This window comes from Pelodiscus sinensis, chromosome 17 (genome assembly GCF_052426305.1).
Source record: "Pelodiscus sinensis isolate ZL-2025 chromosome 17, ASM5242630v1, whole genome shotgun sequence".
Lineage (NCBI taxonomy): Eukaryota > Metazoa > Chordata > Testudines > Trionychidae > Pelodiscus > Pelodiscus sinensis.
In genome coordinates this window covers 2,571,066-2,708,976 of record NC_143068.1, presented here as the reverse complement: position 1 = coordinate 2,708,976, position 137,911 = coordinate 2,571,066, and the positions used below count along the sequence as shown (strand labels likewise).

The 137,911-nt window shown below is 60.5% G+C and overlaps 4 protein-coding genes across 8 annotated transcripts in view; 3 read left to right on the top strand and 1 right to left on the bottom strand.

Annotated features, from left to right (window-relative positions):
- Window positions 1-37,044, top strand: part of SAMHD1 (SAM and HD domain containing deoxynucleoside triphosphate triphosphohydrolase 1) — a 46,780-nt gene extending 9,736 nt beyond the window's left edge. Inside the window, exons 4-16 of one of the 4 annotated variants that reach the window (XM_075901479.2) lie at window positions 1,358-1,518; window positions 3,464-3,579; window positions 6,969-7,039; window positions 9,212-9,367; window positions 15,416-15,516; window positions 15,642-15,750; window positions 19,309-19,400; window positions 22,995-23,110; window positions 27,888-28,027; window positions 29,220-29,315; window positions 32,154-32,258; window positions 32,582-32,719; window positions 35,366-37,044. In XM_075901479.2, coding sequence (XP_075757594.1) covers window positions 1,358-1,518; window positions 3,464-3,579; window positions 6,969-7,039; window positions 9,212-9,367; window positions 15,416-15,516; window positions 15,642-15,750; window positions 19,309-19,400; window positions 22,995-23,110; window positions 27,888-28,027; window positions 29,220-29,315; window positions 32,154-32,258; window positions 32,582-32,719; window positions 35,366-35,494 — 1,530 coding nt within the window. In that variant the 3' untranslated portion in view covers window positions 35,495-37,044. The other 3 variants (XM_089769635.1, XM_075901481.2, XM_075901480.2) reach the window with 3 other exon arrangements.
- A 3,310-nt stretch (window positions 37,045-40,354) lies between these two features.
- On the bottom strand, window positions 40,355-55,348 carry TLDC2 (TBC/LysM-associated domain containing 2). Its single transcript, XM_075901482.2, has 6 exons — window positions 54,563-55,348; window positions 51,769-51,918; window positions 49,674-49,826; window positions 48,920-49,015; window positions 47,498-47,571; window positions 40,355-42,640 (listed from the first exon to the last, which is right to left on the bottom strand). Exons 1-6 carry the CDS (start codon window positions 54,593-54,595, stop codon window positions 42,505-42,507), a joined length of 642 nt encoding a protein of 213 aa, XP_075757597.1. The 5' UTR covers window positions 54,596-55,348; the 3' UTR covers window positions 40,355-42,504.
- A 21,675-nt stretch (window positions 55,349-77,023) lies between these two features.
- On the top strand, window positions 77,024-118,879 carry MTCL2 (microtubule crosslinking factor 2). 2 transcript variants are annotated; one of them, XM_075901484.2, is made up of 15 exons: window positions 77,024-77,812; window positions 92,620-92,844; window positions 94,747-94,905; window positions 96,681-96,743; window positions 102,040-103,221; window positions 104,293-104,433; window positions 106,008-106,133; window positions 106,510-106,740; window positions 107,495-107,602; window positions 108,451-108,618; window positions 109,259-109,489; window positions 110,365-110,436; window positions 112,832-112,902; window positions 113,484-114,888; window positions 115,473-118,879. In XM_075901484.2, the coding sequence occupies exons 1-15, from the start codon at window positions 77,189-77,191 to the stop codon at window positions 115,620-115,622; spliced, it is 4,956 nt and encodes a 1,651-aa protein (XP_075757599.2). In that variant the 5' UTR covers window positions 77,024-77,188; the 3' UTR covers window positions 115,623-118,879. The 2 variants fall into 2 exon arrangements, with proteins under 2 accessions (XP_075757599.2, XP_075757598.2); XM_075901483.2 differs by having other exon boundaries at window positions 104,290-104,433.
- LOC149523439 (uncharacterized) lies at window positions 116,629-126,410 on the top strand. The gene is made up of 3 exons (XM_089769809.1): window positions 116,629-116,649; window positions 120,821-123,155; window positions 126,316-126,410. The coding sequence occupies exons 1-3, from the start codon at window positions 116,629-116,631 to the stop codon at window positions 126,408-126,410; spliced, it is 2,451 nt and encodes an 816-aa protein (XP_089625935.1).
- Window positions 126,411-137,911: the final 11,501 nt, after the last annotated feature.

Sequence of the window (137,911 nt, the reverse complement as noted above, 5' to 3'; positions counted from 1 at the left end):
GCAGACCAGGGAGACGTGGAGCAGCTTTTCTCAGCAGACACCTCAGCTTGAGAATAAAGGACTGAGGGAAGTGAGGTGTGGGAGAATAAAACTGAGCTCTGGAGAAATGTTTGGCTAGAGTTTCCCCTACAATATGTACCAGTCCGACTTACATACAAATTCAACTTAAGAACAAATCTACAGTCCCTATCTTGTACGTAACCCGGGGACTGCCTGTATCTAAAAGTGTTACAAGGAGGAGGGAGGAAAAATTGTTCTCCTTGGCCTCTGATGATAGGAGAAAAAGCCATGAGCTTAAATTGCAGCAAGGGAGGTTTAGGTTGGACATTAGGAAAAACTTCCTAACGGTCAGGATGGTTAAGCGCTGGACTAAATTGCCCAGGGAGGTTGTGGAATATCCATCTCTGGAAATATTTAAGAGCAGTTTGGATAGACATCTTTCAGGGATGATCTAGATGGTGTTTGGTTGTGCTATCAGGATAGGGGACTGGACTTGATGATCTCTTGAAGTCCCTTCCAGTTCTAGTATTCTATGATTCTATAATATCATGTTGATCAACACTCAGGATCTTATTTCTGCTTTTAAAATGGGACTCGGTTTTTTTTCTCCCTTTGGTGACATTTGAGAAACTGTTTTAAGTACATTTACATAAAGACTCAAGGTACTATATTGTTGGAAAAACAATATTTGTGATGTGAAAACAGGCAAAGGAAGATAGCAATAGCAGTTCTTAATAGTGACGTGTTTCTGAACTTGCAATGGTGTTGTGAAGCTGAGTCCTTTCCAGTAGGTGAAGTAGGTTTTTGGACCTGTAGGTCCCCATTTAGTACTGTCATAGAAGGCACATCTACAGTGAATACTGAAAAGGTGGTTGTACACAGATACTGAAATTAGATAGTAGTAATTTTTGTTGCTTCAATCTCCTGTCCTTAAATCATAATTCTTTGCCTTGTTCTTTCATGCTGGAATGAATGCCCAGATTTAGAAAGTATCAATTTAAATTTATATCTTTTAATTCATAACTCAAATGTTTCTAAAATGTATAATCTTACTTAAAGGTCATCTACAAGAAACTTAAGTTGGAGCTGCATTTTTTTGCTGCTTTCTGTTGTAGAAAAAGATTTTAAGATAGCTGGCTTGAAATCTCTTACCCTCTGTTTTTAGTTCTAAGTCCTTTTAATGTCATAACTTCCCTGTTCTCCAGTTCTACACCATTTTCCAGGATAGACAAGAACTGAATTTTAATGTCCTTTTTTAAAAAAAAAAAAAAAAAAAAAAAAGGAAAGGAAAGACAATCTTTCCCTTTTGTAGCTCATATTGTTAAACCATACTTTCAATTACATTGACATTTTCTAGGTTTTTAATGATCCTATTCATGGGCATATTGAAATACATCCTCTCCTCGTTCGAATCATTGACACTCCTCAATTTCAGCGCCTGCGATATATTAAACAGCTGGGAGGCACTTACTATGTTTTCCCAGGAGCATCACACAACCGCTTTGAGCATTCTTTGGGGTAAGGAAATATTCTTGTGCATATAAATCTCCATTTTGCTTTCTCTGCCAAGAGCTATCTTCCTTTCCCCCCCAGTGTGGTGTGACTGTAGCGCTGGTCTGGCATATAGTGTGAAGTTGGAACTTAAAATGTGCATTTTAGACAACGAGGATACATTGTTTGAATAGTTACTTGATGTTTGTTCCCAGAGGTGTGCAACAAAAATTACTAAAGGCGTTGACAAACAATTGTCTGACAGCAAAAAAGGTGATGGTACTGCTCCGTTTAGAGATGACCGAATAAGATAGAGGTAATAATTAAGTGTAGAGAAGGTAGAAGATGCATTATTTAATGACCAACTTAAAGTTGATAAAAAGAAATATTCTTGTATAATGCATAATTAACCTATAAAACTTATTGCCACAATACATAACTAGGGTCAAGAGATTAAAATGGTTAAGTATTCTGTGGATAATGAACATCTACAGTTGCCTAAAGTAGGATTAAAAATAAGGGATAAAATTCATGTTCCATGGTGTAAGACAATCAATAACTCATTGTGTTTGGAAGGAACTTCCATAATCAGGATAATCCATAGGTGTCCAGTGATGTCTTTTTCTAATCCTAAATGGCATATGGTTACTGGCCACTGTCACGGTACTGAGTGGATGGACTCCTGGTGTAAACAATTTGGCTACGTCTACACTGGCCCCTTCTTCGGAAGGGGCATGCTAATTTTGAAAGTGGGGATAGGGAAATCCGCGGGGGGGTTAAATATCCCCCGCGGATTTAAATAAACATGTCCGCCGCTTTCTTTCCGGCTTGGGGAAAAGCCGGAAAAAAAGCATCTAGACTGGCCCGATCCTCCGGAATAAAGCCCTATTCTGGAGGATCTCTTATTCCTACTTCCCCAAGCTGGAAAAAAAGCGGCGGACATGTTTATTTAAATCCGTGGGGGATATTTAAATCCCCCGCGGATTTCCCTATTCCCACTTTCAAAATTAGCATGCCCCTTCCGAAGAAGGGGCCAGTGTAGACGTAGCCTTTCAGTGTGTGTCTGAGGGTGGGAGGAGTTGAAGGAAATAAGGGCAGAGAGAGAAGCAGGAGCAAGCTTGTGCAGGGCCTTGAAAATGAGCAAAAGGTGTTTGACTTTGTACTGGTGAAGGAAGCTATTTGAAGGGTTTGTGTTGGAGTTACAAGAGGAAAATGACCTTGGTAATAGGGCTGGAAAAGATTAACCAGTTAGTGGTAAGAATCACTCTAAACAGGTGATGCTTACTCTTTCCCCGTTAACTGGTAGCTGCTGTATAGGGATGTTAAAAATAGGTTAATTGAATAGTCAGTTAACCTCATGAATTCTTATCATTACTCGACTATTCTACAGTCCCTAGGGGTGGGAGCATCAGCCAGTGCACTCTGGCCCCACTCCCGAGGAGCCTCCTGCTACCCCGTGCTGCTGCCTCTGCATCAGAAGCAGCAGCGTGGGATGCCAGGCGGGAGCTGGTCCATGAGGGGAGCCAGTTTAAAAACCAGCTCCCCTCGTGGACCGGCTGCCTATCTCCCCATGCTGTTGCCTGTCCAGAGGGGGGGTCTGAGCTCCTGGACCTGGCATGAGCTGAAACTGAGCTGGCCTGCCTCCCCATCTGGCTCCTAATACAATTTAAATACAGAGCCGCAGCAGGGGTAGGTCCCCGATCCAGGAGTGAGCCAGGCTGCTGGTCAGCCTACTAAAAATGTACTGGCGAGGGGGAGTGGGATGCGTGTAGTCTATAGCATTAACCGATAAGCAAAAGCTTTTGCTTATTGGTTAATTGACTAGACTATTACATCCCTAGTGCTGGAGGGGAGCAAAGTTCTGCTCCAGCCCCACAGAGGGCCCGGCAAAGACAGTACCAAAGGGAGAATTGAATTTGCAAGTTTCTCTAGTCTGAAATTAACTTGATCTCCAATTTTCTACCTGGAACAGGGTAGGCTATCTAGCAGGATGTCTGGTCCGGGCATTACATGAAAGACAGCCAGAGTTGGAGATAAGCCAGCGAGATATTCTCTGTGTCCAGATTGCTGGACTTTGTCATGATTTGGGTAAGTAGCTCTTCAAAGCAATTGTTTGGTAGCTTAAGTGGTTCTGGGTGTGATGGAATAGAGCCATATATTACACGCTTTTGTGATAATCTTAGGACAAGGTATGTGGATGATTTAAAAACTCATAATTTGCTTAGGTATTGTCTTGATAAAAGGTGTGGCAACCCTATCTGTGAATGTGACTGGTTCAGTCACAGAGATTTCCCCCGAGACTGTCACTTGATGACGGGTGCTCTACCACTCTGTCCTGTTGAATCAGACCCTCTGGTTTCCTCTAGCAATGGCACAGAGTTGGGGTCTCAGCCTACAGCAGAGAACACCGACAGTGAGAGCAGCTCAGCTCTGGGAAGGCTCAATGGGACTTGACACCCAGGGGGACTAGGGCCACAAATAAATCTGTCTGACTCTTAAGTTTTTACAGAGCAAGCACATGACTTGTTTGCCCCCTTTATCAATAATGTACCTGGCATTGCTCAGGTCTTTAACTGAAGTTGTTTTTCTGTTTTTTGAGTTTTTTGGGTTTTTTTGTGGGGGGGAGGGAGTAAATGAAGTGTGCCTTTATTTCAATGATTGTATCTTTAAAAAATGAAGGCTAGAGTGAGGATTTTGTGGTAAGAAGGGTTGGGAAGTGTGTGTGGGGGGGTGGGTTTAAGGCGGGGGTGGTGGCCTAAGGGCAGGAGGAAGGAGGTGGAGGGCTTATGGGGAAGGAGGTGAGGGTGCAGAAGTCAAGGCAGTTGGGACGCGCAGGACGTGGGGCAGGGAGGTGGGGGGAAGAGGCTTACCGGGGCTGCCTGTGGTAGTAAGGGTGGTGCTGCTCTGGCGCAGCTCCTCTTAGGGGGCTGTCGTAGTGGTCCCTGGCCAGCAGCGCTCCTGAGGGGCTGGGGTTATGCTCTCTGGAGTGGGGGATCCAGGTCTACGCACTTATTGGGTGGGGATTAGAGCTCTGTGGGCTGGCCCTGGCCTCCAGCTGGCTTCTCCTCCCCCAGCCTGCAGCTTGTTGGGGGCCAGCTCCAGGCCTGCAGCCTGTCAAGGTGGGGAGAGGGAAGGGGCAGCCCCTGGCCTGCAGCTGCTCTGCGGGAGGGAGGCTTGCATGGGGGGTGGCCACCCTGTCTTGTAGTCTGTTTGGGAAGGGCTGGTGTTCTGCAGGCTGGCCCTGCCCTCCAGTGGCCCCTCCACAGCCTGCAGGCTGTCTGAGGAGGGACAAGTTCTCAGGGCTGCACCCTCCTCTATCAGGGTCTGCAGGGTCTCCCTGTGGGAGGAGGCAGGCTCCGGGTTTGGGGCAGAGGCCTCCTTACTTGGTCTGGAGTCAGGCAAATGGCGGAGCCCCAACCCTGCTGGCCACTCTTTTGTGCTGCAGCTGCCTCCAGTAGTCACATTCCCCACTCCCTCTTCTCTGTGCCCCTCTGCTCTCTGCCCCCTTCTTTTCCATGTTACTGAAAACAGTCCCATTCTCTGCACTTCCTGTTTTCCAGGCACAACCAAACCCAGACCTTGAATTAAGTTATGATAAGAGGAAGCTGCACCCCAAATTTGGTGGTCCTTGCTCTTACAGTTTAGGAGGAGTTCTTGAATAAATGGACAAACAGACACACAGACATGCTCTAAATTATCTATAGAAGAGAAGCACAGCTCTTGCCTCTTTAACCATTATTTGCACTGGTTTAATAATTGATTTTATTATGTATAAAAAGTAAGATTTAAGTGGTTACACGTGATAGCAGACTGATCAAAGAAAGCTACTAAGCAAAATAAAACAAAACATGCCAGCTAAGCCTAATACAAGAAGAGAAATTTTTACAAATCATAATTTCTCGCCCTAGTTCATACTTCAGGCAAAGTTCCTCTCTGGCCAGGGATGTCCTTTCTGATCTGGGTCCAGCAGTTCCTCTCCACCTCTGTCATTACAGTCCTTCTGTATCAGGTGTTTTCACACACCTTTTTGGGGTGGTGAGGCAGTCTGAAAAGTCAGCTGAAGACCCCCATTGTTGACTTGTCTTATATAGCATTTCTCGAGGGTGGGCAGCTTTTGTTCAATTCCATAACACCTCTATGGAAAAGTACAAAATTTGAGATGGATTGCAGCATCAGGTGATATGTTCTACTCCACTCAATTGTCTCTTGCTAATGGGCTATTAGCTCTGTGTAACTTCATTGTTGTTCCTGATGGGCTGAAAATAGGCTTTCCCCAGCATAAACACATTGATGATAAATCTACAGTCAAGACTCCTAATTTTGGATGTATAGACATGGTACATACATACAAATAGAAAATATGCATTCAGAGGATTGCAAGCTTTCCAATTATACTGTTAATGAAAAATTCTGCATAAAGCACATTCCCATTCCGAAGCCTATTTCCATAAAGAATATGAAATACACCATCACAATGAAGTGATAAGATTCACCTGTGTGATATGAAGACCTGTTCTAAATCTCACAGCTCTGTGCTAAAGGAAGGAATACTTGCCTTAATTTGCATTTAAGTGCAAGCTGGAGGGGAATACTAAGAAAACTCACACAGGTGGAAAAAACCCCATCAGGGAACATCCTTTCACATAGACGTTTTGTGGAAATATTTTTCAGGAGGGTGACTGGAACTATAAAAAACAAGAGCAAGCACCCCAAGGCCCTTTCCCTCTGTCTACCTCTTGGTGAATGAGACAAATTTACATGGAGCTCTGCAGTGACCTGCAGAAGAACTATGTGAGCTCCAAAGCTTGGATCTCTCACCAACAGAGTCCAATGAAAGGTTTATCTCCCCTATCTTGTCTGTCTTCGTATTCTGGGATCAACATGGCTATAACACTGCACCCCTTCTGATTCATCTAGTAACATTTTAAAGTGAAAGTGGTTAAGGAACAGACTGCCCCTTTCCAGCTGTTTAATGCCACTTTACATTTTGTGCTGCTCCATCCATTGCGTTGCTGACACAGAACATTTCCTGTGAGCTCAGTTGTACTTGAAAGACTGATAGATTTGCGGTTCTGATCCCTGTGGGGGCTTGGCTTCCTGAGCGCTGTGCCCTAGAACTGCGTTCTCCCAGAGCTGAAGTAGTTTAGTTTCAGTATTGCTCTTCGGGGGGATGTTACCCCTCCTCTGTGTCTTCTCTGGGGGAGACCAGGGAATTGGGCCCAGCAGGACAGGGTGGTGTGAGGCTCCAGAGATCTTGAACACGAGTGTCAGTGGCATGATCGGTACACCAGGGAACAGTCCCAAGGGATCTTCTGAGACTGCACCCGTCACACTAGATGATATTTAATTAGACTCTTGTACTCTAGTTCTGTGAAGAGCTGTACAATGAAGTGAGAGAACACAAATTCACACAGTTCCGACATGTTTTTGCTGACAAACATGTTTCAGCTTAACCCTGTACACTCTTTATCTTTAAGGTCATGGACCATTTTCACACATGTTTGATGGAAGATTTATTCCACTTGCTCGCCCAGGACTGAAATGGAAGGTAAATATTTTACACAGAGAACAATATACAAGAAAAATATTCCACTTTTTTGAAAGGAAAAGGTAATTCACCTTTCAGGATATGGGCAGCCAATATAGCCTGCTTTTGTGAGCAGTGTTCTAATGAGTGACAAGCATATTGACCATGGTTAAATTTCAGAAAAGCTTTCTCTCTTCCCATCATGGTAATATGCTTGTTCTTTTTATTCTGTCTCCTAATACTCAAGCGGGGCAAGAGCAGAAGGAATTTTCTCTTTTCTTTGCATGCACTCCTGACTGCTTTCTGCATGTGACCCTGGGCTAGAGGAGCAGTGGGGGTAGTTATTTGCACCAGCTGTCTGCCTGACCTGTGTGTAAGAGAGCTGAGACCCTGCTGCTCATGCACATGCACTCTGACTCTTGTGCAATGGGGGGATGAGGAAATTAAAAAAACAAAACAAAAAAACTTGGACAGGTCATAAAATGTTCAGAGGGGCTCAGGAAGGCTGTGACTGGGCACAGGGTTGCTGATTCAGCCCTTGTTATGCCATCTCCCTTGTAGGGGAATAAGCGAGAGCTGACTGGAGGGAACATGGCCCTAATTGGGAAAGCAGAGGCAGCTGCTGCCTACCTGGGCTTGAGCTGAATAAAAGCTTTAGGGGAAGGAAACTGAGGAGGGAGCAGAAAGGGAAAAGGCAGGGATGTAACTCTTCCCTCTCACCTGCCTGCAGACAGTGAAGGGTCAAGTGAAATGGTGGTAGGAAGAAGCCTGTAAATAAACTGCACCAGTGGTTATTAACCCCAGGTGTTACCTGCACAAATCAAATTTCTCTATCCCTTCAGCAGTTTAGGGATGCACGCCTTTACCCAATTCCTAGGGCTCCAGGTACAACCCTGTTAGTTTACACGCCCAATTCCTAGGGCTCAGGGCGTAACTTCCTGCAGGTTTGCAGGGTCTTTTGCCGTTGAAAGAGCCTCACACAGTAATATTCTTAGTCTCTATCTATTGACATTTCCCAAGCAAGCAGAACAGAGCACACAGTGTCATGCTCCTCAATCCTGATACAGAAAAAAACAACAAATGGTCTGGTAGCACTTTATAGATTAATGAAACATGTAGATGGTACCATGAGCTTTAGTGGGCACAGCCCACTTCTTCAGATGCAGACTTGCCCTGTTGGCCAGGCAAGGTCATTCTCTCTGGATCTTAGCTCCTGCATGTCATAGTCGTGCAGTGGAGTCCTGGCAGCTCTGGTCTTAGGCTGTATCTTGGGGGTGAGTTCTCCAGGTCTTCCCTCCTCCTTCTTGGTCTTCCTTTTCCTTTTCCTCCTTTTTTCTACTTGCTTGTCTTCTTGGACCTTAATTTATATAGTGAAACTTGAGTCCTGTTTAGCTATACCCTAAACAATTATTTTAGTATAATTTTACTAACCAATCATTGTTTAAGTTTGCTTTTTAAAGTGACCATTTTCAAGTTGACACAGTTTCTTAATGTATATGGGGTAGCGTTCCCCAGAACCCAGATTTTTATAGGCATAAATCAATAACTGTAGACAGTAATAATTTCTTTTCAATCTTATTTTGGATTTTATTTTAAAACAGAAATCTAATGTAAAAAGGTAAAAGGCTGTTAAAATGTAGGTTTTAATTTAAAAAAATACACAGGTTTTCTAGTATTGTTTGGATTTAAAAAAATGCAACAAATGTTCCCCTATATCCTTTGTAATCCTCATTGTGCCAGTACATGAGAAGTAGACAGAAAACTTGCATATCAGAGTAGCTGTGTTAGTCTGTTTCAGCAAAAACAGCAAGGAATCCCTGTGGCATCTTAAAAAGTAAATTTATTTGGGCATCAGCTTTGGTGGGCTAGAACCCACTTCCTCAGATGCATGAACTTGTTATGGAGTATAAATGAAGTTGGTCAGTATCAAAGTTAACTTCCTTAGTAAGCAACTTTCCCACCATTGAATCCACTGGATATTAAAATGCAAGCTTAATAGCCCAGTAATCAAAATTTGATATGCATGCATTATAAGAACCTTAACTTTTGCATTTCCTGAAGAGAGCCTGGTTCAGTGGCTAAAACAAGTACTTGAAGCTCGTTTGGTCCCAGCTCTGATACTTGATTTTGGCGAAGTCTGATAGCAGCTTACGTGTTTTGATAAAGTGACATACATATGTACGCTTTCTGCAGCATGAAACGGCTTCTGTTGAGATGTTTGAACACCTCATTACTTCCAATGGGCTAGAAAAAGTCATGGAAGATTATGGTCTTGTCCTGAAAGAAGATATGGATTTCATCAAGGAACAAATAGGGGGACCCCTGGATACAACCCCACGTCGGGGTTTGGTAAGTCAATTTGCCAGTTCTGTGGAAGTTATTTTAAATGCTCTTCATTTTAATTGAAATAAAAATATTTTGCTGCTAGTCTCAATTTAAGATTATCTGTGTTGTTTGTGGCATACTTTCAGGTACTTAAGTTTGGAGAAAAAACTTTAATAAAAACCCCACAAACAGTTCTGCAGCACCTTTGAGGCTAACAAAAAATGTAGATAGTGTCATGAGCTTTCGTGGGCACAACCCACTTCTTCAGGTGAATGGAGTAAAGGGCCCAGGGTACAAGGTGCTAAAGTATTACTTGGAGCACAATCCATTCAGGCATCTCAAGAGTGCATTGTTGTTAGTGGGTTGTTAGTTGGTGGATTGGTTGATAGTGCTAGGCACTTAAACCTTCAAAGTTCAATCCCTGCTCCAAGAAGCTCAAAACCTAAGGCCAGAATGACAAGAAGATCTTTACCAGGAAAGGAAATGAGGCCGTTGTATACAAATCAACTTTTTCATGGTCTACAACTTTGACTTTGGTCTACAGTGGGAACTTACATCTGGACAAGTTAGGGGTCTTGTTGATGAGCTTGTAATTGCATCTTGCACGGGGAGCCACAAGGAGGTAGTTGAATGAGAAGTTGACTGCCAAGGCTGGGAGTATGGAGCAGAAGACACTTGACGAGAGCAAGGGGCAGTATTCTGTACTAAGGATGTTCAGGACTAGCCAAACTATCCAATAAGCATCTGTTGACTAGTCGATTCCTCTCTTCCCCCTGCCCCCTCCTGATGCTTCTGTGAGAGAGAGGCAGCAAAGGGGGGGTAGGTGTGCTTCAAAGCGGCAGTGTCACACAGCTGAGCGGGGATCAGCTGTGCAGCAGCTGCCCCTTTGAAACGCTGCCTCCACATTTCAAAAGGGCAGCCATGGAGCCCAGAGCTCCACGTGGCATTTCCCCAGAACCAGGGTCAGCTGGGGAGTCCTCAGCTGATCGCAGGTTCCGCTGAAATGCCATGTGGAATCTGGAGTCAGCTGGGGAGTCCCCTGCTGACCCCGGGCTCCTTGGCTTTGAAATGCACAAGAGCCCCTGCTGAGGACTCTTGTACTTTTCAAAACAGGCACCTGCGTGCAGCTCGGAGTCGGTAGGACTTCCCGCTGGCCCTAGGCTGCATGCGGAGTTCCGCATTCCTCCTTTGAAAGGCACAAGAGCCCCAGCGGAGGCTTTTGTACCTCTGGGTATTTCTACACTACAGCGTTATTTCGAAATATCTCATTTTGAAATAGTTAATTAAAAATAAGTTATTTCAGAATAATGTGACTACATACAAAATGGATTTCGAAATAGCGCGCCCACACTGATTGGACGCTGAATCGCATTTAAGGGCAGCTGAAACTGGTTCCAGCAGGGCATCAGGTCAGTAGTTGCTTTGTGTGGCTGCTGCCTGAGGCTGAGGATTGTGCTTAAAGGGACCCTCCTGGACAGCTGGTTCTCAGCTTTCCCTGCTTGCTTGCCTACCTCGCCGAGGGACACCAAAGAGTGTTTCTTTCTGTCTGCTTTGGTTGCCCTGACTCGGGACACCTCAGCACTTGGCACCATGGAGCTAGAGCCATCCCTGGGCACTCTGATGCTCATTTTGGACATGTTGCTGCAAGCCTGGCTGTGCAATTGCTGGAGACTGCCTGGCAGCATCTGCTACAGCCCAGGCCCTCTTCCCGACCCCCCTGGGGCCTGCAGAGGAGCAGCAGCAGTGCCCGGACGCCAGTGTGCCCCGCCACATCTAGCATCAACACCAGGAGCGACTGGTGGGATCACATCGTCCCTGGAGCGCTGGGGAGACCAACAATGGACCCAGAACTGCAGGATGAAGGACACCTTCCTTGAGCTCTGTGAGTGGCTTGCCCCTGCTCTGTGGCAATGGAACACGCGCACGAGGCCCGCCATTCCCCTCCACAAGCGTGTGGCCATCGCCCTCTGGAAGCTCTCCACACCAGAGAGCTACCAGTCCATGGGGAACCAGTTTGACGTGGGGAGATCCGCTGTCAGAGCAGTGCTCATGCAGGTATGGCAATCTCCAGCCACTGTGCCAGGAGTGGGGGTGTGAGAGGAGGGGATGGGCTGCCCTAGGGAAAAGGGGGGGATGTGGTGAAAGTCCCCTCCCCGGGAGGGTTTGATCGGTCCCAGCTGCACTACGGCCTGCCCCTGCTGGCCAGGATTGCAGGGGGGGTTGCTCCTTGGAGTGGGGGCACGGGGCAGTGGCGGGGAAGGAGCACTCCCTGGCACCCCAGTGACTCTTGGTGGTTTTGTGTGTCCCTCTGCAGGTGGTCAAGGCCATCAGTAGAGTGCTGCTCTGCAGAGTCATCTGCCTCACTGGTTTGGAGGCGGTGATCGAGGGGTTTGGTGCCCTGGGCTTCCCCAACTGCGAGGGGGCAATCGACAGGACTCACGTCCCCATCCATGCCTCGGACCACAAGGCCTCCCTCTGCATCAACCGGAAGGGATACTTCTCAGTCATCCTGCAGGCTGTGTCAGACCACCGGGGCCAGTTCGTAGACATCAACGTGGGCTGGTCCAGCAAAGCACACGAGGAATGGGTGTACCGCAACTCCTCTGTGTGCCAGAGGCTGCATGCCGGGACTTTCTTCCCCGACCGCCACATCAGGGTCAGGAACATGGACATGCCCATGTGCCTGGTGGGGGATGTGGCCTACCCTCTGCAACCCTCGCTCATGAAGCCCTACACGGGACTCCTCAACTCCTACCAACAGGCCTTTAATGCCAAGCTCGGCAGGGTCTGCATCGTGGTGGAGGGGGCGTTACGGGAGCGGGTATGGATAGTGGGGTGGCTGCAAGGGCTGGAGCGGCAGCAGGCACCAATCTCTGCACCAGGGTCTGCAGGTGGTTGCAGATGGCACAGCCCTGGTCGAGCAGCTCCCGCAAGCTCTCCCGCCCAGTGCTCCTGGCAGCAGACCTGCCTTCGCAGGAGCCCCAGGTGCTGCTGCTGGTGGTACTCCTGGTTCCAGGTCTACCTGCTGAGGGCCCGGGTGCAGGAGGATATCCTGGGTGAGGTGGTGCGCCCTGCACTCTCAGGTGCTGCAGCTATGGAGAAACATGAGAAATGGTCAGTTCTCCCTAGGGACACAGTGGGTGAAGCCCAGCCCCCCTCTGCAAGGCAAAGATGGCAGGCCCCTGCACTATCATGTCCTGCTATCCCCAAAGTGTGAGCTGGCCCCTGTGCTGTATATAGTGGGGCGGGGGGAGGAGATGTGCCCTGCTTCTGTGTAGAGGGGCCTTGTGGAGGTAGGGCACTGCTCAGTGTCCCTCCCTGGGGTCAAGAGCATGTCATGTGCCTTCATATATACATGTGTGTGGGTAACAGGCCAGGGCCCCTGTGTGGCAGCCAGCTGGGGCCACATGCCCAGGGTGGCATGGCACATGCACAGATTGCTGTGCTCCATGGTCAGCAAGGACCACAGGTGGGGTCCCTGGTCCTCCCCCCTACCCTGCGTAAGGGGACAGTGATGGCACTCACATGTCGAGGTCTCCCCGGCCTCGGATCACACCTGCGACAGACTATGATTTCATAATCACCGGATTATGAAAATGAATAATTGTACACTCTCCTTCCCTGACTAATTTAATCATATCACTTCCTTCTTCAAATCCCTCCATTGGCTCCCAATCACGATCTCATCAAGTTTCCTTTTGGTCACCATCTTCAAGAGCGTACAGAATAGGGATGTTAAAATGTGGTTAATTGACTAGTCGATGGAATTTCCATTGACTACTCCTCTAGTCGATAGGCACTTCCTCACTCCCAGTGGGCTCTTGTATCTTTCAAAGGAGGAGTGCAGAACTCCGCGTACAGCCTGGGTCCAGTGGGAAGTCCCGCTGACTCCGGGCTGTATGCAGCTGCCTGCTTTGAAATGTACAAGAGTCCCCAGCAGGTGCTCTTGTGCATTTTAAAGCCACGGAGCCCGGGATCAGCTGGGGAGTCTCTGGCTTAGCTGTGCGGTGCTGCCCCTTTGAAATGCCAAGGCCTCTGTATTTCAAAGGTGCAGCTGTGGAGCCCGGAGTCCCCAGCTGACCTTGGGCTCCATGCTTTGGTGTTTTAAAGGGCCAGCGCCGCACAGCTGAACCATGAATCAGGTGTGCGGCGGCTGCCCCTTTGAAACACCGCCTTGGGGTTTCAAAGTGACGGCGCCACACCGTGATCCCCAGCTCAGCTGTGTGGCGCTGCCACTTTGAAGTACCCCTTTGCCCCCCCTTTGCTGCCTCTATTTCAGAGGCAGCGGGGGGAGGGAGAGGAGAAGAATCGACTAGTTGACAGACTAATCGACTAGTCCTTAACATCCTTACCTTTAAATACAATGCAGTGTATAGACACTGCAGCCTGCCCCACAGAGCTCATATTCTAAGTAGGGAAGACTGATAAATAGGCAACATAAAAGCAAAATATTTGTTGGTTGTGTTTACTTTTTCATGGAAGGTAGTATTTGGTTAAACTCATGAGAAGCATTAACGTGCACGGACCATACATCTTACAATACAGGCAGTCCCCGACTTACGTGGATCCGACTTACGTCGGATCCCTAGATACGAACGGGGTGAGGCAACTCCCGCACATGCGCAGCAGCATTCCCGGGGCTCGCTCACCTGGGTCCTAGGATCCTCCTCCTCCTCGGGCCGGCTCCGACTGGGGTCCCGCAGAGCTGCCGGGCAGAGGAAAAGTGCCTCCCCACGCCCGCTGCCCCCCCCACCCTCCTGCCAGCAACAGGCTGCCCCCTCCCCCGAGCAACAGGCTGCCGAACAGACAAAAGCAGCCTCTCTGCCCCTCCTCCCCTCTATACATGCCGGGCTCCCAGAGCGCAGCAGCGTCCCGGGGCTCGCTCACCTGGGTCCTAGAATCCACCTTCTCCTCCTCTTCGGCCGGCTCCAACTGGCCTCTGCCTGCAGCAGCTGGCCACAGGGACAGGGATCCCGCAGAGCTGCCAGGCAGAGGAAAAGTGCCTCCCCACGCCCGCTGCCCCCCCCCCGCGGCCTCGCATCCTGCACGCCTGCCCCCTCCCCCCCTGCCAGCAACAGGCTGCCCCCTCCCCTGAGCAACAGGCTGCCGAACAGCAGACAAAAGCAGCCTCTCCACCCCTCCTCCCCCTATACATGCTGGGCTCCCTGGGCAAACAAAGACTCCACCAAAACAAACGAAGTGCTGGCCTCATTGTGTTAGCAAAAAAAGGACCCTCCTCCTAGAACCCTGGGTGGTGTGTGGAAATAAAGCTATTAGCTCAAAGCATGGTGCAGAGCTGTTTGGTATTTGATGAGTTACTCCTTTAGTCCTGAGTTTGTCACAGGGACAGAAATAGATGTGAAATCTTCTGAGCAGGGGAACAGACAGCAAAACAAACATTAGAGGGGAGTTAACCTTTCCCTATGCTATCCAAAACTAAAAAAAATGTTTGGCTAGAGTTTCCCCTACAATATGTACCAGTTCCGACTTACATACAAATTCAACTTAAGAACAAACCTACCGTCCCTATCTTGTACGTAACCCGGGGACTGCCTGTAACTGACATTCTTTGATTTTTTCCAGTGCTTGGTAATGGCTGACTTTGGAGCGAACCAGGACTGAGGGGTGCAAATGTTTCAAAAGAGTCATGCCTGGCATTTTGAGCAGCACAGCAAGAATCTCTCTCCCCTCCTTATGGTTGGCAGCTTGTGTCTGAGCTTGGAGGTGCCAGCGAGAACACAAACTGCCATCACTATAAAGTTCTATTGAGTGGCTTAAAACTGCAGATTTTCTTTAATTCTGGTACAGCTTGCAACTTAAGCACTCTTGTACCCTGCTTTCCTTGGGCCATTTAATCATTTTATGAGAGTTTGCTGCTTGAACACCAGCCCTAGATACTAGTGTTGTAAGTTCAGTTTCTGGAAGTTAGTTGTTTTTGTCAGATTTTCTTCATTAAATCAGTAGTTTTGATGTATTTATCCATACTGTCATGGGCAAAATCAAAATTCTTCCTGAGGTCTATAAACACACTGTGAAATAAGCTATTCTAAATAAGCTGTTCTGGTTTTCCAGTGGCCATACCGTGGTCGACGAGAAGAGAAAAGCTTCCTTTATGAGATAGTGGCTAACAAAAGAAATGGCATTGATGTTGACAAATGGGATTACTTTGCCAGGTACAAATTTTCCTGATCTTAGTTTTATTATATACAAACAAAACAAGTGCCCAATACTTCTGCTTTTATTTTAAATAAGATTTCACTATTGAATGTTTAACTCATTCTCTCTGGAAAACTTCTAGGGATTGCCATCACTTAGGAATCCAGAATAATTTCGATTATAAGCGCTTCCTTAAATTTGCTCGTGTCTGTGAAGTGAAAAGCAAGAAGCATATCTGCACCCGTGACAAGGTAAACAGCCTTGGGGAAAACAGCGAGTGTAATGCAATGAAGTATTCCTCTCTTGTACCAACATAACCTGCAATAAAATGAACAGAGGTCAGTGCTGCTCAACGAATGGCATGCAGCCCTGATGTGGGTTGCATGGGGGAGCCTAGCAGGTTTGCTAGCATAGTGGTGGAGAAAGGAAAGCAGCAAAAATCCCTGGGTTGATGGCAGCCTAAGGAAGTTGGGCAAGGAATTGAAGGAGCAGCTCATTCCTTCCCCCTTCTCTTGTTAATTCCACCATTCCTTTAGAGGCATTTGGAGTAAAGTGAGCACACGGACCAGGAGCTGAGGGATGCACACAGTGATGCCACAGTCTGAATTTTTTGTCTACTTTCTCATTAACTAAAAATGGATGAACTACGATTTTAGGTAGGGTGTTTGTTTAGTGGGAATCCTATTCCACTTATTTATAAATGATCTAGAGAAAGGGGTAACAGTGAGGTGGCAAAATTTGCAGATGAGACCAGACTGCTCAAGATAGGTAATCCGAAGCTGACTGTGAAGAGCTTCAAAAAGATCTCACCAAACTAAGTGATTGGACAACAAAACTGCAAATAAAATTTAATGTTAATAAATGTAAAGTAATTTACATTGGAAAAAATAATTCCAAGTGTATAGACAAAATGATAGGGACTAATTTAGCTAAAACTACTCGAGAGAGAGAGAGAGATCTTGGAGTCATTGTGGATAGTTCTCTGAAAACATCCACCACTGTGCAGCAGCAGTCAAAAAAGCAAATAGCTGTAAAAAATCAGTATTTCTGATCTTATTGCTGATGGTAACCATCTGGCCGAAAAGTAAAATAATTTTGTAGGTTTAATGATGCAGCAACCAGATGTCCAGGACTATAACTCGTGAACTATACTTAATTCTGGGAGAAAAAAGATTGCATGAATAAAAATTACTTTCTGCTTTGTAAACATGAAACACATTGAAAATATTAGACTTAAAAGAAGGGCTTAGACATCAAAGGAACAGTCAGAGGTTACAATGGACTACCCCCAGTAGAGAGCTTTCACGCTTACTGCGTGTTCATACTGCCCATTGGTTATGGTGCTGATCACTTTGTAAAGCATCACAAATGGAATAAAGCATCAGGCATAAGTCTGTCTGTTTGATACAACTTCCAGCGGCAAAGCTCTTTTCTCTTGCATTGTTAGAATGTAGTATATGATTCCTCGAAAATTATTTTCAAAATCGATCCTCTTTGTTGCTCAGTCACCTTAGAATCATAGGACTGGAAGGGACCTCGAGAGGTCATCGAGTCCAGCCCCCCGCCCTCAAGGCAGGACCAAGCTCCGTCTACACCATCCCTGACAGATGTCTATCTAACCTGTTCTTAAATATCTCCAGAGAGGGAGATTCCACCACCTCCCTTGGCAATTTATTCCAATATTTGACCACCCTGACAGTTAGGAATTTTTTCCTAATGTCCGATCTAAACCTCCCTTACTGCACTTTAAGCCCATTACTCCTTGTCCTGTCCTCAGAAACCAAGAGGAACAAATTTTCTCCTTCCTCCTTGTGACACCCTTTTAGATATTTGAAAGCCGCTATCATGTCCCCCCTTAATCTTCTTTTTTCCAAACTACACAAGCCCAGTTCATGAAGCCTGGCTTCATAGGTCATGTTCTCTAGACCTTTAATCATTCTTGTCGCTCTTCTCTGTACCCTTTCCAATTTCTCCACATCTTTCTTGAAATGTGGCGCCCAGAACTGGACACAGTACTCTAGCTGAGGGCTAACTAGTGCAGAGTAGAGCGGCAGAATGACTTCACGAGTTTTGCTTACAACACACCTGTTAATACAGCCTAGAATCATATTTGCTTTTTTTTGCAACAGCATCACACTGACTCATATTCAACTTGTGGTCCACTATGACCACTAGATCCCATTCCGCCATGCTCCTTCCTAGACAGTCGCTTCCCATCTTGTATGTATGGAACTGATTGTTCCTTCCTAAGTGGAGCACTTTGCATTTCTCTTTCTTAAACCTCATCCTGTTTACCTCTGACCATTTCTCTAACTTGCTAAAGTCATTTTGAATTATGTCCCTATCCTCCAAAGAAGTTGCAACCCCACCCAGTTAGGTATCATCTGCAAACTTAATAAGCGTACTCTCTATCCCAATATCTACATCATTGATGAAGATATTGAACAGTACGGGTCCCAAAACAGACCCTTGAGGAACTCCACTTGTTATCCCTTTCCAGCAGGATTTAGAACCGTTAACAACAACTCTCTGACTACGGTTATCCAGCCACTTATGCACCCACCTTATCGTGGCCCTATCTAAGTTATATTTGCCTAGTTTATCAATAAGAATATCGTGCGAGACCGTATCAAATGCCTTACTAAAGTCTAGGTATATGACATCCACCGCTTCTCCCTTATCCACAAGGCTCGTTATCCTATCAAAGAAAGCTATCAGATTAGTTTGGCATGACTTGTTCTTCACAAACCCATGCTGGCTATCCCCTATCACTTTATTACCTTCCAAGTGTTTGCATATGATTTTCTTAATTACCTGCTCCATTATCTTCCCTGGGACAGACGTTAAACTGACCGGTCTGTAGTTTCCTGGGTTGTTCTTATTCCCCTTTTTATAGATGGGCACAATATTTGCCCTTTTCCAGTCTTCTGGAATCTCCCCTGTCTGCCATGATTTTTCAAAGATCATAGCTAAAGGCTCAGATACCTCCTCTATCAGCTCCTTGAGTATCCTGGGATGCATTTCATCAGGACCTGGTGACTTGCTGACATCTAACTTTCCTAAGTGATTTTTAACTTGTTCTTTGTGTATCCTATCTTCTAAACTTACCCTCTCTCTGCTTGTATTCACTACGTTAGGCACACCTCCAGACTTCTCGGTGAAGACCGAAACAAAGAAGTCATTGAGCATCTCCGCCATTTCCAAGTTTCCTGTTACTGCTTCGCCTTCCTCACTGAGCAGTGGTCCTACCCTGTCCTTGGGCTTCCTCTTGCTTTTAATGTATTTATAAAAGGTCTTCTTGTTTCCCTTTATGCCTGTAGCTAGTTTGAGCTCATTTTGTGCCTTTGCCTTTCTAATCTTGCCCCTGCATTCCCGTGTTGCTTGCCTATATTCATCCTTTGTTAGTTGTCCTAGTTTCCATTTTTTATATGACTCCTTTTTTATTTTGAGATCGTGCAAGATCTCCTTGTTAAGCCAAGCTGGTCTTTTGCCATATTTTCTATCTTTCCTACACAGCGGAATTGTTTGCTTTTGGGCCCTTAACAACGTCCCTTTGAAATACTTACGGTCTCTTTAATCACAGCTATGGAAGCCAGAATAGAAGAAGCACAGTAAAAATGGGACTGTACGCACATCATAACAAATCCAGATGTAGAAGCTGCTCCTGACTTCAGAATAGCGAATATCACCCATTTTGTTGTACGGTGGAAACTGAACTGTGACAGTTGCATTCTTTTGAATCCTGAGTGTAGTACACAGTAGACTTAAGTCAATATAGAAATAAAAAGTAACTTCATCTTTTGATACAGGAGGTTGGAAATCTATATGACATGTTCCATACACGGAACTGCTTGCACCGCAGAGCTTACCAGCACAAGGTTGGCAACATCATTGAAACCATGTAAGTGTCTGTTGTATATTTTGAATGTTCATGGCTAAGACTAGTATTTTATCATGGAATCTGTGACTTGCAGAGACCTCTGTGACTTCAGCCAGTGGCAACAGGGAGTTGTAGGGCCCCCATAGTGGCTGGGAACTATGAGTATCTCCCACTGCCTCAGGCGGCAGGACCCTCTGGAGTGCCAGCCATTGCAGGTGGTGGAGGTATTCTGCAGCTCTTGGGAGCCCTGGGCTGCAAGAGGGCCCTGGAGCGTCAACTCCCTAGGGGCGTTGGAGGCCCCTTGAGCTCTGAGTGGGGAGCCTAGCATCACACGGGCTCTTTTTCAGGGGAAAAGGCAATACACTGTTTATTGAGAATACAGTAGAGAAGCAGTTAGCATCTGCTTTATGACGACACACACACACACATACCCCTGCAGATGGTGCATAGTTACCAGTCCATGGTGGCTCAAGTCAGTCTTACTGGCAAGGCTGACTGAGTGAGGAGTTGGGGGTCTTCTGATTGCGACTCGAGGCTCCTCCGAGGTTTGGCTTGCAGTACTGAACCCAGAGTCCCGTGGCAAGGGCTTCCTTGCTTATCCATATCCATTCCCATTTGGGTCTATGGATACTGCAGTGTCATGCTGCCGTCATCCACCCTTAGGAGGTTCTAATCTGTGTTTTTGGGAGTTATCCTTTGGTGATTGTCAGGCCGCCCATCGTTGTCTCACTCTTGGGAGGCTCTCTGCCTGTCTCCAAGGTCGCCAATGCTGCCAGTTTTTAATTCAGCCTCAAAACACAATGCATGTTTCCTCGTTATCTTCAAAGTTTCCACTTCTTGATTACCTGGGCACCTGTGCTGGCTTTCACACACTCACACAGCCTTCACTCACACCACACAATTGTACAGAGTTTCAGATGTGATCAAGAATTACTAGAAGACAACTTAGTTTGATGCAGAGATGAGGTACAACTTAATTTGTAATGCTAACAGGGAGCAAGGCCTTACAGTAAACACCTAATCAAGAGAGAGAGAAATAGAAGCATACCGAACTTATAAGCAAGTCATTATACATGAAATCATTATGCATCATACTTCTAGTCTGATACCCAATACTAACCAATATGAAAATATACATTTTTTGCTACACTGCAGCTGCCCAGTCATTGTGGGCAGTGTGGGGACTCCACAGCTCCCCTTTTTGTCATGGATATTTTGGTAAATTCAGGGGCAGGTCTTAAGCTTCTGTGAGTTATTTTTGTTGCCGAGGATTGGTCTGTGACTTTTATTAAAAATATCCAGGACACAGTCTTAGCCTCATTCCTGGTAAGTTGCTGAGATGAATGAAAACCTGCAGTTAGGGTTTCTGTGGAACCAAGCATGTGTATTTGTCTCTGTAGAAGGCACAATGAAGTTTTCTAAATGCAGTTTTATAGGATCCTCTATACCCTAATTTCTGAGCATGCCATGGTCCACTCATCACACTAAAATATAGCCTGCCACCTTTTGGTTCTAAATAAACGGATTCTTTTTTTTAAAGAGACTAATGCATTTAAAAAAAAAAATCAATCTGAGCTCAATATCTTTCCAACTACTAGAAATACCTTCATTCCTCTGAACTTCAGTAGTCATAAACAGATTTAGCAGAACATTTTTGGGATATATAAATAAGAAGATAGAAAGTGGTGTACAATTCACTGATTTCCATTGGGTTACTCAAGACTTAACTTTAAATACACGTTTAAAGTTCTGCAGTGGTGGAGGTTGTGCTTTTGTTCATAAATAGAAATCACAAAAAAGGGTATAAGAGCTCTTTCTGACCATACTGAGAACTCAGATTGGCAGCAGATTGATCAATCCCAGTAATAGAGCAGATGTCTTTTGTGACCAGTTGCCTCGCTGAGGATGTCATCTGATGTCCTGAGATACCTGGGCACCCTTGCTGAGCTCTTAAGCCTCCTCCAGCACACACCCAACTACATAACAATATGGTCATGGAGGTCAGCTCTGGCAAGGCTCAGTTTAAGGGACTTGCCCCCCAGCTCTCAGGTGCCCACCTCACTAAGAGTGCAGACTCAAAGTTATATGAAATTCACCTCCTCCCTCAATCTGCGTAGCCTCTTCTCCCCCATCTCCCACTATGAACTGTACAAATGGGGTTCTGTTATATTAAATGTTATGAATAAGAGATAAGTTTAACTACAAAAGGTGCATTTCACTTGAGTATAAGGGATAGCAAATAGAACAAAGAAAATTACTAAGTGAATAAAACAAAGTATCCAAATGATGCTTGATTCACTAAAGAATTTGGTTATAAATAGTAGTTCCTTGCTCTAGCTATTTTGTTGCAAGCAGATTACAGAAAGTCTTGAAAGGCAGTTGTCTAGACCTGCAACTTGAGACCTCAGGTATTATGAGCTGGTCGCCATTCCAGCATGGGCCCACTCTTCTTCCCCCATGTCAGTTCTTGCTTCAAAGTGTTTTTCAGTGTCTCTTTGCAAGGGGAGGCAGAGGAGAATCCCGGTGTCCCCTGCCATATACAGCAGTCATGTGAGGCAGGAATCCGGCCTTCCAGTGGCAAAGCACTAGCATTCTAAGAGGAGTCCACTGTCAGGTGTCTTTGCAGGGCTGTGGCAGCCATTACTCGTGGGCTGTTCTGAGAGTCCATAGGAAGGCTAGGCTCTTTTACACGTCTGGGCTAACGGGCCATCAGCCCTGGCTGACTTTTAGTTGTTGTATCTGAAGGTCTAGTTGTGGGTGGTGCACAAAGTAGCACACATGTAATGCAGATACACAATCAATATTCCTAACTTCAGATACAGAGATGATACAGGCAAACAAATGGGATAATCACATTCAGTAAATCATAACCTTTCCAGCGATACCATACATATGCCATCTGCCATAAAATACATCTTAGTTATGTCACATTCATAGCATGAGCAAATTTTCATAAAGAATATAGAGTGCAATGTCACACTCTTCATACTGCCTTTTTCTCCATAGATGCTGGATGTCTTTGAATTTGCAATTTAGGAGGAGCTTAACTATTTTACAAAAATTGTCTTTTTAAATCATTTTTGCCACATATGTAGTTATGACATATTGATACACTAATACATAGAACTTATATGGCACCTTGTCTCTAAAAATGCTTTACAGACATTCATCCAGCTTAGTTATTAATTCATGGAGTATTTAGTTACCACCAAGTGTGTTCTGCTGTGCAGTACTTCTGCATTACAACAGTCTGAGCATTGGTCATTGACCTCCAGACTCCTATAGTCAACCAAATAGCAACGCCAAACATTCAGTCTGAAGCACTACATAGAAATAAATTTCTAGCTCATCCAAATTACAGGTTTTTAAGTGAAAGCACTTAACTAGTTAACTAGTCAAAAGGTTGGTTATTTACTGTCTGTCAGTGCACAAGCTTGAGCAACCATGCTTAGTTACAAGCCCAGTTTAGTCAATGGAAGATGTTGCAGTATCACTGACTTCTCCTGGCTTTGTGTCTGCAATGATTATTTGCTAATGGTACATTATTTGTAAACATTGTGGCTTTTTACTTTCTCTTTTTAAAACACTAAATCTATATCCCGTGTTTCAAAATAGGATTACAGATGCCTTCCTAAAAGCAGATCCCTATATTAAAATAGCAGGCGCTGGAGGAAAACACTACAAAATTTCTACAGCAATGGAGGATATGGAAGCTTACACCAAACTGACAGGTAAACTTTCATTGGTGACATGTTCATGACAGCTTACATGGTGTATCTATTTAAAGTAAGTGAGGCAGAATCTGAATTTTTAAAATTTGCACATAGTTTTGTCTTTAAATGTTCACACTTATGAGGCATGGAATGTGTCAGACAATTATTAACTACAGTTGACTTGTAGGTTTTAGGGCCTACATGTAGTCTGATATCCTGTACGTTGCAGGCCACAGAACCTTGCTCACCCCTTCCTGCAATAGTCCTATAACCTCTGAGTGAGTTAATGAAGTCCTCAGATCTTGATTTGAAGACTTCAAGTTACAGAAAATCCACCATTTACTTTAGATCAGACCAGCAAGTGGCCTGTGCCCTGTGTCACACAAAAAGGTGAAAAACCTCTTTCAGCCTGGACTGAAGAAAAATTCCTGACCTCAAATGTGGTGATCATTAAAGCCTAGTGCATGTGGGCAAGACCCACCTGTTAGACACCTGAAGGAGAATTCTTTGTAGCAACTCAAGCCACTTCATCTAGTATCCCATCTCTGGCCTCTGGAGATACTTGTTAGTGGTCACAGATGGGGTGTATGCCTTTGTAGGCAGCCTCATCACACCATCCCCTCATAAACTTAGCATTACTTCCCATGAATGTAAACAATCCCATGAATGCAAACAAGTTTATTTCTGTAAGCAGCTGGTTGAAAAAGAAGTTGGACTGAGTGGACTTGGAGGCTAACTGAGCACTGTACACTTTGTATTCTTTGGTAATTGAAATAAATAAATATTAAAAGATAGAACATCCAAGAATATTTATAAGAAGTTGAAATTGGTATTCTGTGTTAACAGCATGATTAAAACGGCAATTAATGGGATTAGTGGTGACTTTTTTAATCTTGCAGCTAATTATGATTATTATTTTTTAATAGTTTGACAGTCCTAATTTGTAGAGTGCAATTGTAACTCCCCTTAGCCTTCATTTTGTTAGACTATATAAGCTAAGCTCCTTAAAATCTGCTCTTATAAGGTAGACACTCCATTCCTAGTAGCCCTCTCTGCATTTGTCCCAGTTTGGATTCCTCTCTTTCTTAAGCATGGTTGCACACAGTACAAGTGACTCCCACACTTAGGACCTAATTGGTTCCTGGAGAACCATTGCAAGTCGTGCCGTTGTAAGCCAAACCCTTTTTCCCCATAGGTGCAATGATAAAAATGGAGATTCCATTCTGGCCCCCTTTGCTCCTGGGAGTTGTAGTCCACAGCATGCTGGGCCCAGAGCTGGTGGGGGCTGTGCCAGGTGGAGGCAGCGCGGCACAAGCTGCTCGCAGAGCCGGCTGGGGGCTGTGCCGGGTGGACACTACAATTGTGTAGCTTATTTCAAAATTGGGAGTGCCCACACAGCACTTACTTTGAAATAGGGCACTCTTCCTCAGACTTCCCTTACTCCTTGTACAACGAGGGTTACAGGAGTCGGAGTAAGAAGTCCTCCAGCTTGACAGTATTTTGACATTATTTCAAAATAAGTGCCTGCTGCGTAGACGTAGATAAGTTATTTCAAAATAACGTTGCTGTGTAGACGTATCCTAAGACTGAACAGGGGGAAGGATTGAGCCCAAGCTAGGAGGCTGCTTAGCTTGTGCAATGAATGTTTAGAAAAACTGTTCAGAGTGATAGAGATGCAGCTGTGTTAGTCTGGCCTTGCTGAAACAACAGACAGGACTATGCAGCACTTTCAAGACTAACAGGGTTTATTAAACCATCCTGTTAGTCTTTAACGTGCTGCATAGTCCTGTCTTTTGGTCAGAGTAAGACTGTGCCATCTAATAAGTTTCTTAGTGGCTTAGGGTCAGCTGGCATGCTCTGTTTATTTTGGTTTAGTAATTTATTTTGATCCGTCTGTTTTCATTTGCCATCACTTAAATATAACAAGTATAAAAAGACTTTTCATGAAGCCCAGTGTAAATAATTGCTACCTGGAGGAGGAGGAGCAGCCACTGTGCATGTGTCTGAATGATAAAGGGGACTGACCTTATGATCTTTCTCTGTGTAAAATGTTTTCATAGGGTAAGATGGATTTATTTGGGGGTTTGGTCCTGGGTGGCACAAATAGCTCTGAAACTGAGCTCTCCCAGAGCTGAGCTGGCTCAGTGTCTATGGTGCTCTGTGGGTGGAGGGGAAAGGAGATAACCCCAACTCTGTGCCTTGGCTGGGGCAGACCAGAGCTTCTGGCCCAGCCAGAGAGAGTGATGAGGAGCCCCAGAGGGCAGGAATGCGGGTTCAGTGGCTACATCGGCACATTGAGGGCTAACCCCAACGGGACTTCTGTGATCTAACCCAGCACAGAGCTTGGGCAGCATTCCTACTAATTTTGAGAGGTTCAGCTTTTCTGATCGTGACTGACACTACAGCAGTGTGTTATATCCGGACTCAGCCCTTTTATCGAGAAGCAGATAAAGCAGATTAGCGTTGGATTTGATGCCTGTAACCTGTTAATCCCAAAGTGCTTTTAGCAGACTGGCAGCATGTTCTGGCAAATCATCTCGACAGACAGTAGCTTCTTTAGACCCACTATTGAGGACTCGGTCTCCTCCACCAGGGCTCAAGCAGCTTCTGCAGCCTCTTTGAGAAGTGTCCCGCTAGTGGAATTCTGTGCATGCCCTTCTCAAACACTACTCCCTAGTAGAATCAGCAAGTTCTGATGCTTGCTTTGCCACAGTTGTGTTGTGTTCTTTGCAAGAATTGACTTCTAGCACCCACATCCTGTGATCTAGGTCATTGCTTCTGAACCAGATAGTGGAATGTACATGGATAAGCCCCCGAAGACACAAGTTACTTACCTTACAGCAGGGGTGTCCAAACTTTTTTCAAAGAGGGCCAGATTTGATGAAGTGAACATGCGTGAGGGCCGACCATTTTGCCTGACATTCTTTGAACCATTAAAATTAAATGCAAATTAAATATTTTATGCAAAGTTTATTGCAAACGGCAAACGACATAACACCAACTATACATGTTGGGCTCGTCTACACTGGCCCCTTTTCCAGAAGGGGCATGTAAATTTCACCTATCGTAGTAGGGAAATCCGCGGGGGATTTAAATATCCCCCGCGGCATTTAAATAAAAATGTCCGCTGCTTTTTTCCGGCTTTTAAAAAAGCCGGAAAAGAGCGTCTACACTGGCCCCGATCCTCCGGAAAAAGCGCCCTTTTCCGGAGGCTCTTATTCCTACTTTAAATATCCCCCGCGGATTTCCCTACTACGAAAGGTGAAATTTACATGCCCCTTCCGGAAAAGGGGCCAGTGTAGACGTAGCCGTTGTGTCCAAATATATTTATAACTGATTTAGACCAACTGACATTAACTGAGATTTTACAATGTATTCATCTCAATTGAAAAAAAAAACTTGCCTACACTAATGTGAAGGGTGAAACTGAGATCTGGACTGCAGCACATAGGCTAGGTCTGGTTCAAAGGCAGTCCCTGATCTCAGCAGCTGCGGAGTCCGTCCCTGATCTCAGCAGCTGCGGAGTCCGTCCCTGCACTCTCAGCCCCAAGGTAGAGGGCTTGCAGGGTCAGAGGCGGGCGGAGAGCGCAGGGCACGCTGGCCTGACGGCTGCCCGGGGGCAGGGCGAACCCGTAGCCAAGCGGGGGAGCGGGGCTGCGGACGTGCCCTACTTGGTGGACTTTAGGACCGCAGCGGCCGCCATGGAAGGCGGCGGCACGGCCGGAAGCGGCGCCAGTCAGAGGAGCGCCGGGGAGCCAGGAGAGGGGGAGGAAGCGGGGGCTGTCCCTGCACTCTCAGCCCCAAAGCGGAGTGCAGGGGCAGGGTTTGGGACCGCAGCGGCGGCGGCGACCCGAAGCGGCGCACTGAGCGCGCCGGTTAAAAAAAGCACCGGGGAGCCGGGAGAAGCGGGGGGCCGTATTAAATCCGACCGCGGGCCGCATTTGGCCCGCGGGCCGGACTTTGGACATGCCTGCCTTACAGCAACTGAGGTTTTTTTGATGTGTTGTCCATATATACCATGACTTGCCTCCCTCCTCCTGCTACTGTACTACAGTCTGGTAGCACTGGGATTTTGTATCCTCAGAGGAATGAGGGGATGGTTGGGGTCACTCCACCTTTAGGACAGTTACAGCCACACACAGACATTGCTGCCTGAAAGACTCCAAGCAGAAATCTGGGGGGTGCATGTTTCACCATCAGTGGAAACACATCAAAGAACCAGATCGAGATAAGCAATCACTCTTTCCCCTGCACATCTCTTGTAAAATGTACTGGTTACTGTTTGCACTAGTGCAGCTTGCTGTGTGGGGAGGGTGGGAAATGGCCTTTAGTTGCCAGCATCCATAATCCTAGGCATTGCATCTGCATACATGATAATACCACTTGGTCTAAGTTAGTTGGCTCCCTGTAACATGTAGCACTTTCCATGCTTTACTTGGGAAAATAGCGTTGTGTTCTGTAATGCTTGAGGACTGGCATGTGCGAAGATCTGCAGTGAAAGAGGGTGGGTAACTCTGAAGCTGTTCAACTTTGTCCTTAAGGTGGGAGGTCAGCAAACCTCTGCTTCCACATTGATATTATGGCACTGTGCAAAGCCTGTGGCAGCCCACACTATTCTGGAACTAACTTTGAAATTGTTGGGCTAGGGTGCTGGGTAGTTCGTTGAAAATGGTGTTTCCATTTCTTGGCACGTGGGCTAGATTTTCTGCAGAGATCTGTGCATAGGTGCACAGTTTATCTGTGCTGCAACAATTGGTACGTGGCTATGTAAAGGAAATGTATTTAACTTTGACAGATAACATCTTTCTGGAGATTCTGTACTCGAGTAATAAAGAGCTGGCTGAGGCACGAGAAATTTTGCGTAAAATAGAACTACGTGATCTTTACAAGTATTTAGGAGAGACTCGGACTGAACCAGGAAAAGAAATTACAGAGGTAAGCAGCATTCTTAATCCAATCTCTATTGATAGAGGACTCCAAACTCTGCTCTCTCTCTTAAATATGCAATTCTAATTAGTCTGCTAATTTGTCTGTCTGACTGTAACTCTTAAAATTGCTTGGACCAGTTGTGAATTGCCGGTCTTCTTCAAAGCTCAGCCATTAAGTGTATGAAGGACTACTACATGGAGGAATCCAAGGGGAAGGATACGTGCTTTTTGATTAAAAAAAAGATCCTCTGCTGTGCTGAGGACTTTTTGGGATACTTTTATTTCAGATAACATGTGCCCTGCAAAAACATAGGGAATGCCATGTCAAAAGACTTCACTTTGGCATGAAAACCAACACCATTTGAATACAAGGGAACAGTAACAGTGTTCACCAGGGTTCACCAGAATCTGGTGCAATTTTGGCTCCAAGTCTTCCTCAGAGTGGCTTTGGTTTTTTTTTAATGTGGTATGGCTGAGTTAGCATTCAGTACTGCTACAGTTTTCAGTTACTCCATGAGCACAAGCAGCAGGGGTCTGTGTGGTCTAATGTTCAATGCTGGTGACAAACTGTGGTGATGCTCTGATAGCAGCAAAAACAGGTGGATTTCCAGCAGTGACAAAATACTTGCATCCGTTGTCAACATTGCAAACAAACTCTGCAAGAACTGTCTGGTCTGTCTGTGTAGAACCAGTTGAGGAAGTTGCCTTATTTAATGGGAAACTGGCTAATGTGCTTAAAGGCACACCCTGGAGGTCAGTTTCCTTCTGTTTGAGGGCCAGTAGATTACCCTAGTCACCAGAGATTTTTGTTACTCTCTATGGGACCATCTAAAACCAGCAGCATGGTAGTGTGTGTCTGGCCAATGTCATGGTTATCATGGAACATGTTTGTCCCTCAAAGTTAGTCTTGCATGCAGGTTTTAGTCCCTCTGCTGAGACACTTTCTGTATAGCTTCACCTAGTCATGCGAACAGTCTTCAGTCGCAGTCATGCTCTGTTAACGCAGATGGAAATCTCCTTCACTTGAACTTTTCTTTTGAAAGGTGAATTATTTACATCAAAGCTGGTTTTTAAAGTAATCTACCCTTCTCTCAACCAGCCTGGATGCATGGCAGCCTTCTCCCTATAGACGTGGGTTCAGTTGCACAAGTCTGGAACTGGTTGTGCTTGGCTAGAACTGCAAGTTTTCTGTCTTTCAGGAGCAGTATGACAGGCTGCCAGCTGACATTGTTGCTTCCAGGCCAAGGAACGCGCCTCAGGATGTTGAGTTGTATGCTGCAGACTTTATAGTTGATGTAAGTGTGTCCTTCCTGAGCAAGCTTAGTGTAAAAGAAATGCTCCAAGTGTCCCATGTAAAAGTTTGCAGATAAAGCTGAGCACACTTTATATTCAAAATAAGAAACTGATTTGTCCTATTTGAACTGTAACTGTACAGTGCAGGGACATTGTAAGGTACAAGGTAACCCTCAGTGTGTTCCCATCCCTCTTTAATGCATACAGTTGCTATTTAGGGTCTAGCAGTTTCCCTGTATTATGGTTTGCAAACATTTTCATACTGTGGATTATATGTTAAGACTGCCTTGTGGACACCTCCCTTCCTAGGGCTTCCATGGACCATTTCCCTCTTCGGTTCGTCACCACGTAACATCCCTGTGGCAATGGAGGAGTAATGTTAGGAAAGCATTGAGGAGCTTTTTGTGGTTCCATTGCTGGCAGACTTCCCCACCACAGTGGTAGACCTTTTTTGGTGATTTTTTTTTTCTCTAGTGTCTTTCATCCAGAAGGCATTTCAGAAGTCATAATGGATTTAAGTTATACAGTGAGAAATTATGGGTATGACAAAGTTACCTCTTCCGGACCTGGCAGAAACCAGTACCTGCTGCTTTTCCCTATTGCCTGGTGTGTGTGGATCTGGATTGCCAGTGATGCCTGTCTTGTTTCTCAGGAATAGTTCATGCAAACACAAGGTGTCGCTCAGGGCAAGTTGGTTGCTCGTTGGACGGGAGGGACACTAAAACACAGAACAGAGGTTCTCAAACTGTGCTCCCTGAATAGTTCCCTCTTAGGTGTACATGTGAGTAGATGCGCATGAGAGAATGAACATTGGGCCACTCACCTATTTAGTGGCTTGCAGGCGTGGCTCCACTAATTAGGTGTCTGGACCCTGAACCCTCATATATAAGGTGAGGTGGTGGCCTTAGGAGGAGTAGAGAGTAGGTGGAATGGAGCAGTGTGCTGAAGTGGGGGAAATAAAGGGGAAGCAGTGTGACAAGGAGGAGGGAGGAAAAATTGTTCTCCTTGGCCTCTGAGGACAGGACAAGAAGCAATGGGCTTAAACTGCAGCAAGGGAGGTTTCGGTTGGACATTAGGAAAAACTTCCCAACTGTCAGGGTGGTGAAACACTGGAATAAATTGCCCAGGGAGGTTGTAGAATCTCCATCTCTGGAGATATTTAAGAGCAGGTTGGACAGACACCTGTCAGGGATGGTCTAGAGATGGTGCTTGATCCTGCCATGGGGGCAGGAGACTGGACCTGATGATCTCTCAAGGCCCCTTCCGGTTCTAGTGTTCTATGACAGAAAACAAAATGACAGGAGCTGCTGAGAGCACAGGAATGTGTCCAAAGACAAACTTCAAGAGGGAATAAAAAAACAGAAAAAACTGAAAAAAAAAATAAATATGTATTAAATGATTGTTAATCATTTAAATGATTATTTAATTAGTTTTTAATTGTAGTTGACTTTTTATAATGTTAAAATACACACACCACATACTTATAGAAATAAAATTAAGAGTTCTTGAAAACGGGCATGCTAACTTGAGTGCCATGAAATGCAAAAACCTTTGTAGGTCACTTTTAATGTCAAGAATCAGCCTCCTCTGACAGCAGTCTCATTATTGCTCATGTTCTCATGGTACATTAAGCCCCATGTTGGTGGTAGGCTTGGACTTGAGGGGAACAGTTTTTTCTCCTGGAATATTTAGACCTTGAAAATGGATAGCTATCTACAATTATCACAGACAATGCAACTGAAGTGTTACACCCTCCAGTAGAAAGAGACTGAAGCATTCCTTATTCCTTGAGTTATGCTGTGTTCAGCCACACCTTTGTGACTGGAATATGTCTTTTTATAAGCCATTATCCCTGCACACAGACAGCGTGACCTTGATCGAGACCTTTTCAGAGCTGCTCTACTTGGAAAAGTTCACTTGCTTAAAAAAAACCCATTAGGGTTTAACATTTGTTTCTCCATACTCTGTACTGTGCCTGCACACAAATGTAATGGCCAGCGCTCCAAACTAGCTCTGAGAGCTGAAATCAACCAGTGTCTTCCTGTTCTGTGCATCCCCACTAGTACTAAAGGTTCTGTAAACCAGTTGCTGCCCTCTGGCATACTGATGTAACCCCATTGTCCTCAAAGCATGCCTTCATTTACATCCGAGTCACTGGAAAAAGGAAATGCTTCTCTGAAAGCAAATCAATTTCAGTAAGGAAAGTCTATCTTCTCTTGCCTGCTCTATTCCCCTCCACCTGAAAACAGTCTGTGTTTTCTTAATTCAGATATTCTGGAAAGCAAATAGGAACATTATACATCTTGGATAGAGGGCAGCACTGGTGTGTTAACCTTTCTTTGGTTCAATTGCCAAAACTATCGTGGCTGCACTGTCAAGATATTAAGACAAAATTAAAAATGTATAAGGCTTCCCCTGCTTCTCTTGGCCTGTAACACTTCCTGTTTCCCCAGGAGAATCTCGCTTGTGGTTTTTTATGGGTTCCTGTTCAGAAGCCCCAAACAGATCTGAAAGGTAATCTGTAAATCACTTGCGATTTCCCTCAACTCTGTTTGCTGGGCGCCTCGTTGGCTAATTGCAGATCACATTAAGGTGATACTTCACAAAATTCTTGAAGCTCATCACATCAGGGAACCTAATTTCATAAAATAATTGAGACAGTCTGTATGCAAAAAGATGAACTCTTTCAGTTAATCTAGAGATTTTGAATAATCCCTGCTGTTTCTTAACTACTAATTATAGTGTGTGTCTTGTTAGATTCTTGGTGATCTCAAGTCTAGAAAACTACCCAAAATAGGTATTTGTTCATCTGTGTCCATTTCTGAATTGTCTCCATCAAGGTTATCAATATGGACTATGGAATGAAAGAACAGAACCCTATTGATAAAGTTCGCTTCTATTGCAAGTCTGACCCGAGCCAGGCAGTCAAGATTTCGAAAGAACAGGTAGCTATTGCTTTGCCAGGCAGGATACCAACATACCTGGCTGGCTTTTGAAGGCCTTTCATATAACAGGTTGGGGAAGCATTTCTTTGCAATTATGTGGAGAGGAGGGTGGGAGACTCCACAGTCTGGAGTCTTGGTATTTAACACAGTCTGCCTTAAAACCCATTCCTTGTTCTCATCAGACTATATTTTTTCCAGTTAAATGCACTTTGTGGGACTCCCAATGTTGTGTAATGTAAACTTAATTTTTTCTACTTACATTCATTGGTCAGTTGGCTCTGGGTTCCAAGAAACAGTTCAATTTCTTTTCCTCTATTCAAAAGGTTTCAAGGCTTCTGCCAGAAACATTTGCAGAGCAGCTTATCCGGGTTTATTGCAAAAAAAAGGATGAGAAGAGTTTAGATGCTGCAACAAAGTATTTTATTCAGTGGTGTATGGACATGGATTTTACCAAGCCACAGGTAATGTGCTACTTCATAATCCGCTTCCCAGCTCCAGGCCAGAAGGAACCGTTGTGATCATTTAGACTGGTCTCCTGTGCAACACAGGCCAGAGAACTTGCCCAAAATAATCCCTATGGCATGTGGATTTGGGACTGTTAAAATCTGCACATAGTTAGGGATTTTTACCTGTGAGGCATGGCACGTTCTAACCGAAGGATTGAACTTCGTCCACTGCAAACCCCTGTGTGAACGCCCTTATTTCTGCTGTAGGAGAGCTGTTGTCAGGTAACATACACTGATTGGGAACAGGATTTAGTTGAACTGAAGTGAGACGCTTTTATTCTGAAGTAAGAGCCCCCCCTCCCCCCCGTCTCCCCCCAGTGTAACTAACCGGTGCAAGTTTAGTTTGTAGAGCAGCCCTAGACCACCACCGTGGAGCTCGGTAATTCTCCAAGGAATCATTCAGGCCGATTCCTCTTGTCCCCGCCCATAATGCTTCCTGTTTCCCCGGGAAATGCGCTTTGTTTTTATGATTTTTTTTAATGGGTCCCTGTTCAGGAGCCCCAGTCTCCTGGGGAAACAAGCACTTTCAGCTCTGGTGAGGCCACATCTGGAGTGTTGTGTTCAGTTCTGGGCCCCCCACTACAGAAAGGATGTGGACGCATTGGAGAGGGTCCAGCGGAGGCAACCAAAATGATTAGGGGGCTGGAGCGCTTGACCTACGAGGAGAGGCTGAGGGACTTGGGTCTGTTTAGTCTGCTCTTCTGCAGAGTGAGGGGGGATTTGAGAGCAGCCTGCAACTCCCTGAAGGGGGTTCCAAAGAGGAGGGAGAGAGGCTGTTCTCAGCGGTGGTAGATGGGAGAACAAGCAGCAAAGATCTCGCGTAGCAGTGGGGGAGGTCTAGGTTGGACACTAAGAAAAACTATTTCGCTGGGGGGGGAAATCTCCATCCCTAAAGGTTAAGTCCCAGTTGGGGCTGGTCCTGCTTTGGGCAGGGGGCTGGACTCGATGACTCCTGAGGCCTCTGCCCGCCCTGGGATTCTGTGATTTGACTTGAGCAGGAAGAGGGTAGTGACTCCAAGCACACCTCGTTGTCCCCGCTGCTGTCAGACCTCAGAGCATAGATACTGCGGGGCATGATGGGCATGGAGCACACAGCTGGTCCTTTCTGCGCTTGTGGCTTTTGCAATGGGGGGCAGAGCCCCAGCCAGCTCAGTGGCTCTAGCTGTTGGAGATCTTGAGCCAGTGGATCAAAGACCATCCCTAAGGGACAGAACCTGATCCTGAGGGAAACAGGAACCTCAGGCTCCTGCCAGAGGTGGCAGCTGTAATGTCAGTAGAGCTATCTCAGCACTTCTGGGCCGCCTCTGAGCCAGCATCTCCTTCCCCTGTGCTGCCCCGTGCCTGCCCCTCCTCTGTCATTCATTAGCGAGTGCAGTTATTTATTCCATCACTGTAGCAGAGCAGCTAATACGATGGAAATGATGTAATGAGAATGCAAATTAGGTATTTGACATTTATTGAATATGCAAATCATGGCATTAGATAAGTTGCATTGAACGTCCAGTTTTCTGGGCAGTAATCCTGAGTAGGTGTGACTTGTCCATCAGCTTGGGTACAGACAGCATGACAAGGTGTTTTTCACCAGCAGTAAAAGGTTTTCTCTTAGCGGTTGGTTCTGAATGCTAATAATTCATCTTTGTGTAGGATTAAGCTGTTTCTTTCTGTATTGACTCTTTCAGGCCTAGATGTTCTCTCAGATGCCTTTAGCTGCATAAAATGTAATCTGGAAAGGCTCTGAGAGAAACATGCTCACATCACAGATCAGTTTCATGTCCCATGATACAAAATGTAGAGCGTTAAGTGACTGTTAACGCTTCAGTCCCTTCAGTGTGCCAAAGCGTTAATACCTTGTATTTACTGAGCATTTTTAAAATTAACGTGATAGACCCCAGTGTTTGTTTTCCAGGAGTGTTGAGCACCCACAGCTAATGTGGGTGGTCGTGCAGTACCTCCTGAAATGCAGCCACTGGCGTATGGTTTCCCCAGACACGATCTGCAACTATGGGCATGAGATTTACCTTAGGAGTCATCTTTTTGTGACTGTTCTGGGTTCTAAGAGCAAAACCCATTTCGTTTCTACAGTGTGCTTTGCACGTGAGATTGGTAAAAAGCTTTCACTGCTTCCGGCATCCCTGTGTAATATCGACTTCATCACACAGCCCATTTTGCAGCCAGCACAACCGTTCATTACACCATAGTGTGTCTCAAGGGGTGGGTGAAACATGGCCAGGTCTGTAAAACTGAATGTGGGTGGCCCAGGCCATGGGTTTGCCAGGGTGCTGTACACTTTCTGTTGTGGCCATTTGTTATGGACAGTGGGATGGTAACTGGGCTTACTTGATGTGATGATACACTAAGTGTTTTCTGGCTCACCAACTTCCTGGTGACCAAGCTTTGGGAACCAGCCATATTGTTCAGGTACGTTTTTTTAGCAGAGTCTCACCCTTTTATGGCTCAGTTTTCATCCTTTCTGTTCATAAGCCTAAAATTGAGCTGCTTGGTTTTGTTCTGTTTGTACAGTGAGCTGCTGTTTCCTACAATAAGACAAATTATGAAGTAAGAATGTGCCTGTAAAACTTAATCATTTGAATGACTTTCTAGGATGGTGATGTGGTCGCCCCAGAACTAACTCCAATGAAACCAAGCTGGAATGACCCTGAGGAAGATGAACTGCAAAGTCCAAATGACTGCAGGGAAGCTTCAAAATCCAGAACCAGACTCTTTCAATAACTCATTTGTTAAATGGTGTTTACTTGTAATATTTAAAGTCTTTCCAGGAACAGTTTTATACTGTTCCTTCTAGCCCTTTAAAAATACTTGAAAGGGAACAGCACACTTTTATAAACCTACCTGAAAAGCTTTACAGAGCAAATTTATAATACTGCATATTTTAAGATGCTGTATGTGTACAATAGTGATTTAAAAGCTTTACGTGTATTGATGTTCAAAGGGGAATTTTATATAGTGACCAGTGATGACTTGCAGCAGAACAGAAACAGCTGTTCTAGTGTTTGACTTGAAGGCTATAAGAGTATTGAGGCTGTGTAGCAAGAGCACTTTTCAAAATGAAGGCCTTTGAAAGATCCTAAATGTAGAAAATTAATGTTTCACCATTGTTGGAGTAGAGCTAGCATTTCACTTCAGCAGTTTTGACTTCCTTAAAATCAGAGAACTGTGAGCAGCGAGTGCCCACCTTCCTTTACTGAAGCAAATGTCATAGAGAAAATTGACTAGAGCGTCTCGGTTTTTTTTCCTGTCTCCTACTTCATATTCCTTACTTTTAAGGTAATTGTGATGTCCCATTTTCTAATAGAGCAAAGCATTTAGCTCAGATTTCTTAAGCCTTGCTGAAGTGAAAAAGTGCCTCAGTGAGATGTAGCTTTTTTGTTTTTTCTATTGTTTTTGTGGCTTTACAGTCACTTTTTCCTGTAATTTAAATGTTTTCTTTTGGTTCTTTTCATACAGCACAAATGGGATGGGGACTGATTTGACTTCCGACGGGTGGCTGTCCAATACACAGGCCAAACAAATTAGGCAGATTTTTCTCCAATGTTTCACTTAGCGGTTCTGTAAAACGTACAGAAATGGGATTTTTAAGTTGCCTGTGTCCTTTTTTTAAAGTAGTATCTGAAACAAGAAGAAAACAAATGAACTCTGACTTCAGGAGTCAGACATTGGTCATTAGTGGGTCTGAATCTCAAATCAGTGCAACGAGGTCTGGAGACACTAGCTGTGTTTATATAACATTAACTGTCCCTGCTAGCAATGGCATTTGATAGTGCCCAGATGGAGGCAAGGGATTCGATTGTGCCATAACTCTGCAGTTCTCTGTATGCACTAGCCAACGTGGCCACCAGAGGAGGGGTAAACCCTCCCTTCAGTGCACTACCAGTGGTTCAGATCTCCAAGTGTATGACAAGGTTGTTACCAGGAATCTTCACCGACTTGTGAAGCGCAGATGTAACCGCTCTGGGATAAGCCTTTTGTACTTGACTTCACCAGACTCAGTGAAGCAAGTGTGGTAAAATCCCGTGATTCGAGGCAATTGGAGATATTACATGCAGAATAATTATTAATTTCACAGATCACACTTCAAGGTATTTGCTTATTTGAAACTGTTGAGAGGTGTACTGTACCTCCGAGCTGGATTTTTTTTTAAATAGTTCAAACTGAGCCCTGAGTTGACAAAGAATGTATACATATATTTTTATAACTTTTAATGGTATTGCAACATGGATTGTTTGTATTAAATACAATTAATGCACAGTTAAAATGAAAAATGTCAAGTGCATTTCTTAAAGGCACACATTCATTGCTAAAGCAAGTCTATTTCTCAGCTAAGGGAGCCCAATGTTTAATTACTCTTTCCATCCGTTTCCTCTGCCCTTCATACTTGAGAAATGTTCCTGTGGGGAGAGATGCATTGGCTCTATTCCCAGGCAGTGAGACAACAGGTTATTTTTTAAAATAGTTTCTATCTTTGCACCTCGGTTGTCCTGTAGCTAAACCACATCAACCGCTTCTGCTCAAAACTTGTGCTGAGAGTCTCTCAGATTTGTCCATCCAGCCAGCACCTGGCTTCTTCATTCTGCTGTAGGTAATTTTCCACTCACCATAAAGGTTTGGAGAAAACTGGTTCTAGCTTCAGCCACCCCTCTCCCCCTCTTAGTGGCTTCATTGTATGGTCAGCATAGTTGTTGACTACTCTCCGTTGTCTGTGTGCACGTTATGTGCTGTTAGCCCACAGTGGAGTCCACATTTACAGACAGAAGATTCCGTAACACAGCAATTGTCATAGTAGCAACCATAATTCATTATTTACAGTGCTGTTACCCGGATCATCAATGGCCAAATTTGTAAATATAAATCCGAATTAAGTCTGCCTTGCAGCCTGCTTCCCAATGCTGTTAACACCTGGATCAAATGCCTACTGCTAGAGCCATCTATCCTCCATCCTCAGGGCCTGTCAGAAAAAGGGGAGCTTGCCAGACCTGAGAAGGGGCTCATGAGGATTAATGAATGACTGTATTGGTAATGGTGAGTGCTAGGCCTGTGCCGCATGAGAGTGCACCCAACTAGGGCTAATGTTTGTCTGATATCCTGCTCAATTCAGTCATGGCTGTTCCCTGTAGACCCTATACTGTGTCTCCTGTCACGGGTACCAGCCTAGCTGTTTCCCTGGTAACTTGGACTTTTTAGATTCTTCTTGCTTTGTGTTTTCTTAGGATGGTCTGGTCTGGAAGACGTATCTGGAAGCAGCAGTGAGAGGTATTGAAGTTGTAGCTAGCACTAATGCCCTCACTGGGCAGTGCACAATCCCGGCCAGCCCCATTTCTCCTTCCCTACCCTCTGGCTATGTACTCAGGCTTGCTGGTATAGAAAGACAGGGGCCTGAACCTCAAGTGTCACGCTGTTGAACCAAGTTGAGGGTATATGCCATTACTGTATTACAAAAGTGCATGGCTGCCATCTCTTCACTCTGTCTTCTGTCTCAATGAGATTAAGCAAGGTGAAGCCAAAAACAAAAGATGACCCATTTCTAATCTGCATGGGGATGGGAAGGGAAGAGTGGGATGAGCTCATCCTGCCTCTTGGAGGAAGTGCATTGAACACATAAGACTGGCTGCACGGGCTCACACCAAAGGTCCATCTAGCCCAGTAGCCTGTCTGCCAACAGTGGCCAGCACCAGGTGCCCCAGAGGGGGTGGACTGAAGACAATGATCAAGTGATTTATCTTGTGCCATCTGTCTTCAGCCTCTGACAAACAGAGGCCAGGGACACTGTTTCTACCCCCTGGATAATAGCCTTTTATGGACCTGACCTCCATGAATTTATCTAGCTTCTCTCTAAACTCGTAGGCTGTGTCTACACTGGCCCCCTTTTCCATAAAAGGGATGCTAATGAGACACTTCGGAATTGCAAATGCTGCAGGGGATTTAAATATCCCCCGCGGCATTTGCATGAACATGGCTGCCGCTTTTTTCCGGCTTGGGGTTTTGCCGGAGAAAAGCGCCAGTCTAGACGGGATCTTGGGGAAAATAAGCCCTTTTCCAAAAGATCCCTTATTCTTACTTTGCAATTCCAAAGTGTCTCATTAGCATCCCTTTTACAGAAAAGGGTGCCAGTGTAGAGACAGCTTATAATCCTAGCCTTCACTGCCTCCTCTGGTAGGGAGTTCCACAGGTTGACTATGCCCTGTGTGAAGAACTTTCTTTTATTAGTTTTAAACCTGCTACCTATTAATTTCATTTGGTGTCCTCTGGTTTCTCTATTAAATAACTTTTCTTTATCCGCCCTCTCCACACCACTCATGATTTTATAGACCTCTATCATATCACCCCTCAGTCTCCTCTTTTCTAAACTAAAAAGTCCTGGTCACTTTAGCCTCTCCTCATATGGGACCCGTTCCAAATCCCTAATCATTTTAGTTGCCCTTTTCTGAACCCTTTCCAAGGCCAAAATATCTTTTTTGAGGTGAGGAGACCACATCTGTACACAGTATTCAAGATGTGGGCGTACCATAGTTTTATACAGGGGCAGTAAGATATTCTGGGTCTTATTTTCTATCCCTTTCTTAATTCCTAACAGCCTTTTTGACCATCGCTGCACACTGTGTGGAAATTTTCAGAGAACTGTCCACGATAACTCCAAGATCTCTTTCCTGATTTGGTGTAGCCAAATTAGCCCCCATCATACTGTACGTATAGTTGGGGTTATTTTTTCAAATATGCATTACTTTACACTTGTCCACATTAAATTTCGTTTTCCATTTTGTTGCCCAATCACAGTTTGGTGAGATCTTTTTGAAGTTCTTCACAGTCTGTTTCTGTCTTGACTATCTTAAACAGTTTGGTATCAAACTTTACTACCTCACTGCTTACCCCTTTCTCCAGATCATTTATGAATAAGTTGAACAGGATTGGGCCCAGGACTGACCCTTGGGGGACACCGCTAGTTGCCCCTCTGAAACTGTACCAGTTAGTTAGTCTTACCCTTTGTTTCCTGTTTTTTAACCAGGTCTCAATCCATGAAAGAATCTTCACTCAATGTAATTTACACAAGAACCTTTGGTGAGGGCCTTTGTCAAAGGCTTTCTAAAATATAGAAGTACACTATATCTACTGGAGTCCCCCTTGTCTGCATGTTTTTTAACCCCTTCAAAGACCTCTAATAGATTAGTAAGACAGGATTTCCCTTTACAGAAACCATGTTGCCTTTTGTCCAACAAATTGTCTACATGCCTGACAATTTTATTCTTTACTATTCTTTTGACTAATTTGCCAGATACTTGTTAGACTTACTGGTCTATAATTGCCAGGATCGCCTCTAGAGCCCTTTTTAAATAGTGGTGTCACGTTGGCTACCTTCCAGTCATTAGGTACGGAGGCCGATTTAAAGGCCAGGTTACAAACCACAGATAATAGCTCAGCAATTTCCCACTTGAGTTCTTTTAGAACCCTTGGATGAATGCCATCCGGTCCCGGAGATTTGTTAATGTTAAGTTTTTCTATTTGTTCCAAAACCTCTTCTAATGACACTTCAATCCAGGACAGCTCCTCAGATTCATCACCCACAAAGGACGGTGCAGATTTGGGAAGCCCCCATACATCCTCAGCCAAAGAAATCATTTCGTTTCTCTGCACTGACTTTATCATCCAACGGACACAAGTGCAGACAAAAGCCCTTCTGGGGCTCCATTTCTAGACAGCACCAAGAGGCCAGCGCTCTTGCAACGTGAGTCCTTAAACCGGGGGGGGGACACACGTTTGTGGGAACTGACACCCCACACACTATAAAAACTCCACAGGCCCCCCCGTGCCACAAGGGGCTTTCTGCATATAAGAGCTGGGGCCAGCACTGGGGGATTGCAGGCAAGGAAATGGCCCTGGGCCCCAAACTAAGTGGGGTTTTGGCAGCCAGGTTGCAGGGCCCCGTGCACCAGGCTTCGGCCCCATACAGAAGGACTTTGGCTTTCTAATCAGCCCCAGCACAGGCTGTACTTTGAGGTGGGGGCAAGGGGGGTCCCAGATGCCTGGTTGAGCCACAGGCTGTACAGCATGAATAGAAACGCCACCCTCCCCCTTGCTGGCAGAGGGTGGATGCGCTTAGTGCTTTCTGCCTGGGCAGGGACAGAGAGGGGTAAGAAGTGCCTGGGCCCAATCCACCCTCCTTCCTTGCCCCCCGAATGAACCCAGGGCTGGGAAATCTCAACAGCCGTGAGCGCCCAGCCAAGCTGCCCAGTCGTGTCTGCAGCGCTGCAGATTTCTCTGGTTCAAGACTGGGCGCACGGCCTAGAACGCAGCGGCCCTGGCCCTGCCGTGTCCCAGCCCAGCCTCCCTGGAGCGATGCTCCGAAGGGGATGCATAGGCCTTGTGCAGCAGGCCAATCACCCGCCACCCTGCAGGCCGCCTCATTTCGGGGCCTCTCGCTGCGATGGGTGTAAGGCCGGGGGGCCTGCTGGTGGGAGAATGTTCTCCACTGGGGTACCCATGGCTCAGTGAGCACCGAGGGGCCAAGCAGCACGGCAGGGCTGTGACTGCTCCAGGCTGGCTCCTCACCGCCCCTGCTGCCACTGTTGACCGGTCCCATAAACAGCCAGTGTTGCTTTCGTGTGTAGCCCACACCCTGCTGCACGGGGGGCCGGGTCGCATGGCAGAGGCCGCGCAGAGAGCGCTCTTCCAGCCGAAGCGGAGAGCCAGCTGGCTTTTAGCTGGGGCTGCAGCAGCTTAGGCAGTAAGGGCCAGCTGGGGCCGGTTCAGTTCCGCCTGGCAACCTTGCATTTGCTGGGGTGTTTAGCGCTGGGCCCCGTGCCTTCCCATGCACAGTCTGAGCTGAGCCGGGAACGATTCCTGCCACTTGAGAAGAGCAGCAGCCGGGTGCGAGCAGGGGCGTGCGCAGTCCCGCTCCCCGGCAAGGAGAGCGCACAGCAGAGCCCTGGCTGGTTCGCAGCGTGGGAAGTCGGGGGTGCAGCTGCTCTGCGTGGGACTCACATCCGTGGCTGTTGGCACCAAGGTGCCCGGCCCAGAAATCAGGGCATGGCTGGGTGACAGGCAGGAAGCGCTGCAGCAGCAGACAGCAGGCTCTGAGTTGCCAACAGCTACTGCGCCCCCGTGCTGCAGGCTCCCCGCCTGGGCAGATACCTAGTGGGCTCAGGGCAGGCTGGGTCAAGTCCTCGGCTCTGCACGGCCCCACAGCTCCACAGGAGAAGGCGCAGCCAGGGTGGTGCCAGGAGGCAGAGGTGGGGTTCAGACGCTCCCCCCCAGAGCGGGGTGAGATCAGCCCCAGCTCGTTACAAGCAGCAAACGACTGTGCGTGCGCAGGCCCCTCCGCTCCTGGTCAGTGAGCTGCTCCAGGAGCTGGGCCCAGCAAGCCCCGGTGAATACCCTTGTGCTGCCCATGCCCTCTGTGCCGTGGGGGCTGTGGGACTGTGGCCACGGTGGGCAGGGAGTGGCCAGCAGCTGCTCCCAGGCTGCCCGAACCATTCTCCCTTCAAATTGCCCTGCTGCCGGTGAGACTCACTTTGCTTTGAAAGCCGGAGCCGGGGGCGGTCTGACCCCCAGGCTTGTGCCTTGACAGGGTGGGGATGCCCTTGCTGAGCACCCAGCCCGTGCTGCCATGGAGTCGGGGTTCCGCCCTCCGGGAGAGGCCGGAGCGAACCAGGAAGCGCTGCCGGGCCCAGCCGAGGGCCACGCAGAAGCAGCCTGGTGGTTCCACGGCCTCCAATGGGGCCTCGGAGGGCTCAGGCCAAGGCCCAAACCTCCACGTCCCGAATGAAGAACTGCTCGTGGGGCGCCAGGCTTTCGTTGCCGAATGTCTCGCAGGGGTCGCTCCCCCCGTGGTACAGGTCCCCGTCCAGCCACAGGCCGAACTTGCCCCTGAAAGCAAAGGGAGACAGCGCTGAGTAGAGGACCCGGGCCCCAGGCTGCCCCTCAGCTAAGGAGCGTTCCCTGCCCTTCCCCCCGGGCCTGGGCCTGCCAACTGCAGGGCAGCCCCAGCTCCCAGCACGGCTCAGCGTAAATGCTGCTCTTGTGCCGTGCATTGCAGTAGGCCTTTGATGAGCATTAGAGCCGGCTCCCTGCGAGCCCAGCCCCGGGGGCACGGAGACACGGCTCGCCCTGCAGCACCCGCGTTACTGAGATCACAGACGGGAAGAGCCCAGCCCCGGGGCACGGAGACACGGCTCGCCCTGCAGCACCCGCGTTACTGAGATCACAGACGGGAAGAGCCCAGCCCCGGGGACACGGAGACACGGCTCGCCCTGCAGCACCCGCGTTACTGAGATCACAGACGGGAAGAGCCCAGCCCCGGGGACACGGAGACACGGCTCGCCCTGCAGCACCCACGTTACTGAGATCACAGACGGGAAGAGCCCAGCCCCGGGGGCACGGAGACACGGCTCGCCCTGCAGCACCCACGTTACTGAGATCACAGACGGGAAGAGCCCAGCCCCGGGGGCACGGAGACACGGCTCGCCCTGCAGCACCCGCGTTACTGAGATCACAGACGGGAAGAGCCCAGCCCCGGGGACACGGAGACACGGCTCGCCCTGCAGCACCCGCGTTACTGAGATCACAGACGGGAAGAGCCCAGCCCCGGGGCACGGAGACACGGCTCGCCCTGCAGCACCCGCGTTACTGAGATCACAGACGGGAAGAGCCCAGCCCCGGGGACACGGAGACATGGCTCGCCCTGCAGCACCCGCGTTACTGAGATCTCAGACGGGAAGAGCCCAGCCCCGGGGGCACGGAGACACGGCTCGCCCTGCAGCACCCGCGTTACTGAGATCTCAGACGGGAAGAGCCCAGCCCCGGGGCAGGGAGACACGGCTCGCCCTGCAGCACCTGCGTTACTGAGATCACAGACGGGAAGAGCCCAGCCCCGGGGACACGGAGACACGGCTCGCCCTGCAGCACCCGTGTTACTGAGATCTCAGACGGGAAGAGCCCAGCCCCGGGGCACGGAGACACGGCTCGCCCTGCAGCACCCGCGTTACTGAGATCACAGACGGGAAGAGCCCAGCCCCGGGGCACGGAGACACGGCTCGCCCTGCAGCACCCGCGTTACTGAGATCTCAGACGGGAAGAGCCCAGCCCCGGGGGCACGGAGACACGGCTCGCCCTGCAGCACCCGCGTTACTGAGATCTCAGACGGGAAGAGCCCAGCCCCGGGGACACGGAGACACGGCTCGCCCTGCAGCACCCGCGTTACTGAGATCTCAGACGGGAAGAGCCCAGCCCCGGGGGCACGGAGACACGGCTCGCCCTGCAGCACCCGCGTTACTGAGATCTCAGACGGGAAGAGCCCAGCCCCGGGGCACGGAGACACGGCTCGCCCTGCAGCACCCGCGTTACTGAGATCTCAGACGGGAAGAGCCCAGCCCCGGGGGCACGGAGACACGGCTCGCCCTGCAGCACCCGCGTTACTGAGATCTCAGACGGGAAGAGCCCAGCCCCGGGGGCACGGAGACACGGCTCGCCCTGCAGCACCCGCGTTACTGAGATCTCAGACGGGAAGAGCCCAGCCCCGGGGGCACGGAGACACGGCTCGCCCTGCAGCACCCGCGTTACTGAGATCTCAGACGGGAAGAGCCCAGCCCCGGGGACACGGAGACACGGCTCGCCCTGCAGCACCCGCGTTACTGAGATCTCAGACGGGAAGAGCCCAGCCCCGGGGACACGGAGACACGGCTCGCCCTGCAGCACCCGCGTTACTGAGATCACAGACGGGAAGAGCCCAGCCCCGGGGACACGGAGACACGGCTCGCCCTGCAGCACCCGCGTTACTGAGATCACAGACGGGAAGAGCCCAGCCCCGGGGACACGGAGACACGGCTCGCCCTGCAGCACCCGCGTTACTGAGATCACAGACGGGAAGAGCCCAGCCCCGGGGACACGGAGACACGGCTCGCCCTGCAGCACCCGCGTTACTGAGATCTCAGACGGGAAGAGCCCAGCCCCGGGGACACGGAGACACGGCTCGCCCTGCAGCACCCGCGTTACTGAGATCACAGACGGGAAGAGCCCAGCCCCGGGGACACGGAGACACGGCTCGCCCTGCAGCACCCGCGTTACTGAGATCACAGACGGGAAGAGCCCAGCCCCGGGGACACGGAGACACGGCTCGCCCTGCAGCACCCGCGTTACTGAGATCACAGACGGGAAGAGCCCAGCCCCGGGGACACGGGGACACGGCTCGCCCTGCAGCACCCGCGTTACTGAGATCACAGACGGGAAGAGCCCAGCCCCGGGGCACGGAGACACGGCTCGCCCTGCAGCACCCGCGTTACTGAGATCTCAGACGGGAAGAGCCCAGCCCCGGGGACACGGAGACACGGCTCGCCCTGCAGCACCCGCGTTACTGAGATCACAGACGGGAAGAGCCCAGCCCCGGGGACACGGAGACACGGCTCGCCCTGCAGCACCCGCGTTACTGAGATCACAGACGGGAAGAGCCCAGCCCCGGGGGCACGGAGACACGGCTCGCCCTGCAGCACCCGCGTTACTGAGATCACAGACGGGAAGAGCCCAGCCCCGGGGGCACGGAGACACGGCTCGCCCTGCAGCACCCGCGTTACTGAGATCTCAGACGGGAAGAGCCCAGCCCCGGGGACACGGAGACACGGCTCGCCCTGCAGCACCCGCGTTACTGAGATCACAGACGGGAAGAGCCCAGCCCCGGGGGCACGGAGACACGGCTCGCCCTGCAGCACCCGCGTTACTGAGATCACAGACGGGAAGAGCCCAGCCCCGGGGCACGGAGACACGGCTCGCCCTGCAGCACCCGCGTTACTGAGATCACAGACGGGAAGAGCCCAGCCCCGGGGGCACGGAGACACGGCTCGCCCTGCAGCACCCGCGTTACTGAGATCTCAGACGGGAAGAGCCCAGCCCCGGGGCACGGAGACACGGCTCGCCCTGCAGCACCCGCGTTACTGAGATCACAGACGGGAAGAGCCCAGCCCCGGGGACACGGAGACACGGCTCGCCCTGCAGCACCCGCGTTACTGAGATCTCAGACGGGAAGAGCCCAGCCCCGGGGGCACGGAGACACGGCTCGCCCTGCAGCACCCGCGTTACTGAGATCACAGACGGGAAGAGCCCAGCCCCGGGGGCACGGAGACACGGCTCGCCCTGCAGCACCCGCGTTACTGAGATCACAGACGGGAAGAGCCCAGCCCCGGGGGCACGGAGACACGGCTCGCCCTGCAGCACCCGCGTTACTGAGATCACAGACGGGAAGAGCCCAGCCCCGGGGGCACGGAGACACGGCTCGCCCTGCAGCACCCGCGTTACTGAGATCACAGACGGGAAGAGCCCAGCCCCGGGGGCACGGAGACACGGCTCGCCCTGCAGCACCCGCGTTACTGAGATCACAGACGGGAAGAGCCCAGCCCCGGGGACACGGAGACACGGCTCGCCCTGCAGCACCCGCGTTACTGAGATCACAGACGGGAAGAGCCCAGCCCCGGGGGCACGGAGACACGGCTCGCCCTGCAGCACCCGCGTTACTGAGATCACAGACGGGAAGAGCCCAGCCCCGGGGGCACGGAGACACGGCTCGCCCTGCAGCACCCGCGTTACTGAGATCTCAGACGGGAAGAGCCCAGCCCCGGGGCACGGAGACACGGCTCGCCCTGCAGCACCCGCGTTACTGAGATCTCAGACGGGAAGAGCCCAGCCCCGGGGCACGGAGACACGGCTCGCCCTGCAGCACCCGCGTTACTGAGATCACAGACGGGAAGAGCCCAGCCCCGGGGACACGGAGACACGGCTCGCCCTGCAGCACCCGCGTTACTGAGATCTCAGACGGGAAGAGCCCAGCCCCGGGGGCACGGAGACACGGCTCGCCCTGCAGCACCCGCGTTACTGAGATCTCAGACGGGAAGAGCCCAGCCCCGGGGGCACGGAGACACGGCTCGCCCTGCAGCACCCGCGTTACTGAGATCTCAGACGGGAAGAGCCCCCCTGGCTGAGCACCTGGGGCAGCAGCCTCCTGTGTAGCCGGGCATGTGCCACAGACTCAGGCAGGGCCTCACAACACGGCCCGTTACAGCCCCTGCTCAGGGCGTCTGGCCTTGTTTCACGGCTGGGGACTAGCGCGAGAGGCTGCGTAACCCGCAGGGAACCTAGGCCACGGCCTCTCACTAGCGCCGGCCCTCGTGCAGGACCAGGGCGCAGGGGACGGCGCCGGGGCACCGGGCTGCAGAGCACTTTTGCTTTGCGTTCCCGCATGAGAGTTTGAGGCCAGGGACGCTGGCGGGTTGGGTGAGGCTGGGCTGGTGAGCCTGCCCTCTTCCTGGTGCACTCCCAGGTCCTGCCTCCATCACCTCTGGGGAGCCCTGAGCGGAAGTGGGTCGGCCAGGCTCAGCCTTGGGGGGTTAGCGACTGGCCGCAGGCAGACGACACGGCTACACGCAAAGGACCAGGCCCAAATTGTCTGCTGAGGCCCTGAGCTCCTCCCCCGGGGTTCAGTGCTGGTGGGGTGGGGCAGAGCAGGGTGGGGCAGGGGTGCCGGTCTGGCAGGAGATGCCCCACTTCATGTGCCGGGGCTTCACTGCCCCGGCTCCCAGAGCAGCAGCCAGGCCCGGCTCCGGGCGCCAGGAGGGTGGTGCATGTGAACGGACACCCCCTCCCCGCCGCCCCTCGGGCTGGATGCAGGGTGGCGCTGGGAAGGGCCGTGCTATGCTGCAGCCTCACCCGGCAGCGAAGACAGGTCCCCCCTCGGCTACATACCTGCCCCCGCCAAGCACTAGCAAATCTGCATCTCCTTTCATGAAGAAGGTGTTGCTGCCCGTCCACTTGAACACCTGCAAGGAGAGGGGGCGACCGTCAGCAGTGGGAGCAGGGGCAGCGACGTGCGGGGAGCCCCGCTGCAGTGGGGAGGGAGCCGGTGAGCCGTGGCTCAGTGACTTCTGGAGGCGCCAGTGCGACTGAGCTCACAGGCGCTACTGGCCCAGGCTTAGTCCGGCCTGTCTCTGCGCCCCCTGCACCGCGCAGGCACCGGCTCCTGGGTCCTGGCCAGCTCGCAGGGAAACCTGGGGCGCCCTGCCCCAAAGCCGCACTCTGGCACCGCGGGGCTAGCGTGACCGCACCGGGTACAGAGCAGCACACGCAGCGGCACCGCGCCGGGGGGTTTCCTGGGCGTGAGCCTCCCAGTCGTCCGCACGGTCTGTGGGCGTGGCTGCCCTCGTGGCTGGGGGCCAGTGGCTTCGGCGTCTTTGTTCCTAGTGACTTGCACAAGGTGGTCTACAGCCAGCCCAGGCGGCACCGCGTGAACGGATTCGTCCAACGGGGCGGCTCAGCGAGCACGCTGGCCCATGGCGCTAGCTCGGGAGCCTGCCAGCCCCACACCAACCCAGCCTGGGCCGCGGTGCTGAGCGCCAGCTGCTCTAGAGGCAGGGGGAGCAGAAATGCTGCCACCTTCCCCCCCTCGCAAGCCTGCACCCAGGCTCCCGCTGCCGCACAGCTGTCTGGTACGCCCTGCCCAGGGCCTGGGGCCGGCTGAGGACAGGCGCTAGAGCCTGCAGCCCAGAAAGCCCATGTGGGGCGGGGCGGCTCGGCTGCCCTCCCGCCAGGCTGGAGCTGTGCTGCCAAGGGCACCAGGAAGCTCCGCCCCCCAGCTCCCACTGGCTGGGAATCATGGCCAATGAGAGTTGCAAAGGGCGGGGCCTGCAGGGGAGCATGGGACAGGGTGAAACCATCTATTTCCCCCCACCAAAAGGGAGCTGCCTGACGTAAGTGCTCCCCAGTCCAGAGCCCCAGCCCTAAGCCCCCTCCTGCACGTCAGCCTCCTGCTCCAAGCCCGCTCCTGCACCCCAGCATCTCAACCCCAGCCAGGGGCCTCATCCCACCAACCCTGAGCCCCTCAGCTCCACCCACACCACAGACCATCCATGTGCAGAATGAACTGTTATGTGCACCAGTATGGAGGTGATGTGTCGCACGTCCCCTCCGTGTCGCACGTCCCCTCCGTGTCGGTGCAACAGCAGCATTCATTCCGCACATGGACATGAAAACTGGGAGGGACACTGGCCTGCCCTTCCCACCCCGTGCCGCACTTGGGCCATGGCCAGCAAGAGCCCCGGTCTCCGCCCCTGGGAGAGGGAGGGGCAGGCTGGTGCTGAACCGCCCCAAGAGCGGGGGTGTCGCTGTCACCTTTAGCTCCGGGGCGAAGGAGAAGAGAAACGTCTCCCCTGTGCCGTAAAAGCAGCGGCTGAGCCGGATGGCGGTGGAGGAGAAAGCCCCAAAGGTCTGGAAGGGAAGCGGAGGAGAGACGGTCAGTGAGGAGGCTCTGCAGCTGGTACCCAGGGCTCCGGCCAGGCTGGACAGGGGCCAATCCGACAAGCCCAGGCCGGTGCCTGCCATCCCTCCCTCCGGCCAGGGCTGGGCTGCCCCGAGGCGAGGGGTCTGACTGTGCCACCGAGCCAGGCTCCCAGGGGCTGTGTCCACGCCTGCTCACCAGGCCCAACACCCCCAGTGCTCCAGAACAGAGCCAGCCCTGTGCAGGGCCACTTGGGGCCAGACCCAGGACACACAAGCAGCAGGGACACCAAGCGGATTTGCTCAGCCCCTCAACAGCTCAGCCTGCCCCGTTACACTTAGCCATGCTGATCCGGGACGGGGGCCGCGCCAAGGGGGCATGTGACCCTCCAAAATGCCATGGGGGGAGGGGCAAGGAGCCAGAGCCTCTGGCAGCCCAAGGGCATAGCTGGTGCCTGAAGCCAGGGCCGGGGCCGTGCCCTGCTCTCACCCCCAGCGGGCGAGGGGAGCAGAGAAATGCAGCTCCACTTCTCTGGCTCCTGGAGGGCAGAGCCGGGGGTCTTACAGCCGGGCAGCGCTGGGCCCCACCCTGCAGCACGGGCCTAGGCCTGGGGGCGCCCTGGGGGCGCCCAGCCCATCCCCGCCTCACCTGCCCGCTGGTCTCCCTGACGGCCAGCAGCACAGGAGAGCTCAGCTTGTCCATGCTCCGGTACATGCTCCGCAGGCTGAACCCGTCCCGGGCCGTGCAGTACAGCAGGATCCACGGGTGCCCGGTCACTCTCGGCGGGAGGTGGGGCGCCAGCTGGGAAGAGCCACAGAGTCATGCCCCCCAGGGCACCTCTCTGCCCCCACCCTCTGGAAGAGCCTCCCCAAGGGACTTCCCCCAGCCGTCTTCTCCCAGGCACCTGCTTTGGTCTCGCCCACCTCACCCGTCAGCCCCAGGGCTCTGCCTCCGCCCACGCCATGGGGGGCTCTGCTGGGGCGGGGCGGGGCAGGCACAGGCTGGCCCACGGCACCATCTCCTACTGACAGGCTAGGAAGGGGCCCTTACCCCGAACATGTTAGCAACCCGGGCACCTCCCAGCCGACAGCCCTCCGCCAGGACAGCACGGCCCTGCGGGCAGAGCAGCACGGAGGCAGCGGGGTGGCCCCGGCCAGGCCTTTCCCGCACATGCATGCTCCAAGCAGACCAGACCCTGCCCCCAAGGGGACAATGGTCCAGCGGGGGCACAGGCAGCCTGGCCCAGCGCAGGGAGCCAGGAGAGCTGAACGGGGCCCGGCCCCAGAAGAGGGAGTCCCTGGAAGGGGGTTTGCCTGTGGCCTGGGCAGCGACCGGCTGGGGCAAGGGGCTGATCAGCTGCGTTTATTGGTGGTGCTATGACTGCCTGGCGCGGGGACTCGGGACTCGGCTCCGCGGGGCGACTGGCTTGTGGATCCTGCCTGCCAGGATGTTGTCTGCGGCCGCCAGGTGGGGGCCCGGTGCTGGCCCGGGGGCTGCTCACCAGCGACAGGCTGTCTGGGGGGGACGGCCTGGGAGCCCCACAGGGCAGATTGCTGCAGCCCGTGGCATTAGAAGAGCTGCACGGGGTCCCCGAGGTCTGAGCTGGCCAGTCCTGGTGCCGGGGGGCCGACAGCCTTGCCAGGCCCCCGGGGAAGGGGATTCTGGAAGGGGTGGGGGCTCGGGCAGAAGGGGTGGGGCCAAGGCAGTCAGCTCCCCTCTCCCCCGCAGCCTTCAGTGCTGCCCAGCGGGGGGATCTAGCGGCTGTTGACAGGCCCTGGGGCCAGCAGGTGCCAATGGCAGCCCTGCCCGGCCTGCATGGGAGCAGCGACCTGGGCCGGCCAGGGAAGCGAGTCCCAACACCGGAAACCCCAAGCCCAGCTCCGCGGCCGGAGAGGGGACTCCGTAAGCTCTCGGCAGTGCTGGGGGGAGTCTGCAAACAGCCAGCGGAGCGCAGGGAAACATGAAGGGATCGAGACTAAGAGAATCTCTCGTTGCTTCTCTAGACATCCACGGGAGGCCACGTCTTGAGGCGACCGCGCCTGCGCCCAGTACTCATCGCCAACAAGATCTCTTGGCATTGGACAAGGCTCAGAAAAGGGCAACAGAAATGACGAGGGGTTTGGAATGGCTGCCACACGAGGAGAGATTAATTAGACTGGGACTTTGCAGCTTAGAAAAGAGGAGACTAAGGGGGCATAGGATAGAGATCTATAGACTCCTGAGTGGTGTGGAGAAAGCGAATAAGGAAAAGTTATTTAAAAGTGACTTAAGAACTAGGGGTCACCAAATGAAATTAATAGGGAGCAGGTTTAAAACAAACAAAAGGCCGTACTTCTTCTCACAACACAGTCAACCTGTGGAACTCCTCGCCAGAGGATGCTGTGAAGACCAGGACTTTAACAGGGTTCAAAAAAGACCTAGATACTTTCATGGAGGTTAGTACTACTAGCCAGGCAGGGCAGGGAGGACGTCCCTGGCCTCAGTTTGCCAGAGGCTGGGAATGGGCGACAGGGGAGGGATCACGTGTGGATTCCCTGTTTGGTTCCCTCTGGGGCACCTGGCAGACAGGACACTGGGCTAGATGGACCTTTGCTCTGACCCAGACTTAGACTCTCTTATGTTCTTCTCTTCCATACCCAGGGATGGGCTGGCGGGTAGGGGAGGCTCTAGAACAGCCAAGCACATGGCCACAGCCTGCCGGGGTGAGGCCCCAGCCCTGCAATGGGCGCCCCACTGAGCTCACCTGCTGGACCTGCCCTGCATGCAGGATGCTGCTCTCTCCACTCAACACCAGCGGGCAGGGCTCCTCCGCGGGTGATGCTGTCCCCACCGGCTCCGCCTGCTCAGCTGTCTCGACACACTGCAGGGCCTGGGCTTCCTCCAGGCAGCCCGTCTGGGGGAGATGCCCACGCCGCAGGGGGAAGAGAGCAGAGTCATAGAACCGCAGGGTGGGCAGAGCCCTCAGGAGCCATCAGGTCCAGCCCCCTGCCCAGAGCAGGACCAGCCCGACTCAATCAGCCCAGCCAGGGCTTTGTCCAGCCAGGACTGAAACACCCCTAGGGATGGAGACTCCACCCCCCCTGCCCCCCAGGGAACCCAGCCCAGCGCTTCCCACCCGCCTAGGGAAAGTTTTTCCTAATATCCAACCTAGACCTCCCCCCCCCGCAACATGAGCCCATTGCTCCTCGTTCTGCCCCTGCTGAGAACAGCCTCTCGCCAGCCTCTCTGGAACCCCCCTGCAGGGAGCTGAAGGCTGCTACAAATCCCACCTCGCTCTGCTCCTCTGCAGACTGAACCAGCCCAAATCCCTCAGCCGCTGCCCAGAAGGCAAGTGCCCAGCCCCCGAACCCTTTCGCTGCCCTCCGCTGGGCCCTCCCCAATTGTCCTTCCTGTTCTCAGGCGGGGGGGGGGGGGAACCGGCCTCCCCAGTGCCGCAGAGGGAACGATCACTCCCCCACATGCCGGCCGTGCTCCTGCTCGTGCAGCCAGGCCCCGCCGGCTCAGTGAGACCAGGGACCCCAGCACAGAGAGCAGCATCTCCCCCTCGGCCCAGCCACGGCTCTCCTGGCCTCGCCCTGCCAGGGAGCCCTTCGCTAGGGGAGGGGCTTGCGGCTCCAGGCCAGGTCTCCGGGGAGCTCCACAGCACCAGGCTGCTCCCCAGCCCTCCAGGGAGGGACCCAGACCCTGGCCCACGTCACCGGGGTCGGGCAGGAGCCTGAAAGCTCCCGTGTCACTCACAAGCCAAGGACGGAAAGCAGGGCCGAGCGCTTCCCCTCACCGGTTCCACTTGTGCGGGCCCTGCCCCCCCAGGCATGGCTGTCGCCGCGCGGGCCCTGCCCCCCCCCCAGGCACGGCTCTCGCCGCGTGGGGCCCCCCCCCAGGCACGGCTCTCTCCCCTTCCCTTCCCACTCAGGAGAATCCCATGTGCACCAAGCACAGAAACCAACACACTTTGCACCCCACTGGGGAGGTGACATCACACCCCAGTCCCGGCAGTGGCCTGGGTCGGTCAGGGCTCGTGCCCGGTGTGATGTGGGGGGGGTACCTTGCTGGTTGCTATGCTGGGCAGTGGGCTGTGGGTGACCTCTGCTGGCAGCAGCACGGCCCGGCAGGGGGATGAGTCATTATGCTCTCAACCTGTCTGACCAGCTACCCCCCATGGAGAGGAACAAAGGAAGGTGGATGCTGCCCTGGCTGGGGGGCAGGGCTGGGACAGAGTTGGTTAGTTTCTGTCTGGGAAGCAGGGGAGAAGGAGCTAGGGAGGGGGCTGGGATTGTAGGGCCCAGCCACCCCCCATCTCAAGGGGGGCACTGAGGCCTCTTAGCCCCAGTTCCTGTAACCAGATGACAGATGCTGGGCTGTATCCTGGAGAAGCAATAAACTCCCCTGTTCTCCTGGCTGGTGGAGTCTGTCCGTGCCATTCCGGGGGTGCAGGAGACGGGAAACCCCAACGCGCCGACACACCCGTCTCCATGTGAACAACCGCCCCAGCTCTGGGACCCTGTGAGCCGCTCCGGTCACAACCAGAGCTACTGTTTGGTAAACAGGCTGGAGCTGTGCAGAGCCACCCGCCCGCTGTCTGGCCCGGCCCGGCCGGAAAGGTCCCAGTTTAGAAAGACAAGGGATCAGGTTTCCTTGGGCAGCCCGGCCTGTCTGCAGAGTGAAGTGACAGCCCCTCACCCACGCGCCCGGCCTGGCGGGGAAGGGGACTCGGCCCAGCGCAGGGGGACCTGGCTCTGTTGCACCCGCCGCCCCTTTGCCCTGCGGCTGCCAGGAGCAGAGCAGGCGGGGGCAGCAGGCGCAGTCCTGGCAAGCGCCATTCGCTCCATGCTAAGGGGAAGCCAAACAGCCCAAGCGCACGTGCTGCTGGACAGAGGCCCCGGGCCTCGCGCTGGCCCTTTCGCCTTTCTCTCTGCAGGCAGCAGGCGCGTAACCGGGGGGCGCAGGGCCCGGCCGCCGCGGCTCTCCCGTAACCCGGGGGGGGGGGGGGGGGGCGCAGGGCCCGGCCGCCGCGGCTCTCCCGTAACCCGGGGGGGGCGCAGGGCCCGGCCGCCGCGGCTCTCCCGTAACCCGGGGGGGGGGGGGCGCAGGGCCCGGCCGCCGCGGCTCTCCCGTAACCCGGGGGGGGGGCGCAGGGCCCGGCCGCCGCGGCTCTCCCGTAACCCGGGGGGGGGGGGGGGCGCAGGGCCCGGCCGCCGCGGCTCTCCCGTAACCCGGGGGGCAGGTGCACGGGTCGCAGCCAGCGCCGGGAAGCAGAGCTGGGCCCCGCCCTGTCACTCGCGCTCTCCTCCGGTCCTGGGGTACCTGGAGCTGGAGCCAGGTGACCGGGGCCCCCTGGATCCGGGGTCTGGGGCCAGGACTTTCCCCGGGGGGTCCCCCCGACGTGAAGGCGACCCGGTCCCCCCGCTAACGGCGGCGCCATGCAGCCGCAGCCGAGCCGCGAGCGGTCTCCAGCCCGACCTGCTCGGCCTCTTTGCGCGCGCCACGGAGCCGCCCGCGGCTGGTCCCGAGCTCCGGCCGGCGCGGCGGGCACCTACCAGGAGGGTGTAGCGGCCCCGCAGAGCTCTCATGGCGCCTGGGCCGCGCTGCAGCCGGGGCGGGGAGCCGGCTCCGCCGAGAGCTGCCGGGGCGGGGAGCCGGTGCCTGCCCAGGGGCCGCTGAGAGCCTCCCGCCCAGCCCCACGTGCCGCTTCCCGCGGCCTGCGCTGCGCTGCGCTGGGGGCGGGTGTGTGCGGGGCGGCCCCGCCTTCCCGCGGGGGCCAGGGCGCGGCTCTCTGGGTAGCCCGGGTCCGGCGGCCTCCAGGGCCCTTCCACGGCGGCCGCGCCCCCAGCCGAGCGCAGGGTCCCCGCCGGCCTGGGCCGCAGGGCGCGCTCTGTCCCGCGCTACGCGCAGCCCCTGCAGGCGGGCGGGAGCTCCGCGCTCGCGGGGGTGCCCGGTGTTCGCCTGGGCGCTCCGGGAGTTCGGCCTCCGGCCGGTCAGACCAGAGACGAGCGGGACGGAACGCGGCCGGATTCTCCGCTTCCCTCGCTGGCCGGCGGCTCCGCGGGGAGCGAGGAGCCCGGTGGCTTTTCCCAGCCGATTTGTCCGTGCCCGGGGGGTGTTTTGTGACGGTACCTGCCCCCCCAGGTCCACGGGCAGGGAAGTGACCCACGGGGGCGGGGAACCAAGCCCCCGCCGCGGCGCAGCAGAAACACTCGGCGTCCGCCCCAGCTGCTGTCGGCTCCCAGCGGGGCGCGCAACCCAGCAGCGCCGGGAATCCGGCCAGCCCCACAGCGCGGCCAGATGCGGCGACACGCGGCTCCCCTTGCACTCTCCCCTCCCCTCCCCCCTGCCCGGCCCTCTCCTCTGCCCCCCTTTCCGCCCGGCCCCCGCTCATTTTGCATCCCCATCCACTGGCACCGCTCAGCCAATGGCCCCATTCCATCTCCCTCCCGCTCCCCTGCCCAGCCCCCACTTCTCACCCTATGCCTCGGCCTGGCCCAGGCCTTGGCCCCCTGCTCTCACCACACCCATCCCGCCAGGGCTGGGGACTGTTCCCTCCTGTGCAGAACCCCCAGTGACGCGCCCCGAGGAACGGGCGTTGGGGGCGCGCTGCTGCCCAGCTGGGCGGCGTGTGACTCCCTCGAGCGGCCGCCCGAGCGCCCGGCTCACAGGGAACCCTGAGCTCGGTCTCTCTCCCCTCCCCTCCCCTCCCGTGGGGCTTGCGGCTGGAAGCGAGGCAGCACCACGGACCTGCCGGCTCGGTGACCAGCAGCAGCTGCTCCATAGGCCGGGCCCATGTGCACAGTGAGATCCTGTGGAGGAGGCCAGCACCACCAGCCAGGCTCTGGGAAGGGGTGGCCAGGAGCCCAGGCAGAAGGCGCTCTGGCGTGGCCTCACCTGAGGATCCAGCCACAGCCTGCCTGTGTGCCCCGGGGCACTGGGCTGGCGGAGGCTGGCTGGGGTAGGGTGGCCGGGGTGCGGTACTCCTGTTTTGGGATCAACAGGCAGACACCCGGCATGTTGCTGTTTGTAACACTCTGTAGCAAGGCTGTATTGGCTGTAAACTTGTCGCAGCCCCAGCCAGCCTGGGCGTGGGGACGAGGAGGTGGCTGCCCTGCAGCCGGTTGCTGTGTCTCTCTGTCTTACTCATATTTGCACTGTGCAAATACTGGATAAAACCCCAGTATCTCTCGGCTCTCCTCGCACAAGGGCTGTAGTGCAAAAGAGTAACTTACAACTGTAGATTTGTGTGTCCCGTAACTACCTTCAAAACCCAAACAATGAAAAACTGTAGTGCCTAAAAGTCCACTCATTCCTACTACTTGTTCAGCCACTTGCTAAGACAAACAAGTGTGTTTATATACTCAAGGGATCCTGCTGCCTCCTTATTTATAGTGTCAGCTGAAAGGGAGAACAGGTGTTTGCATGGCACTTTTGTAACTGGAGCACCAAGACGCTTATATGCCAGATACGCTACATATTCGTATGCCCCTTCCGTGCTTTGGCCACTGGGCTTGAGGGCAGTTCTCCATGCTGATGAGGCTCATTAAAAAAGGATGCATCAATTAAACGTGTGACTGAACTCCTTGGAGGAGAATTGCACATCTCTCCGTTTACTCCCATGGTGCCAGACGTTTGCCGTTCCGCAGTCTCGGCTGGTGACCCAACACGATTTGCTTTCAGAACACGTTGGTTGGCCATTTGACAGAACACAAAGGTGGTACCGATGTCAGATTTCTGCAGGCAGCTACAGCACTGACCCTGGGGCTAAGAACCTGCCCTGCCTTCCAAAGTCTGAGAAGGAGGAGTTGGGGGGCTGCTTTCAGAAACTACAGAACCCAGACAACCGACCCGACCCAACCTTCTGCCGCGCAGACGGTGGAAATGAACACGCGTCGACCCGCCCTGCCATGGCCGGTGGTCGAGCACGGCGGCAGCATCCCTGGAGTGGTGGTAGAAGCCGGAGCAGCACACGAATCTCTAGTGCATCTGGCACAGAACTGTCGCAGTAGTGCCATGCACAAGCCTGTTCCGCCCCTTGCCCCCCTCCTGGTGCATGCTCCAACCCCCGAGCGAAGCAGCAGGGCGGGGTGGCTGCACAGCGGGGCTGGCCATGTGCAGGGGAACCATCGCTCTTGGCTGGTTTGACAACAGCCCCTGTGCCCTGGCAGGGGTTCGACTCGATGCCCCTTGCAGTCCCATCTCACCTTCTGCCTCCGTGGTGCTCGGGCTCCATGCATGCTGCTTTGCAAGGAGGCCTGCAGCCACGGGGGTCAGGAGAAAACACACACAGACACGCGCGCAGCCAGGCTCACACAGCCCCCTCTCCAGCAACGTTCAGCGGGGCCCACGGTGGCTGGAAATCCAGCCCCGTCGGAACTAACAAGATGCTTTGCGAACAGGTGAGCGCTAACAGGGAGTTCTCCAGGTGAAGGAGAAGCAGATACAGGACTCTGGAGGGAAGTGTGTTTTGTTATTTCTTGCTATGTGCTGAGCTTGTGTTTGTTTGGTGTGTGGAGGTGTGTGTGTGTGTTTTTTTTTCTTTCCCTGTTTGAGTGAGGCTTTAGAGAGGGAGTTCTCCAGGTAGAGGCGAAGCAGATACAGGAGTCTTGGGGGGAGTGGGTGTTGTTTGGGGCTTTCTTGGTGTGTGCTGAGCTTGTGTTTGTGAGTGAGGGTTGGTGTGTGTTCTTTTTTGTTTTTGTTTATTTATTTATTTATTTATTTGTTTTCCCCTGTGTTTGAGAGTGAGGCTTTTTTTCCCCTGCCCTCCCCACCTCCCCTCTGCCCTCCCCCTCCCCTTGATGGAGTTTGTGCTGTGATTGGCAGGTGGAAACTGTTGGCTTCTAATTAAAGTTTGAATTCTAGAAGCCTCTGCTGATTGGCTGAGCCTTGGTAGGGGGAGGGGCTTTATGAGGCAGTGGGCAAGCGACCAAGGAGCTTGCGAACAGGTGAGTGCTAACAGGGAGTTTAGAGAGGGAGTGGGAAGGGTGGGAGGTTCTCTTGCCTTTCTTTTTAAATCCCTTCTCCAGGACAGCAGTGATGGTTGGTGATGGGTTTGCTGTTGTTACCTGCACAGCGTGTGCCATGTTTGTCTTCCTCCCGGAAGAAAGAACGGATTTCATCTGCACCAAGTGCAAGCTGGTCGACATTTTGGAAGAAAAAATTAGAGGACTGGAGGCCCAAGTGTCGACCCTACACTCGACCAGAGAGGATGAAGACTTCCTTGATAGAAGGCAGCGTTTAATCCTTCAAGCACGGCTGGCGGAAGAGCCAGAGAGGGCAGTACGTGACCAAGAAGAGAACTGGCAGCATGTAACTTCTAGAAGGGGAAAAAGGCCAGCACGGGAATCCCCCGATGCTATAGAGGTAAGTAATCGCTTTCAAGCTCTCTCCACAGGCTCTGCAGTGCTGAAAGCTCTGGAAGGGACCTCACAAGGAAGAAACCAGAAGGGAACACCATCTACTGGAAGGCATGGGATGCGTAGTCCTACGGATGGGGGTTCCACAGCCACCACCCCCAAAAGGAAATGACGGGTGGTGGTGGTCGGGGACTCCCTCCTAAGAGGGACTGAGCCATCCCTCTGCCATCCGGACCTGGAATCTCGAGAGGTGTGCTGCTTACCGGGAGCTCACATTCAGGATGTCACTGAGAGGCTTACCAAGCTGATCAAACCTTCGGATCGCTACCCCTTCCTGCTGCTCCACGTGGGAACTAATGATACCAAGAATGATCTTGAGCGTATTACTGCGGATTATGTAGCGCGAGGAAGAAGGATCCAAGAATTCGGAGTTCAAGTGGTGTTCTCGTCCATCCTCCCTGTTGAAGGGAAAGGACTGGGCAGGGATCGTCGAATTGAGGAAGTCAATGCGTGGCTGCGCAGGTGGTGTCGCAGAGAGGGCTTTGGTTTCTTCGACCATGGGACTCTGTTCCGGGCGCAAGGATTGTTAGGAAGAGATGGGATCCACCTAACGAAGAGAGGAAGGAGCATCTTCGCGGGCAGGCTTGCAAACCTAGTGAGGAGGGCTTTAAACTAGGTTCGTCGGGGGACGGTGACCAAAATCCTGAGGGAAGTGGGAAAGTCGGATACCGGGAAGAAATGCAGAGAGGAAGGGGCAAGAAAGGAGGACCCATGTTTCGAATGGAGAAGATAGGGCGATCAACTGGTTACCTGAAGTGTTTATATACTAATGCGAGAAGCCTGGGCAACAAACAGGAAGAACTGGAGGCCTGGCCCAGTCCAAGAAATATGATTTAATTGGGATAACAGAGACTTGGTGGGATGACTCGCATGACTGGAGCGCTGTCATGGAAGGGTATAGACTGTTCAGGAAGAACAGGCAGGGGAGAAAAGGAGGAGGAGTTGCACTATATGTAAGAGAGCACTACGATTGCTCTGAACTCCAGTATAAAGAGGGAGAAAAACCTGTTGAGAGTCTATGGGTTAAGTTTAAAGGAGCAAACAACAGCAGTGATGTTGTGGTTGGTGTTTGCTACAGGCCACCGAATCAGGTGGATGAGGTAGATGAGGCTTTCTTCAGACAACTGAGCGAAGCTTCCAGATCGCAGGCCCTGGTTCTCGTGGGGGACTTTAATCACCCTGACATCTGCTGGGAAACCAATACGGCAGTACACAGGCAATCCAGGAAGTTTTTGGAGAATGTTGGGGATAACTTCTTGACACAGGTGCTGAAGGATCCAACCAGGGGCCGTGCGCAGCTTGACCTTCTGCTCACAAACAGGGAGGAACTAATAGGGGAAGTGGAGGTGGGTGACAACCTGGGAAGCAGTGATCATGAGATGGTAGATTTCAGGATCCTGACCAAAGGAAGAAAAGACAGTAGTAAAATACACACCTTGGACTTCAAAAAACCAGATTTTGGCTCCCTCCGAGATCTGATGGGCAGAATCCCCTGGGATGTTAACATGAAGGGGAAAGGAGTCCAGGACAGCTGGCAGTATTTTAAAGAAGCCTTATTGAAGGCACAGAAAGAAACCATCCTGACGCATAGCAAGAGAGGCAAATATGGTAGGAGACCGGACTGGCTTACAGGGGAAATCCTTGGTGAACTTAAGCACAAAAAGGAAGCTTACAAAGAGTGGAAACTTGGACAAATGACCAGTGAGGGGTTTAAATGTATAGCTCGAGAATGCCGGGGGATTATCAGGAAGGCGAAAGCGCAAATGGAATTGCGACTGGCTAAGGATGTGAAGGATAACAAGAAAGGTTTCTACAGGCATGTTAACAAGAAGAAGGTGATCAGAGAGGGTGTGTGGCCCCTACTGGATGAAGGAGGTAACCTAGTGACAGATGATGTGGGGAAAGCTGAAGTACTCAATGCTTTCTTTGCCTCTGTATTCACAGACAAGGTCGGCTCCTGGACTTCTGCGCCAAGTGACGCAAGATGGGATGAAGATGGACAGCCCATGGTGGGTAAAGAACAGGTTAGGAACTACTTAGAAAAGCTAAACATACATAAATCCATGGGTCTGGACTTAGTGCATCCGAGGGTACTGAGGGAGTTGGCAAATGTCATTGAGGAGCCTTTGGCCATTATCTTTGAAAAGGCGTGGCAATCGGGAGAAATCCCGGATGACTGGAAAAAGGCAAATGTAGTGCCCATCTTCAAAAAAGGGAAGAAGGACGATCCAGGGAACTATAGGCCTGTCAGTCTTACCTTGGTTCCTGGAAAAATCATGGAAGGGATCCTTAAGGAATCCATATTGAGGCAGTTGGATGAGAGGAAAGTGATTAGGAATAGTCAGCATGGATTCACAAAGGGCAAGTCGTGCCTGACCAATCTGATTAGCTTCTATGATGAGGTAACTGGCTCGGTGGACATGGGGAAGTCAGTGGATGTTATAGACCTTGACTTTAGCAAGGCTTTTGATATGGTCTCCCACAATATTCTTGCCAGCAAGTTAAGGGATTGTGGATTGGATAAATGGACGGTAAGATGGATAGAAAGCTGGCTAGAAGGCCGGGTCCAGCGGGTAGTGATCAATGGCTCGATGTCAGGATGGCGGTCGGTTTCTAGCGGAGTGCCCCAAGGTTCGGTTCTAGGGCCGGTTTTGTTCAATATCTTTATTAATGATCTGGATGAGGGGATGGATTGCACCCTCAGCAAGTTTGCGGATGACACTAAGCTGGGGGGAGAGGTAGATACGCTTAAGGGCAGAGATAGGGTACAGAGTGACTTAGACAAATTGGAGGATTGGGCCACAAGAAATCTGATGAGGTTCAACAAGGACAAGTGTAGAGTCCTGCACTTGAGACGGAAGAATCCCAAGCATAGTTACAAGCTGGGGACCAACCAGTTAAGTAGTAGTTCTGCAGAAAAGGACCTGGGGGTTACAGTGGATGAGAAGCTGGATATGAGTCAACAGTGTGCCCTTGTAGCCAAGAAGGCTAATGGCATATTAGGTTGCATTAAGAGGAGCATTGCCAGCAGATCCAGAGATGTCATCATTCCCCTTTATTCGGCTTTGGTGAGGCTGCATCTGGAGTATTGTGTCCAGTTCTGGGCCCCCCACTACAAAAAGGATGTGGACGCATTGGAGAGGGTCCAGCGGAGGGCAACCAAAATGATTAGGGGGCTGGAGCATATGACTTATGAGGAGACACTGAGGGACTTGGGTCTGTTTAGTCTGCAGAAGCGAAGAGTGAGGGGGGATTTGAGAGCAGCCTTCAACTTCCTGAAGGGAGGTTCCAAAGAGGATGGAGAGAGGCTGTTCTCAGTAGTGACAGGTGGCAGAACAAGGAGCAATGGTCTCAAGTTGTGGTGGGAGAGGTCCAGGTTGGATATTAGGAAAAACTATTTCACTAGAAGGGTGGTGAAGCACTGGAATGGGTTCCCTAGGGAAGCAGTGGAGTCTCCATCCCTAGAGGTGTTTAAGTCTCGGCTTGACAAAGCCCTGGCCGGGTTGATTTAGTGGGATTGGTCCTGCCTAGAGCAGGGGGCTGGACTTGATGCCTTCTGAGGTCTCTTCCAGTTCTATGATTCTATGCTACAGCACGGACAGACCATTAGGAAACAGCTTGGATGCCAACACCCCTCCCCCACCTGATGAATTCTCAGCCCCTTGGTTCAAGTGTGATCCAAGGGGCCCCAGAGCAGCGTGGCCCCTGGAGGGGCTCTGACGCCTGCAGGCCCCACATCACTGCCCACGCAGCTGAGTTACAAGGACCCGGAGCCAGGCAGTCCCTGTACTCGTGGGAATTCAGACAGAGCTGGGAATTCCCACGCTGGGACGGGAAGCCCGGCGGAGCTGACTGGTTGCATGGCAGGCCGGCCTCTGGCTCCCAAATGGACCAGGCTGCTGCCGAAGCAGCTGTTTGCAAACAAGCCCGCCTTGATTTCTCAGCTTCCCACAGAGGCTGGCAAGCCAGAGCAAGGGGGCCGTGGCCAGGACCTGTCCCCGGGGACTTGGCACCGGGCGCTGGCTTCATCGGGGGACTGCGCTTGGAGGAGACTCATTCATCAGCATGTCCAGCTCACACGGCTCAGCGCCGCCTGCAGACGAGGACGGTCGCGGGTAAACGGGGCCCTCCAGAGTTAGACCTCCCCTGCTACAACCTTTCAGGTACCCTGCCCTGCCCGTGTAAGATGCCACGTCCTGATGGATGTGTTATGTGAACAGGTGAATGAACCCTTCTTCTAACTTCCCCTTCATCCCAGGACAGACTGGGCCCTAGTAGGGGTGTCAGCAGTTAACCAGTTAGCTGGTAAGCGTCATCTTTACTGGGTGATGCTTACTGGGTACCAGTTACTGGGTGGGGGCTACTCCAGCACAGCCGGGCCCACCATGCCGCAGGTGGGAGGGGTTGGTGAAGCCGTCAGCTGGTTACACGTCATGTTTAACCGGTAACGGATGAAAGGGGGTTTGACCCCCTAATCCCTAGGGAAGAGAAGCTGGATCGGCTCCCGAGGTCCCAGACACAAGCCAGCCCTCATGTCAGGGGACGCTGCATGGGAGGTAGGTGCATCGTGGGGCCTGCGTGTGGCAGTGTCCTATGGCCCCCGAATCGCTCCTCACGCCCCTGCCAATCCCAAACAACGCCGCTGCCGCAAACGCGCTGGCTGCTTAGTGCAGCCGTGTCCCCGTGGGACTCAGCGCCACGGCGCCTCCCGCCGGCAGCACCGGGAATTAGCTCTTACCCGCCGCAGGGTGCCTCCCTCTGGCTGGCGCCTCCCGGGGCCTCTCTCCACGCTCCAGTTCTGCCCCCACGTTGCCGCGGGGTCTTCTCCAGGTCGCAGCCCTCTGGCGGGGCCCGCCCCAGCTCCCACCCCCCCACCTACGCCTCAGCTCCCGCTACCCCTCCTCTGCTCCCACCCCCCCACCCACGCCTCAGCTACTGTTACCCCTCCTCTGCTCCCACCCCCCACCTACGCCTCAGCTCCCGCTACCCCTCCTCTGCTCCCACCCCCCCACCTACGCCTCAGCTCCCGCTACCCCTCCTCTGCTCCCACCCCCCACCTACGCCTCAGCTCCCGCTACCCCTCCTCTGCTCCCACCCCCCACCTACGCCTCAGCTCCCGCTACCCCTCCTCTGCTCCCACCCCCCCACCCACGCCTCAGCTCCCGCTACCCCTCCTCTGCTCCCACCCCCCACCTACGCCTCAGCTCCCGCTACCCCTCCTCTGCTCCCACCCCCCACCTACGCCTCAGCTCCCGCTACCCCTCCTCTGCTCCCACCCCCCCACCTACGCCTCAGCTCCCGCTACCCCTCCTCTGCTCCCACCCCCCCACCTACGCCTCAGCTCCCGCTACCCCTCCTCTGCTCCCACCCCCCCACCCACGCCTCAGCTACTGTTACCCCTCCTCTGCTCCCACCCCCCCACCCACGCCTCAGCTACTGTTACCCCTCCTCTGCTCCCACCCCCCCACCTCCACCTCAGCTAATGTTACCCCTCCTCTGCTCCCACCCCCCCACCCACGCCTCAGCTACTGTTACCCCTCCTCTGCTCCCACCCCCCCACCCACGCCTCAGCTACTGTTACCCCTCCTCTGCTCCCACCCCCCCACCTCCACCTCAGCTAATGTTACCCCTCCTCTGCTTCCACCCCCCACCCACACCTCAGCTCCCGCTACCCCTCCTCTGCTTCCACCCCCCTCGCTCACTCCTCTGCTCCCACCCCCCCACCTCCACCTCAGCTAATGTTACCCCTCCTCTGCTTCCACCCCCACCCACACCTCAGCTCCCGCTACCCCTCCTCTGCTCCCACCCCCCCACCTACGCCTCAGCTCCTGCTACCCCTCCTCTGCTCCCACCCCCCCACCCCCGCCTCAGCTACTGTTACCCCTCCTCTGCTTCCACCCCCCACCCACACCTCAGCTCCCGCTACCCCTCCTCTGCTTCCACCCCCCTCGCTCACTCCTCTGCTCCCACCCCCCCACCTCCGCCTCAGCTACTGTTACCCCTCGTCTGCTCCCACCCCCCCACCCATTCCTCGGCTCCCGCTACCCCTCCTCTGCTCCCATCCCCCCACCCACTCTCCGACTCTGCCAGGCCCAGGTGCCCTCCCTTCACCACAGGGCTGGGAATTGTCTGAGCAGTCACAGGGGTGCTGGCCTCCTCACTCTCAAAGGGCCAGCGCCTGCCTGGGTTGGCATCTTTCAAATGCTTGCAGACCGGGTTCTGACCTTGACGTCACTGTCCTGCCCCTGCTCTTGCTGAGCACGTCCGACCGTCCCTGTGCGGCGCCGGAGCCAATGAACTGCCCAGACGCCGTGGCATAGACGGGACATGCAGGTTCATTTCCTTTCCCTCCATCCAGCACTTGCATGGGAGCCTGACTCCATCCACCAACGCTGCCGCTGTCCCCGGCGCCGTTCGGACGGGACTGTCCCCGGGCTGCCAGCTGGGGCAGTGGGGACGGAGGGCGGGGAGTCAGCGACCCCCTGGCTGCCTGTCCTGCGCTCAGACCGCTCCCCACAGCCTCCCTTCATCTCCCAGCCGCCTGGTCCCTGGCCCTCTGCCGACTCCGGGTCTGGTATCACGTTCTGGGCAGAGGGGCGAGTCCCCAGCCAGCGCAGGGAGCGTCCGTCCTCCCCCCCAGGCCTGCGCCCGAGGGACAGCTCTGGTCTCCCCTGGGCACTGTGGTGCTCCAGGCCTCTCCATATCCCTGCAGGCTGTTGCTCCAGCTGCCCCTCCCTGGTCCTCTCCAGAGTCTCCTGGCGCCACTGGGGCCTGCAGGGAGCAGCCGGGCGGGGCAGCGTCTGATCCCTGCAGCCTCCTGCCCAGCAGCCCGCGTGGCAGATGCTTGCGTGAGGCTCACCTGGGTAGAGACGGGTGCAAAGAGCAGCCTGGTTGCTATGGCTACGGAGGAGCCATTGGCGCCCCCAGGCTAGCTGAGCGTCTCTGCAGAGCCGTGTGAGCCCCCGGGTACCGCCGCAACGCGCCAGCCAGAGCCTCGCCGCCTCCCAGGTGCTGGGGGCCCGGAGCAGCCGGGGGCTAAGCCCGTGGAGCAGGGCGAAAGGCAGGGTAGCGGTTACCATGTGGAGCAAGGCCCGGCCCTGGCGCGGCCACGTCCGGCACCGAGGGGCTGTCTGCTCTGCAACCCGGGTCCCCCTGCGCTGGGAGGGGAGATTCTCACTGACTCCCCCAAATGTGGATTAACCAGACACCCAGGCTCAGCGCCCAGGGAGAGACAAAGGGAGGAGGGAGACCAGCACCTGGCTGGGGGGCAGGGCTGGAAGGGACAGTTGTTTTAGTTTGTCTGGTATCATGGAGGAAGCAGCCTAGGCAATGGGCTGGGATTTAGGGGCCCAGTCTCCCCCATCTCAAGGGGGCTGAGGCATCCTAGGCCAGCCCTGGAACCAGATCACATCTGTGCTGAGCTGTATCCCGGAGAAGCAATAAACTCCCCTGTTCTACTGGCTGGCGGAGTCTGTTTGTGCCACTCCGGGGGTGCAGGAGGCAGGGGGACCTGCCACCCCACCACAACTGGACATGCATTTGGAGCCCTTTCCGACGTGCAGCTGCTTTGCCCGCGCACCTCGGCGTGTGCACGTGAGCGGACGTGCCTGGCTGGGCAGAGCCCTTTCTTGCCCATGGCACGTAGCAATCCCAGATGTGACTGTCGCACACGTGCACGAGAGGCGTGCAGACTGGGCCTGGAAATTAGGCTCCTTCAGTCTCGTGCACAGGGCCATTGAGAGGATGGCAAACAGGATTTATGCTGAGGACCAGGCATGGAGTCAAATCCAGCCCCGCTGAGGCGTGTCTGAGAACTGTTACAGGGAAGGGAGCCGGGGTCGCCCCTCCCTGCCTGCGCTGGGACCAGCACTCGCTTGTCCAGGGTGCTCTGCGTGTGCGAAATGTGCTTACAAATGTGGAAATTCTGAGCTGCAGCCGCAATGTCTCTGCAGAGCCCTGGCCAGGGCCGGGGGGTCTCTGCCCGGGGCAGGGATGCTCTTTGCTAATCAACGCTCACCCTGCGCCTTCCGGCGGGACCCCAGGGGATCCACCAGGGAGGCCTTCACAGGGAACAAAACAGATTAGGGATAATTAACGTCCACATGCCAAAGCACTAATCTGGTTTGCGTGAGGGTCTGGGGCAGGGAGTTTAAGCCGCATGTGCAAGCCGCACGGGGGGGGGGCGGGGGTGGTGGCGGCTGGTGCAAATCCTCTGAGTGGAAAAAGGTTGTGAAATGCTCCGAACAGTATCCACGGGCCACAGCAAACACCTGCTCCCTGGCGCAGGCCCGGATGCAGGGACTTCTGCAGGGGAGGGGGTTGTAAATGTGGACATGGTGTGAACGCAGCCCCATGGTCACTCAAGCAAGCAGGGAAATCAGCCCCAGCCCTCCTCCAGCCAGCCAGAGCATGGGGCAGTGCGCGGCTCCCGCCCTCCCCCGGCCGGCCGGGGCACGCTTACCTGGGGGACCTTGTCCAATGAAGTGTAAAAACATAAGCAGCAAAGCCAGAAAGGAGCGTGAAGAGCAGCTAGGCAAACCCTCAGCAAGTAACAGCAAAATGTTCTGTACGTACGTCAGAAGCAGGATGCCGGCTAAACAGCCAGCGGGGCCCTTGGACGCTGGAGTTGCCAAAGGAGCCCCGGATGCTCAGGACAAGCCTCTGTGCAGAGCAGAGGCTGGGGATTGGCTGTTAGAAGCACGTACTGTCTGGTCCCCCTCGCCTCCCCCCCACGCGTGCCCCCGGCCGTGGCGTGTGGCCCACTCCTCTGCATGGCAGCCGGGAAGCAGCAAGTTGGGGAAGAGCCTCCCTCCCCGCCCCGATCCCCTGGGGTCCTCGCTCTGCTGGAGCAGCAGCTAATCTGGTTAGCCATAATCCTGGGCTGCGGGGCTAGCCCGGGAGCCAGCGCGGGGCTGGGCAGTGGATTAGCTCTGATCCCTTAATTGGGGGCAGGCTGCATGTGACTATAAATAGCCTGGCCCCCCCTTGCCAGGTGCAGGGCTCAGTGCAGACCCCCAGGCCCTGCCAGGCTGGTCTCAGCATGTCACGGGGCCAAGGGTCCCCCAACTTGGCTCGGCTTTGCCTGCGGCAGCCAGAGGCAGGCGTGGGGCAGGGCCTGCATGTTCCCAGGCACCCCAAAAGCAGGGCTGCTCTGCCCCCCAGGGCCACAAGCCACAATGTCAGAGCAAGGCTGGGCACCTGGGGCGGGCGTGGCCCTTTGCGGAGGCTGGGGCTGCTCTGTCCCCACCCCCCCGGGGCCCGCCCCTAACGCTCCTCTCGTGGGCAGGCTGGGGTCCTGGTGCGGCGTCTGGCTCCTGGTCACTGTGCTACCCCCAGGCGCCTTCCCTGCTGCACTAGCAATGGGAGCTGACACTGCTGAGCCAGCGTTACCGCCCCCACATTACACCTGGGGAAACTGAGGCACAGGGCAGCAGAAGGACTTGTCCCAGGTGTCTCAAGGCTAGGGGCTGGGAATGCAGCCTGCGCTAACAAGCAACCCAACCCTGCCTCCTGCCTCAGAGCACATGCTGCTGTGGGACCCCCTGGGCTGGGTCACGGGCTGGAGTGCACCCAGGCAGGCGTGCCGTGGCCCAGCATGGCATGCGGAGAAGGCCCGCTGCAGGTGTGAACGCGCAGCCACTTCTGCATGCAGCCAGAGCCGCCACGGGTGGGCTCAGGAGCTGGGCAGCCTCCCCGCTGTGCACCCCTCCCCACACAGAAGCCAGTGCACTGAAAACAGCCCTGGCCAGGGGGTGCCCATGTGGCACCCCCAGCTCAGTGACATGGCACGGGAGGGGCAGGGCCCAGGCGCACAGGGCCGAGCCGCTGGGTCAGAGGGAGCCGCGCCTGAGGGCCCAGTGTGGGGAGGGCTCAGGGGGCAGAGAGCCCAGCATGCGCCTGCTACAGCCTGGCGCTGCTTGTGACGGCACGTTGGGGTCCCCCGCCTCCTGCACCCCCGAAAGGGCACGGACAGACTCCCCCAGCCGGTAGAACAGAGGGAGTTTATTGCCTCTCCAGGATACAGCCCAGCACAGATGTCACCAGGTTACAGGGCAGGCCTGGGATGCCTCAGCCCCCCTTGATATGGGGGGGGGGTCCGGCTTCTAACCCCCCCAGCCTGTTGCTGAGGCTGCTTCCTCCATGCTCCCAGACAGAAACTAACTAACTAACTCTCCTCCAGCCCTGCCCCCAGCCAGGGGCTGCATCCACCTTCCTTTGTTCCTCCCCATGGGGGGTAGCTGGTCAGACAGGTTTGGAGCCCCCTTTGCATAATGACCAGGCAGCAGAGGTCACCACAGCCCTAGCAAGGCCCCCCCACTACGTCACACTGCTGAGCCTCCCTTGTTCCCATGGCGATGGCGGCCTGCCCAGCAGCAGGGATTGGGCCCAGGTCCTGGCACGTCCAGGCGACAGACGGAGCAGCGCTGGGCCTGCTGTGGCGCCCGGTGGACGGGGGCAGTCGGATAACACTGCCCCCCGTGAGTCGACCCCGCAGCACAAAGGCAACTGCCGGAGCCAATGCGGGGGCAGCTGGGCAGGGCTCCGTGGGGCGTGCCCGTGACACGCACTAGTGACGGGCGGCACGGGGGCGCGGGGAGCGAGGGGCCGCACGCTTGCCCCTTTGCCAACGGCTCTTCGCAGGCTCAGGGATTCCCTTTGCAGCGGTGCCTGACCCCCCCCAGTGTCCTGCCAGGCCTGCGGCTGGGCCCTGGGGCGCTCCATAGCGAAGCAGGGCCTGTCTCTGCATAGGGAGCCCCAGCGGCCGCCCACAGCCCAGGCTCCGGGCTGGCTGGCTTCCAGGCCCGCGGAAGGCCCAGGGGGCTGGTTAAGCTCGTAGCTTTCAATTTGAGTCTTCAGGAAGCTGGCGGCTGCGGTTCCCTGCCAGTGATTGAATCCTTCCCTAGGGAGCAGCTCGCTCAAGGCCAGTGCAACCGGCGGTCCAGGCTGCCTCGCCACAGCAACCGCCCCGTGCCGGCCGGGAGGAGCCCAGCGCTCCTCCCCTGGCCCGCGGCCTGGCACTCCGGGGCCCCGGGGCACGTTCGCCCATCTCTCGAGGGACACGCTCGGGTTTCCCCCAGCTCAGCTGCCTTCTTGGCGCCTCTGCCATGGGGTGTGCAGGACTCTGGCTCCCTCCCTCCCGCTGCTCGGCGAGCACCGGCCCGGTACGCCTCCTGCCCGGCCTGGGAGTGGCCCAGCGCCATGTCCCCGGGCAGAGGGAGGAACCTGCCCGGCTGCATCTTGCGGGGAGGTCGACTACCTGGGGCTGAAAAATGGGCTCAGCTCTCTCAGGACTGCCTGGCCCCTCCCCTCCTGCACTGGTCTGGCCCCTGCTTCCTCCCCAGCAGCGCACGGATACCCTGCGCCTTGGTGAAACCCACCTCCGCCCACACAGCAGCCCCTGCCCACGGCCTGGCACTGGGCAGGATGGAGCCGGAGTCTGGATCCGCACGTCCCACCACACGTCTGGTGGGGGGGGGGGCTTGGCCCATTCCTGAGCTGGGTTGGGTCCAGCTGCACAGTTTGGCTCTGGAGACCCACACTCCCCTCCCCAGAGTGTGAGGGGGGAGGACCCAGTGTCCGGGTGTCAGCCAGGCCCCCGGGCGCTGGGGCGAGAGGGGCAGAGCCCACCCCAGGGCGGCCGTGCAAAGCTGCCCAGCAACACTAGGGGCGGCGGCACCGTGCTGGTCCAGCGAGTGCTCGGTCCCCGCACCAGCAGCCCGAGCTCGCGTTTCCAAGCCTCCTTCCACTCGGTCCCTGCTGCTTCCCGGAGGCTGGCTCCTGGCAGCAGGGACGGCCCTTTGCAGCGGGCAGGGCCGGCGCCGTGGGTCCTGGCTGCATCCCGCTCTCTGCCCTGCACCCCCGAATGAGCAGTGACAGCCGCTGCCCAGAGAGACGGCCGGGCTAGGCCGGAGGGGACGGCTGCCATGGAGACAGAGGAGCTGCTCAGGGCACCGGGGAGTCCTTTGTTCCTCTGGTCCCCGGGGCCACTGCCCCTCCCCTGCCAATGGCCAGTGCGGAGCCCAGTGCCGGGACATCCTGGAGCCAGCCCGGGTAGCCCAGCAGGAGTCTCATTCACGGGGGGGGGGGGGGGAGCCTCCCTTTCTCCTGGCTGCTCTCCCCAGGGAGACTCGCCTCCCCCCGCGGGCGTTGGCTGCTCACCACTGTGAAAAGATGGTTCCAACAGCGACCAGCACATCTTGCAGAGGGGTCGCCCTGGCCTCAGCGTGCTCTGCCGCCTGCCTGGATTGGGCTGCAGGCTCCGGCCTCAGGCGTCCCGTGGAACAGTCTCAAGGCAGCCCCGCCTGCGCCGCGTCCGGTCAGTGACTCATTGCCCGCTCCAGGGCTGTGTGGCTGGGCTTTGTTCCTCGCACCAAGACAGACCTCCCGGTGGCCCACTGGATCTGCGTGTGGGGCTCGCGGCCCGGCTCGGGGAAGGCACGAAGCCACAGCCTGTAGCTCTGGGGCCTGCTTTCCCGCGGCTGCTCTGCTCTGTTCACTGGCTTTATCCCGCCCCTGGGATTTCTCTGCCGTTCCTCTTCGACCTTCGCGCTGGTCGGCTACAGCAGCACCGGGCCTGGGTCTGCTTGGGGGTCTGGGCTGGATGCAGGCGCTGTCCAGGAACCGGGGGACTGAGCAGAGCATGGCTGCCACCAGCGTGAGCTTCGCTCATCCCCAGGGCCTGGGGACACGGGGCCGTTCAGAACACACCCTAGCACCCTGAAGGGAGGGAGGGTTCTGGAGTGGCCTAGGGCTTGGGGCGGGGCAGGGCAGGGAGGGGCCTGGAGAGAGGAAAGCGCAGCACGTCTGGGGTGAACAATGTCCCGCACATCACTGGAGTGAGTGGGTGTTACCCACTGACACCTGTGGCACTAGATCTACATTTGTGGCCGTCTCTAGGTGCCACGGGACTACAGGTCACTTGAAAGGCACAGATCACTGGTGATGGGCCCAGGGCCGAGAGTGAATTTAAATGGAACAGGTGCAGGGGAGGCTACTAGGGCGATCAGAGGAACAGATGGGAAGAAGCTACAGGAGCCTGGCAAAGGGAGGCTGACACGTTCTGGTTGCTCTCGGTAAGTACAAGCCGCTCTCTATGAGGCTAGAGCAGCTATTGGCGCTAAGGGATGCTATTGGCACAAGCACAAAAAGCTAGAGCAGCTTACAAGGGCATCACGAGGAAGGAGAAAACCCGTTCTCCTTGGCTTCCGAGGAGAGAAGCAAGGGGCTTGAACTGCAGCAAGGGAGGGTCAGGTCGGGCATTAGGAAACACGTCCTGCCTGTCACGATGGTGAAACCTGGGAATAAATTGCCCAGGGAGGTTGTGGAATCTCCATCTGTCACGCAGCAGACTCACCAGCATGGCACCTTCCGCTGGTTGCCTTGGGGAATTAGCTTGTTTCATTGGGCGCCTCCCTCCAGCGGGTATCTCCCAATGTTCCTTAACCCCAGAGTCCTCTTCAGGACACGGCCCCCCGGCAGTGCCCACGCCAGTCTCTCTGCATCCCCTTCCGGGGGGGGGGGGGGAATGTTTAGTGCACTGCACACTCCAGGCTCTGCCCCTCCCCAGGGGTCCCGAGTTCTTTGCCCAGGGAACATCCAGTTCCTCTGTCCTCACCTGGCCTCAGTGACCCATCTAGCCCCTGCCTCGGGGGCAGGCTGCATCTGTAACGGCCACTCAGCACTGGCAAAGGGGTGTGGGCCTGCTGCCCCTGCCTTGCAGCCTGGGGCTTACTTGGCCAGAGCCTCCCCAGCCCTGCCTGCCTTCCCCAGCCCCGCTCCCCTCCAGGAATCCTCCTGGCAGTCCAGTCCCTCCTGCTCTCCCCCGCCCACCAGGAGTCCCTCTCTATCCAGCCCCCAGCCCGGCCCTGGGGCTTCACTCGCCGCCCTCCCTCAGGGCTGGGGCTCTGCCCTTAATGGGCCGGTGCAGGGCAAACTGGAGATACCTCAGAGCAGGTTGGACAGACGCCCGTCAGGGATGGTGCTGGGTCCTGCTGTGAGGGAGGGGACTGGACTGGACTCGCTGACCCCCCAAGGCCCCTGGCAGGGTCCCAAGGTTCTGAGGCGCCGTGAACTGGCTGGGAAGCGGAAGCTGATTTCTAAATAGCGGAGCCCGAGTCTCCTGCAGGACGTGGCGGGGAGACCAGGCCAGGCTCGGAAAGGAGTGTGAGAAATGGGTTCTGGGATGATAGGAGGGCATTGCCGGCAGGGGCCAGGAACCGGCTCAGTGGCCCAGCAGGTCCCGGCCAGCCCCAGGGCTGTAGGATGGCAAACTCAGCTTTCCTTTGCTGGGTGAGGCAATCCAGTGCTGGGTGGCCCCGGGGACCTGGCTCGGCTGAAAGCCTCCCAGCCCCAGCTCTGTGGAGGGAAAGGTCTTGGCGTCAGCACCAGCTTTGCAAAGGGAAAAGGGCTTCGTCCTTGCAGACCTAGGGTGTCGGCGCAGGGAAGGGCCTGTGACTGGCGAGGGAGCTTCAGGAAGGCATTGCGGGCGCTGGGAGTTCTGCCGTGGGCTCTTGCGGATATGGTGCTCGCCGTCGCGTGGAGCCTCCCGGCCCCGCCTGGAACCGATGACTTCCCGGGGCTCGGCTTGAGACAAAGCGGCTCCCCGCAGATCAGGGGGTGCAGCCATGTCAGCCTAGTCACCCAGCAGCTCCCCAGGCGGCGTGCTGCCAGCTGAGGCTCCCGAGAGGCGTTCCTGGCTCCTCTCCTCGACCAGGCCGGGCCAGCGGAACGGCACTGGGGGGGATTCTACCAGCTGCCTCGGCCCTGCAGAGAGCACAGGCGCCTGGGGATGGCGTTTATTGTACTTGTGGGTCACAGTAAAGTCTGGGGTACTGCAAAGCAGAGGCCCCCAAACATGTCCATGAGGAGACCCCATAGGCCTCAGGGGTCTAGGCACCAGGCTGCTATTTCAAACTCAGGTGGCTGCAGCTTGCTGGGTACTCGCCTGGATTTGTGTTTTGTGCTGGAGAGGAAAAGAAATCGCCCGGGCGCTGTGTTTGCTGGCGTTAGCCACCTGCAGCTACCTGGGGCGTCCCGGCTGTGGTGCAAAGTGGTATTGAAACCGCCTAGCCAGACAGCTGTGTCCTCGCCCTGCCCTTACAGGGGCCACCTGTCCCTCCAGATTGCTGAGCGCAGGGATCTGAGCAGCAAGGCCTTTGCCAGAGCAGACTGAGCGGTGCCTGCTGCCTTCTCACCCAGTGCAAGTGTGATTTGGGGCTGTACAGCTGGCTCTGGGCATGCACCCGGGACAGTTCGAGGCCTGCTCAGTGCAGGGATGCACTGTAGACTGCACATGCAAATTGGAGTGACTGGCCCTCCCCACACAACTTGCGAGAACCATTTTGAGGCTTTATTCAAATGCGTGGCCCTCAGTGCAGTACGTGGACGAATCATCTGAGGCAACACACATGGTCCCATAGGACACCCCCTTCTTGCAGCCGTGTGAACATTTTACATAGCAATCTGGGAAATATGATGGAGTACAAGGGCAGGGCCTGATGTAATGAACCACGCCCACGCCGTTCCCCTGGCTACCCCCTACTTACCCATGGATCGATTATTTTTCCAAGGACAAGCCTTTCCCTGAGCCAAAGACCTGCAGGGGCCAGCCACCAGGAGGCGCTGTGTGCACGAGGTGAATCTGAGGGTCACATTAATAGTAAAAAGACTCAAACCAGATTTTCCCACCCTCCTAGTGAAGAGATTTCCATGCTGATTAGCAGGATGAGGGAGGAGAGGGGAGGGGCTCTGTATAGGGGAAGGGTTTAAGTAGGGGCTCAGAATTGTTCATGAAAGTGCTCTGGAAGCTTTGCAGGAGAATCTGGAGTATTTCTTCCCCTGTCTGCTTCGCTGTATTTCTGCAGGCCCATCCCGTGCTCCAAGTCCTCCCATGTCTATGGCATTTTGGAAGTGTAACGTGTGTAACGGCAGCTACAGCAAAGACAGGGATTTTCTTGGCGAGACTGAAGAACAGACTTCTGGGATCATATCTAAAAAGAATTGCACCGCATTTGCCAAGAAGCATTTCCCAAAGCTTCCGGGGGTGGTAGGTTGGGGCACCTGTTGAAGATCTCGGTGGACACATATCTGCCCTCATCTAAAGGCCCCTCCCTCAGCCTAAGGGGAGGAGCCACTGAACCCAGTTACCAACTGAAGTTGGGGGACATTACAACTAATGGGGGGGGGCAAATTGAACCATGTTTCCAGGGGCTACTTAGGCACGTGAAAACTCAAGGTTTTTGTCAGATAATTTAGTGGCTGGCTGACAGGAGCCCCATGTCTAATTCTGACACAACAGCCCCGCTCGGCTCTAGTACTAACATGTTCTGCCACCTCGTAGCAAGGGACACTGTTGGGTTTAGAATTGCAATCCACATTCGTTCTTTGTTCCTAACTCTGCAGAGAGACCCCCCATCGGGACTCCTGGGCTCTCTCTGCTCCAGGTCTAGTGGTTACAGCCGGGGCAGATACATCTGGACTCTATGGAAGAACATCAGAACGGCCAGACCGAGTCAGAGAACAGTCCATCCTGCCCACTGTCCTGTTGGCCCACAGGGGCCAATGCCAGGCCCCCAGAGAGAATGAACACAACAGGCAACCACTGAGTGATCCACCCCATCACCTATTCCCAGCTTCCGGCAAACAGAGGCGAGGGACAAGCAGAACATGATGTTGGATTCCTACCCATCCTGGCTAATTGCCATGGAGGGACCTAGTCTCCAGGAACGTATCTAGTTCTGCTGTGAACCCTGTTATAGTCTTGGCCCTTACAACATCCTCTGGCAAGGAGTTCCATAGGTTGACTGTGAAGAAATGCTTTCTTTTGTTTGAAATCTGCTGCTTATCAATTTCACTGAGGGGATGTCTACACTACCACCCTAGTTCGAACTACCCTGAGTGACATACCCTGAGTGGCTCCTAGTTCTTGGTGCTATGTGAAGGAGTAAATAACATTCCTTATTCAGTTTTTCCACATGATTCATAGTTTTATAGACATGTCATGTCTCCCTCTTGATCAGTTTTTTCCAATCTGAAAAGTCCCGTCTCTTTAATCTCTCCTCATACGGAAGGTGTTCAGCGCTCCTGATCATTTCAGTTGCCTTCTCTGTACCTTTCCCAAATCCGCTCTTTTTTGAGATGGGGTGACTAAATCTGCACACAATGCTCAATATGGGAATTTATCAAATGGCAAGATGATATTTTGTATCTTGTTATCGATCCCTTTCCTAAGGCGTCTCAGTACTCGGTTAGCTTTTTTCATTGCCACTGGACAGGGAACTGATATTTTCAGACCACTATCCACAAGGACTCCACAATCTCTTTATTGATGGATTCGGTTAATTTAGACTCCAATGGTTTGCACGTGTGTTTGGGATTATATTTTGCATCTGAGGAAGTGGATGCTAGCCCAGCAAAGCTGATGCCCAAATAAATGTGCTAGTGTTTATGATGCCACAGGTCTCCTCATTATTTTTGCTGAAACAGACCCACAGGGCTCCCCCTCTGACACTGTTTTGTCTTGTGCGTTGCTTTGCATTTTGCAGCGTTGACGTTTATCTGCCATCGTGTTGCCTGGTCAGCCAGTTTTGGGGACTCCCCGTGAAGCTCTGTGCTAGGCTGTGTAGACCACTTTGTACAAAATTCCGGAGGGCTAGATCCCCAAACTGCTAGATCCCCAAACTGTGCTCCCCAAATGGTGCCTCCGAATAATGGCAAATGAGTATAGGAGTCAAGCATCAGAGGGGTAGCCGTGCTAGTCTGGATCTGCAAAAGGAGTCCTGTGGCACCTTATGGACTAACAGACGGATGGGAGCATACGCTTTCGTGGGCAAAGACCCACTTTGTCCGATGCATGTGAGTCGGTCTTTGTCCACGAAAGCGTATGCTCCCATCCGTCCGTTAGTCCATAAGGTGCCACAGGACTCCTTGTCCAGTACAGGCGTGAGGGACACCAGGTCATAATAAAGGAGCCAGAAGGGGACCCCGAGCCTAGAACCTCAGACTGAGCCCATGTTCCTCCAAGGCATCCAGGGACCAGGCCCGGGGAACTCTGCTTGGGTATGTGACCCAAGGGAGGAAGGGAAACAACCCCAATAGTCAGAGAGCACCGACCTGCCTAGCCCCCTCCTGGTTTATCGCTAGCCGGCGTGGCGGCGCCAGGAGAGGCTGAGGGCTCTTGTGGGCCGGGGGTGGGGGGTGCACACAGCAGGGCTGTGCAGGAGCCAGAAAGGGGCGGAGATGCTCGGGCCTCTCTGATGCTGCAGAAGGGGACAGGTGCTGGGCTCCATGAAGGAGCTTCCAGCCGGTCTCCCTGGCGAGCTGGAACGCGGGCTGGGCCGGGCGTGGGGACGACGGGGGAGTGTCCAGGGGCTCCCCTCGGGGTGTCCGAACGGCACCAGGCCCGAGCGGACGGCGCAGGCGGGGCCCCGTTTGTTTTTCCTGGCTGCGCTCTCCGGGCGTGCCGGGGCCGGTCCCCCTCGCGGCCCGGCCGGAGCGGGTCGCTGTTGCCCCGAGGATCCCCGCCCCGCTGGCGCCCCTCTCCGCCTTTTGTTCCCAGACCGCGCGCGTCACCGTCTCGGCGGCCGCGGGGCGGGGACAGCCAGACGCGCTGCGCTGCGGCCGGCGGAGGAGGCAGCCCCGTGGCGAGCTCAGAGCGCAGCGCAGCGCAGCGCCCGGCCAGCCCAGCCCGGAGCCAGCCGCGGGCCCGGGGGATGCGCCCCTGCGGGCCGAGCCTCCGGCGCCGGTGAGCTGCGCGCAGCCCGCATGGAGGCGGCCGAGGCGGAGCCGCCGCCCGAGAAGAAGAAGCTGCCGCGGGCGCCGTCCCCGGCCCGGCCCAAGGATGTGCCCGGCTGGTCTCTGGCCAAGAGCCGGCGCAGCCACCCCGGCGCGCCCGCCGCGTTCTGCGGGAAGCCGGGCGCGGGGCCCGGGCAGCGGCGGCCGGGCGGGGGCAGCGGCGGCCGGCCGGAGCGGAAGGGGAAGCCGCCGCAGGCCGCCGGGGGCCGGAGCTGCGGGAAGGGGGCGCCGGGCCGGGCCGGGGCCAAGTCGAAGGGGCGGTGCCGGGGCCCGGCCGGGGAGGAGCCGCCGCCCGCCCGGAGCCTGACGGACAGCAGCTCGGAGGGCTCGGACTGCAGCGCCGCCGAGGAGGCCAAGCTGCCCTCGCTGGAGCTGGGCGGCAGCGACCCCGAGTCCCCGGGCAGCGCCCCGGCCCGGCTCGCCGCGGGCCCCTCCCCGCTGCCCGACGAGCCCTCCAGCTCCATGGCCAGCAGCCGCCTGCCGCTCAGCGCCTCGCTGGCCTTCTCCGACCTCACCGAGGAGCTGCTGGACGCGGGGCCCGAGGGCCTGGCGCGGGAGCTGGAGGAGCTGCGCTCCGAGAACGACTATCTCAAGGTGCGGGGCCGGGGGCGGGCGGGGGACGCCGCTCGGGTGGTGTTGGGTGAGGTCGGGGCGAGCCCCGAGCCCCCCTGCCAGGGACTCGCGCGTCCCGCACTCCCGGAACGCCAGTACCGCTGTAAACGCCTTGCTGCCGGTTCGACGCCCTGCGGCCGGACTCTGCCTGGCTGGGCCTGCCACGGGCGGGCGCTGGGCGGAAAGGCTCGGGGTGCGGGTCACTCGGGCACTCGGGGCCGCTGGGAGCCTGGCGCACAAGATGCGGGTGCCTGGCTCACGCTCCTCCTCGGGCAGTTGGGTCGGTCCTGCCTTGGACAGGGGGCTGGACTTGATGGCTCCTGAGGGCTCTGCCCACCTGGGATTCTCCCCCCCGGGAGGGTTTTTCCCTGAAAGCCCTTGGCAGGAAGTGGCTTCGTAGGCCAGGCCCCTCCGCCTGGAGCAGAGCTGCTGCAGATGTTCGGAGTCGCCATGGCAATGGAAGGACCTTTCCTCGCCCTCCGCAGCAAGCCACGACTGCTCCAAACTGGGCCCCCGCTCCTGGGGCCTGTGCCACGCCCTGCCCGCCTGGCTGGTGCGGGGGTAGCCCTGGCGCAGGGCAGGGGCCGCTCAGCACAGAGTCAGTTTGCCGTGCTCTGCCGGGCCTGGCCGCTCACAGCAAAGCGATGCTCTCTCAGCCCTTGTGAGCATCCACCGCCCGTGACCCCAGCGGCTGGCTCGCCCAGCCTGCGCCTCGTTTCGGGAGTCGATTTTCCAAATCGCGTCGTTTCCATTGGCTCTTCCTCGCATGCACTGCCAGCCTGGCGCCTCCATGTGCCTCGGGCCTTTTTCCAGGCCCGTGGCTCTGCCGTCCGATTCATTAGCCCTTGAACCAGGATTGTCGATGGGTTACAAGGGCTTTGGCTATAGGGAGCTGGTGCCACTGCGCGGCGTGCTCTGTGATGCGCAGGCTGGAGACTACAGGGGACCGTGCTGAGGGAAAGGGCTCAGAAAGCCGGCAAATGAGGCTGGCCAGGCTGCAGGGATGGGCCGCCCCCAGGTGTTCCCACGGGCCGTGGTGCAGGTTGGGCTGCGTGTGGCAGGTTCTGTGTCGGGAGGGCCACGTCACACGGGGCCGTGTTGGGAAAGGGGAGTTTATGCCTTGGCCCCAGCTGCTGCCGATGCCTCAGAGAGAGCAGCTCGGAGGCGGAGGCCAGGCGGTTATGGGCGTGTTGGGATTTCAGCTCCGAGGTGAGCGCTGGGCAGAGGGACCCCACGAGGACGCTTGCTCAGGCCTCGCGTCCGTCCGCAAAGCGCTCGCTCCCCGCTGGGCGAGGAGGGCGGCGCTTGGGTTCTGCTGGGCAGCGAGCTGGGAAGCCCCGGAGTGCGTTGGAAACAGTTCTGTCTGTCCAGCTGTGACTCCTTTCTGGTGACTGCGTGGCGCACGCCTCTTACTGCCCCTGGGAGGGGTCAGCCGCGAGGCCTCCGGCGGTGCCAGTGGCAGCACCTTTCCCTGGTCACCTCTGCTGCTGGGCCGGAAAGGGGCAGGGTTTCTGCTGGGGTGGATTTCTCAGCCGTGCCGCTGCTCCCCCTTCGCGAGGGCGACGGCCGTGTTCTGCAGAGGCGCTGGGGCTGCAGGCTCAGGAAGCCGGTGCAAGGTTGGCTTCAGGTGTCACTTCTGGAGGGTTTGCTTTGCAGCCGTGGGGCGAGACGCTTCTTTGCTTGCAAAGGGAAAGCAGCAATTCTGTGGCCGTGAGGCTAGGCACTCGCCAAGCAGAGCTCGGCCGGGGCTGGTGGCGGGCTGCGAGCCCTCGAGGGTAGCAGGCTATCCGCGTTTCAGTCGCGGAACGCCGTACAGGCTGTGGAACGTAACGCTGTTCTCCGACGCCAGGGACGAGGTCCGGGCGGATGAGTGACGCTCCGCCGCATGGGGAGCGTGGGCCAGGGTCAGCAGCTCTGATCGCGCCTTTCGCACTTGTCTATCCGCGTACTCGCAGCTTGTTTCCGGTTACTCTCCTGAGCCCCTGCCCGGGGCCGCGGAGTCCTGCGCTGGGCTCCAGACGCGCCCTGCGGTGCGCTGCCGGGGAAAACTCGTTGCTGTGTGAATTCTGCAGCTTTTCCCGCAGGGCTGCACAGGAAACCCAGCGTGGTAGAGAGGTTCTGGGGAGCCGCGGGATAGAACGATCCCCACGTTGACTCATGTTCTCGGGCTGCTCGGTGTGAAGGCCAGAGGGAAGCGTTGATCAGCGAGTCAGTCGGAGCGTCTAGGAGACAGTCCAGAGAGTCTGCCGGGGGGTCTCCGAGGCAGCAGCGGGGGACACGCGGCTCCGGGAGCCAGTGCTCTTGGGGGAGCTGGTGTAACAGCGGCTGGCGTTAGTTTCAGTGGCTACATGTGTACAAACCTCCCATTTTCCCATCCCTAGCCGGGTGCTGCAGCAGGGACGCCAGGGAAGGGCAGTTGCAGGGTCCGCTTGCTCCGCCTCTCTGGGGGGGTCCTGACTGCTGCTGCTGCGCCATGCCAGGCCCTCCTGGTATCCCCAAAGCCCTGTCCTTGGGCGGGGGTGCCATGGGAGGGAGAGGGCGGGCCGATGGCAGGAAGGGCAGGGCCCGCTCCCCCGCCAGGACCCCGGGCCACGTTGCACAACTGCTCCAGCGAGCTGGAAGTTTGAGCCCCCGGCCTGGGAGCAGCAGGGCCATATCTCCCAGCATCCCCAGACCCCTCCTGTGCCCTCGCCTGGAGGCCCCGCTGTATCCCAGGCCCCTCCACGGTGGCCTCACCTTGCAGCTTGCACCCCCTGCTGGACCCTCAACCCACCCACCCTTGCTCCAAATGACTGAGTGGGCCAGAATATTTGCCGAGCTGGCAGCCCCCCTCCCCCAACGCCCTGGGTGGCAGAAGCTTTCCTTGCAAAGCGCAGTTGGGGGGTTCCCCAGTGAGTATTGCTTCCCGTCTGGGCGATGTCGCGATGCAAAACAAATACACTGATTCCCCCCCACCCCCCGTCCTCTCTGCTGCCCAGGGGCCCACGGGACTAAGACTAAGAGGGGATGTTTTGGTGGGAGTCCCTTGGTAAAATAGCAGCCCTGCTGGGCAGGATCTCTGTGCTGTGCCGAACCTGCTGGGTCTGATCGGTAGCAAGATGGGCTGGAACCAGAGCCACGTGGAGCCCCTGGTGGGGAGTGGAGTCTCGGTGGCTCTGATTTTTGCAGACTCCTCGGCTCAGCTCTGGGCTTGTCCGGAGAGCTGGCGGCTCGCACCTGGCCTGGGGAGGAGGGACGAGGCAGCGACCCTGGGTGTGCTGGTCGCTCCGGAAGAGCACTTGGGCAGAAGCCGGGAAGATTGTCCCCGAAGCCTCTGACTCCGACGGCTGGTCCCTCGGCCTCGCTCTGCGCCGGGTGCTGGAGGAGAGGACTGCCCCTCGCTGACTCCTCCCGGAGCTGGGGGCGGGAGCTCTGCTGCGGGCACCTGCCCTAAGCCGCCTCCGGAGTCTACTGAGAGCCTCCCCTGCATGTTCCGAAGGCAAGCGCGTCCCAGGGAGGGGCTGTGCCTTTAAGAGCCCCCCTGCCTGCCTGCCTGCCTGCCCCCGTGGCGGGCTGCGATGTGATCCTGCAGCAGCTGCTGGGCACCGGGGCTCTAGTGTGGGCCAAGGGGAGGGCAGAACCTCCAGCCCAACCCCCCTCAGGCAGGCGACACTGACAGATGGCCGGAGACCTGCCACTGCCCAGGGCTCCAACCTGGCTCTGCTCCTCCCCGGCTTGGCTTCTCGGCGCCCCTCCCCTGCCAACAGCCTTCCCAGTTGCTTTGTGCTATTTTGTGCTCGGCGGGGCCCCCGGGGCGCTGTGCTCGGCGGGGCCCCCGGGGGCTGTGCTCGGCGGGGCCCCCGGGGGCTGTGCTCGGCGGGGCCCCCGGGGGCTGTGCTCGGCGGGGCCCCCGGGGGCTGTGCTCGGCGGGGCCCCCGGGGCGCTGTGCTCGGCGGGGCCCCCCGGGGCGCTGTGCTCGGCGGGGCCCCCCGGGGCGCTGTGCTCGGCGGGGCCCCCCGGGGCGCTGTGCTCGGCGGGGCCCCCCGGGGCGCTGTGCTCGGCGGGGCCCCCCCGGGGCGCTGTGCTCGGCGGGGCCCCCGGGGCGCTGTGCTCGGCGGGGCCCCCCGGGGGCGCTGTGCTCGGCGGGGCCCCCCGGGGGCGCTGTGCTCGGCGGGGCCCCCCGGGGCGCTGTGCTCGGCGGGGCCCCCCGGGGCGCTGTGCTCGGCGGGGCCCCCGGGGCGCTGTGCTCGGCGGGGCCCCCGGGGCGCTGTGCTCTTTCCTGCTGTCACCTCGCGGAACAGGAGATGCCCAAAGACCGTGCTGCTGATCTGCTGTGGGCACCCCCCCACACCTCCTCCGGCAGAGGCACCGGACCCCGGTGTGACAGGACCCCAGAGGCTGCTGCTGGTTTTCAGATGGCCACAGCTCCCATCTGAAGCCAGGGGCTCGTGGCTCCGTGTGCCTCTGCTCCTGCCTGGGAGCTGCCCCCGTGCCAGTGGCCGCAGAGCGTAGGGCGCCGCGTGGGCCAACCTGCCAGCTGCGTGGGCCTGACTGTGGGGTGGGGGTGAGGACGAGACTCTGCAGCCCCTTTGGGTTTGAAACCCTGCCCCTTTGCGTTGGCGTGGCGCCAGGTGTTGCGAATCTGGAGCAAGCCTCAGCTGCAACTTGTTCGCCTTGCCCCGACCTGTTTGGCTCTGCTGGCGGGGTGGGGGCTGTGGCTGGCCCTACAGCCCAACCTCCATGCAGCCCAGATGTGCTGGAGCTGGTGCTTTGCCCAGCCCTGTGGGACGGAGCCGGGCCGCGCCGCCCTGCCCCCTCCGGTACTGCAGCTCCGAAGCGCTGATGCCAGCCTGGCGCTGGGTGTCTCTGTGGAAGGCGAGGCCGAGGCACTGGAGCCCCGTGGAAGCCGGGAGCGCAGCGGCTCCCAGCTCTCCGGGCCGGCGTTCCCCTTGTCGGGGCCGACTGGCCCGGAAAGCAGCTCGCTTGCAGAACGAGACGCGCAGACGCAAACCCTGGCCCCGTGCCAACGTGCTCCCGGCTCGGGACAGCGCCTAGAGCCATGGGAGCCGGCCTGGTCTGCAGGACACGCGCTGCCCTCGCTCCTGCCTGGCCGGTGACGTCCCCTCACCACCGCGCCTGCCCCGGCTGAGGCCGCAGCTCTGGAGCCGGGCAAGGTTTTCACAGGCAATTGGTTGATTTCGTGTCCCGGCTTGAGAGGGTGTAAAGGGGCTGAGAGGCCCCTGGAGCCAGGATTTGGCCCCAGACTCGAGAGGGGGGCAGGGGTAGGGGCTGGTCCCCCATCCCTCAGCCAGGTCTGTCCCAGGCCCGCTGGCACCACAACCCCGTTCTCCTGCAGCAGGTGCTGTCCCTGGCGCCGGCTCAGCGGGCAGCTGAGAACAGACCCTACCTGGAGCAGAGGCAGCGGCAGACAAGGTCTTGCTGGCCTTCGCGTGATTCAAGCAGCCACACGGATCGGGGGGGACGCGCATCGGGGGGGACGCGCATCGGGGGGGACGCGCATCGGGGATGGTCACTCTTGTCACCCGTGTGTGCAGCCCTGGTGGCAGCCGGCAGCCCTGCGTGGGGCTGGGTAGTGGGTTTAAATGTGGCCCTTGCACCCTTTGGGAGGGGCCCAGGAGCTGTTTTCGGTGCTTCGTAGCTCTTGGCCTGTATCCCCTGAGCTGTGCCAGGCCCCCGTGCGCAGGCCTGCAGCAGCGGAGTGGGTGGGGTCAGCTGTGCCGTGGGTCGGGGCCCGGGGGCTTAGGGCACAGCCTGTCGCGGGGTCAGGAAGCCTTGGCAGTTTCCTTCTTGCTCGTCCCCGTGGGAGTCCCATCTCGGTTCCCTGGCAAGCCCTGGCCTGATCCCCTCCCTGGCACTAATTGAAAGCTGCTGCTTTTGTTCTGGACTCTCAGCGGAGGTGTCGCCTTGTTGTTGCTGGCTCGTAATCCCCTTTGACAGGCGGATCACAGCCACCCAGCGCGGCCCAGCTGCGGCAGAGCGGTGGGCTTCTGCCCCCGCCCCATCCCGCCCTGCCCGCAGCCCCTTCGCCGCGCACGGACACTGCTCCTGCGCCTGGGCTTGCCGTCCCTCGTGTCCCGACGCAGAACGCAGGCTCCTCCCTGTCTGTCCCGGTGCGAGCGGCCCCGTCCTCTCCAGCAGTGACCTGCGTCGGGAGAGCCCCTCCGGGCAGGCAGTCGCTCGCTGTGCCGGCAGGCAGGAGGGGGCGTTCCCTCTGGTGTCCTGGCAGCCCCGCGACGCTCGCGCCCAGTGGTTGGTGCCAGGGGGTCTCGGTGTGACGGGGGCATGGTACGAAACGTCCTTGGGGCAGTTATAACCTGCTGCGCCGAGTCACTCCGCTCCGTAAGCCCAACCCTGCTGGCTTCGGGCCGGGGGCTGCGCACGACAGGGAAATCGTGCCCAGGCGGGCGTGTTTGCCAGCCTGGATCCTAAATCTCTCGGTGCCCGTGCAGCAGGTTCATTGCTGGTGGCTGGCCCTTTGCCCCTTGTGCTTCCTGCAGGGCAGGGTGTCCAGCGCTGCAATGCAATAGGCGCAGCCCAGCTCCAGAGCTGCTTTTCTCCAGGGGTGGGTCTGTCCGGGGTTGTCCCTGAGATACCTCGTCTGCGCTGCCCAAAATGGGGCAGGGACTTTTCCTGAGTGGGAGCAAGTAACGTGCAGCCCGTCCATGTTAGTGACCCTGGGCCTTGCCCTGCTGTCACCGTGCTCCGAGGACTTGCCTGCGCGTCGGTCTCTGGTTTTAGGGCTTTCTGAGGGTCTTCCCAGGCTCCTCTCTACATGAGACCCAGACTACTGGGTCGCCTGCTCGCTTTGCTGCCTCCCCGTTCTGCGTCTGGCCCGGCGGCCGCTGGGGTCAGAGTGGGGACCGCGGGGCGCCTCCCGCCAGGTGACCACGAGCGGCTGAGTTCTGTGTTTTCTCTTCCTCAGTCTGATTCCTGGCGGAGCTTGGCTGCTGCAACACAGCTGTGCCTGTGGCGCGGGTCAGTGTGGATGCAGCCTGGGCCAGGCTGGGCTGGGCCGGGGCTCAGCTGAGGGCGTCCGCTCAGGGCAAATCGCTCATACTCAGGGCTCTGGAGACCTTCCCAAACAGGCCACAAACTAGTCCCACCGAGCGCTTCCGCTGCCGATCTGGCCAGCCAGAAGCCTCATGAGCAAAACCCCTCGGACACTCCAGCTCTCTCCATGCCCCAGACAGCCCCGGGCCTAACACACAAGTGGGGGGTTTAGGACCCAATCTCACCTTCCCCGAACGAGTTCTGTCTGGTCCCAAGACACCAGCCACACGTCCCGATCCATTTACACTCTGGATCTTACCCGCTGGGCCAGTCCTTTAGAATCTACCATCTAACGGTTTATTGCCACAAGAACGAAAAGCCTGAGAGTGAGGCTGTTAAAGTATCGTACGTTACGTGCATCGAATCTCCCAGTTCTCGGTGCAGCTTCTAGCAGAGATGTTACAGCTGCTGGCTTAAAAGTCCTTGGTGCACATCCTGTGTCCGGATGGGTCCACAGTTCTTCCCGGCTCGTTGATCCCTGCGGGGCTGCCTCTGGGACGAAGAGCTGAGCTGAGCACCAAGATGGAGTCGGCCACATGGCCTATTTATATCGCCGCCTGGCTCTTCCAAGCTGCAGACAGTCTCGTGGTCAGTGGCCAGGCACCTAGATTCCTTCCCAGGTGGGTCTCTGATACTTAAGAGACCTATTGTCCCTGGAGCCTTGCTAATTAGCATGTCCATAGGCTGAGCCCATTGCTCAGCCACGTACCGAGAAACTTCCAGTCTCCGTGCAGAGTCCATGCCTATAGCTCCACACACAGACATTAGACAATCACATGAGTAGGATGTACAGGCTCAGTAGATGGGAAGCTCCCATGGCCCCCTTCGTACCCACTTTTGGGGCAAACCCCCCCACGGGCGCTGCAGTGACCTGGCTGCTTCCCTTGAACTCCGGTAACGTGACACAGCCTGGGCCGAGAGGAGCCTTCTCCCACTGGTGTACCAAGCAGCTCCCCGCCAGGCGGCAGCCGGCTGGCCCTGGGGCTGCCTACACCTGGGTGGTAGGCTTGAGTCCCTCGCTTGGGAGTGTGGATTTCACACCCCTGAGCAATGGACCTGAGCCAGCCTAATTTCCTGAATTCTCTCTTGTTGGGGAGTCTCTCCGGGGCTCACTGAGCATCCAAGCGGTGTCTCCTGGTTCTCCTTCAGCCTCGGTTTTTGGCTGATTTTCCCCCCCCCCCCCCCGCCCAGAACTGGAGCAGGCTGGATTTTCCTCTGCAGAGACGGAGCTCGTTTTCCCTTTGGGTCCTGTCTGCCACGTCTTATGTCAGGCTCCTGGGACGGTCTGGGTCTCCCCAGCGCTCTCCAGAGCCTTCGCGGCCCGAGTTCATGCTTCGCTTGGCAGCTCAGGTCCTTCGCTGGGCAGCGTCTCTCGAACTCCTGGGCGGGTTGCTCGTGCTCAGCCCGACAGCTGCTGGTGCTTCTCTCTCGTTTCCTGACGAGCAGCTTTGCCAGGGGAGCTGCCCAGTCTGAGGCAAAGGTCATTGGGCTTTGGCCCGGTTCCCCGACATCCTGCTGACTCGGGCTCCCTGCTCTGCCTTCGTTCGTGTTCCCGTCTCTGCTCGCCCGCCCGCCCTTTCCTTCCGCCCCCCTAGCCCGCCTCGCCCCCGCCGCCCCTCGCAGGCCGTGGCGCTTGCTGGGACCTGGCCTGAGCGTTCCGCTTGGGAGCCTCTCGCCCGGCGGCTGCTCCCTGCCCTTCCACCGGCCTCTGGCTTTGCCTGCCCTTCTGTTGCCGCCCTGTGGCTTCCGGCTGCGGTGTTCCTCTGGGCCCCCCCCACATGCGCGCAGGGAGAGCAGCAAGCCCCGTTGGCCTCTGCAGCCTGCTCTTCAAGTGAGCCCTTCTGCCTGGCTTGGCCCCTGCACTGCCACCGCCCCCGGCTCCCCCCAGTTAACGCCCCAGAGACCAGCATTACCCTGCATCAGCCCCCGCTGGCTCCCTGCTGGGTTCGATTCCCAGCCCTGGAAGGGCCTCGAGAGGCACCGAGTCCAGTCCCTGCCCTCACGGCCGGACCCAGCATCCCTGGCAGGCGTCTGTCCAACCTGCTCTTCAATATCCCCAGGGGTGGAGATTCCACAACCTCCCTGGGCAACTTATTCCAGTGTTTGACCCCCTGGACAGCTGGGAAGTGTTTCCTAATGTCCAAGCTAAACCTCCCTTGCTGCAGTGTAAGCCCATTGCTGCTTGTCCTGTCCTCAGAGGCCAAGGGGAACAATTTTTCTCCCTCCTCCTTGTGACACCCTTTTAGGTACTAAAAAATCGCTCTCGTGTCCCCTCAGTCTTCTCCTTTCCAAACCAAACAAGCCCAATTCCTTCAGCCTTCCCTCATAGGTCATGTTCTCTGGACCTTTCATCATTCTCGTTGCTCTTCTCTGGACCCTCTCCAATTTCCACATTTTTCTTGAAGTGCGGTGCCCAGAACTGGACACAATGCTCCAATTGAGGGCTAACCAGCGCAGAGTAGGGCGGAAGAATGACGTCTCGTGTCTTGCTCACAACGCTCCTGTGAATGCTTCCTACAATCCTGTTTGCTGCTTCTGCGACAGTGGCACACTGTTGAGTCATTTAGCTCGTGGTCCACTCTGACCCCTAGATCCCTTTTGCAGCACCTTCCTAGACAGCCGCTGCCCATTCTGGGTGTGTGAAACGGATTGTTCCTCCCTACGTGGAGCACTTTGCATTTGTCCTTATTAAACTTCATCCTGTTTCCCTCAGACCATTTCTCCAGTGTGGCCAGGTCATGTTGAATTATGACCCGTCCTCCAGAGCACTTGCCCCTCTCCCAGCTTGGGATCCTCCGCAGACGTACTAAGCGTGCTCTCTGTGCCCGATCTCTGTGCCAGGAGTCGCGTCCTACTGACCAGTACTGTGGGATGTCCCGGCTCTTGGACCAGGCTCACTTTCTCTCCCTGGGCCCGCTCTGGAGTGCGGTTGGTCTCTGTTTGCTGGGTGTGCCGGAGCCAGCCTGTGGCCAGGTCTGTCTGAAGTGGGGATGTGGCTCCCATTGCAGGGAGCTGGCTTAACAGCTGGCACCCGTGCACACCGGCTTCGGGGGAGCTGACTGCCGTGCCGCGAGGAGTCGAGGGCTCCAGGGCTACGTACCTGAACCCTGTGGAACACCGCTAGCCTGAACGAGCTTGGGATGAACGGTGTCGAGAGAGGCTGGGCTCCATGCTTGGTTGCAGCCTGCTTTCCTCGGCCTTTACTGCGCGTGGGCCTGTCCCGCCTGGTGCTGAACCTTGGCCCTGGCGGCACTGTGGTTAAAATCCCGCCGCCGGCCCGTGCCTGCCACTCGGGCTCACGGGGCTGGCCAAGGGGCTGCTTAGCGGCAGTGGCCATGGGACCCCGCGAGGGAGGGGCGCCCCCTCGGCGTGAAGCGGCCAGCCCGGTGCGGTCGCCACAGTGCAGACGTGCCCGTTGAGCCAGTGGCAGAGCGCCCGCCGGCTTCCGCGGAGTCGCGATTTCACGTCAGGTGTTTCATGTGTTTGAAACCCTTTCTAGTGTTTTGTCCCTGCCCGTTATAAAAAAGCCAGGGCCAGTGATCCCGCAGGAAGGGGGCGAGGGGCGTCGCGGGCAGCAGCGGAGGCTGTCTCGGGGGTGTGCAGAGCAGAGCTCTGCAGTCATGAATCCCCAGCGTGAGAGAGGGGGGTGGGTGCTGGGGGGGGCTTCGCGTGTGTGTTGGAAATGAGTGCTGGGGTGTGTGTGTGTGCGTGTGCTGGGCATGAGCGCTGGGGGTGTGCGTGAGCCGGTGCAAGCACTGGGGGGGGGTTGTGCGCATGTGCCGGGTATGAGCGCTGGGGTGTGTGTGCACAAGCAGGGGGTGTGCGTGTGCTGGGCGCGAGTGCTGGGGTGTGTGCATGTATCGGGCGCAAGCGCTGGGGTGTGCGCGCATGTGTGCCAGGCAGGAGTGCTGGGGGGGTGGTGGCGTGAGCCCTGGGGCAGGGGAGGGAGCCCTGGCTCCGTGGCTGCCCAGCCATTGTGCTGCGGGGTGCGTGCGAGACCTGAGGCGCTGCTGGCTCTGTGCTGGCCTCTGGTTCCGTGCGTGAGTCTTGTTTGGCATCTGAGGCTGGTCTTGTGAGGTCAGGCAGCTCTTGGGGGTGCCGGGTTCCTTACATTGGAGGCCTTTCTCCCCAGCCCCCCGTGTCCTGTGCTCTGTGCTGCCCGGCCCCGCCCCTGCGTTGGTCTCCTCCAGGCGCTCCAGTGACCCCGCCCTGCCTCAGCATGGCAGGCTGCTGCTCCCGCCGCACGCCCTGGCCCGGGGCCGCGTTCGCTGGGTGCAGTGGCAGCCCCCGTGGTTCGAACAATGCCGCTCTCTTCCCAGGCTGCTGCCTTTCTCCAGACGCGTCGCCCGCGAGGCCGCGCTCTCCCCGCGCTCGCTGTGTGTCCCCCTTGCGCACCGTGACGGCAGGGCCCCGGGCAGCCACGGCCCGGCACACGGGGCCTGTTAGGACAGACGCTCCCCTCAGCGCCGAGCGCCCGGGGGTGCCGGCAGTGTGGGCCTCCGGCCGCGGCCGATTAACTGGTGCCAAAGAGGAGCTGGGCTCTGCGGGCTGCGCGCGTCCCCGGGCTCTGGGGAGCAGCTGGGCTCGTAGCCCCGGGTGGCTTGGCTGCCTGTCAGCTCAACAGCGGCCACCTTGGGGGGCCTGGGCCAGGTCACAGAGCAGGCTCTTGGGGGGGCTTCCTGCTGGGCAGATTCACGCCAGGCTCCCTGGCTCCATTTCCTGCTCATGGCTTCTCTGTGCACCTTGGGCCAGACGTGTCCCCCTCTGGCCTGGGCAATGGCGCATGGCGGGCTGGGGCGCGCGGAGCCACCTGGACCCCGAGGCCCAGACACGGCCGAGCCGGGGGGGCGAGTGAGCGCCGGGGCCCTGGGCGGGAAGGCAGGAGGTTGGCTCTGTTCCTGGCTCTGCTAGGTCGCCGGCGTCGCCACTCGCCCGGTGCCAAAGTAGAAAGGGCTGCGGAAGGGGGGAGGCAGGGGAACCATGGAGCGCTGCCCCCCTGCGAATGGGGCTTGGAGCCCAGCCCCCCGGCCCCCCCCGCGAATGGGGCTTGGAGCCCAGCCCCCCGGCCCCCCGTGCGAATGGGGCTTGGAGCCCAGCCCCCCGGCCCCCCCGCGAATGGGGCTTGGAGCCCAGCCCCCCGGCCCCCCCGTGCGAATGGGGCTTGGAGCCCAGCCCCCCGGCCCCCCCGCGAATGGGGCTTGGAGCCCAGCCCCCCGTGCGAATGGGGCTTGGAGCCCAGCCCCCCGGCCCCCCCCTGCGAATGGGGCTTGGAGCCCAGCCCCCCGGCCCCCCCGTGCGAATGGGGCTTGGAGCCCAGCCCCCCGGCCCCCCCGTGCGAATGGGGCTTGGAGCCCAGCCCCCTGTGCGAATGGGGCTTGGAGCCCAGCCCCCCCCGCCCCCCCGTGCGAATGGGGCTTGGAGCCCAGCCCCCCGGCCCCCCCGTGCGAGTGGGGCTTGGAGCCCAGCCCCCTGGGGTGTACGTGCCTGGGGCCGGGAAGCGTGGGGGGGCAGTGCTGTGCGGGCGCTTTGAGCCGCAGCCTTGGGTGCCCCGGGAGATGATGCCTCATTTTCTCATCGGACCTGACGTGCCGGCTGAGCCGGGCTGCTGGGCCTTTGTTCCCGCTGGCTCGGGCGAGAGGCCCCGTGACGGCCACAGCCAGGGACTCGCCGCATGGGAGGCCGGGGGGATTCGTACCTTGGCCCCGTCCCCGAACCTGCTCAGGGAAAGCCGGAGCGTCAGGGCACCCGGGCGAGGGGCCGCGCCTGCAGGACGCCTGGAGTTCCCCTCGCGCCGGGGACGCAGGGTGACGGCTGTGGGGTTGGGGCTGCAGCGTGAGACGTGCCCAGGGCAGCCTGCTGCACAGCCGGCGCGGGGGAGAGCTCTCCCTTGTCCGCCCGCACGCCCTGGGCTGAGCTGCCGCTTCTGTCGCGCTGCCCCAGCTGAGCCAGGCGGCCCCCGACCCTTTTCTCACTGCAGGGAGCAGGGCGCCCGGAGACGCGGCACCTGTTGTGCTGTGGGGGGGTCGCGGGGCGCCCAGCGACATGGCGACTGTTGTGCTGGGGGGGCGGGCGGCGGTGGGGGGTGGCTGAGGCAAGGGAGGTTCCCAGTCTCACTCCTGTACAGCCCTAAAGGCTGACCTGGCTGCCTCAGCAGGTGCCTCGGCAGGGCTCCCTTTCCAGGGGGGCGCCAGAGGCACCGAGCAGCCCCGTGAATTGCCCCCGGCAGCGGGTGAGCCCAGAAGGGAACCCAGGGTCCTGGCTCCCAGCTGCTACTGCTGGGCCGGCTCTGCCTGGGCGACGTGGCTCACCCCGACTTGCCTGTCCCCCCGGCCCGGCTGCCTGTCCCCCCGGCCCGGCTGCCTGTCCCCCCGGCCCGGCTGCCTGTCCCCCCGGCCCGGCCGCCTGTCCCCCGGCCCGGCCTGAAGGGAACTTGCACAGGGGGTGGCTCCTTTCTTCCCTGCTCCCACCCAGGCCTGTCCCTGCTGCGGGGCTGGGCTGCCTGCCCAGCTGGGGTCACTTCCAGGGCTTGGCTGGCTTTGCAGGGATTGGGCGTGGGCTGGAAACGTGGCCGTTGGAGCAGCTGCTGGAGCTCGGCCAGAGCCTCCCCAGGGCCCACAGGCTCGGGCTGCGTGGCCTTGTCGTGCGGGCCGGCCACAGCCCGTCCCCCGGCTCCAGCCTGCCCTGCACCGCAAGCCCGGGACAGCCCCCAGCCCGCCTGCCAAGCAAAGCTGTTGCCTCTGGCTGGGAAGGGGCCTGCAGAACGTGTGGGGGAGCCAGTGGCGCTGGGGGGGGGGCAGAGGTGCAGCCTGGATCTCCGATGGGAAGGACGGACAGGCAGCTCGCAGCCTTGGGGCCGGCTAGGGAGAGAGCGAGGGGCCGCCCGCCCGCTCTCCGGAGGCCGCGGGAGCGGTGCCGGCAGAGGGCGAGGCCTGGTCTGGCTGTGGACTCGGTGCCTCTGCGAAGCCCTGCAGGGTCCTAGGCACCTGCGCTCGTGTGGCCCCGTCAGCTGCTTCCCTGCTGGCCTCTGAGCCGGCCCAGCGGGGCCCCCGGGCCTGGCTGGGCAGAGCACTCGCCCCGCTCGTGCCACGTGCTGCCTGGCGCTGCCGGTGCCGGGCCTGGCTCCAAGGGGCCTGTGGGCCGGTGGCCTTCGGGGTTTGGAGCCAGGGGCTGAGAGTTCGACGCCGGGCTCCTCGGCCTGAGGTCCCTCCTGGTACCCCGGGCCCTGGGCCAAGCCCCCAGGCTGTTTTGCTGCGGGGGGAGGGGTCTGGCTTGAACCTGCCCACTGGGGCCGGGATCGCGCTGACGTTGGAGCTGGGAGGGGTCCCTGAGAGTTCTCCCCGGGGCAGGTTTCCCGTAGGCCCGGCTGTTCCTCTCGCAGACCTGCCCTAGGGTTTATCGTGGGGCTGCTCCGTGGCCTGCGCTGCACAGAGGGGACCACAGCGGGCCTGGGCAGCTAGGGGGGCTCAATTCAGAGTGGCCGGTGGGGCTGGGGCTGCAGCTGCCCCGCTGTCCTGCCGCATGTTGAGTGGGCTGGTGCTAGCTGGAGTTGTGGCAAAGGACCCCCAGCCCGTCCTCAGGATGCAAGGTCGTTTCGGAGGGCAGCTCGGGGCTGGGGGCCTGGTGCACGGGCAGTCCTGGCGGAAGGAGCTTTTCTGTGGGGCGCCAGGCTGGGGTTGGTGTTCGGGGGCCGGGGGGGTCTCTGGTGCGGGCTGTCCCTGATGCGCGGCCCTCTGTCCCAGGATGAGATGGAGGAGCTGCGTGCGGAGATGCTAGAGATGAGAGACGTCTACATGGAGGAGGATGTCTACCAGCTGCAGGAGCTCCGGCAGCAGCTGGACCAGGCCAGCAAGACCTGTCGCATCCTGCAGTACCGGCTGCGCAAGGCGGAGCGGCGCAGCCTGCGCGTGGCACAGACCGGCCAGGTGGACGGCGAGCTCATCCACAGCCTGGAGCAGGACGTCAAGGTGAGGGGTGGGGCGGCATGGTGACCGTGGCACATGACCCATGTTTCGTGGGGCGTGGTGCCGTGGGGCAGGGCGGAATGGTGACCGTGGCACGTGACCCATGTTTCGTGGGGCGTGGTGCCGTGGGGCAGGGCGGAATGGTGACCGTGGCACGTGACCCATGTTTCGTGGGGCGTGGTGCCGTGGGGCAGGGCGGAATGGTGACCGTGGCACGTGACCCATGTTCCTTGGGGCAGAGCTGTAGGGTGAGCTGGGACCGAGCTCCAGGGTGCTGCCGCCACACCCCAGGGCCCCGCAGACGGACCCTCGCTCCCCAGCGAGGGGGTTGCTCAGCGAGGGACGCCCCTGCGGCGTGGGCGTGGCGGGGCCTGGGCTGTGCAGCTGGAGGCGCGGCGCAGACGCATCCCGCAGGCGCTTTCTGGCCCTGGCTTGCAGCTATCTGGGGCAGCCCAGACCGGTCAGCCTCCTGACTTGCGTTCTCGCCGGGCCGGGGCCAGGCTCCCTCCAGCTGGCTTGGAGCCCTTCCTTGCTGCCGTGTCGTCGCGTGGCTCCCGTCGCCGGAGTCGCAGTGGCCGGGCGCCCCTTGCCTTGGCCAGCCTGCTCTCAGCAGGGCTCCTGCACCCAGCAGCTTGCAGGGCGCTGCCTGGTCCTCGGCTGGCTGCACGGCCTGCTTCGCCCCCCTCGGGCCAGTCCCTGCAGGGCTCCGGAGCTCCCCAGCTGGCTCGCGCTGCAGTCCCTGCGGGGCGGGGGAGGAGGAGGGTGCTTGCAGCCGGGCAGGGCCTGGCTTCCTCTCCCTCCCACGGGAAGTCTCTGGGCCTGTGCTCTGTAATCTCCCTTGCCCAGGCAGAGCCCCCGGCTGCAGGGCTCAGGTTAGCGCGTGGTCCCCCCACTGAGCCGGGCCTGGGGGCAGCCCCACAGGACCACACACAGCAGTGCTGAGCAGCTGGGCCCAGGGGCTGACCCTGGAAAAGCAGCGTGCCAAACGCTCCCGGCACTGGCTGGAGGCCGGGATGGGGGTGCATTGAGACGGCCGCTGCCCACGCCGGGGGACAAACTCCAAACCCTGCTGGGGATGGCAGGGCAGACCTTGCTTCCTGCCGCCAGGGTGCTGGACACTGCCCCGCTGCCCCCCCACCCCCGCTGCCCCCCCCCCCCGATGCTGCTGCCCTGACACAGCCAGCTCCTGGTGCAGTGCTGTCAGGCAGGGTAGCTGCGGGCGGCGGGGCGCTGGGTCTGAATGGCACCCTGGCCCTCCATCTCGAGAGGTTAGGAAACGTGACTGGTGCCATGGGGCTAGGGAATTGGGTCTGGTCCCACACTCCCCTGGGCTGCGCCTCCTGGAAACCCCGCGGCTCCGGTCGGCCCCCAGGCATGCAGCTCAGGCTGTCTAGTATCACTGCAGCCCCCTGCGCCCCCAGAGCAGCGGGGCTGGGGCAGGGGCTGGCCCTGCCGGGCTGAGAGCGGGGCGGGTTCTGCAGCCCCTGCTTGCCCTGCTGACGCTGGGACGGGCTCGCAGCGGGAGCTTGGCTTAGCTGGGCAGGTCAGAGCCCAGGAGTGTCGGGCATTGGCCGCATCCCCACCAGGGTGGTGACTGGCGAGGCAGGCGCCTGGCTCTGTCCTGGGGTGTCCGTCTGTATCGGCCCTATGCCGCCCGCTGGGTTCCCAGGCACTTTGCTCATCAAAGCCCCCACCCCATGGAGCCCCACAGCTGTGCCCACGTTCCTAGGGCACTGCCGGGCATGCAGAAGCAGGATCGGCGTGGCGGTAAGGGGTTCCGGGTGGCTCTCTTCAGTCCCCAAGGCCGCGGGTGCGGGAGGACCCGGGTGCCCCTCTCTCTGGTGCGCTCTGCCCCCTGCGCTCTGTGACCCGGGCAGCCGGCGTGAGCTACTTGCCTGCCGGCAGGTGGCCAAGGACGTGTCCGTGCGGCTGCACAGCGAGCTGGCGGTGGTGGAGAAGAAGCGGGCCAGGCTGGAGGAGGAGAACGAGGACCTGCGCCAGAGGCTGGTCGAGACGGAGCTGGCCAAGCAGGTGCTTCAGACCGAGATGGACAAGCTGCGGGAGGTGAGCGGCCGGGCGGCCCCCGCGGGGGTGTTCTAAGCCCCGGGGGGCAGGCTGGGTGGGGCTACGGGCTCTCTGCACTTGGGAACCCGCAGGCCTCTCTGCTCCCCTTTCGGCAGCGCGCCCAGGGAGTGGCGACCCTGCCAGCCCTCCCAGGACCGGTCTCCCCCGCCTCCGGCCTGGAGTCCTGTTCCCTGCCCACTGGCACTAGCGCTGCTGAGACGTGCACCTCGGGGCGCGCGGCTTGCACCTCACGGCAGGGCGGGTCCCGGCAGGCCCTGACCCTGGCAGGCGCCCTGGGCAGCTGGCGTGGCTGACTGGAGTGCGTCCGACCCGCGGGGCCCCAACACTGCCCCTCTCCACACTCTCCCCGCCCCTCCCTTTGTGCAGCCCCGTTCCTGGCCAGGTGAGAACCGGCCTGGGGCGCCCCCCGCTGGGCAGTGCTCAGACGCAGGCCAGTAGGGGTTGCCCACGGCCCATGACCAGCGAATGCCCCCCAGAGTGGGCCTCGGGCCCTGGAGTGCACAGCCCCCCACTACGTCACAAGGGGTGCAGGTCGGGGGGAGGCAGGAAGCTGTAGGAGCAGCCCAGGAGCGTGGTGCCCACTGGAGCCTGCTCGGCGCCCTCCATGCTGGGGACGGGCCGCCGCGTGCGAGGCTCCCCGCCGATCTGCCTGGCAAAGGGCCGGTACCCACACGCCCTGGCCCAAGAGGGTGGCTCCGGGCCCGGGGCAGCGTGCCGCGCTGCGGGGAGCCTGGCCCGAGGGGGCGGCTCCGGGCCCGGGGCAGCGTGCCGCGCTGCGGGGAGCCTGGCCCGAGGGGGCGGCTCCGGGCCCGGGGCAGCGTGCCGCGCTGCGGGGAGCCTGGCCCGAGGGGGCGGCTCCGGGCCCGGGGCAGCGTGCCGCGCTGCGGGGAGCCTGGCCCGAGGGGGGGCTCTGGGCCCGGGGCAGCGTGCCGCGCTGCGGGGAGCCTGGTTCAAGGGGGCGGCTCTGGGCCCGGGGCAGCGTGCCGCGCTGCGGGGAGCCTGGCCCGAGGGGGCGGCTCCGGGCCCGGGGCAGCGTGCCGCGCTGCGGGGAGCCTGGCCCGAGGGGGCGGCTCCGGGCCCGGGGCAGCGTGCCGCGCTGCGGGGAGCCTGGCCCGAGGGGGCGGCTCCGGGCCTGGGGCACTGTATTGGGCGGCTCCGGCAGGCGTGTGCTGGGATTTCTGTGCCGATGCAGGTTTCCCAGGGCGCTGGCGAGAAGCCGGAGAGGTGGCGCCAGGCTCTGCTTTAGATACGCTGCACAGGGTGCTGAGAGGCCTTTTTAGCTCCAGGCACCACTTCGCGGGAGGAACATCCCCCTGTTCACTGGCTGCTCCTAGAAACTGGGGTGGCAGCGTGGCCTAGTGGGGAGACCCAGGAATCGGCGTGCTGCCTGCAGCCCCGGCTGTGCCGCTCTAACCCATGGGAGCCCCGACCCGGCTGGCTGCACTTCCCTGCGGTTGGCTCGGTGCCCAGGGCACTCCCACCTGCAGCAGCCGTGAGTGCCGAGGGATTCCAGGAGCTGCCGGCAGCTCTGCCCGGCCCCCCCTCGCGACACGTGGCCAAGGCTGGCCGCGGGCAGGGGGCTGTGGGCAGGGGAGCTCGCTGAGCAGGTGGCGTGGCAGGCGCTGGGTCCGGCTTTGAAGCGGGTCGATTGATCTCCCGGGGGCTGGGAGGTTGGGGTGGGGCAGCGAGCAGAGGGGTGGGGCGCGGGCGCGGCTCGCACGGCTCTGCGTAACCCTCGTCTCTGCTCCCCCCAGAACTCGCTGCGGAAACGGGGCTCCCGCTCTCTGGGGAAGCCGGAGAAGAAGCCGTCAGTCCAGGTACCTGTCCTGAGCCCGTCGGCCCAGGGCTCCGTCAGCGGCAGGGTGGGGGCACCGCGCAGCCGGCAGTGTCCAGGCCTGGCCAGCAGGGCCTAGTGGCGGGCGCGGGGGGGGGGGGGGGGGGGTTCTCATAAAGGCTTTGGGCCTGGAACCTGGCCGCGCGCACAAGGTGCTGGGGGCCTCCGGGCCAGGGCCGTGCGGAGAGCCGTGTTGCTGACTCAGGCCGAGCTGGGCTCGTCTCCGGAGAACGTCCCATGGCTGCCCCAGCAGTGCTCTGGCCTGGGACGCGGGCTCGGCACGGGCGGGCATCAGAGGACAGGTCCCTTGCCCGTTCCCGGGCGCCTGGCTAGAGCAGCGTCCCGGCTCCGCCGTGAGATCGGTCACAGGCTCAGCCTGCGCAGGGGCGGCGGCGTGGGCCCTGTTCCTGCCGCACGCAGCCGGGCTAGTGGGTGCCGTGAGGTCTCCCTGCCGAGACGGGCTCCACAGGGGAGGGCTTGGTCTCTGTCGGGCGTTCGGCCACTTTGACTGTCTCCTAATCCGAGCGGGGCGGGCTCGAGATGTCGCTGCGGGCGCGGACGCGGGAAAAGCCTGGCGAGGGCTGACCCGGGCTGGGGGCAGGACAGGGCTGACCGGTAACATCGCTGTCGGCTGCGCTGCTGTCTCCAGAGCCGCCCGGCGCTCACTGGGGAGCTGGTTCATCCTCCCGCCTCCCCTCGTGTTTCCTCCCGTGCTCCTCCCTGGGCTGTGGGCGAGGGGCCAGTGCGAAAGGTGGGATGGTGGCGTTCAGACAGGGCCTGTCACCTGCGTGCTGCTGGAGCGCCAGGCACCTTCGCCCTGGCCGCCCGGAGTGCCGATCTGCGGGAGTGAGGTGGCAAAGCTCCGACGAGCTGAGCTCCCGGGCAGACCCCCGAGCAGGGTTCAGCATGAGCGGAGCGGAGCCCTTTTGAAGATCTGCCGTGGGTTCGCTGTGGGAGCTGCGGGCAGTTTGGGTTGAAAACGCGGCTTTTATCTAAGGCCTAAGTGGAAATCTCTGCCGGGCGCATGGCAGTTTGGCCCGGATAGGGCAGGTTAAGGGCTGTCTCCTGCCCCCGGCAGTGTGTCACGGCTCGGGCATCGGCCGCAGGGGAACACGGGGCCACGTGCCGGCTGCTCTGTCCCCTGGGGGTTTGCCCATCTCCACGCCGCGAGCGAGACGGCTGGGAGCCGCTCCTGGGTTTCAGAAAGCAGCCCGGGAAGCTGGCAGAGCTGAGAGCGGCTGCTCGTCCGAGGGGGACGCCAGCTCAGGCGTGGCAGTTGCATTTGAATTTTCAAACTGTACTGGCCATCTGGAAAACCGATCCCGAGCGTTTCCTGGGAAGGAGGGAGGGAGGGAGGGATCCGTCTGTCCCCAGGGTGCAGCGTTCCTAGGCACTCGCCTTCTCCCGCCCTGCAGCAGGAAATGAAAAGCGTTCCCTGGGATTTACAGCCAGCAGGCCCTGGGCGTGAGCTCATCTTCAGGGAGCCAAACCGCCCTCGTGCCCAGGGGCAGCCCAGGAAAGGCGCCCGGGGCCTTGGCTGGTGACGTGCCGCGGAGCAGAGCTTTTCCCCGGGGCTGGCTCTCCGGCTGCCTGCCTGGCACACATGGCGCCGGGCCCAGCCTGGCTTGGTTTGAGATGCAGGGCGCAGCGTGGGAATGCTCTCGCCCCTCTGGGATCGGACCCCCACCACCCAGGCGTGGCTCTGTCCTGGGCGAGGGGGCCCTGGAAGGCTGCCCTGACAGAGCCTGGGGATCGGTGCCGGCCCGGCCCAGCTCGCCGCACCATTGTCAGCGGGGAGAGGACTCACGGCCGTGGCAGCCTCCCCAAGGGGACTGTCTCCCACAGGCGCTGGAGTCTCCCCACAGGTCCGCGGGCAGAACAGCCAGACGGGCCCAGCTGGGCTCCCCCCTCTAGGCACAGGCAGAGACGGGAGGGCTTACGGGACCACCCTTCAGCAGCTGTCAGGCGGGGGAGGGCGTTCGGTGACTGTACAGCCCAAGGCAATGAACCATCGACAGTCCCAGCCCTTAGACAAACCAGCTCTGTGCTGGGTGTGCTGCCGTCCGCAGGGCGGTGTGGAGCGCTGTCTGAGCACAGAGCGGCTGTGCCCTCCCCCTTGCACCCCCCATCTCAGAACAGGCCCAGCGCTGTGTGAATGCAGAGTGGCTGTGTCCCCCCCCCACCTCAGAACAGGCCCAGCGCCGTGTGAATGCAGAGCTGCTGTGTCGTCCCCCCCCCACCTCAGAACAGGCCCAGCGCTGTGTGAATGCAGAGCGGCTGTGTCCCCCCCCCCCCCACCTCAGAACAGGCCCAGCGCCGTGTGAATGCAGAGCGGCTGTGCCCCCACCTCAGAACAGGCCCAGCGCCGTGTGAATGCAGAGTGGCTGTGCCCCCACCTCAGAACAGGCCCAGCGCCGTGTGAATGCAGAGCGGCTGTGTCGTCCCCCCCCCCCCACCTCAGAACAGGCCCAGCGCTGTGTGAATGCAGAGCGGCTGTGTCCCCCCCCACCTCAGAACAGGCCCAGCGCCGTGTGAATGCAGAGCGGCTGTGCCCCCACCTCAGAACAGGCCCAGCGCTGTGTGAATGCAGAGCGGCTGTGTCCCCCGCACCTCAGAACAGGCCCAGCGCCGTGTGAATGCAGAGCTGCTGTGTTGTCCCCCCCCCACCTCAGAACAGGCCCAGCGCCGTGTGAATGCAGAGCGGCTGTGTCCCCCCCATGCGCCCCAACCACCTCAGAACAGGCCCAGCGCTGTGTGAATGCAGAGCGGCTGTGTCCCCCCCATGCGCCCCAACCACCTCAGAACAGGCCCAGCGCTGTGTGAATGCAGAGCGGCTGTGCCCCCCCCCCCACCTCAGAACAGGCCCAGCGCTGTGTGAATGCAGAGCGGCTGTGTCCCCCCCCCTCTCACCTCAGAACAGGCCCAGCGCTGTGTGAATGCAGAGCGGCTGTGTCCCCCCCCCTCACCTCAGAACAGGCCCAGCGCCGTGTGAATGCAGAGCGGCTGTGTCCCCCCCCCCCACCTCAGAACAGGCCCAGCGCTGTGTGAATGCAGAGCGGCTGTGTCCCCCCCCCACCTCAGAACAGGCCCAGGGCTGTGTGAATGCAGAGCGGCTGTGTCCCCCCCCCACCTCAGAACAGGCCCAGCGCCGTGTGAATGCAGAGCGGCTGTGTCCCCCCCCCACCTCAGAACAGGCCCAGCGTTGTGTGAATGCAGAGCGGCTGTGTCCCCCCCCACCTCAGAACAGGCCCAGCGCCGTGTGAATGCAGAGCGGCTGTGCCCCCCCCCACCTCAGAACAGGCCCAGCGCCGTGTGAATGCAGAGCGGCTGTGTCCCCCCCCCACCTCAGAACAGGCCCAGCGCTGTGTGAATGCAGAGCGGCTGTGCCCCCCCCCCCGCACCTCAGAACAGGCCCAGCGCTGTGTGAATGCAGAGCGGCTGTGTCCCCCCCCCACCTCAGAACAGGCCCAGGGCTGTGTGAATGCAGAGCGGCTGTGCCCCCCCCCACCTCAGAACAGGCCCAGCGCCGTGTGAATGCAGAGCGGCTGTGTCCCCCCCCCACCTCAGAACAGGCCCAGCGCCGTGTGAATGCAGAGCGGCTGTGTCCCCCCCCCCACCTCAGAGCAGGCCCAGCGCTGTGTGAATGCAGAGCGGCTGTGTCCCCCCCCACCTCAGAGCAGGCCCAGCGCTGTGTGAATGCAGAGCGGCTGTGCCCCCCCCCCCACCTCAGAACAGGCCCAGCGCCGTGTGAATGCAGAGCGGCTGTGTCCCCCCCCCACCTCAGAACAGGCCCAGCGCTGTGTGAATGCAGAGCGGCTGTGTCCCCCCCCCCCCCGCACCTCAGAACAGGCCCAGCGCCGTGTGAATGCAGAGCGGCTGTGTCCCCCCCCCCCCACCTCAGAACAGGCCCAGGGCTGTGTGAATGCAGAGCGGCTGTGTCCCCCCCCCTCAGAACAGGCCCAGGGCTGTGTGAATGCAGAGCGGCTGTGGCCCCCCCCACCTCAGAACAGGCCCAGCGCTGTGTGAATGCAGAGCGGCTGTGCCCCCCCCACCTCAGAACAGGCCCAGCGCTGTGTGAATGCAGAGCGGCTGTGCCCCCCCCCACCTCAGAACAGGCCCAGGGCTGTGTGAATGCAGAGCGGCTGTGCCCCCCCCCCACCTCAGAACAGGCCCAGGGCTGTGTGAATGCAGAGCGGCTGTGTCCCCCCCCACCTCAGAACAGGCCCAGGGCTGTGTGAATGCAGAGCGGCTGTGGCCCCCCCCACCTCAGAACAGGCCCAGGGCTGTGTGAATGCAGAGCGGCTGTGCCCCCCCCCACCTCAGAACAGGCCCAGGGCTGTGTGAATGCAGAGCGGCTGTGTCCCCCCCCACCTCAGAACAGGCCCAGGGCTGTGTGAATGCAGAGCGGCTGTGGCCCCCCCCACCTCAGAACAGGCCCAGGGCTGTGTGAATGCGCTGTGCCCCCTCCTTCCCCCGCCTCAGGGCAGGCCTGCAGCTGGCTGGGTGCAGGGAGGGCCCAGGAGCGAGCGGGAAGCTGCGGCTTTGTTTGGGAACAATTGGGCCCTGTTGGCCGGGTGGCTGGGCGCCCGAGGGGGTTGCACTATCTGCACTTGCAGAGCCGGGCCAGGCTTTCTGGGGAGCCCTGCACGGGGGCCGATTCTTCCACAGGGCTTGTTCCCCGCACTGCCCAGAGCATGTTGCCTGGTCCAGTGGAACCCAGCTGAAAGCCAGTGGCTGCCGGTCAGTGCAGCTGGGCTTCGGGGCGCGAGTCAGAGCCGGGGGGCCCGAGGCCCCGTGATCAGCGGCTTTCCGTGGTCTTTTCCCGCGCTTGCCCCGTTCCACGGGCAGCCTCGGGGGCCAGCCACAGGAGCGCCTGGAGCGTGGCGTTCTGCCGGCCTGAGGGACTTTGACTGGCACGGTCTCGGCTGCGGAGCAGTTTGCTTGGTGTTTCTCCGCGAACGTGTCCCGAGGGCCAGATTCTGCCCGCAGGCGTGAGGGCACAGCTCCGCTTGGTGGTGGCCTCCACCGCCCGTTTCTGCGGCAGCGAGACCCGAGGCAGGGCCGTCCGACGCTACGGCTGGTGCTGCCGGCTCGTGCTCTGGCGCAGCCCTGTGGGCTCACACCACAGCTAGGCAGCGGGGCCACGTGGCCGTCTTAGAGCCTCCAGCAGTAGCATTGCGGCGCTCCGCCCGGCTCTGGCCTGCGTTGGAGCACAAAGGTGCTTGGGTTCTGGGACTCGCTCGCAGCCCGGCTTCTCACGCTGTGCGCTTTGGCCCTAGGAGGACAGCGCGGACCTCCAGTGCCAGCTGCATTTTGCCAAGGAGGAGTCGGCGCTCATGTGCAAGAAGCTGACGAAGCTGGCCAAGGAGAACGACAGCATGCGGGAGGAGCTGGTGAAATACCGCTCCTTGCACGGGGACCTGGAGAGCTCGCTGTCTCTGGAGGAGCTGGCGGACTCCCCGCACTCGCGGGAGGCCGAACTGAAGGTCCACCTGAAGCTCGTGGAGGAAGAAGCCAACATCCTGAGCCGGCGGATCGTGGAGCTGGAGGTGGAGAACCGCGGGCTGAGGGCCGAGATGGACGACGCCAGGGGGCACGGCGACAAGGAGCTGCTGGGCCCGGACAGCCGGTTCGCCTTCGCCGCCGCCGGCTTTGGGGACTCGGGGGAGAGCCCGGGGGAGCTGCGGCGCCACCTGCAGTTCGTGGAGGAGGAGGCCGAGCTGCTGAGGCGCTCGCTGCTGGAGCTGGAGGAGCAGAACAAGGTCCTGGTGGCCGAGCTGAGCAAGTACAGGTCGGAGCTGGACCTGGACGGGGCCCTGTCGGAGGACAGCTGCTCGGTGGTGAGCGAGCCCTCCCAGGAGGAGCTGGCCACGGCCAAGGTGCAGATCAGCGAGCTCAGCGGCAAGGTGAAGAAGCTGCAGTACGAGAACCGGGTGCTGCTGTCCAACCTGCAGCGCTGCGACCTGGCCTCCTGCCAGAGCGGCCGGCCGGCGCTGGAGACGGACGCCGAGGCCGGCGACTCCGCAGACTGCATCCCCAGCCCTCTCTGGCGGGAGGCTGAGCCTGAGGCCAGGGGGCCCGGCAGCGGGAGGTCTCCGGACAGCAGCCCCAGCCGGCCGTTGAGAGCCAAGGACTGGGAGGCGCTGCACGGCGTCCGGGACCAGGCTGCGCTCGTCAGCAAAGCCATCGATGTGCTGATTGCGGACGCCAACGGCTTCGCCTCCGGCCTCAAGCTCTGCCTGGACAGGGAGTGTGTGGACCTGGTGCTGAGCGAGGCCACGGGCAACAGCGATGGCACCAGTGACTCCAAGCTGATCAACGCCATCTTCCTGAGGCTGCGGCTCCTGCAGCAGGAGCTCAGCTCCTTCCTGAGGAAGGTGGATCACCTGGGCGACCCTCTCTCCTTCCTGCCCAGCTCCGGCACCCAGGCCTCCCACAAAGAGCGCGGCTCTGAGCTCCAGGTAGGCGGTTGCCATGCAGCGGTGGTTGCGCGCCGTGCCGTGCCGTGCCGTGCCGTGCCTCGCCTCCTGCTTGAGCCAGTTGAGCCCCCTGGCACGTGGCCTCCCTCGGGCCTCTCCGGAGCCAGCTCCAATTAACAACCCCTGCATGGTGGTGGCCTCAGACCAGACAGGGCTCTGCTCTTGAGAGTGTGTGTGGGGGGAGGGGGCGCCCTGGCCATCGGGCAGGCAGAGGGGTGGGCTCGGGGTGCGGGGGCCTGGCCAGCCGCAGGGGAAGGGCGCTTTAGTCCAAGCCTACCGCAGGGTGCCCTGGGGGCTCCGTCCCTGCCTCAGCCAGGCGGGAGGGGACCGTGCGTGGGACAGAGGCAGGGGCTGCTGTCAGCTCTCGGCCAGACGCTGCCCAGCCCGTGAGCCACAGGCCCCATGGCGCCAGCGGGACCCCGAGCGTGCTCTCCGGGAACTGGGGGCAGCGGCATGCGGGGGGCCCACAACGGGCTCCCCCCTCGAGAGTCCGGCTGGTGCTTCCCTCGAGGAGTGTCTCCAGCAGGACCCGTGGCCGCCGCACCTCAGGTGTGACCCCGTGGGAGTGAGGGACGCCAGCCCTGGGCTTCACGCTCTTCCCCAAACCAGCCAGCCCGTGGGACCTTGCCCAGGCCGGGGCGGCGGGAGCCAGGGGGCCGGGGTGGCGGGAGCCAGGGGGCCGGGGCGGCGGGAGCCAGGGGGCCGGGCAGCAGGGCCCTGTCGACGCACACTCTCCTGGTGCAGAGTTCTCTCTCCCCGCATGCTGCCGGGTGTAGCCCTCCCCGCCCGCGAGGCACCGTAACTGGGGTTTGCACCTTTTTTCCCTCTCTCTTCTCCCCCCGCCCCCCAACAACCCAGCCCGCCTGTCTCCTCATCCTGTGTGTCCTTTTGGTTTCCACCCTGTCGTGTGCCACGGCGCTGAAGCTCCTCTTCCTCTTCATCCTTTTCGTGGCCGTGTAGCCCCCGCCGGCCCGAGACCCAGCGTTTGGTTTGTGTTTCTTTTCTTCCCGCCCTTTCGGTTCGTTCTCATCCACGTGCCCATGCATGCAGCAGCCAGACTTTAGGGACGGCCCCGAGTGGGAGGCCCCGGGGAGCCGGCCCCCTGACCTGTACCGCAGCACCAGCGCCATGGACGCGGACCCCCGGAGCTACAAGCCCCAGCGCCCTGAGGAGAGCGACTCCTATGCCGCCGAGGTAGGTGGGCGAGCGGGGGGTGGTGTCCCGGCCTGCGCAGCTCCGGCCCGGTGCTTTGCCATTGGTCGGCGCTGGCTGCCAGGCTGGGTGCTGGGCACCTGTCAGGGGACAGGAGGGGCTTTGCCGGGGCCCCGGGGCTGCGCCCCAGGAGAGCTGGGTGAGCAGCACGGCCCAGAGAGGCGCTGGGAGAGACCCCTCTGTGGTGTGGGGAGGGCACCGCGGAGCCCAGGGGGCCGAGCCAAGGAGCCGGTGGTGGTGGGAGAAGGAGAGGAGGCTGAGAGGGTGCCAGGCTGCCACAGAGCCTCTGGTGCTCTGGGCACTGCAGGCCGCTGCCCCCGGCAGGACACGCCCCTGTGCAAACGGGCACGGCTCGGAGCTGGCTGCGGGAGAGGGACTCGCCGGGCGATGCCGCTGGCCCCTACAGTGCCCCAAGCAGGTCTGACAGGGCTCTGCCGGTGCCCCAGGGCTGCCTGGCCCGCGAGGGGTTCCGGTTGCTTCGTGGCTGTCAGGCAGCTCGCCCCTAGCGAGTGGCCCCAGGCTCCGGCCTGGCCTGAAGCCCGCCTGTGTGGCTGTCCAGGAGCGCTGCGAGGCTCCGTGCCGCGGGCGTTGTGCTTTGCTGGCGCCGGGCTGCAGCCGGTGCTCTGAGCCGCTGGAATGGCCGAGCCCCAGGGCTGGTGCGCAGCACAGGCAGCGAGCCGGGGGTAGCTCTGGCTTGAGGTGCTGAGAAGCCCTGCCAGGGGACCCGCTTACCCCGTCACATCCCAGACCCCAGGAGGCAAGCCCAGCCTGCCCCTTCAGCTGCCTCCCTCCCCACCCCACCTGGGGCCAAGCCCAGTCCTTGCCAGCCAGCCAGAGGGTTGGGTGACGCTTGGCGCCATCAGCATGAGGCTTGGATCCCGGTGGGAGCCCAGACGAGAGGGTGAGGGACGCCAGCCAGCAGTGGGGCTGCACTAACCAAGCTCCAGAGATGGGCCCGGTGGCAGGGGTGGGCCGGAGGGCTCGTGGATGGCGGGGACGCGGGCAAGGGGTGGCAGCCCCAGGCCTCCGGCCGGCCAGGAGACATCAGGCTTCAGGGCTGGTGTTGGGGGGGGGCTCAGGCAGAAGGGGCGGGGCTGGGGCTTGTCTTCCCCAGATGGGCCTTCACCCGCTGCCCATGCCAGGGGTCCCGTGAGCAGCACCCCCGTAGACCAGCCCCCTGCTGCCTGGCGCCTCCCGGGAGCGGAGCCTGGCAGGGCCGGTGAATGGGCAGAGCTGCGCTAGGCTGGAGGCGGCGCGGTGCCTTGGGGTGCCCCGTGTCTCGGAGCCGCTCCCTGTGCGCTGCGGCTAAGCCAAGGGGGCCTGGCCAGCTGGCAGCCCTGGCCTGCCTCACCGCCTCCCAGCACAGCCGGGCCAGGGCCTTTCCGCGCCCCTGTGCTGGGGAGCGATGATTGCTAGGAGGCCACAAGCAGCCCCCCCTCTCCCCCCTGCGCTGGGCTCCGCCCCCTCCCCCCTGTGCTGAGCCCCGCCCCCCGGGCGCTGGGCCCTCCCCCCGTCCTCCCGGGCGCTGAGCCCCTCCCCCTCCCCCCTCCTTGCAGATCAAGGAGCTGCAGCTGGTGCTGGCCGAAGCCCACGAGAGCCTGCGGGGCCTGCAGGAGCAGCTGGCCCAGGAGAGGCAGCTGAGGAAGGAGGAGCTGGAGAACTTCTCCCAGAAGATCTGCCAGGTCAGCGTGGCGTCTGTGCCCCTGCCGGGGGGGGCAGCCACGAGCCAGGCTGGGCCTTGGGGGAGACCAGCACAGAGCCCCACCCTGCTCCCAGCACCTCCTGGGCAAGCTCCAGGCAGCCCTGGCCACCCCCTTGGCGGGGGGAGTCTCTGTGGCAGCCTGCGGCCAGCAGCTCCGTAGAACCCCCCGGTCCCCGCTAGCCTCGAGGTCTCCAGCGTGCCCGGGCCCGTGGGCTCTCCCTGCCCCCCAGCGCCCGAGACTGACGTCAGCAGCTCTTGTTCCCCTCCTGGCCCAGAGAGCCGGGTGGCCCCGTGCCATGGGCCAGGGCGCGAGAGCAGCCCCACCCCGCAGGCCCCTCTCACGCGCCTCTCCCCAGCTGCGGGAAGAGCAGCAGAAGGCGCTGCTGCGGCGGGACTTCGAGCTGCAGAGCCTGGGCCTCCAGCGGCGGCTGGAGCAGAAGTTCTGGAGCCAGGAGAAGAACCTGCTGGTGCAGGAATCGCAGCAGTTCAGGCAGAACTTCCTGCTGCTCGCCCTGAAGCTCAAGTGGTTCCTCAGGCTCTGGCGGCAGGGGAAGACCCTTCCCAGCGAGGGCGACGGCTTCCTGGAGGTAGGGAGCCAGGGCTGGGGGCGTCTGGTGGAGGGTGGCCTCCTGCTCTGCAGCCCCCGGAGCCCGGTCACGGCAGGAGCCGGGCAGGCCAGTCTGGGGGCCCCTGCTGTGCCACGTCCTGGGCGAGGCTGGCCGGCCGCTGCCCCTTCTGCAGGGGAGGGTGGGCGCGGTGCAGGGAGCATGGAGCGCGGGAGGGCTCGGCCATCCACGTCACTGGTCCCACGGGCGGAGCTGGTGCCAGGGCTGGCTACTGCTGCTCCTTCGGCTCTGGCTCCGGCGCTGGCTACTCCTCCGGCTCCGGCACCGGGGCTGGCTACTGCCGCTGCTCTGGCTCCGGGGCCGGCTGCTGGAAACCTGCCCGCGCTCAGCTGCGCACAGTGGTCATGCGCTAGCGGGAGGTCACAGGGCAGGAAACAGGAGGGTCCGGAGCCAGCCCGGGGCGTGTCTCAGAGCTCCGGCTCCGTGTCCAAGCAGACAGGCTGGGGCCTGTTAGTCTCCAGGCTGTGCCGCTGCATCATCGCTGCTCGTGCGCACTGCGGGCCGTCCGGCTCCAGCCAAGCCCGGGCAGCTGCCCCGCTCAGTGCCAGCTCCGGGCAGGCGCTGCCTGGCAGACGCGCTCGCCCAGCACCTGCGGGGCGGGCCCGGTGACAGCAGCCTCCTTGTGGTCGGCCTGGCAGGAGGCGGGAGAACAAGGAACAGCAGCTGGGCTGGAGCTGGGTCCAGGCCGCTGCCCCATGGTCTGCTGTGCTTGCAGGTGAGCAGCGTGAAAGAGCTCTACCTGCTGATCGAGGAGGAGGAGCTGGCACCCCCGCAGCAGGCTGACAACAAGATGTGTGCCGGCGACGCCTGGCCCCCGAGCACGGTGAGCGGGGCGGGGCGGGTGCCAGTGCCAAGAGCGAGCAGAGAGCCGGGGGTGCGGGACGGGGCCGGGGGCTCGGGCTGCCTGGGGCCCTGGGCTGGCAGGCCTGTGGGGCAGTGTGCAGCGCCCCCTGCTGGCAGCCCCGCCACAGCCAGGTCCCGCCGGGTCTCTGAGCTACGGCTCACGCTGCCATAGGCACTGAGGCTGGGGGAGCCGAGGGAGCCACGAGCCCAGTAACATGGGAATGTGGGTCCCCCCCGGGGGCAGGTCTGTGCCAGACACACCCTGGAAGAGGCATTCGCGGGGGGTGGTGTCCCGGCCTGCGCAGCTCCGGCCCGGTGCTTTGCCATTGGTCGGCGCTGGCTGCCAGGCTGGGCACTGGGCACCTGTCACAGCTCCCCCCGCCCAGGCAGCTGGTAGGGGCGGGCTCCCTGCTGGGCCAGTGCCCCCGATGTCCGAGCGCAGTCTGGCCAGAGCCGCTGTGTGTTTGGGCCTCGGCTGCTGAGAGCACGGTGCCTTGCACCCGGGCTGCGCCCTTGGAAGGCTGGCAGTGCGAAGGAGCCTGCCTTTCCCATCCCTGGGGCTGCCTGCAGCGTGTGGGCGGCTCTGCGGGGAGCGCACCCCCTGCGCCCGGAGCTGCCTGGAGGGGCACTGGGCTCCGTCTGCGCCCCCCATGCGGGATCATCGCCCTTGGGCGTCTGCGGGAGGGCTGAAGGCCGGGAGCGAACCTGCCTCCCCCGGCCGTGGGGCAGAGGCTGGGCGGCCCGGCTGGCCCCGATGGAACACGGCTGATGCTTGGAGCGTGGCCCGGTGCCCGGCTGCCCCCGCTCACCCCCCTCCGTGTCCGGCAGCCCAGCGAGTCGGCGCAGGCCCTGGCCGACATGAAGGGGGCCCTGAAGGAGCTGTGCCGGGAGCTGCAGGAGGAGCGGCGCGGCGCCGACGAGCTGCAGCAGCAGCTGGCCAAGGCCAAGGCGGCCTGGGAGGTGGAGCGCACGGAGCTCAAGTGCCACGTCGCCCAGGTGAGCGGCCGGGGGGGAGGGCCTGGCCGCCTGCAGCTCCCAGCCCTGCGCCCGACCCGCTGGGGCCGGGGTTGCCAGCAGTGCATTGTGGGAAGCCTCATTAGCAATCTGCTCCTGCCGGGAGTTTCTATAGCAACGGACTGACAGGGATCCCGTCGATCATGCTGGCCCGTGGGGGGTCCTGGCTGTGGGGAGCCCAGGCGGAGCAGTGCGTGCAGTGACGGCTGGCATGGCCCGGCCTGTGGGCAGCCACGCCTAGTGGTTGGGGCAGGCGTCGGGCTCCAGAGTGAGGGAGCCGGGCAAGCCAGCACCAGGGCGTCGGCGGCAGGTGGGACGAGCCGCCCCGGGTCCCGCAGCCAGTCGGGTGGAGGGTGCATCGGGCGGCCCCGTGAGCTCGTAGGAGCCGGGGCTGGGAGGGGCGGCCCCTCTCCCGGAGGCGGCCGCTGCCCTGCTGGGATCTGGCTCCTTGCTTGGCGGATGAGCGGTGCCATCCCAGCGTGGAGCCTCCGAGCGGGGCTGCCGGCCCGAGGTGCCCAGCGCCCGAGCGTGGCGCAGCGGCTCTGGGACGCTGAGGCCCCCGTGGGCAGGCAGCCCCAAGGGCCCGAGCCTGCGCGCTGATCTCTGCCCTCGGGTCCCACAGCTGGAGTCGAAGGCTGGCAAAGGGGTCCCGGAGCGGGCGCTGAAGAGGGAGCGAGAGGAGCACCAGCACCTCCTGGCCGAGTCCTACGGCGCCGTCATGGACCTCACCAAGCAGCTGCAGATCAGCGAGAGGAACTGGAGCCAGGAGAAGCTGGAGCTGCTGAGCAGGTTCCAGGCGGAGCAGCAGCAGGCGGAGCAGCAAGTGAAAGAGCTGCAGAACAAACTCAACCAGGTGGGGGCCATCCCCCGTGCATGCACACACGCCTGGAGCACGGCCTCGTGCGTACACGTGCGTGTGGCCGGGCTCACGTGTGCAGAGCCGCTCCTGTGTATGCATGGGCACGTTTTCCTGAGCAGAAGTGCTCGCAGCTCACGGGGGGTTGTATGAACGTGCCAGCGTGAACTCTCGAGCCAGGACTCTGCTCGGCTTAATACACCAGTGCATGCTCCCTCGAGCGTAGGCAGCCATACCCACAGCCACGTGCTCTCCCGTGCAAGTGTATGCTCGCACGAGCATAGGCAGGCACACCCAATGCCACCCTCTCTCCCGTGCATGCTCGCACGAGCATAGGCAGGCACACCCAATGCCACCCTCTCTCCCGTGCATGCTCACACGAGCATAGGCAGGCACACCCAATGCCACACTCTCTCCCGTGCATGCTCGCACGAGCATAGGCAGGCACACCCAATGCCACGCTCTTTCCTGTGCAAGTGGTAGCAGCCTGCCTTTGCACGTGCTTACATGATTGACTAGTGCATGCTTGTGTGAACACATTTTCACACTTCCCCTTCCCTGTGGACAGTGGCTCACACTTTGTGGTGACTAGGTAAATGCAGGCCTGGGCCCTGCTAGCTGACGTGTCCTGATCCCTGGGGGAGGAACTTGGCCCCTGAGTCGAGGGGCCTGCCCGGTGTGTGGCTCTCCCTCACCCCAGGCAGCAGCCCGTGGCCCCAGCCCGGGGCGGGGCGGGAGGAGCCTGTCTGACCCCGCGGCCGGCCGGGAGCGCTCTGGGCTGCCGAGCCCAGGCAGGAATGGCCCTTGTGGCAGGGCCAGGCCTCTCCGCGTGCCGTGTGGAGTAACCGGCTCCTTCCTGTGTGATTCCCCAGCTGCAGAAGGGAGCCGAGCGCTGGGCCGTGAGCCACTCGCCGGGCGAGAAGCAGGGCGGCAGCTGGAAAGAGGTGAGCTGGGGCGGGCGGCCAGGTCCTGGGGGCGGAGACGCGCAGCCCCGTGCCCTTGGGTTGGGGTGGAGCGTGGCACGTGGCACGCTGGGCCCAGCCCTCCGACCCTGTAAGCTGAGCTGCCCCGCGGGCCGGGGACCTGCCGCAGCCGGGGGGGCTGCCCACACCTAGCTCAGCTCTTGGCCCAGGCCCTGTGGCCCCAGCGGCTCGGCCCTCTCCGGCCCCAGTCCTGCCCAGCCCCTGATCCTGTAGCAAGTCCTAGCAGCTCAGCCCCGGCCCTGGTGCCCAGCCTGGGCCCCTGCAGCCGCTGGGTGTTCCCCTGCCCAGGTGCTGCTGTGAGGGGAGTAGCCCCGGAACCCCCTCCTTCACCCCACACCGTTCCTGAACCCAGCCCGTATCCCCACTGGGGCCCCTGCACCCCACCCCCTCTCTCACCCCAGAGCCCGTATCCCCACTGGAGCCCTCACACCCTTGCACCCCTGCCCCAGGCCTGAGCCTCCCCCACACTCCGAACCCCTTGGCCCCGCCACATGAATTTTGTTATGTGCACCAATTCAGAGTGACGTGTCGCACGGCCCCTGCACGGTGGTGCACGTAGCAATGTTCCGCCTGCTGGGGGTGGGAAGTGTGAGGGGGGCACTGCCCATCCCCGTGTTAGGGGGAGTGGCCCCGTGCCCTCGGTCCAGCCAGCCTGCCCCCTTGCTCTCGGCACCCAAGGTCTTGGGTCATCGCTCTGCGGCGGGTTACAGTGGCACCGAGATTAGGGGCACGGCCCAGAGACCTGAGGCCTGGCTACGCGGCTCTCCTGGCCTGGGGCGGGTGGCCTAGGTCTCCGCTGGGCCCCTGGGTAGAGGGCCTGGGGGCAGTGAGGCTGTGCTCGAGCGAGGACTGGACCCAGGCGGCCTGGCTGCCAGGAGCTGTGCCCTTGCTCGGACGTGCCTGCCTGGCCCGGGGCCGCTGTCCGGGTGTGCCTTGCCCGGGGCCCTTACCCGCTAGGCCTGGGGGCCGCTGGCCGGGCGTGCCTTGCCCGGGGCCCTTACCCGCTAGGCCTGGGGGCCGCCGGCCGGACGTGCCTTGCCCGGGGCCTTACCCGCTAGGCCTGGGGGCCGCCGGCCGGACGTGCCTTGCCCGGGGCCCTTACCCGCTAGGCCTGGGGGCCGCCGGCCGGGCGTGCCTTGCCCGGGGCCCTTACCCGCTAGGCCTGGGGGCCGCCGGCCGGACGTGCCTTGCCCGGGGCCCTTACCCGCTAGGCCTGGGGGCCGCCGGCCGGACGTGCCTTGCCCGGGGCCCTTACCCGCTAGGCCTGGGGGCCGCCGGCCGGACGTGCCTTGCCCGGGGCCCTTACCCGCTAGGCCTGGGGGCCGCCGGCCGGACGTGCCTTGCCCGGGGCCCTTACCCGCTAGGCCTGGGGGCCGCCGGCCGGACGTGCCTTGCCCGGGGCCGTTACCCGCTAGGCCTGGGGGCCGCCGGCCGGACGTGCCTTGCCCGGGGCCGTTACCCGCTAGGCCTGGGGGCCGCCGGCCGGGCGTGCCTTGCCCGGGGCCGTTACCCGCTAGGCCTGGGGGCCGCTGGCCGGGCGTGCCTTGCCCGGGGCCGTTACCCGCTAGGCCTGGGGGCCGCTGGCCGGGCGTGCCTTGCCCGGGGCCGTTACCCGCTAGGCCTGGGGGCCGCTGGCCGGACGTGCCTTGCCCGGGGCCCTTACCCGCTAGGCCTGGGGGCCGCCGGCCGGACGTGCCTTGCCCGGGGCCCTTACCCGCTAGGCCTGGGGGCCGCCGGCCGGACGTGCCTTGCCCGGGGCCCTTACCCGCTAGGCCTGGGGGCCGCCGGCCGGACGTGCCTTGCCCGGGGCCCTTACCCGCTAGGCCTGGGGGCCGCTGGCCGGACGTGCCTTGCCCGGGGCCGTTACCCGCTAGGCCTGGGGGCCGCCGGCCGGACGTGCCTTGCCCGGGGCCGTTACCCGCTAGGCCTGGGGGCCGCTGGCCGGGCGTGCCTTGCCCGGGGCCGTTACCCGCTAGGCCTGGGGGCCGCCGGCCGGGCGTGCCTTGCCCGGGGCCGTTACCCGCTAGGCCTGGGGGCCGCTGGCCGGACGTGCCTTGCCCGGGGCCCTTACCCGCTAGGCCTGGGGGCCGCCGGCCGGACGTGCCTTGTCCGGGGCTCTTACCCGCTAGGCCTGGGGGCCGCTGGCCGGGCGTGCCTTGCCCGGGGCCGTTACCCGCTAGGCCTGGGGGCCGCTGGCCGGACGTGCCTTGCCCGGGGCCGTTACCCGCTAGGCCTGGGGGCCGCTGGCCGGACGTGCCTTGCCCGGGGCCCTTACCCGCTAGGCCTGGGGGCCGCCGGCCGGACGTGCCTTGCCCGGGGCCTTACCCACTAGGGCCGGTGTCCTGTGTCATTCCAGGCGCTCAACGAGAAGATCGCGGACAAAGAGACGGCGGCTGAGACAGACCCCAAGGGAGCCGGTTTGAAGAGGTGAGACTGACGCGCCCCCGGTGCAGGCGGCCAGCCTGTCTCACCTCTGGCGCTGGGACGAGGGGGGTTCCAGCGCCTGCCCAGGGGTGCCGCTGGGTGGTGAACATGTGCGCTGAGGGGCTGCCAGGACCCCACATCCCGGGGGCATCAGCCCAAGGACACTTCTGTTTCTGCAAACACCCTGCAGCTCAGATCTGTCCCCAAGGCCCTGGCAGGGTGCTAGCCTGGCTTCCACATGGTCCTGCCCTCAGGAAGACACTGCTGCACCCTGCCAGGGGAGCCCCGCGGAGGGAGAGTGGTTTCGTGCCGGCAGCAAAGGCGGCTCCGGGTGACGTCGGGGTCCCTGCGGATCCCCAGCCGCTTGGACTCTTCGGTGTCCTCGCACACGGGCTTTGACTCGGGGGTGGGGGGTCCCGCAGGGCTGGGGCCCTCATGCTGGTGCGTGGGCGGGACGGGGGAGCGCAGCCCCAACAGATGCTGCTTTCCAAACTCCGCTCCCAGGCTGGGGTGTGGGCGCCCCCGGGAATCTGCAGCATCTGCGAGCCGCCACGACGGCCCCTTTCCCTCTTCTCTCCGCCCAGGACCAAGTCCGTGTCCTCCATGTCCGAGTTCGAGAGCTTGCTGGACTGTTCGCCCTACCTCCCGGAGCACGCCCACGGCAAGAAGGGGGCCCCAGCCACACAGCTGCTGCCTCCTGGCACGACGGACCCTGCCGGAGGCCACCCCAAAAACGGCGCATATGTGCCTCCAGAGCCACGCGCCCCTGCCAGCCTGGCTAAGGACACGCTGGGCCTTGCATCCTGGGCAAGCAGCCTCCCTGGGCAGGGCCCGGCCCAGAAGCAGATGCAGAGGAGCTACACGGCCCCAGACAAGACCGGCATCCGCATCTACTACAGCCCTCCGGTGGCGCGAAGGCTGGAGGCGCCGCTGCTCCCCAGCAAGGAGGGGAAGGTCATGACGGAGCCGGGCTTCCTGTTCACAATGGCCAAGCCGACGGAGCTGGAGGGCCCCGGGCGCTCGGAGAACACCTACAGCAGGTGGCTGTGCAACTTCTCCAAGCAGCACCGCGACCTGCTGGACAGCCACAGCCCCGACAAGGCCGGGGCCCCCGCCCCCTTCCCCGCCTCCCTGCACGCCTTCGAGATCACCGGCAACATGAGCGACGACATGAAGGAGATCACCAACTGCGTGCGGCAGGCCATCCGCTCCGGCTCGCTGGAGAGGAAGGTGAAGAGCGCCTCCAGCCAGACCGCGGGGCTGGCCAGCGTGGGGACCCAGACCACCCAGACGGTGAGCGTCGGCCTGCAGACGGACGCGCCCCGGGCCAGCCTCCACAGCAAGAGCTGGTCCCCGCGCGGCTCCGCCTTGATGGCCGTGCGGAGCAAACAGATCTCCTCCTCCCTGGACAAAGTGCACTCCCGCATCGAGCGCCCCTGCTGCTCCCCCAAGTACGGCTCCCCGAAGCTCCAGCGCCGCTCCTCCGCCAAGCTCGACGGCTCCAAGGACAGGAGCCTGTGGAACCTCCATCAGAGCAAGCAGAACGGGTCGGCCTGGGCTCGGTCGACCACCACGCGGGACAGCCCCGTCCTCAGCAACATCAACGACGGCCTGTCCAGCCTGTTCAACGTGGTGGAGCACGCGGGCAGCACCGAGTCCATCTGGAAGCCGGGCTGTCCGGAGAGCAAGGCCAAGGCCGAGGGGCCCAAGTACGGCATCGTGCAGGAGTTCTTCCGCAACGTGTGCGGGCGGGCGCAGAGCCCCACCTCCGCCCCGGAGAAGAGAGACTCCCTGGGAGACGACGGCCCCAAAAAGCAGGAGCACGCCCAGCCGGCCGCCGGCCACCCCTCGGAGAGCGTTGCCCGGAGTGTGCCCAAGAAGGGCCCCAAGCAGAGCAGCAGCGAGGAGCCCAAGGGGCCTGCCCTGAGCCAGGGGAGCAAAGACGGGGCCCCGCGGGACCCCGACATCATCTCCGCCATGGCCAGCGAGGTGAGCGCATCGGCTGGGTCGGCCCCTCTAGCCCAGTGGCCTGCCCCTGCCCGGGGCTGGCGCCAGGCGCTCCTGGGGGATGAGCGCAGCCGGGCGGCCGCCGATCCATCCCGCCATCTGGGCCAGGCTCTGGCGGTCAGAGCTAGGCACCGCGAGGCGGGGGCTGCGTCCCTCCCTGGGCTCGCTCGTGGCGTTTGGAGCCCAGTCCTGGCGTGGCCGGCGTGGCAGCCCGCTCGTCCCTGGCGAGGGACGCTGGCTCCAGGGCGCAGCCGCAAACCGAGCAAGCGGCTGCCAAGCGGCTGTGCCCACCAGAGGAGGCAGCGCAAGGGGGGGCGGGGGAGCACCCAGCTGCTCAGCACTCGCGGCTCCTCGTGCTCCCGTTGGCGTCACGCTGCCGAGCCGGCTTTCGGGGCAGCCCCTCGGCTTCGGGGCTCCCCCAGTGCCAGCCCTGGGCCCGCTGCAGCATGGCTCCCGAGCAGCCCCCTTGGCTCGCCCCTCCCCCAGCCAGAGGGAGCTGCCCTGGGGGGCCAGGCTGTCCCAGCCCCAGCTCCCGCCACACCAAGCCCCCCCCTTTCTCTCAACAGGACACCGCCTGCGACTGCAGCTCCCAGTCCCTCACCTCCTGCTTCGCCCGGCCCTCGCGCTCTGCCCTGCGGCACTCCCCGTCCACGTGCAAGCTGCACCCCACGGAGCCCAGCCGGGCGGAGGAGAAGGCAGGGCCGCCGAGCGAGTGAGGGAGGCCGGTGGGGTCTGGGCCAGGCCGTGTCTGCTTTCAGCGGCCCTGACGAACACGCCCGCGGGGCCGCCCTGGAGAGCCGAGCGGGGACGCGCGTCTCTCTCCCCCGCCGGTAGGGACCTGGCGAGGCGGGAACGGGGGCTTGCGGCGTCGGCCTGCCCCGGTCCCAGAGCCGGAGGGAAGTCGTCTCCGCCCCAGGGAGTAGCCAGCCTTGCTGCGCCTGCAGGGGAGAGAGGCGGCGTGCGTGGAGCCTGGGGTGCCCCTGCCGGTGCCCTCCACCTCCGCACCGTGGGTAGCGGTTCCCAGGCAGGCAGGGCGGGCGAGCGAAGAGACGGGCATCGGGGCAGCCCCCGCGTTCTCCCCGGGCGTTGGGCGAGAGCACTGAGCCCTGGCCCCGACATGCAGCTCGAGGGCCCTGCCTCTGCCCTGCAGCCCCAGGACTCTCCCGCCGGGGAGGGGTGGCACTCTGGCCCTGCCTGGCTCCCCGGGGACAGGCGTGGGCAGCACATGGGCCGGGCGTCCCTGGCGCATGGACTCGGCTGCCTACGCCCGGGGCCTCTTGCCCCATCAGTGGCCTGAGCAGTTCTGTAGCCTGGGGGGCCTGGGCCCTTACCAAAAGTCCAGCGCCCGGTCCTCCCTCCCCCCGCACCCATCCCCCAGGGGATGCTGGGGGCCTGGTGTGGGGCAGGCCCCCTGCGCCCCTGCTCCAGGGCCTGGCTCCGTCTTTGCTCCGTAACCCCCGTTGCTGGGGGCGGCTGGCGCCGGCTCAGCTCAGAGCAGCAGCGCCGGAGCTGAAGGCCTTTCCGGGCCCTGGGCCGGGGGGGGCGTTCAAATGCCAGGTGGCTGGCGGGGGGAGGGTGACCGAGAAGCCAGCGTTGTCAGCCGGGAGGCCGCCCCACACCAGCAGCTTGCTGCGGCTAAAAATAGATGCCCCTCGCAGCAGGGGCTGTGCAGGCTACGGCCCGCGGTGGGCGAGAGCTAGCCCTTCCCCCCGGAGCACGGGCATGGAACAGCGGGGGGAGGGTGTGAGGGGCCCAGCCCAGCGGGTGGCAGCTGAGCCCCAGGGCCGAGAGAGACCGGGGCGTGTGCGGCTCACCTGGAGCTGCTCTGGGCCCCCTTACCACGGCTCGGCTCTCAGCCCGGGTGCTCGTTGTCAGTCGGCGGCCGCGGGCTACGCGCTGGGTAGGGCCGAGAGCTCCTGTGTCCGTGCCTGGCTGGCCCGTCTCGTCAGCGCGCTGGGCCTGCGAGCGCTGGGGCCGCCTGGCTGGGACTTGTGGCCTTCCACACCGCGAGCCGGTGCGCGCCCGGGCCGGCCCTGGGGCCCGAGGAGCCAGCAGCTGCCGGCCCAGCCTGCTAGCAGCCGAGCTGGGGGAGCGCGGGGGTGGGTGTCGCGCAGGCGTTGGGTGGGGGGGGCTGTCCCGTAGCCGGGGGCAGTGGTGGTCATACGGGCCACAGCGCCCGCGGGGAATACTCGGCGTTTGCATTGGGAACGAGGTGGCTTTGGGTTTTTAAAAGGATCTACGTTCTGGAAGGTGGTTTCTCATTTCCACGACGGCCTTTTGCCCGGTGCTGGTGGCCGCGTCCGTCCAGCTCGGCAGCCAGCAGCACTGGGGGAGGGGGGGCGACCCAGGCTGGGGGGGGAACCAGGCCTGGCTAGTCCCCTGCTGGCCCCCGCCAGCACCCCGCCGAGAAGGCACTTTGCTCCGTCCCCTCCCGCGAGCCCCGGCACCTCCGCCTCTCGCGCACTTGCCCTTGCAGGTCTGCCCGGCCCTTGGCCAAGGCAGCCCAGCTGTTCCCAGCCCCTGCTGCAGGGCAGCTCTGTGCCCTGGGCTGGGTCCGGGCTGCTCCCGGGAGCCTCTCCTGCTCTTGGGGGGGGGGAGGGGGGCAGGCTGGGGGGCCGCCCCCTGCTGGCTGGCTTAGGAGCAGCAGCTGCTGGGCAGGCCTTGGGAGGACCCCAGCGGCTCCAGGAGGGGCTGTTGGGATGCCCCACTTCCCACCTTGCTCGGGGTACATAAGGGCACCTGGTCCCCGGCCCAGCCCACGGCTCATCTCCATCCCCCTGCTGCCACCACTAGCCCCGGGCTGGAGCCGGCTGCTGCTGCTGTGGGCTCCCCTCGCTCAGCTGGGCAGGCCAGCACCAAGCCTCCCTGCTGGTCCTGGGGCAGGAGGTGGCAGCCTGCCCAGGTGCTGCTGGGGCTGGCTCGTGGGGCAGGACAGAGCCTTGCCCCCCTTGCCTGGTGCTGCCTGAGCCTGGAGCAGCCAGAGTCAGAGCCATCCAGCGGTGGGGGCCCCTCTGGCAAGGGGGTGCGGATCCATCTCCATCTGCAGCCTTCCCCGCCTCCCCCCCCCCCCCCGGGGCTAGGAATCAGCCCCGCTCCTCCCTTCCAGGGTAGTGAGTTCCTGCCCCCACCCCGGGGCCTCCCCAGCCCTCCCGAGCAGCGTCTCAGCATTTCATGGAGCGTCCCCCTTAAAAACCAGTGCGAGTCCCCCAGGACCGGCACGGCTCTCGCCGTTGTTTTCCACCATTGCAACACGTTTGTTTCAACAACCTACCGGTGCCAGGCAGGGCCCCAGGCTGGGGGGTGAAACGTACAAAAATACTCAAGTTCTGTAAAACTTCAATTCCGTTTTCTCCAAATGTCAGTCGTGTTCATGGCCCCCCCCCCCCGGCCGTCTCGGGTCCCCTGAGGGGCCTTGTCCCCCGGGTTGAGAAACTTCCCACGCCTGCTGGGCGCCCCCCCCCCCCCCCAGGGCGCTGTGTTCTCAGCACGGCCCCCCGGCCTCCCACCTTGGCACCTCCCAAGCGCCCTTTGTCCAACAGGGCTGACGTCTCCCTGGCCTGGGGTCGGTCCCTGAGGGGGCGAGGACCAGCCGGCTGGCCAGTCCCTTGCTCTGCCTCCGGGCACAGCAGGAGGGGGAGGGGGAGGGGGCCAGGGGGCACTGCCTGTGCGAGGAGCGCAGACGGGCAGGGTCAGATTCCCTGGGCCGGAGGGCTCAGCCCCTGGCACCGCGTCAGTAACAATCCAGCATTAGTGCCCCCGGTCAGCCTGGTGGAGCGGGGGGGGGGGAGGGGGGGGCAAGGCTGCCCCAGCCACACCCGGCAGGAGCAGCTGCTGGCACCCGGCCGGGCTGGGAAACCACGTTGCTGCCCCACCCTGGTCTGTCTCCCGTGGGGCCCGCAGCCAAGATCCCGTCCCTCCCAGCATGGCCCCCGCCCGCTGCGCAGCCAGGCCGGGGCAGAGCTCCGTGATGCAGCAGCCATGCTCCCAAGCCACCCCCCGCCCTAGCAGCCTCCCCGGCTCTGGCGCTCACATCCCTCCCCCGGTGGCCCCAGGCTCATCCCCAGGGATGGGTGGGGCAGAGGGGCCCAGCCCGGAGAGCACAGCTGCCTGGAGTACACTGGGCCCTGCAGAGCTAATGTGGGCCTTGCTCACAGCCCCACGCTCCCCAGCGCCCTCAACCTCGGGCCGGGGCCGCTGCCTGGCTCCCAGGGGGCGTTACGACCGGCGAGGGTTGGCCCGGTGCAGAGATTGGCTGCTGTGCCAACGGCGCCCCCCCTGCGCCTCCAGTGAGCCCCCCGGCGCCCCTCGGCCTCCCCTGCGCCTCCAGTGAGCCCCCCGGCGCCCCTCGGCCTCCCCTGTGCCTACAGTGAGCCCCCCAGCGCCCCTCGGCCTCCCCTGCGCCTCCAGTGAGCCCCCCGGCGCCCCTCGGCCTCCCCTGCGCCTCCAGTGAGCCCCCCGGCGCCCCTCGGCCTCCCCTGCGCCTCCAGTGAGCCCCCCAGGGCCCCTCGGCCTCCCCTGCGCCTCCAGTGAGCCCCCCAGGGCCCCTCGGCCTCCCCTGCGCCTCCAGTGAGCCCCCCGGCGCCCCTCGGCCTCCCCTGCGCCTCCAGTGAGCCCCCCGGCGCCCCTCGGCCTCCCCTGCGCCTCCAGTGAGCCCCCCGGCGCCCCTCGGCCTCCCCTGCGCCTCCAGTGAGCCCCCCGGCGCCCCTCGGCCTCCCCTGCGCCTCCAGTGAGCCCCCCGGCGCCCCTCGGCCTCCCCTGCGCCTCCAGTGAGCCCCCCGGCGCCCCTCGGCCTCCCCTGCGCCTCCAGTGAGCCCCCCGGCGCCCCTTGGCCTCCCCTGCGCCTCCAGTGGCCTCCCTGCACCCCTCGGCCTCCCCTGTGCCTACAGTGAGCCCCCCAGCGCCCCTCGGCCTCCCCTGCGCCTCCAGTGAGCCCCCCAGCGCCCCTCGGCCTCCCCTGCGCCTCCAGTGAGCCCCCCAGCACCCCTCGGCCTCCCCTGCGCCTCCAGTGAGCCCCCCAGTGCCCCTCGGCCTCCCCTGCGCCTCCAGTGGCCTCCCTGCACCCCTCGGCCTTCCCTGCGCCTCCAGTGAGCCCCCCAGCACCCCTCTGCCTCCCCTGTGCCTCCAGTGAGCCCCCCCAGCGCCCCTCGGCCTCCAGTGGCCCCCCTGCACCCCTCGGCCTCCCCTGCGCCTCCAGTGAGCCCCCCTGCACCCCTCGGCCTCCCCTGCGCCTCCAGTGAGCCCCCCTGCACCCCTCGGCCTCCCCTGCGCCTCCAGTGGCCTCCCTGCACCCCTCGGCCTTCCCTGCGCCTCCAGTGAGCCCCCCAGCACCCCTCTGCCTCCCCTGCGCCTCCAGTGAGTCCCCCAGCACCCCTCGGCCTCCCCTGCGCCTCCAGTGGCCTCCCTGCACCCCTCGGCCTCCCCTGTGCCTACAGTGAGCCCCCCAGCGCCCCTCGGCCTCCCCTGCGCCTCCAGTGGCCTCCCTGCACCCCTTGGCCTCCCCTGCGCCTCCAGTGAGCCCCCCAGCACCCCTCTGTCTCCCCTGTGCCTCCAGTGAGCCCCCCCAGCGCCCCTCGGCCTTCCCTGAGCCTCCAGTGACCTCCCCCAGTGCCTCTTGGCCTCCCCTGCGCCTCCAGTGAGCCCCCCGGCGCCCCTCGGCCTCCCCTGCGACTCCAGTGAGCCCCCCGGCGCCCCTTGGCCTCCCCTGTGCCTCCAGTGGCCTCCCCCAGCGCCCTTTGACCTCCCCTGTGCCTCCAGTGACCCCCCCAATACCCCTCAGCCTCCCCTGTGCCTCCAGTGACCCCCCAACGCCCCTTGGCCTTCCCTGCACCCCCAGCACCCCTTGGCTTTCCCTGTGCCTCCAGTGACCCCACCAACACCCCTCAGCCTTCCCTGCAGCAGGCTGCCCCTACCCTAGCCCAGCTCCTGCTCAGCAGCCCCCCTTCTGCCAGCGCCATGTGCCCCCATAGTCCCCCTTCTGCCACTCCCAGCACCATGTGCCCCCAACACTCCCCAAGCACCCTCCTTTCCACGCCCTCGTTCCCAGCAAACACTTGCCACAGGCCCCCTATGCATCTCAACCTGCCCCGCCCCCCCATGGACCCGCATCAGGCCTGTCACGCCGCCTGTGCCCTCATGCCCAGCAGTGCCCCCCTTCTGCCTCCCTGCCCCCTTCCATCTGCCACCTCCCCCGACATGCCCACCCCCACCATCACCCTATAGCCTCCTGCAGCCCCATCTCCCACCGTCACAGCCTCCACCTGTCACCCCATCCCCAACCATCACCCTACAGCCTCCACCATCACACCCTCTGCCTCCCACCCCATCTCCCACGTCACACCCTCCGCCTCCCACCCCATCTCCCACGTCACACCCTCCGCCTCCCACCCCATCCCCAACCATCACCCTACAGCCTCCACCATCACACCCTCCGCCTCCCACCCCATCCCCAACCATCACCCTACAGCCTCCACCATCACACCCTCCGCCTCCCACCCCATCCCCAACCATCACCCTACAGCCTCCACCATCACACCCTCCGCCTCTCACCCCATCCCCAACCATCACCCTACAGCCTCCACCATCACACCCTCCGCCTCTCACCCCATCCCCAACCATCACCCTACAGCCTCCACCATCACACCCTCCGCCTCCCACCTCATCTCCCACCGTCACACCCTCCGCCTCCCACCCCATCCCCAACCATCACCCTACAGCCTCCACCATCACACCCTCCGCCTCCCACCCCATCTCCCAACATCACACCCTACAGCTTCCCACCCCATCTCCCACTGTCACACCCTCCGCCTCTCACCCCATCCCCAACCATCATCCTACAGCCTCCACCATCACACCCTCCGCCTCTCACCCCATCTCCCACCGTCACACCCTCCGCCTCTCACCCCATCCCCAACCATCATCCTACAGCCTCCACCATCACACCCTCCGCCTCCCACCCCATCTCCCACGTCACACCCTCCGCCTCCCACCCCATCCCCAACCATCACCCTACAGCCTCCACCATCACACCCTCCGCCTCCCACCCCATCCCCAACCATCACCCTACAGCCTCCACCATCACACCCTCCGCCTCTCACCCCATCCCCAACCATCACCCTACAGCCTCCACCATCACACCCTCCGCCTCCCACCTCATCTCCCACCGTCACACCCTCCGCCTCCCACCCCATCCCCAACCATCACCCTACAGCCTCCACCATCACACCCTCCGCCTCCCACCCCATCTCCCAACATCACACCCTACAGCTTCCCACCCCATCTCCCACTGTCACACCCTCCGCCTCTCACCCCATCCCCAACCATCATCCTACAGCCTCCACCATCACACCCTCCGCGTCCAACCCCATCTCCCACCGTCACACCCTCCGCCTCACCCCATCCCCAACCATCACCCTACAGCCTCCACCATCACACCCTCCGCCTCCCACCCCATCTCCCACCGTCACACCCTCCGCCTCACCCCATCCCCAACCATCATCCTACAGCCTCCACCATCACACCCTCCGCCTCCCACCCCATCTCCCAACATCACACCCTACAGCTTCCCACCCCATCTCCCACTGTCACACCCTCCGCCTCTCACCCCATCCCCAACCATCATCCTACAGCCTCCACCATCACACCCTCCGCGTCCAACCCCATCTCCCACCGTCACACCCTCCGCCTCTCACCCCATCCCCAACCATCACCCTACAGCCTCCACCATCACACCCTCCGCCTCCCACCTCATCTCCCACCGTCACACCCTCCGCCTCCCACCCCATCCCCAACCATCACCCTACAGCCTCCACCATCACACCCTCCGCCTCCCACCCCATCTCCCAACATCACACCCTACAGCTTCCCACCCCATCTCCCACTGTCACACCCTCCGCCTCTCACCCCATCCCCAACCATCATCCTACAGCCTCCACCATCACACCCTCCGCCTCTCACCCCATCTCCCACCGTCACACCCTCCACCTCTCACCCCATCCCCAACCATCATCCTACAGCCTCCACCATCACACCCTCCGCCTCCCACCCCATCTCCCACGTCACACCCTCCGCCTCCCACCCCATCCCCAACCATCACCCTACAGCCTCCATCATCACACCCTCCGCCTCCCACCCCATCCCCAACCATCACCCTACAGCCTCCACCATCACACCCTCCGCCTCTCACCCCATCCCCAACCATCACCCTACAGCCTCCACCATCACACCCTCCGCCTCCCACCTCATCTCCCACCGTCACACCCTCCGCCTCCCACCCCATCCCCAACCATCACCCTACAGCCTCCACCATCACACCCTCCGCCTCCCACCCCATCTCCCAACATCACACCCTACAGCTTCCCACCCCATCTCCCACTGTCACACCCTCCGCCTCTCACCCCATCCCCAACCATCATCCTACAGCCTCCACCATCACACCCTCCGCCTCTCACCCCATCTCCCACCGTCACACCCTCCGCCTCACCCCATCCCCAACCATCACCCTACAGCCTCCACCATCACACCCTCCGCCTCCCACCCCATCTCCCACCGTCACACCCTCCGCCTCACCCCATCCCCAACCATCATCCTACAGCCTCCACCATCACACCATCCGCCTCCCACCCCATCTCCCAACATCACACCCTACAGCTTCCCACCCCATCTCCCACTGTCACACCCTCCGCCTCTCACCCCATCCCCAACCATCATCCTACAGCCTCCACCATCACACCCTCCGCGTCCAACCCCATCTCCCACCGTCACACCCTCCGCCTCTCACCCCATCCCCAACCATCACCCTACAGCCTCCACCATCACACCCTCCGCCTCTCACCCCATCTCCCACCGTCACACCCTCCGCCTCACCCCATCCCCAACCATCACCCTACAGCCTCCACCATCACACCCTCCGCCTCCCACCCCATCTCCCAACATCACACCCTACAGCTTCCCACCCCATCTCCCACTGTCACACCCTCCGCCTCTCACCCCATCCCCAACCATCATCCTACAGCCTCCACCATCACACCCTCCGCCTCCCACCCCATCTCCCACCATCACACCCTCCGCCTCTCACCCCATCCCCAACCATCACCCTACAGCCTCCACCATCACACCCTCCGCCTCCCACCCCATCTCCCACCATCACACCCTACAGCTTCCCACCCCATCTCCCACTGTCACACCCTTTGCCTCTCACCCCATCCCCAACCATCATCCTACAGCCTCCACCATCACACCCTCCGCCTCCCACCCCATCTCCCACCATCACACCCTCCGCCTCTCACCCCATCCCCAACCATCACCCTACAGCCTCCACCATCACACCCTCCGCCTCCCACCCCATCTCCCACCATCACACCCTACAGCTTCCCACCCCATCTCCCACTGTCACACCCTTTGCCTCTCACCCCATCCCCAACCATCATCCTACAGCCTCCACCATCACACCCTCCGCCTCCCACCCCATCTCCCACCATCACACCCTACAGCTTCCCACCCCATCTCCCACTGTCACACCCTTTGCCTCTCACCCCATCCCCAACCATCATCCTACAGCCTCCACCATCACACCCTCCGCCTCCCACCCCATCTCCCACCATCACACCCTACAGCTTCCCACCCCATCTCCCACTGTCACACCCTTTGCCTCTCACCCCATCCCCAACCATCATCCTACAGCCTCCACCATCACACCCTCCGCCTCCCACCCCATCTCCCACCATCACACCCTACAGCTTCCCACCCCATCTCCCACTGTCACACCCTTTGCCTCTCACCCCATCCCCAACCATCACCCTACAGCCTCCACCATCACACCCTCCGCGTCCAACCCCATCTCCCACGTCACACCCTCCGCCTCTCACCCCATCCCCATCACCCTACAGCCTCCACCATCACACCCTCCGCTTCCCACCCCATCTCCCACCGTCACACCCTCCGCCTCTCACTCCATCCCCAACCATCATCCTACAGCCTCCACCATCACACCCTCCGCTTCCCACCCCATCTCCCACCGTCACACCCTCCGCCTCCCACCCCATCTCCCACGTCACACCCTCCGCCTCCCACCCCATCCCCAATCATCACCCTACAGCCTCCACCATCACACCCTCTGCATCCCACCCCATCTCCCACCGTCACACCCTCTGCATCCCACCCCATCTCCCACGTCGCACCCTGCAGCCCCCAACTTCCACCTCATCTCCCACTGTCCCTCTACAGTCCCCTCCTGCCACCCCATCTCCCACCATCTTCCATTGTCACCCCACAGCTCCCTTCCTCATCCCATCTCCCACCATCACAGCCTACAGCCACCACCCGTCCCCGAGCTCCATCAAACCCTACACCTGGCTTCCACCCCTTCTCCCACCATCACACCCTAGAGCCCCCTCCTACCACCTCATCTCCCACTATCATATCCTACAGCTGCCTACCACCACCACTTTTCCTCCGTCACACCCTACACCCCACCACCACAGAATCTCACCATCACACCCATAGTCCTTTCTTGCCCCCCCCCATCTCCCACTATCACCATAGAGCCACCTCTATCCACCCCATCTCACACTGTCACACCATACAGGTGCCTCTTTCCACCCTGTCTCCCACTGTTGCCCTACAACTCCCTTCTTCAGCCCCGTCTCCCACCATCACACCCTACAGCCCCCTCCTTCCACCCTCATCTCTCTCCATCACAGTCTACACCTCACTTCCACCCCATCTCCCACCATCACCCTACACCCCCTGCTTACCACCCCATTTTCCACCGTCACCATCCAGCCTCTGCCTGCCACGCCATCTCCCACCATCACCCTACAGCCTCCTCCCACCCCATCTCCCACCGTCACCCTACAGCCCCCTTCTGCTTCCCCATCTCCCACATCACACCCTACAGCCTCCATCTTCGCTCCACAATCTCCTTCCTCAAACCCATCTCCCACCATCACACCCTAGAGCCTCCTCCTACTGCCTCATCTCCCTCCGTCACATCCTACACCCCACCACCACAGAATCTCATCACACCCATAGTCCTTTCTTGCCCCCCATCTCCCACTATCACACCCTACAGCCTCCTCCTGCCACCCATCTTCCACCGTCACACCATAGAGCCACCTCTTTCCACCCTGTCTTCCACCGTCACCCTGCAACTCCCTCCTTCAACCCCGTCTGCCACCATTACACCCTAGAGCCCCTTCCTACCACCTCATCTCCCACCATCACACCCTACAGACACCTTCCATCCTCATCTCTCACCATCACGGCCTACACCTCACTTCAACCTCATCTCCCACCATCACACCCTACAGCCATCTTCCATCATCTCCCACTGTCACACCCTATAGCGCCCTCCTTCCATCCTCATCTCTCACCATCACACCCTACACCTCATTTCCCACCATCACCCTACAGTGCCTTCCAACCCCATCTCCCACCGTCACACCTTACAGTCTCCTCCTGCCACCCCATCTTCCACCATCACACCCTACAACCACCTCCCACCCTAATCTTCGACTGTCACACCCTACAGCGCCCTCCTTCCACCCCATCTCACACCTTACAGCCACTTCCTTCCACCGCATCTCCTACACTCACAACCTACAGCCACCACTTGCCCCCGATTTCCCACCATCACACCCTATAGCTGCCTCCTTCCATCTACAGCCCTCGCCATCCCCTCAGGTCTGCCTCCTTGCCACCTGCCATCTCCCTGTGCCCCTCCTCTCTCCCCATCCCTCCCTGCCATGGCTCCTCATCTACAGCCCTCGCCATCCCCTCAGGTCTGCCTCCTTGCCACCTGCCATCTCCCTGTGCCCCTCCTCTCTCCCCATCCCTCCCTGCCATGGCTCCTCATCTACAGCCCTCCCCATCCCTCAGGTCTCTGTGCCTCCCCATTCTGGCCTTCACTCTCTCCATCTCCGCCCCATTCCCCAGCCCCAGGGCATTTCCTGGCCTCAGTCTCACTTGACTCCACCTCTTGCCCCCCTCAACGCGTACTTCCTTAGCTCCTGTCCTCTCCCCCCCGCCACACCTGCATGTGTCTGCCATCCTCCCTGCCTGTGCTTCTCAGCCCGTCTGCACCCAGCCTCTCCCCCGCCCTGTCACTGCCATTCCCCGGCGTGCTTTTCCTCTGCCCAGCCTGCCCTGCTGGACTCCCCCATCCCTCCTCCTCTCCTGTCTCTCCCTATTCACCCCTCCCCTCTTCTGTTGTCCCCACCTGCACCGTGCGTCTTCATCTCCCCCCCCCCCCCGCCCCTCTGCCCTCGCTCCCTCAGGTCAGCTATTGCTCCTGCCGGCCTCCCCCTCAGCCGTCCCGCTCTGGTTCCTCCTCCCCGCCCCATGGGCTCCAGCCCTCCCCTCCGGCTCCCACGCCTCACCTTTGCACGCCCTGATCCCCACGCACCACCCTGAACCTCCCCATCCCCCACCCTGCTCCTCGCAGGCCTCCACCCCTTCCTGCCTCAGCCCCCCCGCTGCTCCTCTGGACCCATCCCTGGGTTTCCGTGAAACCAGCTCCCGCTCCCCCTCAGCCTCCTGCCTCACCCGTTTCCTCCTGCCCCAGCCCATCCACGCACCTCACTCACCGCGCACTCCTCCAGCGCCCCACTCCACCCTCTGCCTCGGGCGCTGCTCTTGTGCTTCCTCACCCTTTCCTCCAGCTCCCCGCCTGCCCTGCCCCTCCCCGCCAAGGCCAGCGCCCGCATCCGGCGCAGGCCGAGCGAGCCTGGGCTGCGGCGGAGCCAGTGGCATGCGAGGAAGGGCACTGGCGCACAGGCCGGAAGCACCTTGAGCCCCCTGGGAACCCCGTGCTCCATCATCTCCCTGGCCTCCCCCCTCAGCCTCTGCCCAGTCTGGCCTCTGCTGGGCAGGCGCCAGCCTCAGTTGCCTTCCCCGGTGTGAAGCCTGGTCCCACCTGCCTCGTCTTCCCAGCCGTCCCTTTTCCACATTAGGCTGGAACTCCTGACCCACTGCTGCCCCTGGGTCCTTAGTGTTTCCCTTTTGCCTCTGCCCCCACTCGCTGAGCACAGGGCAGGCACCTCCCCTCCCCGGCAGTCTGAGCCCTGGTGGGGGGCTGGGGAGGGGTTTCTTTGGGCACAGTTTGCAGTTCCAGTGTCCCTCAGGACAGGCAGGCCTACCAGGGGGTTTGTTCCAGGAAAACCGCCCTCGTCCCGCCAGCGCGGGGAGCAAGACACACGCTGCCAAGGGGCCGTGACTCAAAAATGTAAGGAGAGGGATGCCCCCAAAGCCGTGTGCGAGCTCAGCATCTGCCCCCTCCCCCCTCAGCCCCCTGGCCCGGCGGTTTGCCTGTGGGAGCAGCTCCCCTGGCGTGCAGGCTCCGCTGCGGGGTCATGTCTTGCTGGGCAGAGGCGACCTCAGTGAGCGTGGGGAGCGAGGGGCTAATGGCAGCAGCAGAAGGGGCGTTTGACTCGGTGCTTGGCTCGCAGGGCTGATTCCCTGCCCCGGGCACTGGGGCTGGCTGGGGGGTCCCTGGCCAGGGGCTGGGAGAGCTGAAGGGGTGGGGCTGGCATTGCCTGCTTTCCAGCTGCCCCCAGGCGGTGCTCAGTGCCTTGGGACAACAGCCGGCTGGCCCCCATTGGCGGAGCCCCAGGGAGCCGGTGGCCACACCGCTCTGTGGCAGCAGCTGAGAACCTGGCCCAAAGGATGTAGCAGCTGCTGAGAACTTCATTTCCGTCCCACCCGCTTGGGAGCACAGTGGGAGCGAGGCGTCCCCAGCCATCGCCTTACCTTCCCGCCGGCTCTGGCATGCCATAGGCCACAGCGCAGCTGCTCCTCACTGCCCGTCCTCCCCTCCCAGCAAACCAGCCAGGCCGAGCAGCCCCTGGAGGGAGGCAAAACTCCTTTCCTGGGGGAAGCGAGTGCCCCTGGGGCGACTGGAGGCTCCCTGCTTGGGGTGGAAGGTTTGACGACAAAGTTCTGCGGACACCTGCAACCCTCGCTTCCGTCAGGAGGGCGCAAAGCCTCGTGCTGCCAGGGCGCTGCGCCCGGTCCCCTTTCCCCGCCTGGGGATGTGTCCAAAGAGAGGGTCTCGCTGTAAATAGTTCCTGGGGGCTGCTGGGCTTTGGCCCAGGGTTTGTAAAGTGTGCTGTGGAACCGTCCTCGGGTTAGTCTGTGTGGGGTGTTAGAAACAGCCGGGCTCCTGGCGCTGGATTTCTTAGTCCAGGTGTTCCAGCCACTGTGTCTGGAACTGGGCCTTTTTACACTGAATTACTGTAGAAAAGAGACGTCTGTCTGTTCAGAGAGCCATTAAAACCTCTTCCAAATCTCCGGCTCCTCGTCCTCTCTGACGCTGGCAAAGCAAAGCCAAGGCCGTGAGCCCTGGGCCGCGCTGCAGCCTGCTGGCTGCCAGAAAGGCTCCCTGGGCCACCCTAGAATCTACCTGCCTCCGTTTTTCATCTGCTCCTGCACCCTCTGGAGCGCGGGGCGCGTTCGAGTCTGGTGAGAGCCTGGCCGACAGGCTGTGGGCGGGGGCGGAGCCTGGCTCCCTGGGGCGAGTGAGCGCCGACCCCGAAATGCCCACGGTGTGTGCTGGGCCGGCTCCGCGGGAACCTCCAGCAAGCGGCGGAGCGGCCGGGTGGCAGCGTTGAAATTCATCCTCTTGGCCTCTCCGGCAGTCTCCTGCCTCCGGCTGCTGAATGAGGACAAGGGGAGGATGCAGTCCTTGCCAGACCTGGCCTGGGGATGGAGAGAGGCCTGCAGGCTCCATGGCTCCCAGGCCAGCACGAAGTCCCGGGCAAAGGCCTTGGGCCCCGTGGGAAGGGGGGCCTGGCCCGATATCCCCCTGAGCTAGGCAGGGTCCGTGGTGTGGGGGCAGGGATACTCACTGCTCCTCCAGCAGTGCCTGGACAGCAGATTGGACGGGGGGCCTGATGCTGCCAGGGGAGCCGATCTGGTGGGGATGGGGCCGGGGTGAAGGAAGCGGGTGCGCCCTAGGAAGCGGGTGCACCGTGCTCCCAGCTGGGCCCCGGGGCTCCCAGCTACCCTCCCCCACGATGCTGCCTGAGTCCCGGCCGGGGGGTGCAGGCCAGGACCTGTGAGGCATGTGGCTGGCGCGGGGGGCGGCTGTGACAATGACGGGTCCTAACTGCTCAGCCTGAGGCGCCAGGGGCTGGGGCCTTTGCGGCTCAGCTCTGCCGGTGAATGGGGATTCTCCCCCGGGCTGGGCCGAGACCTACCCTGCTCTGAGCACGGCACATGCCCTCCGGGGCCGCCCCAGGCAGCGTCTGGGGGCTCCGCCACCCCCTGTCCCATGCCTTTGCCATGCGGCTTTGCTGACACAGCTCACTGCTGCGTGTTTGCCCTCACCCCCTGCCCTGGGGCCTTTCCCTTCCCGGCCCGTCTGTGCGGAGTCCCCAGCCAGTTCCCAGGCCCTGCAGGGCCCAGCGAGCGGGTTGCTAAGAGCCCGGATCTCCCGCTCGGCACCTTTGATCTCACTGGCTTGGGAGCCCCGACCCGCGGGCAGAGGGGCTGCCCCCAGCCGCCTGGCTCCATCCCGGGCTGGGCCGGAGGGAGTGGGAGGTTTGCCCAAGCTGGAGTCAAGGCAGGACCCCAGCTCTGCCCGCCTGCTCCATGGGGCTGGGCAGCATTGACGCCCAGCGGGGAAGGAGGAGGAGGGGGGCTGGGTGAAGCTTGGCAGCCCCCCATGGATGCCCTGGGGCACCCCCGACCCTTCCTCACACCCGCCCGGCCTGTTTGCTCTGCCGCAGTCTGTCAGGCTGCAGCCCCGGGGCCAGAACAGGGGTGTCCTGCCAGAGCCCAGGCCACAGCAACACGGCCCCATGGCAACACAAAGCCAGGGGCACACAACCACTTCGCCTGCCCTGAGCTCAGACATGGCCACCGCCTTGAGGTACGCCTGGGCCCCTGATCCACCCACCGGCCCGGCCCCACCTCTCAACCCCACATCCCACCCACGGGCCCCACCCCGGTCCCCACCTACCCACAGGCCCCACCTGCCCTGTCCCCACATCCCACCCACCGGCCCCACCCGCCCCACCCGCCCCACCTGTCCCATTCCCACATCCCACCCGCCCCACCTGCCCTGTCCCCACATCCCACCCACGGGCCCCACCCCGGTCCCCACCTACCCACAGGCCCCACCTGCCCTGTCCCCACATCCCACCTGCCCCACAGGCCCCACCTGCCCTGTCCCCACATCCCACCCACCGGCCCCACCCGCCCCACCTGTCCCATTCCCACATCCCACCCGCCCCACATGCCCTGTCCCCACATCCCACCCACCGGCCCCACCCGCCCCACCTGTCCCATTCCCACATCCCACCCGCCCCACCTGCCCTGTCCCCACATCCCACCCATGGGCCTCACCTACCCCACAGGCCCCACCTGCCCTGTCCCCACATCCCACTCACGGGCCCCACCCGCCCCACCTGTCCCATTCCCACATCCCACCTGCCCCACAGGCCCCACCTGCCCTGTCCCCACATCCCACCCACCGGCCCCACCCGCCCCACCTGTCCCATTCCCACATCCCACCTGCCCCACAGGCCCCACCTGCCCTGTCCCCACATCCCACCCACCGGCCCCACCCGCCCCACCTGTCCCATTCCCACATCCCACCTGCCCTGTCCCCACATCCCACTCACGGGCCCCGCCCCACCTGTCCCATTCCCACATCCCACCCACCGGCCCCACCCGCCCCACCTGTCCCATTCCCACATCCCACCTGCCCCACAGGCCCCACCTGCCCTGTCCCCACATCCCACCCACCGGCCCCACCCGCCCCACCTGTCCCATTCCCACATCCCACCTGCCCCACAGGCCCCACCTGCCCTGTCCCCACATCCCACCCACCGGCCCCACCCGCCCCACCTGTCCCATTCCCACATCCCACCTGCCCCACAGGCCCCACCTGCCCTGTCCCCACATCCCACCCACCGGCCCCACCCGCCCCACCTGTCCCATTCCCACATCCCACCTGCCCTGTCCCCACATCCCACCCACCGGCCCCACCCGCCCCACCTGTCCCATTCCCACATCCCACCTGCCCCACAGGCCCCACATGCCCTGTCCCCACATCCCACTCACCGGCCCCACCCACCCCACCTCTCCCATTCCCACATCCCACCTGCCCCACAAGCCCCACCTGCCCTGTCCCCATCTCCCACCCACGGGCCCCACCTCCCTTCCCCACCCGCCCACAGGCCTGACCTGCCCTGTCACCACATCCCACCCACAGGCCTCACCCCTCATCCCCACATCTCACCCATGGGCTCCTCCCCTCATCCCCACCCCATGTGGGTTCCTGCACTAGCCAGCCCTAGAAGAGTGGCTTGGACCGTACCCCTTCTGACTATGGGCTCAAAGCCAGCCCAGCCCCAAGCCCTAGTCCAAACCCTCCCCAGATCTATCTGAGGCCCAGCAGCCAGGAGCAATTCACTGCCCAGCTCTGCACATCAGCGGGGGGTTGGCTCTTGTTGGGGGGAGGCTCGGTCTGGCCTGTCTCCCGGCACCATCACCCAGCCCTGCTGGAAGGGGACAGGCTCCCTGCCCCCATGCCCTGTGGCAAGCCCCAGGGGGCTCTGGTGTCTGAGGCCGGGCCCTGGGGGGTAGGAGAGGCCCGCGCCCCAGTGGGCTTGTCCAGGCAGCCGAGCGACCCGCTTGGAGCAGCCTTTCCAGAGCCACGGTTCCACTGGCCCGGCTGCTCCCGTTTCCATGGGAGCCACAGGCGGTTTCCATGGCGACGCAGCACCTGCTGGACCGGCGCAGGTAGTGGGCGGAGACAGTAAAGAAGCGGGGGGGGGGGGGGGGGAATCGGGCAGCAGGTCCCCGCAGCTTTAGGCCAGAGGCTGCGAGAAAATGTGGGCTCAAAAGGACACGGGAGAAAAACGGGCTGGTTACAAGCCCTGCTCAGAGCCACCCCCTCCTCCAGGGGTGTCCCTTGGGCCCGGACTGGCTCGCAGGCCCTCGCGGGGGGACCGGCAAGTCCTTCACCAGGGACTGCTGAGATCCCAGGCAGAGGCCGGGGGGGCGCCAGCGTGTGGCCCCGAAACTCCCCGCCAGACGCTCTTGTGGGGGGTTTTACCCCAACAGGGCGCAACGTCATTTTCTTCATGTCCCATTGACATCTCCAGGGCTGCTTCCAACAGGCCAGGCTGCGTCACTCCTGTCCCCTGCAGCGCAGTGTTCAGCCCTCTGGGGATGGGACGGAGCAGCCTCGTCTGCCCCTCCTGCTGGAGAAAACTGAGGGGCAAAGGCCTTCGGGGTCAAATGGTCAGACATATGCAGGTATTTCTGCTAGTGCACAGCTTGTGCACGTGGCACGAGTCCCCCGTGCAAGTTGGGGGTTTGCTCACCTGCATGCGTAGGTGCTCAGCTCCCCCTCTGCCCCCCCACTCCCAGCTGTTTCATGGCATTGGGGGGGGAGTGAGGACATGGCTTGCCTGGGGGAGGACACAGAAAGAGGTGGGTGGGGGCAGAGGCTTGAGGGAAGCGGTGGAGGGGGCAGGGCCTGGGCACGGGGTGGGGGTTGAACACTCCCGGCTGGAGCAGAAGTCTGCGCCGATGCTGCAGGCAGCACTCCATGTGCACCTGCCAGGCTGGAGCGGCCGGTGCTCACCAGGTGAGTTCCTGAGGGAGTGGGGAAGAGAGCCAGGAAGTCTTGGTTGCCAGCCTGCTGCTCTGCACACCTCTGGTCCCCACGCTGCCGGTGTGAGAGCACACGGCCCCTGCTGTCCAGGTGTGTATCCTCCGCCTGCACAGCCAGCTGGGGCTATGGGGCAGGCAGCCCTGTGAGGGGCCGGGGGTGCAGCCATGTATACATCCGCACACTGTCCCCCAGGGACGCGTCTCCGTGTTTGGGAGAGCACAGCAGCTGCTGCAGCCCCCCCCCTCCGCCCAGGAAAAAACCATCCCGGGCTGTGATAGAGCCTATTCCATCCATCCCTGGGCTCTGGCTGGGCCAGGCCAGTCCTTTTGGGTACACCCTTTTTGGTACTCCCCCCCCGTGTGATGGCGCGTTGGGGATTCCAACCCTGCACCCCCCTCCGCAGCCAGATGTGAGTCCGTGGGAATCACCCATCACAGCACAGCCAGGTGGGGACACCAGGTCCCAAAGCAGACAGCCCCCCCACGTCACACCCCGTCTGCCGTGCTCTGGTCCATATGGCTGGGTTACAGCGTCCTGCTCTCTCACAGCCGGCTTTCTCTGCTTGGCCTGCCAGCTCACCGCCCTCCAGCAGAGGATGACGGGCCAAACACCACCTGCCACCCACCAGGCATGGCCCAGCTTTCAGTCTGCAGGCCCAGAGCGTGCAGGGAAAGGCAGCCCAAGGACCCCATGTGGCTAGCAGGGTGCCGCTGGGAAACGCACGCTATCGGCTGTGGCTCCGAACGCCCCGCTCCGAGCCTGGTGGCCGCGTGCTCCTCGCTGCGTGTGGTGTGGGACGGGACGTTTCTAGCCCCCTTGGAAAAGCGACTCTCCCGGGCTCGGAAGCCTGGCCCCGACGTGTCTCTTAAGCAGGCTCGTGATGCTGGAGCATGTGGGCTGGCCAGAGCGGGGCTGTTGCTTGAGAATGCCCGGCTCGTAGGCTGCCTCTCCCCTGCAGGCAACACAGGCTCATGCTCCGCCATGCCGCTGGCCCCTCCAGGCCCATGCACCGAGCTTGGTGCTTTACACCTCAGCTAGCCGGCCTGGCTGGGTACAGGCCGGGGCCAGGGTGTCACTTCCACTCAGCTGGAACCCCCCCCCCAGTGCGGCGAGGGTACAGGCCGGGGCCGGGGTGCCGCTTCCACTCGGCTGGAACCCCCCCGGTGCGGCGAGGGTACAGGCCGGGGCCGGGGTGTCGCTTCCACTCGGCTGGAACCCCCCCGGCGCGGCGAGGGTACAGGCTGGGGCCAGGGTGTCGCTTCCACTCGGCTAGAACCCCCCCGGCGCGGCGAGGGTACAGGCTGGGGCCAGGGTGTCGCTTCCACTCGGCTGGAACCCCCCCGGCGCGGCGAGGGTACAGGCCGGGGCCAGGGTGTCGCTTCCACTCGGCTGGAACCCCCCCGGCGCGGCGAGGGTACAGGCTGGGGCCAGGGTGTCGCTTCCACTCGGCTAGAACCCCCCCGGCGCGGCGAGGGTACAGGCCGGGGCCGGGGTGCCGCTTCCACTCGGCTGGAACCCCCCCGGCCTGGCTGGGTACAGGCTGGGGCCGGGGTGTCGCTTCCACTCGGCTGGAACCCCCCCGGCGCGGCGAGGGTACAGGCTGGGGCCGGGGTGCCGCTTCCACTCGGCTAGAACCCCCCCGGCACGGCGAGGGTACAGGCTGGGGCCGGGGTGTCGCTTACACTCGGCTGGAACCCCCCCGGCGCGGCGAGGGTACAGGCCGGGGCCAGGGTGTCGCTTCCACTCGGCTAGAACCCCCCCGGCGCGGCGAGGGTACAGGCCGGGGCCGGGGTGCCGCTTCCACTCGGCTAGAACCCCCCCGGCACGGCGAGGGTACAGGCCGGGGCCGGGGTGCCGCTTCCACTCGGCTGGAACCCCCCCGGCACGGCGAGGGTACAGGCTGGGGCCGGGGTGTCGCTTCCACTCGGCTGGAACCCCCCCCCCCCGGCGCGGCGAGGGTACAGGCCGGGGCCGGGGTGTCGCTTCCACTCGGCTGGAACCCCCCCGGCACGGCGAGGGTACAGGCTGGGGCCAGGGTGTCGCTTCCACTCGGCTGGAACCCCCCCGGCGCGGCGAGGGTACAGGCTGGGGCCAGGGTGCCGCTTCCACTCGGCTAGAACCCCCCCCGGCACGGCGAGGGTACAGGCTGGGGCCGGGGTGCCGCTTCCACTCGGCTGGAACCCCCCCGGCGCGGCGAGGGTACAGGCTGGGGCCGGGGTGCCGCTTCCACTCGGCTAGAACCCCCCCCGGCGCGGCGAGGGTACAGGCTGGGGCCGGGGTGCCGCTTCCACTCGGCTGGGACCCCCCCAGTGCGGCGAGGGTACAGGCTGGGGCCGGGGTGTCGCTTCCACTCGGCTGGAACCCCCCCGGCGCGGCGAGGGTACAGGCTGGGGCCGGGGTGCCGCTTCCACTCAGCTAGAACCCCCCCCGGCGCGGCGAGGGTACAGGCTGGGGCCAGGGTGTCGCTTCCACTCAGCTAGAACCCCCCCCGGCACGGCGAGGGTACAGGCTGGGGCCAGGGTGTCGCTTCCACTCGGCTGGAACCCCCCCGGCGCGGCGAGGGTACAGGCTGGGGCCAGGGTGTCGCTTCCACTCGGCTGGAACCCCCCCGGCACGGCGAGGGTACAGGCTGGGGCCGGGGTGTCGCTTCCACTCGGCTGGAACCCCCCCGGCACGGCGAGGGTACAGGCCGGGGCCGGGGTGTCGCTTCCACTCGGCTGGGACCCCCCCGGCACGGCGAGGGTACAGGCCGGGGCCGGGGTGCCGCTTCCACTCGGCTGGAACCCCCCCGGCGCGGCGAGGGTACAGGCTGGGGCCGGGGTGCCGCTTCCACTCGGCTGGAACCCCCCCGGCGCGGCGAGGGTACAGGCTGGGGCCGGGGTGCCGCTTCCACTCGGCTGGAACCCCCCCGGCGCGGCGAGGGTACAGGCTGGGGCCGGGGTGTCGCTTCCACTCGGCTGGAACCCCCCTGGCGCGGCGAGGGTACAGGCCGGGGCCGGGGTGCCGCTTCCACTCGGCTGGGACCCCCCCGGCGCGGCGAGGGTACAGGCTGGGGCCGGGGTGCTGCTTCCACTCGGCTGGAACCCCCCCGGCGCGGCGAGGGTACAGGCTGGGGCCGGGGTGCCGCTTCCACTCGGCTGGAACCCCCCCGGCACGGCGAGGGTACAGGCTGGGGCCGGGGTGTCGCTTCCACTTGGCTGGAACCCCCCCGGCGCGGCGAGGGTACAGGCCGGGGCCGGGGTGTCGCTTCCACTTGGCTGGAACCCCCCCGGCACGGCGAGGGTACAGGCCGGGGCCGGGGTGTCGCTTCCACTCGGCTAGAACCCCCCCCCCCCCGGCGCGGCGAGGGTACTGGCTAGGTCGCTCTCGTGCTGGCAGTGCGCCGGTGCCTTCCAGAAGCCTCCCTGGGGGCCAGGGCGTTCTCCCACAATTCCCTGGGAAACGCCGAGCGGCTACAGAGCCCTAGTGAGGCACAGGCGAGTGCAGCCCCAGAGGGAACTTGGCCAGGGCAGCTCCGTGCTGCAGCTCCCAGTGGCTGCCTGAGCCGGGGAGACGGCCTCAGAGGCCAGGAGCAGGGAACGCTCCCCTGAGCGTGCTGGCCAGGACCCAGGATGTGCTGGCCAGGACCCAGAGCAGCCGGCTGCCTTGTTTGGGACACACCGACCTGGCACCTGGCCTCTGTCTCACAGCCGCAAACCCCGGGGAAACCTGCAGTCCTGGCAGCCGTGCCGTGGCCTGACCACCGGAGCCTCTTGTCCCTCGCCTGGCCCTTCCCCCGACGCGTCCCCACACGCTGGCTGCCGACGGGCCCCCTTGCTGCCAGCGCTGAGGAGCCGACTGAGTGGCTGTCTGGGAGGCTGCCTCCCACGGGGGAGAAGCCGAGTTTGGCGATGGCCGTTTCTCCTCTGGGCTTGGCTGGCAGGCTGCTTCCCAGGCTCTAGCGTCTCTCCAACTCCTGCTCCCCGGGATGCTGCATGGGAGGGTTCTCGCCATTTCTGGGATCTGGGGAAGTGTCTCTCGTGGGTGTGAGCAATGGAGCAGAAACTGCCTGGCCATGCCGGGCCCTGTGACGTGTGGCTGCACCGCGGCTCCTGCGCTCAGCCGAGCTGGTGCTCACCGATTGCTCGCTGGGCGGGTTTGCCTGGAGCCCTGTGGTGGGGGTTCTGCCGGGCTCCTTAGCAAACCGGTGCTGGAGGCGGGGAGTGGCTCCCGGTGAGCTGGCAGCTGACTTCCTACAGCTCGCTCTAGAGCAGCGGCTCGCAAGGTGCCACCCACAGCTCAGCCCCTGTGACCAGCTGGGCACCGCTCAGGGCGAATTGCTCAAAACCAGGGCTCCTTACAGCCCCTGACTGGAGACCTTCCCAAACAGGCCACACACCAGTT

Bases quoted from the DNA above. Each gene is read 5' to 3' on its own strand.
- TLDC2 (XM_075901482.2), bottom strand. From the start codon at position 54,595: ATGAGAGCTCTGCGGGGCCGCTACACCCTCCTG. The intron at 51,919-54,562 runs GTAGGTGCCCGC...CATCTCCCCCAG, and splicing joins GGGGCCGCTACACCCTCCTG to ACGGGCTGCCTGGAGGAAGC. The intron at 47,572-48,919 runs GTGACAGCGACA...CTCTCCTTGCAG, and splicing joins CCTTCGCCCCGGAGCTAAAG to GTGTTCAAGTGGACGGGCAG.
- MTCL2 (XM_075901483.2), top strand. From the start codon at position 77,189: ATGGAGGCGGCCGAGGCGGAGCCGCCGCCCGAGAAGAAGAAGCTGCCG. The intron at 96,744-102,039 runs GTACCTGTCCTG...CTTTGGCCCTAG, and splicing joins AGAAGAAGCCGTCAGTCCAG to GAGGACAGCGCGGACCTCCA. The intron at 108,619-109,258 runs GTGAGCGGCCGG...CGGGTCCCACAG, and splicing joins TCAAGTGCCACGTCGCCCAG to CTGGAGTCGAAGGCTGGCAA.
- LOC149523439 (XM_089769809.1), top strand. From the start codon at position 116,629: ATGGAACAGCGGGGGGAGGGT. The intron at 116,650-120,820 runs GTGAGGGGCCCA...CCCCTACCCTAG, and splicing joins TGGAACAGCGGGGGGAGGGT to CCCAGCTCCTGCTCAGCAGC. The intron at 123,156-126,315 runs GTCACACCCTCC...ATCACCCTACAG, and splicing joins CTCCCACCTCATCTCCCACC to TGCCTTCCAACCCCATCTCC.